This window comes from Oncorhynchus tshawytscha, linkage group LG03 (assembly GCF_018296145.1).
Source record: "Oncorhynchus tshawytscha isolate Ot180627B linkage group LG03, Otsh_v2.0, whole genome shotgun sequence".
Classification (NCBI taxonomy): Eukaryota; Metazoa; Chordata; class Actinopteri; order Salmoniformes; family Salmonidae; genus Oncorhynchus; species Oncorhynchus tshawytscha.
The window spans coordinates 24,436,298-24,580,476 of record NC_056431.1 but is presented as its reverse complement, the minus strand read 5'-3'; the positions used below and the strand labels follow the sequence as shown (position 1 = coordinate 24,580,476).

General features: G+C 42.0%; 1 protein-coding gene across 1 annotated transcript; it reads right to left on the bottom strand.

Annotated features, from left to right (window-relative positions):
* Nucleotides 1-80,125: 80,125 nt before the first annotated feature.
* LOC121841006 (extensin-2-like) lies at nucleotides 80,126-142,934 on the bottom strand. The gene is made up of 3 exons (XM_042306733.1): nucleotides 142,903-142,934; nucleotides 121,300-122,401; nucleotides 80,126-80,749 (listed from the first exon to the last, which is right to left on the bottom strand). Exons 1-3 carry the CDS (start codon nucleotides 142,932-142,934, stop codon nucleotides 80,126-80,128), a joined length of 1,758 nt encoding a protein of 585 aa, XP_042162667.1.
* Nucleotides 142,935-144,179: the final 1,245 nt, after the last annotated feature.

The following is a 144,179-nucleotide window of genomic DNA, read 5'->3' as shown; positions in this document are numbered from 1 at the left end:
TTTTACTGGTTCTACAACACTAAAGTGGCTCTTATAAAACCCCTTTTGTTTCTAAGCTGTAAAGAGTGGACCTCTGTCTTCTATCGCTACTTGAATGGGGTTTGACTTGCAGAGGTCATTGGCAATCTCTTGAACAACTGATTTGTCAACTTGGCAACTGTGATCCTATAATATTTGGGTCACAGTCTTTTGTTTAATAGGCAGAGATACAGAACTGATCAAATACTGAAACTCCTACAGGAGCTCATCAACAGCTGCACTAGATACAAGATATTTGTTTTTACTTAATGACCGTGGCAATTAATAGCTCAATTTCTTTCATTGTCAAATCACGTATCGAAATTCACTTCATTGCCTCCCGAGTGTCGCAGTGCTTGAGGCGTCACTACAGACTACAGACCTGGGTTCGATCCCAGGCTGTGTCACAATTGTGTGCCGCCATAGGGCGTCCGGATTAGGGGAAGGTTTGGCTGGTGGGGGCTTTACTTGGCTCATCGCACTCTGGTGACTGCTTGTGTCGGCCCGGGTGCCTGCAGGCTGACTTTGGTCGTCAGATGGAAGTTGTTTCCTGTGACACATTGGTGTCGCTGGCTTCCGGGTTAAGCGGGCGGGTGTTAAGAAGCGAGGTTTTGTGGGTCATGTTTCGGAGCCCGTTGGGGAGTTGCAGCGATGAGCCAAAACGTAATTGGATGGCAATTGGATATCAAGAAATTGAGGTGAAAAGGGGGTAAAATACACAATTATAATAATAATTCCCTTCATTACATGATATATCCTCCCCATCCAAAGTGTCAGCAGGAACACTGTTAAAATATTATTCATCAGAATGAGTAAGGCTCTTTGTTTTTACAATGCTAAGTTCAAAGTAATTCACTGCATGTCAATTTATATTTATGAGTTTTGAAATTCTCGTAAATGCTGGTTTTGTATGGGCAGTCTCATGATTTTTCAGGTGTTGGCCAATATGTTGAAAATATTCCCTTTCTGTAGAAAGATATGGCACATGAACATAGATAAGACTTTGGTTACTGAGTACCGCTGGGCAGGGTGATTTCTTGACAGATGGCTCCGTAAAGTATTCTTGAATGTGAAATTTGAGTAAGTACGTGGGTATTTATGACCACGTCCATAATGCCTATTATCAAGTGTATAATGTTTGAGAAGTTCTGATCTTCTTGCACATAACTTCCCACAATCTTTGCATTTGTCACAGATTCCCCCGGTACTGCTGCTCATTCCGTGCACCAGTTCCCGAGGTCCACTCATTTTCACATTTTACAGTGTAGAATGAAATACATTTTTACTTGTACAGAGCGTATGCATCATTTGTTGGCATCATGTGATCACTGGAGAATTGATATTGCGAAGGTCAAACAGACATTTCCATTTCACCATTCTTTCATTTGTCCTCAGCGGATCGAGCTGCTATTTATAGCATAAATCTATGCAAATGACTCAACAAGGTTTGTCAACTCCACAAATTAGAGCTTAATTAACAACTCAATAAAAAACATAATCCAGAGGGACTTTTTAGGGTGATGCCTGGCACTACTGTACCATACAATGCATTTTCTGAGATCCCAATTTGTCCTGCTCCTTCCTAGCTATAACACACTGCAAGTGTAACTTCCACATGCATCAATCACATAGCGATTGAATTGTTCTCCACCAATCAAAGCCTTCAACGCCTATCAACTTTGGCCGAAGTATAGGCCTATATATGCACCTGTAAATGTATTACAATTGATTTGATTGCCTCTGTTAAACAGCTAATTCCAGGAGTTACTGATAACAACCGTATGGGAGTTTAAAAAAAAAATCAGACACAGGTTAAATCTCCCAGATATTCCCAGATGGTAGAGGTGCAATTTTGTTAAGGTTCAAGGAAAATGAGAGGAACATGATGATGCTATTTGCTGTTAGGTTAATTTGCATATGATCAATATAACAGGGGTCTTTGAGACAGAGGCAGGAAACAACTTTAAGGAATGGGAGGGAGGGGGAGAAAAAAAGGTCCTGCACTTTCTTGAAATGTAAAGATTATACTGTAGATCACAGAGTGAGAGGCTATGAAGTGTGAGCGAGGGAGCGGAAATTGAACCTCGCCACCACAGCACCAGTCAATCAGATAAATAACGTTTATGTAATCGAGTTTTGCCTCACATACATTATTCATCCCTCAGTTAGCTTTTATGCCTCTTTTTCTGGGGTGACTTTGCTGCTCAGGACAAATTGTTGTGGATTTGGGTACATGGCTTGAATTTATTTCTCCTCTGTCGCCCATGCCTCAATTTGGGCCCCGAGGGTTATGGTCCTTTCACACCGGTTTAATAAAAGTAAAAGGGTAATCTATTTTAGCGTGGAAGATGGGAGCACCCTCTTATCCTTCCTTTGAACCCTAAAACTTGAGGTGGTCATCTCTAAGTCTTCTCTGTAATGTTCACTCACACTACATGAATACATTTAAAGTCATTCTGGAAACACAGAGACACTGTATTTACTGCCAATACCATATTTAGATAAGCTTAGAATGGCAGATCATGGTTATGGTTGTAAATCAACAACTTCATTATTTGTATACATATTGTGAGAATCAAAAAACCTACTATTAGGCTATTAATAACATATTTTATGACTTCAGTTCACCAGTCTGTAGAGTACGAATATGATGCACTGCAGCCTAAACACTGTAGATGTATTATGATAAATGGTGCTTTATCAAGCTATCATTGTGTTGACTGATGAACAAAGACCATGACAAAGTGAATATCATTGATCCATTGAACTGATGGAGCTGTGGTGGAAAGGGAGGCTTGGAAAACAGTGGCCGATGAAAAATTGTGTTTTCTCTCGGAACCGCTATACTATCACGGCAGCAGGAGTGTATAGGCAGCTCACTCACAAACCCCTGGACCACCTGCCGCCAAATCTGATTTAGTGCAGGGAAATATTTTCTCCCCGAGACTGTGCATTTGGTTTAGAAGGCCAGGCCACATGTTGTGAAACGAAGTAGGCCGCCAACCTAAACGGGTTGTCATTTGCCCTCTCGGCGCTCCTATTGATTTACTGCTTCTTGCTGCTGGATTCCTGGAGGGAACCGTGAGCTCTGAGAAATGCCAGGCTGCTTAGCAAAGGAAAGATTCCCAGGCCAGTCTTCCCAAGTGGCTCGACTGCCAGCCACAGGCACAATCAGGATAAATAAACAATAATGTTAATTGAGCAATACTCAGTCGAAAGTGGAATGTCAGAGTTGTTCGTTTTCCGGTGTTTGTGCATTAGTCCTGGCTCACCTATTTTGCTTTGACTATTGTCTTGACGTTGTATTAGTTAATGTGACGACTGTTTTTCATCGAATGATTAAAAGTTTGTAATTGCGTGATTAACTGAATCAAGCAATTATTATCTCATTAACCTGGGGCACCATGGGAAAACAAGTTTTTATTGAGTTTTTATTTCCCAAATTAACTCAAAGAATATCAATTTTACAACAGCCGCTAATTAACCAGTTACCTCTACAGTCTCGTTCTGAACGTCGTATAGTCCGTGAATCTGCACGGACCCGGGTCTCACCAATGACTTCGTACCACACCAATCTTAGTTGAATATTTATTTACTAAAAAGCTAAAATGATGATAAAAGATACACAGACAAAACACATTATAGGCTATTGATTAAAACTTAGTATAACGGGCCAACACACTATGGCGCGTGTTTCCCAAAATGGGGATTTCGAAGAGAGAGCGAAAAAAAGAAAGTACACAAGAGAAATATACATTTGGGTGAATTTGTCAGCTATGCTATTCTAACCCTTGTAACGGCCTACGGTGGAAGAAGATGAGGACCAAGGTGCAGCGTGGTAAGTGTCATGATTTTTATTATAATCAAAACTGAACACTGAACAAACAAACAAAACAGTCCTGTCTAGTGATGACACACAAAACAGAAAATAATCACCCACCAAAACACAATAGAAACCAGGCTCCCTAAATATGGTTCTCAATCAGGGACAACGATTGACAGCTGCCTCTGATTGAGAACCATACCAGGCCAAACACAGAAATGGCAAATCATAGAAAACTAACATAGACAACCCACCCAACTCACGCCCTGACCATACTAAAACAAAAGACAAAACAAAGGAACTAAGGTCAGAACGTGACAACCCTAGCCTTGCCCCAAACTGCTGCTCTTATGGGTCAGAATATAATGATGTAATTACGTGGGGAAGATCTCCGAGGATTCTCTGCGTGGACCGTTCAGGGGACCGTTCAGGCTGCTCGATGACACACTTCTCCGGCGCACCTTTCTGGTCATCCTCACGATGTCAGTGTCCTTTTGGCTTAGGAGTCTGTTCCCTCCCCCTTGCCCTGGAAGGGGTCTTCTGATGACAGACAGCTCTGTAACTCAGAGCTCACAGCATAGGAATGAAACCGTTTAGATACCACGATTCGCTGGGATTGGATGCTAGGAGGTCCGGCTTGAATTCACCCGCTTAGACACAGCTACTCATCCGTAGCTTGGGTAGAAAAATATTTCTTTGTCTTCAAACTTGTGTTGCGTTCTGGGTTCGTTGACTTTTTAGACCTTGGCTGCAGCTTGGGTCACGTAGTCTTATCTGTAAATTCTTTACTCACAGGTTTTATACCCTCGTGACAGAAGTGGGCGTAACCGCCTTTAGGGCAATTCTCTGGGCGTACCAAGTTAAGAGCAAGGTCTAGGTTTTTCTCAAATCCAATTTTAGACAACTTCAAATTTCATCTTTACCACAACATTCCCTTTGATTTGGACATTTCCCACACAACGTACAATGAATAAACATCAAACATATACTAGGAAAACTCTTCACATTACAATGTTTTCGTAATAACGTCATCTATTAACCTTTAATAACAAAACAAAAACGACATACATTTTCATATTCCATCTATCGTCATGACCACCATTGTGGCTGACGGAAACCATTGTTCCAAAGTCCCTTTATTTCATATTTAATGTTCTGAGGCTGGTTCTCCATAGTAACTGTGGCCTGAGATTTACCAGGGGCGTGAGGGGTCATAAAACCCCCACATCTTCAGACCCCTAGATTGCTCCTCCTCTGTTGGGGTTGAGAGATAAACTGTAGGGTTGTGGTCTCCTGTAACCTGACCTGATCAGGACAGTCATGACACTATGTAGCACATGGGGATGTGTGAAACTGGGATGTGTGTCTCCATTTACGCATAACTAGCTTTTCGCATGGGCTGACTGGTAAGACACTTCAGGAGGCAGAGGTCCCAGGTTCGATCCTCGGCACGAGACTTATCAGGAGGAAGTGGTACTCGCCAATCAAGCAGCGTGACGTCCTTTACAGTTGAGCTGTGACCCGGATCTACAGTTGCGCTTAGCTCAACGCTGTTGAGTAAGTTTCAGGGGTGAATGTAGAACACTGGTAAGACGCTTCAGGAGGAGGGTCATAATGTGCTGGCAAGGCATAGGTCCTCGAATCAAGCTTCATGAGCTGAGTCAGGAGGAAGTGTTACTCGCTAAGAAAGCAGCGTGACATCCTTTACAACTACATAATATCATCAGTTAAATGAAAGTGTGATGACAAACCATGTAGCATATCCATTGTACTGTATGAGAGGGATTCCCCAAACAGATCCCCCACCTTCTGTAGTGTAGAGAATGTATTTGGGATAAAAATACACATGCCAGCTTCATTCAGCTACATTGGTCACTTCAATCCTGAGTTGACAGTGAAGGGGAACAGCAATGGGCGTTATAGGTGCTTTTCAATAAAGGTGAACAGCAATGTGTGCTATAGATGCTTTACAATAAAGGTGAACAGCAATGTGTGCTATAGATGCTTTACAATAAAGGTGAACAGCAATGGGTGCTATAGGTGCTTTACAATAAAGATGAACAGCAATGGGTGCTATAGGTGCTTTACAATAAAGGTGAACAGCAATGTGTGCTATAGATGCTTTACAATAAAGGTGAACAGCAATGGGTGCTATAGATGCTTTACAATGAAGGTGAACAGCAATGGGCACATTGATCGCCTTACAGTTTTTACACTTACACTAAGTATTCCTAACATAAATACATGCTATGGTCAGGAATGCATGAGCAGCAGCAGATGTTAATTTAAACTTGAAGAAGGAGTTACTACAGACAGAGGAGCCAGTTAAGAGCAGGTTATAAATGGAGCTTTGTGTTGTCAAGCGGTTCAAACATCTGCTCTGCAGGCGCTACCTGAACACGTGCACACTTATTCAAACATCTGTCGCCTGTACTGATATTCCATCATACCTTAAATTATTGAAGACACACGCACACACTTTGTCTCCAAATGGGAAAATGTTACTTCATGTATGAGATTTGGAAGACTACCAAATGCCTTCATAAGATTGCTGGAGTGGGGATACGCAGTGGCATCAATATGCATTACTTTTGAAGTGTCTGGCGTCAAATTGCTTCAAACCTGGTTCTGCTTTCATATGTGGCGTGAACAAGCATTTACTCAAATAGAGATGGGGGCAGATGACTGGCAGTACAGGGATTGTCATATTCTATAAAAATGTCATCTCCAAAGATTAGTTTCCATTCCCCAAACATTAGAATCGTTGTCTCCTGGACAGACCTAGAGAGTAGAATGGGACACTGTCGCTTGTTAATTATTTTAAAGCCAAATCCTGCCTCACTAATGCAATCTGTGTGTGATTAGTGCTCCTGGTCGAGGTGCAGATTGGCTGCACATCGCATATGATCAACCTATTATATGCTGCCAGAGCTGGTTATGGAAATAGACTTATAACACTGCTACCTGATGTTTCTGCCCACTGAGATGTAGGGAGAAATTGCATTCATTTACCAGCCTCCAATTAGCACTGAGCCTGCATCATCATCAATTCACATGCTAATTGTCCCATGTTGCTCGCGGAGAGTTAACCACCATCTGTGCAGTTCCTCTATCTCGGCTGAAACTTTTTAAAGGAGATGAATCTGCTAAAGTTCCAAGTTCTGGATGGTCAGTGAGTCTTTTACAGATGTGTATGTACTTAGTTTGGTCCTGAACTTTATATACACACTCATTAGTTGATTCATTCTTCTTTAAGTGGCATACTGTATATGAAGGCATAGCAAATCACCATAGTCAGGTATTATTTGCTACTAGTTGCTAACTTCAGATTTCAACATTAGTATTGGTTATAGGATTGATCTAGTCGAAAGCCTACCTCAAGATTAAAATGTCTTGTTCGTCTTTCTCCCTTTTTATAGTTAGTTTGAACCTATGGTCATTTTGTCTCAGCGTGGTATCAAAACCTGATCTATTCTGTCAAGTGATAAATGGGTCAGATTCAGTTTATAGCCACTTCCTGATAAGATTGTACTCAGCCTGACTGTTTATTTTCAGCTGCATATATCGCAATTGTCTGTCCTCTATTACCCATATTTTATTTCTCAAATTAACTACAAATCTCTCTCTCTCTCTTCTCTCCATCTCTGCCTCTGTCGGTCTCTCCCTTTATTTTCTTTCTCTTTGTATCTCTAACTCTCTATTTCTTTCTCATCTCTGTAATTATTCTCAAGTCTATTTCCAATCGAAAGAAGTGCGATTATTACATTTGAATGCGTGTTGAAAATCACCATGTTCTTGTAAATTGTGCCTGTTTCAGTATGTGGATGCATGACAATTGCAAGTAAATATGGTAATGCTCAGAGGCATTTTTATTTGGAGAAATGCTGTGCTGCTCCTTTTTCTCCCAAGCAACAATATGCTGTTATTACATTTATGGAAGGTCATAATTGGAAATGATTTGCTCAGAGGACTGCTGAACAAAGTGTTCATTGAATCCATCCCAATTGTACAACAATTCAGTGATAATGCACACTGTTCACGCCAAGTATGCTTATCATTTAATGACGGTCAACATTTTAATATGAAAAGAGGTTTAATAACATAACCTCTCAATAGTCTAACAGATAAAAATCCTCTATCGGCTAGAGCTGTAAATGTTTACTTGCAATTTAAGTGGGATTTTCAGACTAGTATTTTATTACCTAAACTCCTGTCTCTGCACACTTCCGGTGTTGTCACCAAACATCTTTTTACTTTTATAGTATCTGCTTCTGGCAAAAATACAAACAGGTCTAGTTGACTAAATATGAGAATAATCTAAGGAGAAATAAGTCCTATGCACATTCCTAGTTTTAATTGAGGCAGCTGAGTAGGCTGGGCATGTACAATCCAACACAGCAACCATTTCCCCAGAAAGCCACGCAGTCATGCAGAGAACAGAAAAAAGTATGTGAGACATTACACTGTGGAAGTGAAAAAATTGTTATTATTACATTATTAGGAATACATTGATAAATATATATATATTTTTTGTAATAAAAACGACTCAAGATATTGCATCATGGATAGGTGGACCTACATTGCAGAGTAAGAGAATTTTAGGTAACAGAACGTGGGGTAAAGTATGAACTATTTTAATTGCATGTTCAGCTGTAGATAGGTAGTGTAAAGACACAACATAACGTTTCACAGATGTTCTTCAGCACTGTCACAAATATTACATCTATTGTACAATGTGCCAACACTGCAAGCCAAAGTATTCAGAGGCAGGACAGACAAGTGACAAAGTAAATCCCTTTCAATGTTTCAAAATCAAATTGCAGTTAAAAGTGACTGTAGGGGTGTAGAAATAGATTGGGTTACTGAGGAGAAAGACCATTAACCCTTTAACTGGTACACCAAGAAAAAATTATCAGGAAAATATTTTATATTTCGCCTCAGTATAATCCATAAATTTTTTGTTTGCATTACTTAAACTTTGATAGGTAATGCATATCAAACATCTCAACCAGCTGGTTGGGTTGCCCAATTAGAGTAAACATATTTTGTATTGGTATTAGACTTTTTTAAACATAAAAATATATACATGAATTTACATTATGTCTGCTTAATTTACTTATAATGTTTACACAAGGACTGATATGAAATATTAATAAAACTATTCAAATGCTCTTAAATTAAAGTGTTTTACAGTTTATATGCTTAGAATACCAGGTAAAATGACATGTACTTTATGATATGGTGAAACATATTGAATATAACAGGCAGACAGTAGATAATTATATGGATTTGAAAGGATTTTTGTATTTGCAGAGACATGATAAATTCCATTAATGGTCAACCATTAATGGAATTTATGGTTGACCATTAATGGAATTTATTATGTGGAATTTATTAATGGAATTTATTATGGTCAATCCAACCGTCTGATTGAGCACAATATTCAAGGGTTCCTAAAACTGTAAAACAACAACATAACCATTGTTCAATTATGTTTTAAAGGTTAAAAACATTTTATAAAAACTTGTAATTGCCCATTTTATACACAATTACTACCCCAAAAATTGTGGTAAATAAGGTTTGTTTTTTCTCACGTTCACAATCTGGTTTTTAACCATCTTTGAATGAATGTTTAAAAAAATATGGGAGCCTGATAATGAAAACCACATGATCATTTTACTAAATTACATTGGTTGAGATGATAACGCCATACAAAGTTCATATGTTTAATTGTATTTAAAATGTGTTGTAAAAATGTGCTCAACCACCCGGTTGAGCTGCCTGTTAAAGTGGTAAATGTGACTTTAGGCCCAGATAAAAAGGTATTCTGTTCTATTCTGTTTGAGTCAGAGTAAGGGAATTATTCAGACATATTCATACAACACCAATTCAATATTAGTAAGGTGTTACTAATATTTGGTATAGATCTACTATAGTGACAGTCACAAAGGGACATAAAAGTTACACTGTGTGTACAAAAGACTTCTATGAGTCTCTAAACTCTCAATTCATTCATTCAGACCTGGCCTGGAGTTGCCCATACTGAAACTCGATAGCACTGTAGGGGAAAAAGGAGAAAAAGAAAGCAGACAAACAAAATCCACTTCCAGTTTCTGTTGTCAGCTTCGGTTGTCATTTCCTTGGGCATTGTCACAGTCATAACAGGGAACTTCATAACGGTAGTTCACTTTCTTGTTACTTATTTTTCACCACTTTCCTCTCTGCAGTAGTTCACATATTATGCACCCCAATGACCCTGCACTTTAAGACACCTCTTTTGCCCACGTTTGATAAACATAATATGAAATATATATGGATATCTGATGAGAATTCTAAGTCTCAAAGGGAGAGAAGTAATATGCAACCACTAAATACACATTCTTAATATACAGTCATCTGTGACTCTCGATTGGGCAAAACACCTTAAAGAAAGAAATAATTCTCTTGCACAAAAATTCTGCATCCATGAATCATGAATAATGCATATATATATTATCATTCTATTTATAATAAATTGTTATGAATTGTTATTTGGGGGTGTGAGCAATGAAGAAGTACACACATTGCCATGCCCAGCTGGAACATCAGAGGAACGAGTCACCCTGCTGTAAAGGAATCATTTGGTGAGGGTTAGAAATGAGGAGAAGAGACATTATGCTCTTAACCTTTTCCATGCTCTTCAGTTTACTAACTGCACTCGTTTAAGATCATTTGCATCAGCTTTTACATTTTCCCCAAAAAACAACCGTGTGTTTGCGTGCATGTGTGTTTCTTCGTCAGTGTCGTGGTGTCTCTAACAATAGGACTTCAAAGGGTGTTTTCACATATAGTCCTCTTCACAGTTTTTCCCAATTGTTAACACACGTTTGCTGAAGCTATCTCGGGTACTTAAAACTCCAAATACAAAACCCCAAAAAGCCAATTTCCCCAAACCCTATAGACATCTTGCAAAAAATGAAACAAAGCAATTAAAATCATGTACTCCCTGCTCAAAATGAAACTATGCATACATATGAGACACACACACACACACATCAAATGAATCTAACTTAGTGACAACCGAGAACACACTAATGTGACATATTCAAAACAATGCTATCAGAACCTATTTTAGTGTAAAGACTAAGATTTTGTTGTTATACTGTGTAGTGTCTGTGTGTACTCAAACAAGAAAGGAACACAAATGCAAAAATGTTAGTTTTATATTTCAACATGACTCAATTCATGTCAAACAGCATACTGTAAGCACACATGAACTAAAAATGCAAACATACAGTAAATATATTTAGCATATTCAAGGGAAAAAAAAAAGCCTTTTTGTACTACTGTATTGTATGCTTTACGCAATAGATAAAGAAACTCTTAAAAACACTTAAAATACAGTAAAATCAAGAAACAATAATCCATTGCGAAAACAAAATCAGTCATGTCTTTTGTTTTGGTCCAGCTGCAGATTTTCACCAACATCATAGGCAATATTCTCCTTGTCCAGACAGCTGGGGAAATATCTTCTGGCATGACGCATCCACCCCTGACAGGACTCTGCTGGAATGTCACCACAGGTCTCTTCAATTGCCTGGAGAAGGGCCATACGTTCATGGGGTTTGCAATCATTCCCCTTCCACCGCCATGCTGAAAACAACTCCTCAATGGGGTTGAGAAATGGGGAATATGGTGGGAGATAGAGAATTGTAAACCTGGGATGGTCATGGAACCAGATGGAAACTCTAGTTGTCCCAAATTAGAACAAACATTTGCTGCTCAGGATCACCTGGCTCTCTCTGCTCGGGCTGAAAAAGATTGTCATGTAATTTGTTCAGGAAATTGAGGAGATGGGCACGGTTGTATGGTCCTTAGGGTGGGATGGCAGTGGAGGACCTCATTGTGGCTCATAACTGTGCATATGGTGACATTTCTCCTGCGCTGGCCAGGTACCTCAATGATGGCACGTTGACCAATGATGTTCCTTCCTTTCTTCCCCTTCTTCTCTAAATTGAATCCAGCCTCATCTATGAATATGAGTTCCTGGGGGATGGGACTTGCATCAAACTCCATGATTCTATGAAATTACAATAAATACTGTAAATGCTGTATAGTAAAGTTCACTGGCAATATCAATGAGTCTCTAAAGTTTCAAGAGTGTAATACTAGTAAATGACCTTCTTGCACATACCTGTATTCATACCGTTTATCCTTCACTCTTTGGAAATTCCATTCAAATGGGACACAGTAGATTCTTAAGGATGTGGGCTATGGTTTATAGCTACTCTGATAATAATGGCAGGGTTTTCAATAGTCTGTTGTTGGATTTCCCACAGTCTTATGGCATTATTTTAAACTACCAGTTGCACAATGGCAGCCTCCTGTTTGTCTGTAAATAGACGTGTTCTACCACCACGTGGTTGTTGTCTTTCAGTTCTACAAAAACAAAATAGCATACAGTACAGTAAACACTACAGTAATACAATACAAACATGTCACAGTAGAAAAGCTCCCAATTTCAAACATACAGTATTACATGAAACGTTTACAATATGTAATGGAATCAACATTCTTTACTGTGCTTTATGTTGTACTACTGTCAAGTAGTAAAAGTAGTAGATAGGTCCAATGTCTGCAGTACATACCTATTCTCATTTAGAAATGTCCGGATGATGAATGCTACGGTGAAGCGGCTCAGATTGGGCTTGTCACGGTTCATGAATCCACTGCCTCCCTCTCTCTCTCTCTTTCTCTCTCTCTCTCTCTCTCTCTCTCGTGTTTGTGTGGGCGTGGTTCCCAATCTCGGCCTGATTGTCTGTGCCAGCTGGAATCACTTATCTTCCCTTTATATGTTCTGTAACCAGTGTTTCTTGTTGTCAGATCGTTGTTACTTCTCTGAGGTTGTGTCGTGTGTCTGTGCTCATCTCTCACCGCCCTTGTGTGGATTATCTGCTGTGCTTCCTCCTACCCATCCGGACACACTCCCTGGATTTCTCAGCACGCTATCATAGGAAGATGCGCCCTAGTCCCTGGGTCGGATTCCGTCTGAGTACAGTCTGTCTGTCCTGTTGCTGCTGTAAACTGTATTAATTAAACCATCGTTGCTTGCATCTTGCATCCGCCTCTGTATTGTCACAGAACGATCTGACCAGACCATGGATGCAGCGAGTTCAACGAGTCTGACCGAATTCATTTCCCGCAGTATCACGAGAATGGATCAACAAGAGGAGAACATCTCCAGCACAGGTCGGGCAGTACAAACCCTTGTGACGCAGGTATCCCAGCTGACCCAACAATTACGACATCTGAGGGGTCTCGCTGCGCCACCTACACCGGCAGTTCAACCCGCCCCGCCAGAGCCGGATTCCCAGCTAGAGCCACGGCTACCGACACCAGAGGGTTATTCAGGTGATCCTGACTATTGCAGAGCTTTTCTTACGAGATGTTCCATGCAATTCACGTTGCAGCCACGGACCTTCAACCGTGAACAGTCTAAGGTGGCATTCGTACTCACACTGCTATCAGGCAAAGCGGCTCTTTGGGGAACGGTGGTGTGGGCGAACCAGGACCCATGCTGCACCTCTTTCCAGACACTCTCCGAGGAGATGAGAAGGGTCTTCGATCGGGCCGTGGCGGGTAGGGAGGCGGCCAGACTACTCGCTGACCTTCGCCAAGGAGACCGTTCAGTATCGGAATACTCCATCCAATTCCGCACTCTGGCCGCAGAGTGTCAGTGGAACGAGGAGGCGCAGTGGGACATGTTCCTGCATGGGCTGGAGGACCGGATCCAGAAGGAGATTTATGTTCTGGACCTTCCCAGGAATTTAAATGGACTAGTGGAACTAGCCTTGAGGGTCGACGCTCGTCTGAGTCGTATTGGCCGCCGAGCATGCCCTAACAGACCGTATAACGACACGGAGGGCTGGCATGCCAGCGGCGGGAACACGGCCAGTTCAGCCTCCGCTCACGAACCCATGCAGCTGGGGAGAGCTCGCCTCTCCCGGGAAGAGAGGGAGAGGCGGAGATCCCAAGGACTCTGTCTCTACTGTGGTAGAGCGGGCCACTTTATCCACTCCTGCCCAGTAAAAGATCAGGCCCGGTAGTAAGCATGAGGCTACTATCGGGTGGTGTCACCACAGAGAAGACCTCATCATCTACTCTCCTCCCGGTAAGACTAAGATGGGCCACCCACACGCACGACACCCAAGCCTTACTGGACTCAGGAGCAGAGGGTAATTTCATGGACTTCAAGCTCGCTCACAAACTCCAGATTCCTATCACCTCACTCTCGCACAAGATATCCGTCAACGCTCTCAATGGTCAAGAACTCCCCAACATTTCTCACACCACTGAACCTATCACACTCATCACTTCTGGCAATCACACTGAGACACTATCATTTCTACTCATGGACTCACCCCTTGCACCATTAGTTCTCGGCCACCCTTGGCTCACCCAACACAACCCCAGAGTTGACTGGGGTCATAACTCTATATCCATGTGGAGTAACAAGTGCCTTGAGTCCTGTTTGGTGTCTGCTTGTTCGTCTGTGTCTGATTCTGTGTTTCTAGAGGAGGCAGTGGATTTGTCTAACGTGCCCGTTGAATACCTCGACCTGAAGGAGGTGTTCAGTAAGTCCCGTGCTGCTTCTCTTCCTCCGCATCGTCCCTATGACTGTGCAATAGAATTATTGCCAGGTGAGTCTCCGCCTAAAGGCAAGTTATATTCACTCTCTGTTCCTGAGAGGGAGGCTATGGAGAGATACATCTCTGGTTCTCTGGCATCTGGATTCATTCGTCCTTCCTCTTCTCCAGCGGGGCGGGGTTCTTCTTTGTGGGGAAGAAGGACGGTTCTCTGCGTCCTTGCATTGATTACCGTGGGTTGAATAACATCACAGTGAAGAATACCTATCCCTTACCGTTGATGTCCTCAGCCTTTGAAAGGTTACAGGGAGCATCCGTGTTCACTAAGTTGGATTTACGGAATGCATATCATTTGGTTCGCATAAGGGGGGGGGACGAATGGAAGACCGCGTTTAACACCCCCAGAGGGCACTTCGAATATTTGGTCATGCCTTTTGGGCTATCCAACTCCCCAGCGGTTTTCCAGGCACTCGTCAATGACGTGCTGAGAGATATGATTGATCAGTTCATATATGTTTACCTGGATGACATACTGATTTTTTCTTCTTCTCTCCAGGAACACGTTCAGCACGTCAGACGAGTACTTCAGAGGTTGTTGGAGAATGGACTTTTTGTCAAGGCGGAGAAATGCATTTTTCATGCACAATCCGTTCCATTCCTAGGTTACATCGTCTCGACTGAAGGTATTCGCATGGATCCTGACAAGGTTAAGGCTGTGGTGGATTGGCCAAGCCCAGATTCCCGTAAGGCCCTACAGAGGTTTCTGGGATTCGCCAATTTCTACCGGCGTTTCGTTCGCAACTTTAGCCAGATAGTCGCTCCTCTTACCGCCTTAACCTCCCCCAGAGTGACGTTCAGGTGGTCCGATACAGCCGAGGCTGCATTCGCCAAACTCAAGAGCCGCTTTGTTTCGGCTCCCATCCTCATAGCTCCCGATCCCTCGCGTCAGTTCGTGGTGGAGGTGGACGCTTCAGAGGTGGGGGTAGGTGCGGTACTTTCCCAACGTTCCTCTTCTGACGACAAGATGCACCCTTGCGCGTTCCTTTCCCATCGGTTATCACCTGCGGAACGCAACTACGACATTGGCAACAGAGAGTTGTTGGCAGTGAAGTTAGCACTGGAGGAGTGGCGCCATTGGTTAGAGGGTTCGGGGTACCTTTTATAGTTTGGACCGATCACAAAAATTTAGAATATATCAGAACCGCCAAGCGACTCAACTCCAGGCAGGCGCGGTGGGCACTCTTTTTCGGACGTTTTGACTTCTCTCTCTCGTATCGCCCGGGTTCCAAGAATGTCAAACCCGATTCCCTTTCTCGCATTTTTGACCATTCCGAACGCCCATCCACTCCCGAGTGCATCCTACCCGGGACCCTAGTGGTCTCCACACTCACATGGGAGGTTGAATCGAGGGTCAAAACGGCCTTAGAAGGGGTAACGCCTCCGCCCGGTTGCCCGCCTAATCGGTTGTTTGTGCCGGAGGGGTGTCGGTCCGATGTTATTCGGTGGGGGCATTGCTCCAACGTAGCGTGTCATCCAGGAGTCAGCCGCACTAGCTTTTGGTTAAGCAACGCTTTTGGTGGCCACTGATGGCTCGTGACATTCACAGTTTTGTCTTGGCTTGCTCGGTTTGTGCCACTGGGAAGACTTCTAATCGACCCCCAGATGGGTTACTCCAACCGCTGTCGGTCCCTTCGAGACCCTGGTCCCACATCGCGCTAGATTTTGTTACCGCCCTCCCGCCCTCCCAGGGCAAGACGGTTGTTTTGACCGTGGTGGACCGGTTCTCGAAGGCGGCTCATTTTATTCCCTTGCCTAAATTACCATCTGCCAAGGAGACAGCGGTAACTGTCGTGGATCACGTCTTTCGCTTACATGGCCTGCCGATGGACGTAGTTTCTGACAGGGGGCCCCAATTTGTGTCCAAGTTTTGGCAAGAGTTTTGTAGGTTACTGGGAGCGAGTGTCAGCCTGTCTTCAGGGTTTCATCCCCAGAGCAACGGTCAAACGGAGAGGGCCAACCAAGATTTGGAGAGAGTGTTGCGATGTTTGGTTTCTAAGAATCCCTCTTCCTGGAGTCAACAACTCTCTATGGTTGAGTACGCTCACAATTCGTTGCCAGTGGCAGCCACGGGTCTCTCTCCGTTTGAGTGTAGTTTAGGTTACCAGCCACCTATCTTTCCCAGTACGGAGTCCGAGGTCACTGTTCCCTCCGCTCACGCTTTCATCCAGAGGTGCCGTCACGCATGGAGCAGAGCCCGTGAGACTCTTCTCCGGGTGGGGGCGCGCACCAAGGCTAAGGCCCGATCGCCACCGGTCGAAGCCTCCGGTATACGTCGTTGGCCAAAGAGTGTGGCTTTCTACTAAGAACATTCCACTCCGATCCGTTTCGAACAAGCTTGCCCCCAAATTTATCGGCCCGTTCAATGTCACCAGGATCATTAGTCCGGTGGCGGTCCGGCTCAAGCTTCCTCCGGCGTATAGGAGAGTTCATCCTACCTTTCATGTGTCTAAAATAAAACCTGTGTTTCAGGCACGTATTAACCCGCCGGTCCCGGTTCCCCGCCGCCACGACTTGTTGATGGGGAACCCACCTTTTCTGTCAATCGTATTTTGGACTCTAGAAGGAGGGGACGCGGATTCCAGTACCTGGTGGACTGGAGGGTTACGGCCCGGAGGAGAGAAGTTGGGTACCTGCTAGGGACATTCTGGATCACTCCCTTATCGATGATTTCAATCGACAGGTAAATTCGCCTGGGAACGCCAAGAGGCGTTGCCAAAGGTAGAGGTTTTGTGTTGAGTTTTGCCAAATGTTTTGCCAAATTTGTTATTGTCACGGGGGTCGTAAGAAGCGGACCAAGGTGCAGCGTTGTGAGCGTACATATTCCTCTTTATTAGAAATGTCGCCAACAAATACTATAAACAATACAAAATGACCAGGAAGCTTAACAGGGCTAAGTGCCACTAACACAAGTCAATTACCCACACTGAAAGGAGGGAAAAAGGGCTACCTAAGTATGATTCCCAATCAGAGACAACGATTGAGACAATGATTGAGAACCATACCCGGCCAAAACATAGAATGCCCACCCCACATCACACCTTGACCTAACCAAATAGACAAATAAAACGGATCTCTAAGGTCAGGGCGTGACAGTTATAGAATTACAATCTGAGCGTGAATCAAAACATGTGCCAGTAGTATTGCAGATTTTGTATATGGTTCTACTAAATGAGTGACAAGTTTGGGTCATTGTGCCTCATGGACCAGTTTAGTGTGTAAACAATTGGGAAAAACTGTAAAATAACCAATCTCAGTCCAATTGAAAGTGAACTCTGGGGTGAAAAAAATAACTCGGTTGCCTTTATATTCATACTGCTCTTGCCGTTAAATTAGCACTTGCCAGCTCCCTTCAACATTTTTGTGGTGCGAGTCCTCTTTGCGTTCACATCGCTATGCATTAACTATGGGTAAATACACAGTGCAGGACAAGCCATACGATTAGAACAGCCAGGGATGTACAGCCAGGGATGTACAGTCGTGGCCAAAAGTTTTGAGAATGACACAAATATTAATTTTCAAAAGGTTTGCTGCTTCAGTGTCTTTAGATATTTTTGTCAGATGTTACTATGGAATACTGAAGTATAATGACAAGCATTTCATTATTGACAATTACATGAAGTTGATGCAAAGAGTCAATATTTGCAGTGTTGACCCTTCTTTTTCAAGACCTCTGCAATCTGCCCTGGCATGCTGTCAATTAACTTCTGGGCCACATCCTGACTGATGACAGCCCATTCTTGCATAATCAATGTTTGGAATTTGTCAGAATTTGTGGGGTTTTCTTTGTCCACCCGCTTCTTGAGCATTGACCACAAGTTCTCAATGGGATTAAGTTCTGGGGAGTTTCCTGGCCATGGACCCAAAATATTGATGTTTTGTTCCCCAAGCCACTTAGTTATCACTTTTTCCTTATGGCAAGGTGATCCATCATGCTGGAAAAGGCATTGTTTGTCACCAAACTGTTCCTGGATGGTTGGGAGAAGTTGCTCTCGGAGGATGTGTTGGTACCATTCTTTATTCATGGCTGTGTTCTTAGGCAAAATGGTGAGTGAGCCCACTCCCTTGGCTGAGAAGCTACCCCACACATGAATGGTCTCAAGGTGCTTTACTGTTGGCAAAACCCAGGACTGATGGTAGCTCTCACCTTGTCTTCTCCGGACAAGCTTTTTCCGGATGCCCCAAACAATCGGAAAGGGGATTCATCAGAGAAAAACACTTTACCCCAGTCCTCAGCAGTCCAATCCCTGTACCTTTTCAGAATATTAGTCTGTCCCTGATGTTTTTCCTGGAGAGAAGTGGCTTCTTTGCTGCCCTTCTTGACACCAGGCCATCCTCCAAAAGTCTTTGCCTCACTGTGAGTGCAGATGCACTCACACCTGCCTGCTGCCATTCCTGAGCAAGCTCTGTACTGGTGGTGCCCCGATCCCGCAGCTGAATAAACTAGGAGATGGTCCTGGCGCTTGATGGACTTTCTTGGGCGCCCTGAAGCCTTCTTTACAACAATTGAACCACTCTCCTAGAAGTTATTGATGATCCGATAAATGGTTGATTTAGGTGCAATCTTACTGGCAGCAATATCCTTGCCTGTGAAGCCCTTTTTGTGCAAAGCAATGATGGCAGCACGTGTTTCCTCGCAGGTAACCATGGTTGACAGAGGAAGAACAATGATTCCAAGCACCACCCTCCTTTTGAAGCTTCCAGTCAGTTATTCAAACTCAATCAGCATGACAGAGTGATCTCCAGCCTTGTCCTCGTCAACACTCACACCTGTGATAACAAGAGAATCACTGACATGATGTCAGCTGGTCCTTTTGTGGCATGGCTGAAATGCAGTGGACATGTTTTTGGGGGATTCAGTTAATTTGAATTGCAAAGAGGGACTTTGCAATTACTTGCAATTCATCTGATCACTCCTCATAACATTCTGGAGTATATGCAAATTGCCATCATACAAACTGAGGCAGCAGACTTTGTGAAAATTTATATTTGTGTCATTCTAAAAACATTTTACCCTCAGAACCCCTTCAATTCATTGGGCATGGACTCTACAAGGTCTCGAAAGCATTCCACAGGGATGCCGAACCATGTTGACACCAATGCTTCTTACAGTTGTGTCAAGTTGGCTGGTTGTACATTGGGTGGTGGACCATTCTTGATACACATGGGAAACTGTTGAGCGTGAAAAAACCCAGCAGCATTGCAGTTCTTGACACAAAGGCACTTCAATTTTTTATCTTGCCCATTTACCCTCTGAATGGCACACATACACAATCAATGTCTCAATTGTCTCAAGGCTTAAAAATTATGATTTAACCTCTATCCTCCCCTTCATCTACACTGATCTGAAGTGGACTTAACAAGTGACATCGATAAGGGATCAAAGATTTCAACTGGATCCACTTATGTCATGGAAAGAGCAATGTTTTGTATACTCAGTGTACATTTTGGAACCTAATAGTAGTTTGCATTTAGTTCAAAAATAAGACAAAGTATAATCAAAATGTAATATTCACATGTAAAAATGACTGGTTACAGGATAAATGGCAGAATAAGAATTGTAGATTAAATAATGCTTTAATTGTAAATAATGTACTCCAAATTGCATCGCCAACCTGCATATTTACAGCAGTTTGTGGCTCTAATGTGGCAGTTATGGCAGGGGAAACAGTGTTGCAGTAGCCTATTCCTTGGTGTGGGAGTAATTATAAGTGAACCTGGCGAGCTTTGTGTTCACATTGCACTAAAACAGAGTTCAAGTGTCACGACTTCTACCGAAGGTAACTCCTCTCCCTGTTCAGGCCGCTTGGCGCTCGGTGTCACCGGTTTACTAGCTGCTACTGATCCCTTTTTCCTTTTCTGGTTGTTTTGTCTGTGTTCCTTTTCACACCTGGTTTCAATTGCTTTCATTTCTGTGTGTATATAGGGCACCTCTTACCTGCCTTAATTCGTGCAGGATTAAGTTTGTGGGTATTTGCGTTCGGTATTCTATGCTGTTTATTGTTTACACATTTACGTATGTGTATGTAGTGTCGGAACTGTGGTTGTTCCTCCGAGTTTCCGTTCCTTCAAGAGCATAGTTTGGATATTCATCTGGGCCAATTTTGTATTGGTGGACTATGTATATATCTATATTAAACACGCTTCTCAGAAATCCCTGCTCTCCTGCGCCTGACTCCTACACCTCTCATGAGATGCACCTTATCACATCAAGTGAACCAAACTCAGACCACCTCTCAAGATTCTCAGTTCAGTTTGTTACCAGGGCTCTTTTGAGAGATCAGAGTTCTTTTGGAGCATTCACATTGCACAACAATTGGCTGAAAGGGACCAAGTGTGAACACACATTGTGCCCCACAGTCTGATTTCACTCGCTGTCCAATCCCTGTTGGCTACAAAGTAAAATGATTCAGTACATCTAATAAGTTTTTCTCTTTCTTTTCATTTCTTTCATTTGATGCTGGCTTTGTGCTCCCTTCCCAGGTCAGTCAACCTAATTTCAAGTGGCTTCGTGTCAACCTGTGTCTTGGATTTCCACTGCCTCTCCCCCAAAAAGGCAGGACTTGAACAAAATGGTTCACTGAAAACAACAAAAGAGAGCAAATCAGTGTTGGGGTCATTACTCAAAGAAAATAATATTTTACCTACTACTCGTTACCAGTGGGGAACCTAAGGGCATAAGTATGGGTAAAAAATCCCTTTTGTAGGACCTTGTCTTTCAAAAGATAATTCGTAAAAATCCAAATAACTTCCCATATCCTCATTGCAAAGGGTTCAAACACTGTTTCCCATGCTTGTTCAATGAACTATAAACAATTAATGAACATGCACCTGTGGAACGGTCGTTAAGACACTAACAGCTTACAGACGGTAAGCAATTAAGGTCACAGTTATGAAAACTCAGAACAGTAAAGAGGCCTTTCTACTGACTCTGAAAAACACCAAAAGAAAGATGCCCACGGTCCCTGCTCATCTCTGTGAACGTGCCTTAGGCATGCTGCAAGGAGGCATGAGGACTGCAGATGTGGCCAGGACAATAAATTGCAATGTCCGTACTGTGTGACGCCCACGACAGCGTTACAGGGAGACAGGACGGACAGCTGATGGTCCTCGCAGTGGCAGACCATGTGTAACAGCATCTGCACAGGATCGGTACATCCGAACATCACACCTGCGGAACAGGTTTATAGGTACAGGATGGCAACAACTGCCCGAGTTACACCAGGAATGCACAATCCCTCCATCAGTGCTCAGACTGTCCGCAATAGGCCGAGAGAGGCTGGACTGAGGGCTTGTAGGCCTGTTGTAACGTCCTCACCAGACATCACCGGTAACAACGTTGCCTATGGGCACAAACCCACCGTCGCTGGAACAGACAGGACTGGCAAAAAGTGTCCTTCTCCGACGAGGTCGGATTTGAGTTTATCGTCGAAGGAATGAGCGTTACTACGAGGTGTGTACTCTGGAGCAGGATCGATTTGGAGGTGGAGGGTCCATCATGGTCTGGGGCGGTGTGTCACGGCATCATCGGACTGAGCTTGTTGTCATTGCAGGCAATCTCAGCGCTGTGCCTTACAGGGAAGACATTCTCCTCCCTCATGTGGTACCCTTCCTGCAGGCTCATCCTGACATGACCTTCCAGCATGACAATGCCACCAGCCATACTGCTCGTTCTATGCATGATTTTCTGCAAGACAGGAATGTCAGTGTTCTGCCATGGCCAGCGAAGAGCCCGGATCTCAATCCCATTGAGCAGGTCTGGAACCTATTGGATCAGAGGGTGAGGGCTAGGGCCATTCCCCCCAGAAATGTCCAGGAACTTGTAGCTGCCTTGGTGGAAGAGAGGGGTAACATCTCACAGCACAAACTGGCAAATCTGGTGCAGTCCATGAGGAGGAGATGCACTGCAGTACTTAATGCAGCTGGTGGCCACACCAGATACTGACCGTTTGATTTTGACCCCTCCTTTGTTCAGGGACACATTATTCAATTTTTGTTAGTCACATGTCTGTGGAACTTGTTCAGTTCATGTTTCAGTTGTTGAATCTTGTTATGTTCATACAAATGTTTTCTGCATGTTAAGTTTGCTGAAAATAAATGTAGTTGACAGTGAGAGGACATTTCGATTTTTGCTGAGTTAGTTTTTATAGATTAGAAGTTTTTTTATTGATTTAATCCTTTTTTGTCTTAACTGTAATGATCTTCCTATTGAATATCTTCAGTTTGTGTTAGAAAAAGAATGGTTCATATATCCAATCAGAATTTTTCTTTGGTAGTCTCTTGGTAGAAATAATCTAGCTGGGTTCAACGCTCATTGGGTAGGCCCTCAGGCTTTGAATAGAAGGCACCAGCCAACGTCATTGACACTGATTTCAATTAGAGCAGCATTTTGGAATGACAGTAGAATCAACCAATCACAAATTGTCTTGAAATAGGTGTTACAATTGTATGATGCCCCAAGGCCAATAGCGAGCCTTATCTTGTTTTCTCACGCTTGAGCCTAGCTAGTCGGCTAGCTTTTTGCAGTGAGTGTATGCAACGATGGCGATGGCAACTGCAGAGAGAGTAATCAAGGACGATGTGGTGGCTAAATTGTTAGCATCGCCCTTTTCAAGACTAACTTTTAATGAAAGGTTACATCTTGTACAGACCGGAGACCAACTCTTGCACTGCCTAATTTGGCGCAACGAGGAAAGAGTTTTGAAAGGCATTTTCAAGTAAACAATTTTGAGCGCTATCCGTGGATAACCATGTTGACCATGACAAAAAAGCTTTAATGTTGGAATTGCCTACTCTTCAGCACCAATAATAGCTCAACCAGGATTTCTAGTTTCAAAGATTTTGCCTGTTTGACAAAGTCAGCACTTCGACACAAAACTCAACTTCACACCTGCGAGCTACAGTGAGTTTAGAAACATTTGGGGAAATGAGTAGACCTTCTTCTTAACGAGCAGTGGCACAATGAGACACTTGCTCACAATGATAAAGTCAGGCACAACAGGGAGATTCTAAAGTGCCTTATTCATACGGTTGTGTTTTTATGCAATCAAGAATTAGCATTCAGAGGATATGATGAGGATAAAGAATCAGCTAATAAGGGAAACTACTTGGAAATACTGGATTTCTTGGCTGAGTATGACAGCAAGTTAAACTGGCATTTGGCTACAGCTACCGTGTTCACAGGTAAAATCCAAAATGACCTGATACATGCGGTCGCGAATGTACTGACAGATGTTATGAAGGAAGAATTGAAGAAAATCCCCTTTGTAACCATCATGGCTGACGAGACGACAGACATCAGTAATGTAGCCCAAATATCTTATGTGTTGTGTTACAGTACCGATGGGGGTTTGAAGGAAAAGGTTTTTCAAATTTGAGGAAGTAAGTGAGAATAAATGGGCAGAAGTGGTTGCTGCCCGAATAATCAGCTTTTTTAGGGGAGTGTGAATGCATGGCCAAAGTTGTGGCACAGTGTTAACATGAGTCATGGCCTCTGGTATAAACAGAGTACAAGCCAAAGTGAAAGAAACTATCCTGCAAGCTCTGTTCATTCATTGCTATGCACACACTCCTAATCTGGTGATGTCACAAGGTGCTGGTAAACTAAAAGAACGCATATTTTTTTCTCTCATCTTGGTGGCCTAGCAGTGTTTTTCTCAAGATCTGTCAAACGAACAAAACTACTGGATGAAATATGCCAGTGACGACTACCCAGAGTGGCGCCAACACGATGGAACTTATCCTCACCGTTAGTTTGGACTGTGTATGAAAAAAAGGTGGAACTCATTGAACTATTTGAATACATAGTGGACCATCCCGATGACTTTGATGAAGACGCCGTTCACAGCGCAGATGGATACACGATGCACCTGACAAGCTTTGAGTTCTGCTCCCTGCTATCCGCGTTCTACTCCATATTTCCATACTCTGACGTGCTGTTTGGAATATTGCAGAACAGGGAGTTTGACATGCAGTTCTGATTGTCCAGGGTAGACGACTTCTGCAACACCACTAAAACTAAAAAGGAACATTTGATTCCATCTCCGAGGACACTGTGAGTGAGACCGGGCAGTACCAATAGCTACACAGTGTGATCATCGACAACATTGTCACTCAGCTAAGAAACAGGTTCAATGACCATGAAAAGTTCATTTTCCTTGCCATCCTTGACCCACAAAAGTTCCCAATATATAAGGAAACGGCAAACTTTCCAAATGCTGCGTTCTCATGTCTCGAGGAAAGCTATGAACCTAATTTTGATTTGCCGCTGCTTAAAACAGAACTCACCGTTATGTACTCAATCGCTGAGTTCGAGGGTAAGAGCTTGGCTGGTCTCCCCCACTTTCTCCAGCAGAAGAGACTAAATGATAGTTTGCAGCAATTATATCTGCTTACCTGTCTAGTTTTGACCACTACAGTGTCCACTGCATTAGCAGAAAGAACATTTTCTGCACTAAAAAGGATCGAGACATATTCCAGGAACACCACTGGACAGGCCCGACTTTCAGCCCTGGCTTTGATCTCAATCGAAAAAATAAGTTATGTTGGATTGAAAATCAAAAGACAAGCTGTAAGAACCTGCCATTGCCCATTTCACAAAGAAGGACAGGAGAATGGACTTGGTTTTTAAATGATAATCATAATGGTGAGTGGCCTTTTTGTTTTCATCTACAGATTATTTTTTGTTGCTCTCTCGTTCATATAATTTTGAATACAATGTGTAAAATATTATTTCAGCTTCAGATCACTGGTTGTGTGGTAAAAACAAAGGTAATGACGTTGCAATTGGAAGTACTGGGTACATGACATTTTGTGTTGTGGTGCATTTGTTTATGTTGCATGCTGGAGATGGAACATCGAATACAGCGCAACTTTTTTCTCTTTGACAGAATATACTGTCCGCGGTCTTGAAACAATGTGAGTAGTTGTGTGGTTGAATTTATTAAGCCACTATTTGAGTGACTGTTTGTTTTGGCAAATGTTTATTTGAAATGCGCAACCGTATTTTCTTGTATCGATATTTGCAACCATTGTGTACGTGTGCTGCTTCTGTGAGCCACAGCCGAGGCGTGGCTTAGGACTCTGTCATCAAATAACTGCTTCTCCTACATAGGTCTGCAAAAGAAAGGTCTCAAGTCATGCTCTGTATACACAGGCATTCGAGTTCTTTATCTATATGTATGACAGATGTCTTTTCCGCAACTGAGCCAACAGAGGGCCTAGCTCCAATAGCCACGGTTCGTCACTGCTCGTTACTTATTTCAACAGTAACACATTACTTTTCTTCTTACTCCTTGGCAAAAGTTTACACTTAAGCAATATAAGGCCCGAGGGGGGTGTGGTTAAGGGCTGTTCTTAAACACGACGCAAGGCGCAGTGCCTGAATACTTCCCTTAGCCATGGTATATTGGCGATATACCACAAACCCCGAGGTGCCTTATTGCTATTACAAACTGGTCACCAACGTAATTAGAGCAGTGAAAATACATGTTTTGTCATACCCGTGGAATACAGTCTGCTATACCACGGCTTTCAGCCAATCAGCATTCAGGGCTCCAACCACACAGTTTATAGTACTTGTTATATTACTTTTGCTTAACACCCCCAAAACGTTGTGCATCCACAATCAATGTAAACAATGTCAATGTCTACTACATACCCAGCTACAAGCTTGTTCAGCTCTCCTTGGCTTACAGCCTGTCCTCCTGAATGATTAAAATCAAGCCTTGGTTATTTGGATGAGGTAGGCCTAAAGTAATCTTCAGCAGCAGTGGTCAGGCCTTGGGGGTCTTTTGCTACAAGTTTTGTTTTGGTGTGTTGCTTTTGCAGGTGCTTCAAGAGATTGGAAGTTGTGATTCTACTAGTGGAGAGATGTTTCTCACCTGGGCAGTTCACATTTTACAGTTCTATTATTGTAATCTTGTCCTCCTACCAAATCAACGTAATGGGAGTACTTCCACATTGAGAAACTCCTTCCCTCTTTGGTTCTCTATTGTTGAATTTGTAGGTTGCTTACCACAAACATTTGTGAATAATCATCAAATGCCGTTTCGCCACACGTTTTCCAGCGGCTCTGAATTCCAATGACTTTTCCACATGTGGTTAGTCTATTTCAGTCTTCCCATCAAAGTGCGCTATTGTACTAAGAATGCTTCAAACATGCCTTCCAGGCCCTTTGTCACACATACTTACTTTCCATTATAAAATGGCAGTAGCGTGAACTATCACCACTGGCGAAAGGAAGTGCTTGTCATACACAATAAAGTCCGCCACCTTCCTTCCAAACTTCTGAAGGATAATGTTCGCGTTAGAGCTTGATTCATCGAATGTCCCCCATTCATTGCCCTCCGTGAAACAAAGTGAATATCATAGCATTAGACAGGACCCCTTTTATAGGGAACAAACGCCCAGCATATATCACCAAACAAAGGCCCTCCATGAAAGACCTTGATTAGACTGTTGACTGTTCTCTATTGAAAGAGCAGAATTAGTCCAATATGAATAGCACTATTAACCTTGGGATCATTGAACATTTTTATGAGGTTATTGTTACGTGAACAGACTTTTCCATTTGATGTCACATGGACATTGGTCCAAAGATGGCTAGTGGAAAACAGGCTATGGTACGTGTTCAGGAGGAGAGGCAGCTAGCAATGTAAACTGTGAATGTGTTTTAAGACACTAAAATCTAAAGGTGTTCTCTCACACATACAGTAGCCTATACACTTTAGCAGTGTCGCCACAGTACACTATTTGCAAAATATACTATATGTCAATTTCTTCACCACCACCTTGCAAAAGTATTCATACCCCTTGGCGTTTTTCCTATTTTGTTGCATTACAACCTGGAATTTAAATGGATTTTTATTTGGATTCCATGTAATGGACATACACAAAATAGTCCAAATTGTTGAAGTGAAATGTAAAAAATAACTTGTTTGAAGAAATTCAAAAGATTTTTAAACGGAAGAGTGGTGCGTGCATATGTATTCACCCCCTTCGCTATGAAGCCCCTAAATAAGATCTGGTGCAACCAATTATCTTCAGAAGGCACATAATTAGTTCAATAAAGTCCACCTGTGTGCAATCTAAGTGTCACATGATCTCAGTATATATACACACCTGTCCTGAAAGGCCCCAGAGTTGCAACACCACCAAGCAAGGGGCACCACCAAGCAAGCGACACCATGAAGACCAAGGCGCTCTCCAACCAGGTCAGGGACAACGTTGTGGAGAAGTACAGATCAGGGTTGAGTTCCAAAAGAATATGGGAAACTTTGAACATCCCATGGAGCACCATTAAAAATGGAAGAATATGGCACCACAGCGAATCTGCCAAGAGAGGGCTGCCCACCAAAACTCACGGACCAGGCAAGGAAGGCATTAATCAGAGAGGCAACAAAGATAACCCTGAAGGAGCTGCAAAGCTCCACAGCAGAGATTGGAGTATCTGTCCATAGGACCACTTTAAGCTCCACAGAGCTGGGCTTTATAGAAGAGTGGCCAGAAAAAAGCCATTGCTTAAAGAAAGAAATAAGCAAACACTTTTGGTGTTCACCAAAAGGCATGGGGGAGACTCCCCAAACATATGGAAGAAGGTACTCTGGTCAGATGAGACTAAAATTCATCTTTTTTGGCCATCAAGGAAAACACTGTCTGCCGCAAATGCAACACCTCTCATCACCCCGAGATAACCCCCCCCCATGTTTTTCATCGGCAGGGAGTGAGAAACTGGTCAGAATTGAAGGAATGATGGATGGCGCTAAATACAGGGAAAATCTTGAGGGAAACCTGTTTCAGTCTTCCTGAGATTTGAGACCGGGCGGAGGTTCACCTTCCAGAAGGACAATGACCCTAAGCATACTGCGTAAGCAACACTCAAGTGGTTTAAGGGGAAACATTTACATGTCCTGGAATGGCCTATTCAAAGCCCAGTTCTCAATCGAATTGAGAATCTGTGGTATGACTTAAAGATTACTGTACAGGAGCGGAACCCATCCAACTTGAAGGAGCTGGAGCAGTTTTGTCTTGAAGAATGGGAAAAAATCCCAGTGGCTAGATGTGCCAAGCTTATAGAGACATAGCACAAGAGACTTTCAGCTGTAATTGCTGCAAAAGGTGACTCTACAAAGTATTTACTTTGGGGGGGTGAAAAGTTATGCACGCTCAAGTTTGAATTTTTATCATCTTATTTCTTGTTGGTTTCACAATAAAAACATATTTTGCATCTTCAAAGTGGTAGGCATATTGTGTATTTTAATTCCAGGTCAACAAAATATATATATATTTAAAATATTTATAATATTTTCGCAAGCCACTGTATCTTATATCTGCCTTCAGGAACAGGAACCCAGTGTATTATGTGTAGTAGACGATGGAGATCTAATATGGATGTTATTTTACTTTGAGAAGAGTCGATGAGCAGTTGGTGGAGTATTATTTGAGGAGACGGGAGTAATTCACTTTTTGGCTAATGATCCAAAACTCCTTACTGATGTGTGGACGTCAAGTGGCACAGCCAACCAAGAAAATACATGAGCAGAACAAAAGCATTGTTTACAGAATGTGTAGATATTACATTGCTGGTAACACTTTGCATCAAAGTATCATTCACAAAGGGTTTATAAAGGGTTAACATGTCACAAATGACACTGACTCGTGCTAAATTAGACTGCCATTCTACTTTGTATTTCTATTATCAGCAAGTTTATTGTAGTATTTATTTTGCTCTCATCCCATATTCATTGAGTGCCTTTCACTCATGTGTGCTGTGTTGGTTACAACTATTGCCTTCACTTAACTTCTGGCGTTCTCACATGTGAAATTGAATTGCATCAACTATTTGCTTGCTTGCACGATGTGCTGTGATTCTTCAGATTGGCATGGACTACATTGACGAAGAGACAGATGTTGCCAATTCTCTTTCAACTCCTCCCTCCTCTAACTAATTACTAAATGCCCTCAGAAAACTCTCCACGGATAGATGTCTGACTCCTCGCTGCTCCTCGACCACTGTCCCTCTCAGGGTTCGACCACTGTCCCTCTCCCTCTCTGCCTGTGCCTGTGGGGATAAATACTAATTTTGCAAAGCTCTCTATAAAGGAAAGCACTTATTGTGAATGTGTGAATATGACTCACATTGTAGATAATTACATACTCTTATATATGTTTTTTGCCCCCTGTGACTGCAGACACGGGGGACACGCTCAACGCAGCTGTGAAAGGCTATCGACACCACAACACAGCCCAGCAGGCCCGATCGCTGAGCGAGGGACAGCCAGGATCCATCCAGCCATCAACTCTGAGGCCGGCTACCATACAACGCTTGCTGTAGCACTAATAAACGTGTGAGTGTGAATCCAAGTTGTAGATCAGTACATGCTCTAATTGTATGTTTGTTGTCCCCTGTGACTACAGACACGGGGACACATCCGGATCACCCAAGCTTGGAGTGGAGGGGAAGAGAGCCCATTAGCCAGCCATCGACTACTGGACCAGCCATCGACTAGCTCGGGAGGAAGAGCCGAACCCTTTCGGGTAGAGCCGAATGAATGAACCCTGCTTGGGTGGAACTCAACGAACGAACCAACATTGGCCACTGCTCTTCTTCTTTTTTTTGCCCCTGTGCTCATTGTGCTAGTCTTACTTACACGGAACCCAATCCGGCTGCGTGCGTGCGCCATCATGCGCTATCGTGCATAAATTTTGCCCCCCCACACCAAACGCGATCACGACAAGCAGGTTAAAATATCCAAACAAACTCTTAACCAATGACATTAATTTGGGGACAGGTCGAAAAGCATTAAACATGTATGGCAATTTAGCTCGTATTAGCTTGCACCTGCTAGCTAATGTTAATTTGTCCTATTTAGCTAGCTTGCTGTTGCTAGCTAATTTGTCCTGGGATATAAACATTGAGTTGTTATTTTACCTGCAATGCACAAGGACCTCTACTCCGACAATTAATCCACACATAAAACGGCCAACCGAATCGTTTCTAGTCATCTCTCCTCCTTCCAGGCTTTTTCTTCGTTTAACTTATATGGTGATCGCATCTAAACTTTCATTGTATTACCACGACTACCGGCAAAACAGTTAGTCTTTCAATCACCCACGTGGGTATAACCAATGAGGAGATGGCACGTGGGTAGCTGCTTCTATAAACCAATGAGGAGATGGGAGAGGTAGGACTTGCAGCGCGATCTGCGTCAGAAATAGGAATGAGTTCTATGTTAACCCTTGGCGTCGCAGACGCTCGTTGGGGCGCAATAATTGAATAACAAGGATTTCTAAATGTATTTTGCGGCGCTCGCGCAGGCGACGTGACGGTCTGGTCAGCATGTCACAGTCCTAACTCCTAGCCTCCCTATATGTTTCTAACTGGGCTCTTAGTAGTTTTAAAACAAATCATTCAAACAAATACTTTTTACGCTATTGTCACCTTTTGTATACTTTGAATTTAGTAAAGAACCTTTGATTGTACATTGGCCTGTATCTCTGTTGTTTGACGTGGGATCTTAAAACCAGTGGTGTAAAGTACTTAAAATACGTTCAAGTACTATTTAAGTAGGTTTTTTTTGTATCTGTACTTTAATTTACTTTTTTTTTTTTTGACGACTTTTACTTTTACTTCACTACATTAATAAATAATGTACTTTTTACTTCATACATTTTCCCTGACACCCAAAAGTACTTGTTACCTTTGAATGCTTAGCTACTGGAAAATGGTCCAATTCACACACTTATCAAGAGAACATCCCTGGTCATCCCTACTACTGTACCTCTGATCTGGCAGATTCACTAAACATAAGTCCTTTGTTTGTAAATGATGTCTGAGTGTTGGAGTATGCGCCTGGATATCCGTAAATTTAAAAAAACAAGAAAATGGTGCCATATGGTTTGCTTAATATGACGATTTTTTAAATTATTTATACTTTTACTTCTACTTTTGATACTTAAGTACATTTAAAACCAAATACTTTTCGACTTGTACTCAAGTAGAATTTTACTGGGTAACTTTCACTTTTACTTAAGTAATTTTCCATGGACGTATCTTTACTTTTACTCAAGTATGACGATTGGATACTTCTTCCAACACTGCTTAGGAACTCTGCTTTTGACAAATACACTGTTTATAGTCTGTTACTGAGGAACCATTTCTGGTGAATTTAAACTGGGTTGTGTTAGTTAAGGTACGCAACAGACAATGTTTAAAAATGTTTTGCAACAGAAACTGGAAATAAGTGTTTGTTGTTGGAGAAGTTCAGGTTACTACTGCTAGTCTCAGTCTGTTTTCTTCTGCTTGGTGCCTAATGAACACAACCCTGGACACATGCAAGCGCTGTCATGTTGCCTTATATTATTATCTGGTTCATATTAGGTTAGTTCCAGTGGTGATAGTAATGGATTGGAGCTGGGAAATGGTGAAATGGGGAAAACAACAGGCCACTAATCTAAACTCAGCAAAAAAATAAACTATGTTTATTTCAGCAAACTTAACATGTGGAAATATTTGTATGAACATAAGATTCAACAACTGAGACATAAACTGAACAAGTTCCACAGACATGTGACAAACAGAAATGGAACAGTGTATCCCTGGACAAAGGGGGGGTCAAGATCAAAAGTAACAGTCAGTATCTGGTGTGGCCACCAGCTGCATTAAGTACGGCAGTGCATCTCCTCCTCATGGACTGCACCAGATTTGCCAGTTCGTGCTGTGAGATGTTACCCCACACTTCCACCAAAGCACCTGCATGTTCCCGGACATTTCTGTGGGGAAATGCCCTAGCCTTCACTCTCCGATCCAACAGGTCCCAGACGTGCTCAATGGGATTGAGATCCGGGCTCTTCACTGGCCATGGCAGAACACTGACATTCCTGTCATGCTGGAAAGGCATACTTTAACAAAACCCATGAATATTCAAGACAAAACTTAATCTTTAGCATGTTTTACAAAATCTACAGAAATCCTACATGCATTTCCATTATCCAAATATTGCGCTAGTGAGAAATCTGCACTTGATTTTGCCTCCCGGTGGTATATTTATTATTATTACCCAAGCCTGTGTAGCACAGTAATGCAAGAATGCAAGTCTCTTATTTGCCATCTCTCCTTTATAGCTTTGTGTAATGATATTCTGTCAGTGTGAAAAATTAGCAGTCCATTATACCACTGAGATTCAGTACGAATAGCAAACATTGTATTAATACCTAGGGTAATTAAAGGTGCATAATATCCAGAGGGGGAGAAAACCATCAATTCTACATATCATGACTTGCAGAGAGGCTACTTACTACAGCTTTAACACTATTGGGGGAAAGATTATCTTTAATGGTGCATTGAATGGAATGACCACGGGCATCATTTTTCATAAGACTAACGGACTGTTATACCTCAAGTACTGATACTCAATTGCGTGTGTGTGTGTGTGTGTTGTGCAGAGACTAGGCAGAGAATGAGATGATTACAAAATAACGCTGGTAATCAGCAGAGAAGACACAGACAGAGTGAAAGATAGCAAGAGACACAGACATGGACAGAGAGGATAAGCGTAAGACCCAAGGCTCAACACAACAGTCCCATATCTGCCTTGGCGGTGACTGATGAACCCTGGGCAGGTGTCTGAAACTCCATTAAAGATTAACCATCATTAAGAGTTTCAGACGGTCTTAAGAACATTTCCCCACTTCTTTTTTTTTTAAACTTAATTTATTTAAACCATTGATTTACCTATTGATCAAAGCACTCCATGTTAGATAAAGCCTCTCTAGATTCCCTCTAACACTGATTCCCTATTTTCGCCACATGAAGACGACAGATCTTCAATTCAACAATTCATGTCTTGAAACACCTTTTTCTCTTTTTTCTAAATTAAAGCTTAATCATACTGTAATTTACATAATTTGAACGTGAACATAATCTGCTGATATAATGCCTGGATAGTTTTGAGTAAGGCCTCTTGACCACATTGGCTGATTAATACATGTTACACTGTATGTTCAGCCCGACTTCATATCTAACCATTATGTCTCTCTATATTACAAATGACAAAATCTTGCTGGACTGAAATAAATAAACAAGGATTTCGTCAGCATTGAGTATTCATCAATAGCCCACCCACTGAATATTAATTTAAGTGCATTGATGGAGGGAATCACACGGATGAAGCAGACAGGTTCAGGTTCTGTTAAGAAGAGAGGTCAGATAAACTTTGGACATCACCCTCAGATGTTGATAAGCCAGCATCTATGTTTCCATGAACTTGCCCAATTATGTTTTGTCTACATTTAGACAGTTCGCACAGGAAACGGATGCGACAACTGACTGATAGGGTGCGTTTCCATTGAACTATCTTGTGTCGATAAAAATAGCTGGATGTAATATCACACCAAAAATAAGACTACAGTGTCGAATAAAAATGTAGTGGTTGAAGTGTTTCCATTTAGGCAAATTCTGCAAATAATTGGTGACAGCATGTATGACATCACGTGCCCCACATAACTTAGAAAGTATTCGGCAATCATAATTAATTAAAAAAACACAGTTTCCATCATCATTTGTCGCAATAAAGAAACTCTGACAACAAAAATAATCCACCCCTGTCGAATGGGATAAATATATTGTCGCACTTTAGAAAATGTCATCTTATATCTGCCGTTTCCATTACACATTACACCATTTTTTTGTTGAATGAACCTAGGTCAATGGAAACCTGCCTAATGTCTACACTGATAGCTTGTTATACCATCAATGCTGCTAATTTTTTTATATAACAGTTTCACTGATGTATGAAAGATTTCCTGAGGCTTTTATTGTGTTTGTAAGTATATGCTAAATTAATGGAATAAATAAATTGTGCCAAAAAATATTATATTTTTAAGTGTTTATTAATTAATTAACAGTCCAGGTGGTAAGTCACTGCAGGAGTCCTCTAAGGACATTTCAAATGCTAGTTGGTAAAAATACATTCACCGAAAAATAAGACTTACACATTGACTTACAAGAGAGAGAACCCAAGAGGAATAACCAAACAAGACAATCAATATGCAACAGAATTATTTACCAGGTGCAATCAATAAAGCATTAATAATTCAGATTAATAACCAGAAACCTAAGAGAATACAAAGTTGGTGAGATTATACTACCATGACTTGAGAGCAAGGTCTTCACTTGTTTAAGAAATCGTTTTTTGGAAAGAAAATGGCCATATCCGTTAATTACAAACATTTGAAAGGTAGGTAATGAACGCATAATATCAACTGCCTATTGCCAGTGTTTCTGATAAGAGAAGCAAGAACATGAACGTGAGTTTAAAAAAATATATATATTAATGTATATGCTTTCTTCACACTACTGTATACCAGTGTTCAATAATAAATTCCACAACTCAGTTAGCTAATTATACTCTACTCCTGAAGATGTATTATACTATTTTGTTTACCTGTTACTTTTAGATTGTCACAGTGCATCACCACGTCAGCCAGAGTACCTGTAGGGAAGAGCATGCACTGTTTCTATAGATTTTCTCCCCAAGTAGCAATGGCGTACAATTATAGCACCTAAACAAAATCAAGGGGAATGGGCGATTTGTGTTTAACAACAGTGTACCTCATTTGAAAATGTAGGTCAGTCTTAAGTTTCCAACTAACAAAAGGGGAAATCAATAGACAATTTTGGGGATAGACTAGAGTGGCTCAAGTGGCTCTAGTCTATATCCTGGACCAGGCTATCTATTTGGGAGCCCTGAGGAGGCCTGGTAAAAGGATTAGCCTTCTACAATGGAGCTCCCTACTCCATAATTGTCTTTGAAGAGTGATGAAGATGACAAGCAGGAGCGTCATGGTGTCATCCAACCCTGTCATCAGATATCCTTCAGAAAATCGATATGTGCTAAATCTGTAACACCACAACTTGGCTGTCCATAACTTATGTACATCATGTTAAAGATTTAAATTATGTTTTGCAATGTGATATAGGAAACCCTGGTGTCCAAGGCAAAATCCCATAACTTGCATGCATATATATTCACCCCCTTTGCTATGCAGCCCCTAAGTGAGATCTGGTGCAACCAATTACCTTCAGAAGTCACATAATTAGTTCAATAAAGTCCAGTTGTGTGCAATTTAAGTGTCACATGATCTGTCACATGATCTCAGTATATATACACCTGTTCTGAAATGCCCCCAATGAGTCTGCAACACCACCAAGCAAGGGGCACCACCAAGCAAGCGGCACCACCAAGCAAGCGGCACCATGAAGAACAAGGAGCTCTCCAACCAGGTCAGGGACAAAGTTTTGGAGAAGTACAGATCAGGGTTAGGTTATAAAAGAATATGGTAAACTTTGAACATCCCACTGAGCACCATTAAATCCATTATTAAAAAATGGAAAGAATATGGCACCACAACAAACCTGCCAAGAGAGGGCTGCCCACCAAAACTCACGGACCAGGCAAAGAGGGCATTAAGCAGAAGCAACAAAGGGACCAAAGATAACCCTGAAGGAGCTGCAAAGCTCCACAGCAGAGATTGGAGTATCTGTCCATAGGACCACTTTAAGCCGTACATGTCGGTGGCAGCATCATGTTGTGGGTATGTTTTTCATCGGCAGGGACTGGGAAACTGGTCAGAATTGAAGGAATGATGGATGGCGCTAAATACAGGGAAATTCTTGAGGAAACCTCTTTCAGTCTTCCAGAGATTTGAGACTGGTTCACCTTCCAGCAGGACAATGACCCTAAGTATACTGCTAAAGCAATACTTGAGTGGTTTAAGGGGAAACATTTAATGTCTTGGAATGGCCTAGTCAAAGCCCAGACCTCAATCCAATTGAGAATCTGTGGTATGACTTAAAGATTGCTGTACACTAGCAGAAACCATCCAAATTGAAGGAGCTGGAGCAGTTTTGTCTTGAAGAATGGGAAAAAATCCCAGTGGTTAGATGTGTCAAGCTTATAGAGACACCCCAAGAGACTTTCAGCTGTAATTGCTGCAAATGGTGGCTCTACAAAGTATTGACTTTGGGGGGTGAATAGTTATGCACGCTCAAATTTTCATTTTTTTCCCTTATTGCTTGTTTGTTTCACAATAAAAACTATTTTGCATCTTCAAAGTGGTAGGCATGTTGTGTAAATCAAATTATACAATCCCCCCCAAAATATATTTTAATTCCAGGTTGGAAGTCAACAAAACAGAAAAAATGCAAAGGGGGGTGAATAGTTTCGTAAACCTCTGTAATCTTACCCAGATTTAGATTGACATACTGTAAACTATCCTTGGGATAGGGAATTAAGTTACATTTTGGAGTTGTTGTTACATCTCTGTGGTATGTAGCCATTGCAACTAAAGTTGTAGTATGTCATATTGTGTGCACCTTAAAAGGCCACGTCAATGAGTAAGTGCAGTTCTAAAGCATTAATGGTGGACCCATCATCCATCTGCATTATGCAAACAAACATAGATGGGGCAGAGTGTAGTATAACTATAGTTAGGAGATGATATCTGGGCATCTGTAGCTCTGCGAGGCTACAATGTTGGAGCTTACCGAGATGACAGGTGTTGTTGCTGACAGCTTATGGCTTACACAAGTACCCGCAAAGAGATTGGGATGATAAAATAAATTACCTTGGTGACAGTTTTAGTTTAACACTTCCTCATGACTTTTTTCCCTTTTTTCTGTAGTTCAACAAAGAGCCGCTATTTGTGTTTACTTTGGGATCAGTCAATATTGTATTTTAGCCCTACTTTTATTAAGGTGCCATTACATTTCAACCAAACCTCCAATCATTTCAGTGTCGCTTGGGATCACTGTTGGACTTTTCAGAGCATAATGCAAAACATACAAAAAGACCACCAGCTCAACAACCAATTACATGAAAATGACACATTTGTATGTTTGCCATAGTTCTGCTAGTTCAATACAGTGTGAAAATGACCCTGCTCATAGTCTCCTCATAGCTTTTCTTTCATTGAATAATTAAATAACCGTCAATAACCTGATTCACTCTGAAATGTATGGGCCCCAAGGTCAGATGACATTTCACCACCCGATAATCTGAGTGCACCTCTGGTTAGGGGTAAAACGCAGTTTGTGGCTGCTGGGCTCTGCTCTCCCGCAGGGTTGTGGTGTTCCTGTATAATGCCTCCCCCTCCCTCCCCCTTACACACTGAGCCAATGGACCAAGAGTTTAAAGGAGAGGCCTTATCAGTGGCCACCAGGTCTGGATTCTCAGCTGTAGTCTGCTTCCATGGGGAAAGGGGAAGGGCAGAGAATGTCTAACTAAGGGAGAAAGAGGAGAGTGAAAAGAGAGGGAAGCAATGGAAGAGAAACCTGGACATGATTCGAGGTTGAGACTGATACAAAAGGCAAAGAAATTGAAACAAACAGGAAATTAATAGAGAAAGAAAACATCAGAGAGATGGAAAAAGAAAGAGAACATCTGAGATAGAGGGAAACAGAAAGAGAACATCTAAAAGAGAGGGAAACATGAAAGAGAAAGCGAATATCTGAGAGAGAGGGAAACAGAACATCTGAGAGAGGGAAACAGAAAGAGAACATCTGAGAAAGGAAAACAGAAAGAGAACATCTGTGAGGGAAACATAAGGAGAACATCTGAGAGGGAAACAAAGAGAACATCTGAGAGAGGGAAACACAAAGAGAACATCTGAGAGGGAAACATAAAGAGCACATCTGAGAGAGGGAAACATGAAGAGAAAGTGTGAGTGAGCAATTAGAGAATTATGGGCGGAGTTAAAGCTAAGTGAAATTCTTTCTCCTATTCCAGCTGTGAGACCTTCCATTTTGATTGACAAAGTCAACACACCCACTGTCTACCTGTCCAGAGAAAGAATCCTTACTCTAAGTCGGTATAGTTATACTGAACAAAAATATAAATGCAACATGCAACAATTTCATTGATTTTGCTGAGTTACAGTTCATATGAGAAATTCAATCAATTGAAATTAATAAATTAGGCCCTAATCCATGGATTTCACAAGACTGGGAAGACATATATGTTGGTCACAGATACCTTAATAAAGTAATGGGCCTCACAATGGGATCTCGTCACACTATGTTTGTGCATTCAAATTGCCATCGATGAAATGAAATTGTATTCGTTGTCCGTAGCTTATTCCTGCCCATACAATAACCCCAACACCACCATGGGGCACTCTGTTCACAACGTTGGCATCAGCAAACTGCTCGCCCACACGATGCCACACGTGTCGTCTGCAGTTGTGAGGCTGGGCGTACTGCCAAATTCTCCAAAACAACGTTGGAGGCAGTTTATGGTTGAGAAATAAACATTAAATTCTCTGGTGGACATTCCTGCAGGCAGCATGCTAATTGCACACTCCCTCAAAACTTGAGACATCTGTGGCATTGTGTTGTGTGACAAAACTGCACATATTAGAGTAGCCTTTTATTGTCCCCAGCACAAGGTGCACCTGTGCAATGATCATACTGTTTATTCAGATTCTTGATATGCACCACCTTTCAAGAACATGTCTGGGATCTTTTATTTCAGCTCATGAAACATGGGACCAACACTTTAAATGTTGAATTTATATTTTTGTCCAGAGTACAATGCCTTCTCGCCCCTGCACTGTCAGTGTCTCCTGCATACAGTACCATTAATCTTCAATTGTACTAGTTCATGCACAAAGAATACAATAGGATATCTGTGTTTATATCGTCCTATTTAGCTACTGAATGCAGATAGGAAACTTCTAACTTGATTTGTACTGCAATCAAAACCATGGTAGCTATGTTTTTGTCCATAATTGTTCTCACAGAGAGAATGGGATGACTCCATAGGACCCCGAAGTGCATAACATAGTACATACTGTATCTACAAAGGCAGGAAATAGAAGGGCCTATGCCCCACCACTCTGAGGTGAAACTGGCAGCATGAGTAGGGTTAGGGAAGGACTAGAGCCCTCCGGCCTCGTAACTGAATCAGAGTCGATGTGGGTCAGCGTTACCGCGTTCTAATTCAGACATCTCTCCAGGGCCAGATTACCGACCACAACTCTCCCAGAAAGTCTTTCTTTCAAATTAGTGCTAGAAAATACAAGCGGTTCCATCATTTTCAGAGGTCATGGACGTCCATGAGTACACTACAGGCCTGAGAACAGACGGGTTCTATTTTTAGTGTGTTTTTGAGAGCTGCGTGAAGGGCAGCAGTCAGAAAATCAAATTCAGTTGGACCTTTCCTACATGGCAAAATCACATTTGTGTTTGCATCCGGTGGTTTTTCTGGAATATTCACGAAAGACAAACAATATTATTGTATAGACTGCACTTTGTAACTCATTTATAACTGTGAATCCATTTCTAATTGTTGTTTTTTTCTATTAAAATCAACTTTGAGATTGCAGTGGTTTTCATTATAATATTATATTGTTAGCCACATGTTGCATTTTAAACTGCATAGCACACGTATTTTGTTCTTTTGATATGGCATATCCTTTCAAGAAGAAGGCGTTCAGCAGTATAAGAACAGAACTATGTGATCATAGTTTTCTAAGTACAGAGGGAAAGTAATTATTTTCCTTACTTTGACTGAAAGAAATTAGCTCTAAAAAGAAGAACTGATAAGACTCACAAAAAAATACAAAAATAATGTGAAAAGAGAATGGGCAAACAGCACTAACAGTTTGGAGATTTTATCTTGTAAGTATTCAACATGAGTTTGAAACTATTTTCAAATTATATCTGGGCTGTCTAAAAAGTACTGGATAATATTTGACCATTGACAAATCAGTGAGTCACGATTTATGGAAAACTCGAGAATAACTATTTTGTGTAAAGCTAGAGGCTACTTAGAGTTAGCGATATGGCATGTTGTAACCCGCAAGCAGGGTTCATCAGTAACAGAATAGGACTATGGGTAACACATATGAAGTTGCTCATCACAATATACTGTGCCTGATGCAGATGGACAGCATGTACAGCATAGAATTACATGTAGATATATGAATTGGATGATATGAAATGGATCTCTATGATGTGCAGAACGTGCATACGTGTGTGCGTGCATGTATGCATGTTGGTGTGTGTATGTGCACCGTGCACATATATGTGTGGGTATTTGGTTGGTTGTTTGTCGATGTCAAAGAGCTGAAGGAAAGTCAGAGCCCCCACATTAACGTTATGAGTTTATTAATATCTCCACATCTCGCAAACAGCAAGAAACTAAGGTGACTTTCAGGGACACTTGGCACCCGCCCATAATTACAGGCTTTTATGATGGTGCAAAAGCAGCCTTTAAAGGAGGCCTTTACGGCAGGGGACCCAATGAGGGATGTGTTCTCGACAGTAGACGGGGAAGTGTTTGTTCAAACCCCCATTTAGCTGCATTGTTAAGGACAAATTGCGGTCATTATTTTAAAAGTTGTGACAGCATCCATTCAATTAGACCAAAGCTGTTATGTCTTATGACAGTAACCAGAGCAAAAACGCCCATCAGAGAATCTGGGTCTTTTTTGCCCTCTAAATTCTGATTGAAGTCATATTTAAGAGTGGTAATTTTGGTGAAGGTGGCAATTGTGTAGTAAATTGCTGGTGAAGGCATTTATCAGGGTGGGTGGCATTTCTGTAATGACGTATTGAGCTGTTTAAGCAGTGGATAGATGCAGGTGGCCTTGAGAATGCAAAACCTGTTCATGGCACTCCAAAGGGAACACCTAACGTATCAATAATACATGTGGTGTAACCTTCAGAGGCAAGTAACACTGTCGCATGGCTAATTCTAGGTTATGCAACTACTATTGGTCTTTAGCTGTAAAACAGAGTATTTCAACACTATTTTCCCTCCAAAACACATAAAACCAGCCAGGCACGGGTCACAGATGCACATAAATCTGTCCAGTTGGGGAAGCGGTGGCATCTCGCAGCCACCTCCTATTGAAATGACAAAGTAGGAACCATGACACATCAAAATGCTGCTGCAGGTGAGCCAAATCATTAGATTAGGCAGATTTATGGGTTCATGAAACTTGTTATTACCCACATCGCGCTCCATTGATGTTTAGCCTGATGTCTTTATGAGGGAGCGGCTGTTCCCCTTGCCCTGACAGACAGTAGGCTATGTAACGATTAGAGCCTAGATCGAATGTGAAATGTGACTCACTACTCAAGTCAGACAGGGTGTTCCTTTGAGCCAAACACTCATCATAGCAAAGTCCCCTGTCTTTATATTTCAAGGTGGGTAAATAATTTGGGAATGCTTCAGTTGAACCTTCTGTCATAAAATAATGATAATGCTGTCATAATGATGACATAAGACATAGAGTCTAGACAGTCATGACAGATGATGTCGGCTAATTGGCAAGGGCATACCACTAACCAGCTAACTTGCCAGGTAATAGTTTGTGACATTATTGATGCCAAGTCAGTTGCCATAAGCTAACATGGCTTCATGACCTTGGTATTGTCATTTGAGTTCATTGAGTTTATTTTTACAGGGACAGTGCACATTAATCAACGTTTCAGTAAAAGTGCCGGTTTTAGCCAACCGGCTAATTTTCAACCGCAGTCACTGGGCAGGTTATTGAAAACAATTACAATATAGACAGTAGCAACATAGGACAAGCAAGACTTAGCATACAGACAGAGCAACATAGGACAAGCAAGACGTAGCATACAGACAGAGCAACATAGAACAAAAAGCAGTAAGACAAAATTCATAAAAGCAACAAAGTGTTTCCACACCTCACAAGTTACAGACAATAGACATGGAAAGCTGCAACACACAGCTAGGGACCATGTTCACAAATTTCTATGACAGCACTATCTAGACCTACGGAGGCTCTGAGTACAGGTCTGAGTGATTGACGTAGGAGCTCATCTTCCTCCAACTCTTTAAAACTGATGGCCCTCTTATAACAGTATTAATCACCCCCCCATGTTTCGGTCTCCATTGTGCAGCTAGCGAGAGCTAATCTATTACCCCAGCTCATTCCTTTGGGTTTTTTCTATGCTCGGAGAGGCTCAACGGATGGATCGCCAAGGCTTAAATTAACACAGCAAACAATGAAAAACAGCTACAAATAACGACACCCATCATGTGCTTATCAGCCTGAGCAGGGATTACAAGGGAAATGAATCATTAACACTATTGCCACTTGGATGAGGCTAAAGCGTGATTGGCAGGTTGAACGCTGGGAGCTGGGAGGGGAGGAGAGAGAGAACGGGCGCGGCGGTGGTCTGATACCCAGCGAGGCGGGTATCATTATCGGATCAGAGCTCTGGGAAACACAATCAAAACTACCGTCTTTGTGTGAGAGGAAGAGAAAGGGAAAGGCGGAAGGGATGAGACAATCAGAGGGAGAGAAAGAAAGAGAGAGAAACGGAAAACCGAAACTGCTAGTCTGCTTGGCCTTGCTGATTTGAACACATACTGACACATGCTCTAAGACATCAATGGAGTCAGCTCCAACAGTATACCAACAGCTGGTTAGGAACGTGATCATCCACTCTTTTCTATTTACAGTTTATCCTCGGACCCTTTTCATATAAAGAAAAAGTATTTCAGACACAAATGGCATAGCAGTGCATTGCGACCCCTGACTCCAGACTCCCAATATCACACCAGGTAGATTTTAATGGCTTTATGGAAAATGGCCGAATGTTGGTGAAGGGGATTCTGGGTCAGAGAGGGATTTGTTAAGTTATTACAGTGTCTGGAGCGAGGCCTTTATCGGCACCTGCCAAGTCTTTGGCGGACCCAGTGGGATTGCACTGACCCTTGTGGAAGTAATGGATATTAGAAAATCTGCCCGCTGCGATCGAGGGGGATTGGGTGACAGAGCAGGGGAAAGGCATTTGAGGAGAGGAGAGACAGATTGAGCCTCAAGGACACAACGCCATAGCAGCTCCATAACAGAGAAAGAGATCTCTCCTTTAAAAATGTGAGGATCGTTGGAGAAAATGCCGTTCTTGTGCATTGTAAACCAGCCACTTTGTCACCCCACAGGACAAGAACTGCAGCAGATGACCTGGGCAAGGATATTCAAACAAACACAGCTGTAACACACATATGATGGTTCGGGTCTCATTACATCCCATTGGAAGCCGAACGCAGTGGAATATTCAGTATGTTATAATGTAATGAAAGCTAGGCTTAGTGCTGATGCACTCTAAGTATTACAGAATGTTAATGTATGCATTTTCCGTGAACACTAAGCAGTTCTTATTGTGAAAGATACTACAATAACGAGCCCAGATTACCAAATTACCAGAGAAAGTACTGTATTAGAAAGTACTCATGGACAGACAATGGAGGTGTAGATTGATTTATACAAGATGTTTTATGAATGAAAACGCATTCTATCTCTGTACCTGTCCTGTCTCAATGAAGACGGAGCACTGGTGGTGACAACGCACCACTCAGATATAGTATATGGACAGTTGAGCTGAGGATGGCTTTTTGTGGAGCGCTTTATTATCTTAGTCTGCCCTCTGCAAGTTTGCCAATGCAAACAATGCAACTAATTTGCTTACAGATGCACTTTGGTCATGTATGACAGTGTATTGACGGCATTGGAGAATGCAGAACTCATTCAAAAGCAATATGTTCCGAATCACTGTCTCTTTTGATTTGAGACCGCATTCAGAAATACGTCGACAAAGCTAAAGGAATCAAATGCAGCATGATGTTCTTCCTGAGCATGTCATATTTCCTATCGCGTTGGCTTCTTGATTGTTAAGCCTTTCATAATGCCTTGATTCTCAGTCTAATCTTATAGCCAGACATAAAAATGACACTCCCAGACAGAATGTCTGAAAAAAGGAGGTTGATAAAGTGAATTCAAACTGTGATTCAGAAAATGAAAATAAAAAGTGATTTGTGGTCTGGATGATTTAAGGTGGATCTGTCACAATGCATGGTAGGTAAATCTGTATTTACATAAGACTAACACTGTAATGAGATCAAGCCAGGCTAAATACAGTGCTCAAAATGGCATATGCCATAGTGTCACAATTATAAGAGAGCTAATGTGGGCTGGTGGGATATAGACTGATGTTTGAGCCAGTTTCAACATAGCCAGCATTATCAATTAATTTATGGTAATAACACTGGACGACTACTGATTCAACACAGCCAGCTCTTTCATGGTGAGCTTGCCCCTATCACTCCCATTGTGTTACGCTTAGCAGTGGCTATTTAACTCTTGCCGCACGATCCCGCTAGCGGGATGAAAATCGACAACATCTGGAGTGCGCCAAATTCAAATTACAAAATTGTAATATTAAACTTTCATGAACATACAAGTGTCCTACATCATTTAAAAGCTTAACTTCTTGTTAATCCTACCACATTGTCAGATTTTAAAAAGGCTTCACGGAGAAAACATACCATGCGATTAGCTGAGGACAGCGCCCCACACAAATACTTTTCCAAACCAGCACAGGCGTCACAAAAGTAACAAATAGCTATAAAATAAATCACTTAAAGTTGAATGTATTCCTCTGTTTGCAATCTCAAGGGTCCCCACTACAGAACAAATGGTCGTTTTGTTCAATAAAGTCCTTTTTTATATCCCAAAAACCTCTGTTTAGTTGGCGCACTCGATTCAGTAATGCACTAGTTCAACATGCATACAAACAAATTCAAAAAGTTACCAGTAAAGTTCGTCCAGACAAGTCAAACGATGTTTCTAATTAATCCTAAGGTACTCTAATATCTAAATAACCTATACAATTTAAGACGGATAATAGTATGTTCAATAGGGAAGATAAATAATGAAGAGTGCGCACCTCATTCACGCGAGCAACAAGACTACATTTCTAATGACAGACACCTTGGAAAAACTACAACTACTCAATAATTTTTCAGAAAACAAGCCTGAAACCCTTTAAAGACTGTTGACATCTAGTGGAAGCCATAGGAACTGCAATCTGGGAGGAATTCCTTTGAATAACCCATAGACAAGCATTGAAATGGTGTGACCTCAAAAAAATAATTCCAGATGGATTTTCTTCGGGTTTTCGCATGCCATATCAATTCCGCTATACTCACAGACATTTTTTTAACAGTTTTAGAGTGTTTTCTATCCAATGCTTCCAATTCTATGCATATCCTAGCTTGTGGGCCAGAGTAACAGGTAGTTTACTTTGGGCAAGTTGTTCATCCGAACTTCCGAACACTGCCCCTAGCCATAAGAGGTTTTAACGTGGATGACAGTATATTCTGGCCCCATATAGACAGTAAACAGTGAAATGGGTAAACAGTGAAAGTTTACTTTCAGGCCGGAAAAATAGATAAAAGTCTAATAGAGCTCACCCTTCACTCTTCTAACTGTTCATAAGCCTATGTTGGAATGGCCTGTTCAGGTCCACAATTTATTATATTTGTTTGATGATATAGTGTACAAGCTTGATGAGGAGAGAGAGAAAGGGGATAAATATCCATTTGCTTTAGAGGGCTGAAAATGGATGGAACAAAAACACTCTTCTTCATCTTGCAAGAGAAGAGAATAATTAGCCAGCAGTAAATAGATGAGTTGGATAAGAGTTCCTAAATATAATTCTTATCTCTCGTTCAATTTGAAACAGCCGGGGAAGAAAAAGGCAACATTGTCACTCATGTGTTTAATTAAGAGCAGCAAGAGCGAGAGATTGAGAAAGGGTGTGTGTGTGTGTGTGTGTGTGTGTGAGTGTGCGTGCGTGCGTGAGTGCATGCGTGTGTGTATATGTGGGCGCTCAAGTGTGTTTTTTTTTTCAAAATATGGTTACACAAAAGATCAATCATGAGTCCAGTCTCCAGTCCTTATTATTATTTTTTTGTCTGTCACCTCCAAATGCCCTCTCATACACTGAATTACCGTGATAATACACACATCTTCCTGTTTCATAATGTGGCCTTCAATCTCTTCCTCCCTCTCTGTGTCATACCCAGCCAGAGCTCCAGGCAGCCCCAGACACAGCTCTGTGTCTATTAATCACCGGCTCAGCTAGTCTCACAACACCAGATCAGATAAGACGGCCTGTCGTCACACAGGTGGAAGTAATGACCGGGATGCGGCGGCGTCCAATACAGGCTTGTCCGATGCCAGAGATCTGGACTGACAAAGACCCGCGTGGCCCTGAAAACAGAGAGCCACTGTCAGGCCTTTGACTGATTACAGCTTGAGTGAAAATGGTGCGAGGGAAGAGGAGGAAGATGTGCAGAGACAGTCCAACTCAGATGCATCAGGTCTGTGTCAGGCACAAAGTACCTGCACTAACAGTTCAAAGTACAACACATGACTACATTACTTGATTTATGGCCCATGTCTACTGTTCATATTTGTCACTAGAAGTCCCATACCTTATAAAAGGGTGGCGGGTAGCCTAACGATTAGAGTGTTGCCCCAGTAACTGAAACATTGCTTGTTCGAATCCCAAATTCCCCAAAATCTGTCGATGTGCAGTTGAGCAGGGCACTTAACCCTAATTCTTCCAGTAAGTCGCTCTGGATAAGAGCATCTGCTTAATGACTGTGGATTTGAGATTTTGTTACGGTGTGCATATTCGGACTTAAATGTGATGTTTTGAAAGTATTGTCTGATGTCATGAAGGATGCATTCTTTGGACTGCTTTTGTTGGCTCTCTCTCTTTCTTTGTGTCAGATATTATTTCCTACCCACTCCCTTTTCCATGAATCTGTGCCAACCCCATTGTTTTAATTTCATGCTAGACATGTTCTTGTGTATGGGTTAAATCGAAAGTATATTTAAAAAGGAAATGCATTTTGGATGGCGGGAAAGCAATTCTCATGTTAAGTACACAGCTTTAATCAATCAAACATTGCCTTCATTCTGTATGTTTCCACTGGAGAATATTTAAATCGGTAGAGACGGTGAGCATAAAGGAATGGGACTCCTTGATGTTTTGGAACGTTTCATCTGTGGACTGGAGACAAAATGTCACATTTGCACGCTTGCTGCAACCACCCACTCCATATATCAAGCCACCGGGTGATCAAAAGTTGTTTTAATAGGGATACTCCACCAGGAGGAGTTTAATTACAAACCTAAAATACTTACAAATGATGGTGGTGATAAGAAGGATAAGTCGCAAGGGGATTGCTCAGCCTGAGCGTGGATTTATTCAGAGTTCATGGAGTCGCTGCCTTATTTGTGTTGGGCATTTTAGAAACCAAGCTATAGCTTGGAGACACAAATCAATGAGGTGTAATAGGTCTGAAAATGAAACAATGCCAGTGTCCCCAATGTCAACAAATCTGCTTGTCTGTGTCTAGCACGCTACAGTAGCCATTTCCATGTGACACCAACCCACCTGTAGATCAGTGAAATTGTGCCAGACTAAACACCCTAGAGATCCATCCTTCGCCGTTGAATCACCACTAATATTTTCACTGCAGGTAGGCCTACAGGGTCAGAGGTATTGGGCTTTAGAGGCCATGCTTAAGTGAAGAGGTAGATACGGGACTTGACTTCAACCATACTCTAAATAAGATACATTTAATTGAAAAGCAGGTGTGCATCTAAACTGGATTCAATACATTAATTACATACATTGCTTGCATTTAGAATTTATGCTGGCCACCTTCTTGCCATCTGTCTATTTTTGTAACTGTAGGGATGTGATTTTGTGTGTGTTTTTTAAATTATGTACATGTGCGTGTGTGTGTGTGCACAACATGGAGCAAGACGAAGCTCACAAGCCTTAATCACTGCCCCAACACCACACTGTCAAGTCTATCTCCAACAGACATAAACAGGCGCAATTCAATACATAGAAATAAAGTACCTATTTGTAACACACGCACCTCTCCCACCCCTGTACGGTATAGATTTTTTTGTGGTCATAGTCTTTGAGGTTGTAGCATTGTTAAAGGCATGCGTTACGCTCTCCTGGCAAGGCATGATAAGCCATGTGAACATGCACCCTGTTATTCTCTTATCACACTAACATGCTCACAACGCCCCCATGCCAGCGCCAGGCGCAACACCCCAAGCGTAGCATTATTAGCATGCTAAGAACAGGGGTCTTTTATTCAAGGACGTGACAAACATGCTAACGACAGGCTGACGGCAGGCAAGCCGGCCAACGTAAGCCACTGCCATCACTCGAAATTTGTTTTCACTCTTGCACAGAATAAGGTGTCCATATTATGTCATTCTCAGAGTCACAAGAATTTGGTGTTAGAGTCAGAAGGACTCCAACTCCTGAGGTTGAGGCTGTCCTACTATGGAAACCATAAAGGTTGACGTGCTAGCTTCTAATATGAATGTTGCAGTAGATCTGCAGTTTAGCGTAGGGAATTGGAGGTTAAGTGAGTGACAGGTTGACACCCCTCACCCATGGTAGGAGCAGGTGCTGATCCACTGGCCCGTCTCGTCTAACGTCCCTGATGGAAGAGTGGTGCAGGGAGTTCGACCTGAACTGATGGCCTCTGATATCTAGATACACTATACTCTTGGAAACACATCACTAGCCGTATATTTATTTATTTATTTGCCAATTAGACATATCCCTCCTCAGGAGGAGTCTGCTCTGGCTCGTATCAAGTGAAAAACTAGATGTCATGTCCATTTCCTAATGGAAAACATTTGAGGTGGTAGTGAGAGTTGAAATGCCCTTCCTGATATACACACTAGATCTATCCAGTTATACTGTATATTTACAGTGTTTCTCTCATATACTAGTCTAAACAGAATTGCTGCCTTAACATTGCTTAGTCTCACATATAATTAACTTCTATGAATGGATGAGTTCTGCTCAGTACAGTATTGCCTGGAGCTATAAAATACTATATTTAGCTAGCAATGTGTCCTACAAGTTTTATTTTATTTTATTTTTTATTTCACCATTATTTAACAAGTTCTCATTTGCAACTGCGACCTGGCCAAGATAAAGCATAGCAGTTCGACACATAAACAACAGAGGTACACATGGAATAAACAAAACATCCAGTCAATAATACAATAGAAAAAAAGAAAACAAAAAGTCTATATACAGTGAGTGCAAATGAGGTAAGATAAGAGATGTAAGGCAATAAATATACCATGGTGGCGAAGTAATTACAATATAGAAATTAAACACTGCAATGGTAGATGTGCAGAAGATGAATGTGCAAGTAGAGATACTGGGGTGCAAAAGAGCAAGATAAATAAATAAATACAGTATGGGGATGAGGTAATTGGATGGGCTGTTTACAGATGGGCTATGTACAGGTGCAGTGATCTGTGAGCTGCTCTTACAGCTGGTGCTTAAAGCTTATGAGGGAGTTATGAGTCTCCAGCTTCAGTGATTTATTTCAGTTTGTTCCAGTCATTGGCAGCAGAGAACTGGAAGGAAAGGCGGCCAAACGAGGAGTTGGCTTTGGGGGTGACCAGTGAGATATACCTGCTGGAGCGCGTGCTGCAAGTGGTGCTGCTATGGTGACCAGTGAGCTGAGATAAGGCAGGGCTTTACCTAGCAGAGTCTTGTTGATGACCTGGAGCCAGTGGGTTTGGCGACGAGTATGAAGCGAGGGCCAGCCAACAAGAGTGTACAGGTTGCAGTGGTGGGTGCTATATGGGGCTTTGGTGACAAAACTGATGGCACTGTGATAGACTGCATCCAATTTGTTGAGTAGAGTGTTGGAGGCTATTTTGTAAATGACATCGCTGAAGTTGAGGATTGGTAGGATGGTCAGTTTTACAAGGGTATGCTTGGCAGCATGAGTGAAGGATGCTTTGTTGCGAAATAGGAAGCCAATTCTAGATTTAATTTTGGATTGGAGATGCTTAATGTGAGTCTGGAAGGAGAGTTTACAGTCTAGCCAGACACCTAGGTATTTGTAGTTATCCACATATTCTAAGTCGGAGCCGTCCAGAGTAGTGATGCTGGAAGGGCTGGGCAGGTGCGGGCAGTGATTGGTTGAAAAGCATGCATTTAGTTTTACTTGCATTTAAGAGCAAGTAGGAAGCCACGGAAGGAGAGTTGTAATTGCATTGAAGCTCGTCTGGAGGTTAGTTAACACAGTGTCCAAAGAAGGGCCAGAAGTATACAGAATGGTGTCATCTGCGTAGAGGTGGATCAGAGAATTGAATTTTTTTATTTTTTTATTTTACCTTTATTTTACTAGGCAAGTCAGTTAAGAACAAATTCTTATTTTCAATGACGGCCTAGGAACAGTGGGTTAACTGCCTGTTCAGGGGCAGAACGACAGATTTGTACCTTGTCAGCTCGGGGATTCAAACTTGCAACCTTTCGGTTACTAGTCCAACGCTCTAACCACTAGGCTACCCTGCCACCCCAGGGTAGAGAATCACCAGCAGCAAGAGTGACATCATTGATGTACACAGAGTCAGCCCGAGAATTGAACCCTGTGACACCCCCATAGAGTCTGCCAGAGGTCCGGACAACAGGCCCTCTGATTTGACACATTGAACTCTATCATAGAAGTACTTGGTGAACCAGTTGAGGCAATCATTTGAGTCTGCCAATAAGAATGTGGTGATTGACAGAGTCGAAAGCCTTGGCCAGGTCGATGAGTACAGCTGCACAGTAATGTCTCTTATCAATGGCGGTTATGATATAATTTAGGACCTTGAGCGTGGCTGAGGTGCACCCATGACCAGCTCTGAAACCAGATTGCATATCGGAGGAGTTACGGTGGGATTCGAAATGGTCAGTGATCTGTTTGTTAACTTGTTTTACTGTCAAATATGTCTAATTTCTTCACCAGATGTATGCATGGTGTGACCACAATATATAATGTATGACCAGAGTATACTGTATATATAAACATTTACAATTACAGACAGATGAAGGTTTGAAATTACATTGAGTCTGTGGAAGAACTGAGTCCACATTTTCCCCTAGATATTAGATTTTTGAACTGCTATCATACAATAGCAGTTAGTGTGACCGTAGTGAGCTTTGATTACCTACACTTGTCCTTGCCCAGTTTCTCTGCTGACTTGACAATGAACAGCTACTTGAACATTATAATGACAGGTTAGGCTGCTAGAGGCACTGTACATGGGAGCCATGTTGTGATTTTGATTCTGTTGTTGCCACAAGGGTTGTTTTGTTCTGTAACCGGTTTCCAGTTGGCCTTTTAGATGAGTTATTTTCTAACCCTAATTAATATGTGGGGCCATAATAACCAAGCATTGACCTTGATGAACACCATATGCAAACGGAGTGCTGGAAATACTTAACATTACAATGTTTAACTTTAAGTTGAAAAAGTTATTGATCAAAAGTGGTGCTGAAATGTTTGGGAAACAGAAAGTATTTGAGTATTGGAATGTATTTTCAGGTGGAACTCTGCATTGATAAAAATACATTTTCCCTAAATTGAGTGTCATCTAGTCTTGAGTCTATACTAGAAGAAAACAGCACGTGGCACAAGTTCCCTTCAGCAAAGAATGACCTCACCTGGTGATCACTTCTCACAGCATGGCAGCTTTTATGCACAGGTTAAATGTTCCAATCAGTCGAGACTAAGGACGCCCTTGATGTTTTTGCATATTAACAAGAGATTACCCTGCAGTCTTGTGCTGCTCATTAAGAAAAGGTCAACTGGCCTGGAAAGTCCAATGTGCTATTCATTTTAGCATCACTTCAAATGTAACATCAAGAACAATAATTCACTAATGCTGCATAAACTTGGGGAAAGATACTTGAAGTTAAAAGATACTGTAATTAAATTCCTCAAAATCACACCAACAGTCTTAAACGCGCAAGATGAATGTATGAGTGAAAGGTTGAGGATGATATCACCAATGTAAGGGGTACAAAAGCTGTGAGGGATATTCTTCAGTTGTAAGAGGATTTATAGAGGGGATTTGGGTACCAGATGATGGAGAATGAATAATGGAAAGGAAGTATTACAATGTATTTCTTTCATGATTGGATAGATCAGGAGAATGGGCAATTCCATTACATACATGACTCATGGTTCAACTATTAGATTTTTCAAGTAAAATCTGTATGAGGACTGTATTTACGTTGTACATATTAGGACATACAAGCATGTGGTCAAAAGGGATATCAGAGAGCTGATAATGTCAAACAAAAAGTCAGCAAGCACATATTTTAACAACAGAAAACAAAAATTCTATAAATTAATTGGGCATACACCCTCAAATACTCAACATTCGGTATACCGTAGAGCCAAATGATCTTTGTCAGGTCTGGGTAAAACAAAGATTTAAAAATAATAATAAAAAATAATTAAGCAACCATATCTCATGTTAAGTGTTTGGGGACAATATTATTTTTTATTCTGCAAGTCTTCAGATGCCCTCTGTCATGATCAGAAAACACACAAACATGCACAAACAAGTAACTTTAAGGTTATTTAAGGGACAACAATCAATAATGTTCCCGGAACTCCTACTTAATCTCCATAATGAGTTTCATTGCCCCAATTAATCACGTCTTAAAGTTCATGAGGTCTACTGAATTATTATTATTTTTTTAACCAGGCAAGTCAGTTAAGAACAAGTTCTTATTTACAATGACGACCTAGGAACAGTGGGTTAACTGAATTGTTCAGTGGCAGAACGCCAGAATTTTATCTTGTCAGCTCGGGGATTTGATCTAGCAATCTTTCGGTTACAGGCCCAAAGCACTAACCACTAGGTAAATATGAATCACTTGTGGTTAATGAAATATGATGAAAATGTAGGGCCTTCAGCCTATAGTAAAACACAATAATATAAATACTTGAGAAACATGATGGTATATTGGCAAACTCCGCTCTTTGAAATTGACATGCCAAATTTCTCCTCAGAGACCAACTTTTTCAATATAAACAACTACACAGAAGATGAAAGGTACATGTACATATTTGATCATGCTGGAAGTTTGTACTGTATAGATTCATTGAGTAGAAAAGCATATTTAGATTTGATTAGTAAACCCATGAAAATACTTTTATCTATGCACTGTTTTGGTACCGCCGAGCTAATAACTTATCTCTAACAGACACATTTCTTTAAGACAGAAACCATGTGGTTCAGGATATTGTTTTGAATGTGTATAAAAAAAATCTATGTTCCAGGTGAAGAATAATGCAAATCAATTAGGATTAGCGAGCAAACGGCCACTCGTCTGATGTCTTAAGATCTAGTACCTTGCTAAGGTATCTGCACCGCTAGAAGGGCCAGAACGGTAAAACTGATACCACATCAACTCACCTCCGTCAAGCTCTTTCCCCCAGGGGCATCACAAATGGAGACTCAATGGTTCTGAATCTTTTGAGATCTGTAGAGGAGAAACGAGTATGGGATGGAGGTGGAGGAGGAGAAAAAAGGAGGAGGACGCAAGTCCTATTATGATGAACGATTCTGCTACATTTAGAAAACTATCGATTCCATCCCGCGCCCTAATAGAAGGCGATGATTGCATGGAGGTGAATCCATTACCGGGGAAGGAGGGAGGGAGGCTGCGTGGGGTATGGAGGAAGGCTGTGTGCCCTTTCCCATTTGTCACTGCTAGCGTTGCGCACCTGTAGCAGGAGAGGAGCGAGGTGGCATAAGGCTCCGCTCCTGTCCTATGCCCCGGAGGTGGAGAACGAAGAGAATTGTCTATTAATCTCAACTGCAGCCCAAAGGGCAAAGACACTCAGCCATGCTGTGTCCTCCCTGCCTCCTGCCAGAGGAATCTCCAGCTCAGAGCAACAAAAAAAAACGACCCAAGACAACAAAGCAGCCGTATCAAGAGGCCCAGAGGGAAAGCTCCTCTATGTGTCCCTCCTTTGAGGGAGTGTTCTCTGGCCAGGGGCAGAGAAACGGTGACCCCATAGCAATCGATAACACCTCAGGGAGAGTTTTGTGAGTTACTGAGCAAATAAGCACATCTCCCAAAATGACATACAGTAGTGTAGTGCTCTGCCATATCTACAGTCGTATGCCTGATGCTATGTTGTAGGCCTATCAAGCCTATCTCACTTAGCATAGTGCTATATTTTTGTTTTATTCTCTATGGCAATGGGGAACTGAGTAGCCTATATAACACGAGCATAGAGTGTGAAATCACAAGACAGAAGCTTAGACGATGTGGATCAGTTTATGGCTAGATGCTCGAACCAGGCTACTGAGCATTGTCATGCCCATTATATTGTGTATTCTCACCACAGTGTGTCGTGCTCAAACTGGAAGCTCTGCAGGCAAAGGCATGTGTTTAGCTTCAGACTGAATTCTGCATTGAGGACCAACTGGGTGTGCTTAGAGTTTAAATGTTGGACTCATTGGGTTATGATCATTGGATCAATATACTATTATTGTTCAATCGCGCATAAACACTGCAGTTGGGCGTGAAAACAATCTATCAGAGGTTGAGAGCATGACATGGAGATAACAAGTGAGGGTCAGCGAAAACAAGGTTAATTAGATAGAAACCGAGCTCTCAACACTCTTAAGCCTTTTTATGTTTGGCCGCATTCTCTGGCAAAGTATGAAGATACTTTTTTCTACATGATGTTTAAGGCATTTTCCATTTTACTCCCATTGTCATAGGCAGAGCAGAGACACTTTTGCACTTTTTATAACGGTCTTGTAACAGAAGATTGCATAGCCCTAGGCAAATTCTGGAGGACTTTCTTTGATGTCTTAGAAGACATGTAGATCAACGGAAGAATGGGACTGTATCAACAGCCACTTCAAACCCTTGAAGACTCCTCTTATTTTGAGTCCAAACGATTGCACTCCCGAACTTGAAATCTTCCAAGTTCTGTTATGCCTCCAGCTTGAGGGAGAATAAGGAATGGAAGAATGCTAAACTAAGATTGACTTCCTTTCTCCTATGTTGTACTCAAAAGGCAACTATGTACTGTATATCAAACAGCTCATCTCTTTTTGGAACACAGTTTCAGTATTACTGAAGCATGATTATCTCAATGTTTACATTTCCATCACGCCACGACTTAGTACCCAAATGAACTTTAAGATGATAAATAATACAACTGTAACTGTTATTTGCAAATGAATGTGGAACTTTTCGTTTTATGTTTGACTATCGGCCTACGCGTTGAAAGAGCATAAGGGAAGACAAGTTTACGCCATTGCTCTAAATTCCGTTATCATCTGAATAATCTGGATCATTTATTCTCATTACTGTTGTTCCCTTTTCCAGAGTCTAATTCAACATTATCTGGCTTTGTAAGGTCTGCTCCCTCTTTTTCTTAACATGCAGCCGTTTGCTCAAGGGTGGAGTATTTTTAGCATGTGGGAAATGTATGCCCGCATATTTACTGCCATCATATCATCACAGCTGTCACGAAGCATCTTTTACTGACTAAACCTTGCGCGCGTATCTGTGTACTCATAATTGATTCTCTGTTATATCACCGCCGCAATGCAGCTTAGATAACTGAGCTGCCACGGATGGCATACAACCCTCGGTGAGGTCTGATAGACTGTCCCATCTTATTGTATCACAGCTTTGAAACAGTGAGAGAGCAAGAGAGAAATAGGCACTCTGCAGTTCCTCGTAGGTGCACCGGTGCCAAACATTGTACAAAGCCCAGTGTAGTTCAAATGCAATTTTCAATTGTCATAGGTGTAGATTAATGCATGATTGTAGGAAATATTATGTGACTGTACAAGCCAAACAACAGCATACTATAAAATGTAGAAGATCTCTTTGGTTTGCTTTTGATATAATTAACTTAACTTGAACTTAATTTATTTTGCTTTCACTTTGTCCACTTTAAGTGTTTGTGCTGGAAGAAAACAGTGTACACTGTACTGTGTACATTTTAGCACACCTTCAGTCTCAAGCCAGAGATTGTCTGCAACACCACCAGAGACCTTAGACAGATCAGGTCCATTGACAACCCCAGACAATAGCTGTGCTAAATGCATTACGCTCTCTTTGTTGACTCAAGTATGAGCTGGCATACTCAAAATAACAAGAGGTTAATATGATCTAATGTAGTCTTTCACAAACTCAGTCCTGGGTACTGCAAGGGGTGCACATTTTGGTTTTTGCCCTAGCACTACAAAGCTGATTCAGATAACAAAAGCTTATTGATGAGTTGATTATTTTAATCAACGGTGTAGTGCTAGGGCAAAAACCAAAACGTTATTTACAACTTTTTTCTTTTCACAAACTCAACTTCTTTATCAGTTTAAAATTGTAGCAGGCATTATTTCCTTTGTTTTGTCTGACAAAACAATTATATTTTAATTAAGAGATTCAGTTACTCTTTCTCTTAAGTTGGCTTTGAACGGTAAAACATATTAACCAAAAAGGGGCTGGTGAATTCAGAGCCGGATTAATAAATGAATCTGAAAGTATGGAGAAAGGGTCTTTGATGTTTCTTGTGAAAAAATGTTCAACTGAAGGCTGGCTGTTTACAGCAGAAGACTGGTGAAGTACTGCTGAGCTGAAATGGAGAGAATGCTCTCGAAGTTTCCCAAACTCCCTCTACACCGCCATCAATCCCCCCCAACAAATAACCCCATGGTTCTTGTACACCCTCCTCCACCTCCTTACTCTACACCAGCTTTGAACATCAGCAGCACCGGCGATTTCCCTGGCACAACCAATTCCCCTAGTCATGCGGACCCAAAAGCAGCCCATGTCTGTCTCAGTGGACAATGACAATGACTCTCTGACCGCACTGGACATCATTAACTGAGCATATTTCACATGAATTATGTCTTCAACTACCAAAGAGGTCCTCAGTCATTGAACAAAGGAAATTGTCATCCTCCTGCCTATGTGTGAACCCAGCAAACAGGGAACGTTTCTGTAACGTTCTCTCAAGGTTCTCCATTGGTTATTTAAAAAACTGTGTTTTTTGCACTTTCACCACCAGTGACTAAAAGACCTCTGCTGAAGTAGGTTTTCTTTTTCCTCCCATGTTAGATTGTCCCCAGCGTGACTCACAGTGAGTCACAATGTGACCTGTCAGGAGGGATTAGAGGAGAAGATGAGCATGGCACTGTCAGCCACGTTTTCCCCAGGGGGTAAGGGAGGTCGGTGGGATTGCGGGAGGGTGCATGACAGGGTGTACTGCTAGTCAACACCATGGGGAAGGTTGTTCTCGGTGCACACATATGGGTACACGCACTCACATGCACCCTTGTGAACAATTAGCACATGGCATGGCGCAAAGCTTGGCAGCTGTTTCAGACAATTGCTTTCAACACGGAAAGGTGTTGGTCGGGATTTAGAGGATTGTCAGACCATTCCCAGTTTGTTGCATGTGCCATTCAGGGATATTTCTGTTGTTATTTTGACACGATTGACACCATCCAAACACAAATATCAATATCAGAATCACAGTAAAAGCATGAAAAGCAGGATGAAACCAGTGGATTGTGGATCCAGTGGGTTCAAAGATGAGTCTCTCTTCACACCTACCTGATTGACCATATCAAACATCACAGGCATGATAATGACATGGGCTGTACTGTACATGTATGGGGGTCTTTTAAAAAAGGTATCACTGATTAGAAAAGGCAGACTTAGAAAGGTGTGGAGGTATCTGAGATAATTAAAGAGGGAGTTCTGTTCAAACAAAATGTGCTAGACTAGAAAACATTGGGTTTGGATTCTTCCGTCCACCCTACGTCAACACTCATGCAATCGTAGACAAGTGTTTTCCTTGGCACTGCTTACAAGGCTAGGTAACGAATTGGCTTAGAGTTGTTTCACCTCCCAGCAGCCACCTGGATAGCCACTGTGTGTCAAATTGGCTGAGGTTGAGCCTGCACCACCCGGGTGTGTTTCACCCCATTTCAGACACTAATGACAGAATCGAGAGGGTTACAGTCCAGGGGCGTTCCGAGGGCACAGACTATACCGCACGCAGGGAAAAAGAAGTGCAGTATTCCGGTGGTCAGACAGCCTATCAAAAAACTCTAGAGGTTGTCAGTGATGACCCAAAGTTAGTATAGACTTGATTAGGATCACTAACACCCTTTCCTCTCATACCCTTCTGAGTTCAGGGTTCACGCTGACTCTTTGTATGGTGTTCCTGTTGGGACATAAAAAGATGGGTTTATGTTTTGAAAGACCTCACTGTATATCTGTGTCTGTGTGACTCACTGACTGTAATGTCTCCAAGGCCTTAGAATACACGTCTTCTTTCTCTCCTCTTGTAGTGGAGGTGAATAGTGGATTGGATACAAAGGCATATTTGCAACGAGATCCCAGCCCCCCAAAGGCTCCAAAGGAAGTTAATTGTTGAGCAGGAACATTTTGAATGGGAAAAGCTTCCCTCCAATGCACCAGGGGTGCTATTAGTGCTTGCTCCAATTGACGGGGCTAATGAGGAAATTAAGATTTAATTAATTCACCCAAAGGACAAGATGGGGAAGAGACAGCAAAGGGAGAAAGAGGGCCCTATCTTTGATTTAAAGGTTAATTTTGAGTGGGGGGGACTATGGGGGACACAGAGAGTTCCTGACAATATTTCGATGTGCCTGGATCCAAGCCAGCTGTTCCACTGGGTGGGGGGTCCCTCCACATGAAAAAAGAAGAGAGAGACAGAGCGACAGCCAAATTCTAGTTGAACCTGCGGAGTCACGCAGTGGCAATTATGAGCATTGGCCTCATCAATAACGTCAACGGCTAGACTCTGCCTTATGCCAACAGTGATCTGAGCTCCTTTTGGAACTCTCATTCAGGGGTGCAGGCGTTAGCCGCTCAGCTCAGCACATGACTTTGACAAGGTCAGCCTTGAGGAGCAGCAGGCAGGCTGGCATAATACCTTATTCTAGCAACCTGGCGACCTTGCTACGCTCAGCACCAGTGTCCACGTAGATAACGTTACAAATTATTTACAGTACGGAAGTCTTTCCATCACATAAACTGTACTCTCATCACCTGTTTGTTTGAGACTTAGCTGTCAGGTACACAGTGTCCATATTGGGACAGCTTCAGTGTCATTGACACCAACTTCTTGTGACCAGGTGTGAAAGTAGATTTAATTTCTTCCCGGGTACGAGACCTCCTATATTCGGCACCCCAAAAAAGTATGGGCCTAATCCTAGAATGACATATAGAATCCCTATTAATTCAACAGGATATCTGTGGGCTTAGTCGTAAAGATTTCTCATTTAACTTTTTAAAAGTTTCACTTTTTATTGTGGCATAAACACATATCCACTCATGATGTTTTCATCTGATTGTCAAACACGGACTTCAAAGGGCTCCTTTACTAGGCTACCTGCAAACGTTCATCCACTAGCAGCATATTTCCATCCTCCAAACAGTGGATTCAGCCACTCACATCTACCTTGGCTAAATGTCACCTGGTTGAGTCAGAGACGTGATCTTCCTGTCCGGCTTCGGCCTCAGGCTTGTGCGGTGGAGGATCTCTTCATGGGCTATATTCAGCCTTGTCTCAGGGTAGAAAGTTGGTGGTATGTTGATATCCCTCTAGTTTTGTGGCGGCTGTGCATTGGCAAAGTGGGTGGGGTTATATCCTGCCTGGTTGGCCCTGTCCAGGGGTATCGTCGGACGGGGCCAAAGTGTCCCCCGACACACCCCTGTCTCCAGTCTCTATGCTGCAATAGTCTATGTTCCATGGGACTAGGGTCAGTCTGTTATAGCTGGTGTAATATTCATGTCTTATCTGGTGTCCTGTGTGAATTTAAGTTTCTCCCTCTAATTCTCTCTCTCTCCCTCTCCTCCCCTCCCGGATGACCTGAGCCCTAGGATCATGCCTCAGGAATACCTGGCCTGATGACTCCTGGCTGTCCCAGTCCACCTAGTTGAACTGCTGCTCCAGATTAAACTGTTCTGCCTGTGGCTAGGGAACACTGACCTGTTCACTGGACGTGCTACCTTGTCTCAGACCTGCTGTTTTCTACTCTCTGTCTCTCTCTCTACCGCACCTGCTGTCTCGACCTCTGAATTCTCAGTTACGAAAAGCCATCTGACATCTACTCCTGGGTTACTGACCTGTTGCACCCTCGACAAGCACTGTTAATATTATTTGACCCTGCTGGTCATCTATGAACATTTGAACATCTTGAAGAACAATCTGTCCTTAAATGACCATGTACTCTTATAATCTCCACCCGATACAGCCAGAAGAGGACTGGCCACCCGTCAAGGCTTGATTCATCTCTAGGTTTCTTCCTAGGTTCCTGCCTTTGTAGGGAGTTTTTCCTAGCCCCAATGCTTCTTTTATTTATTTAACCAGGCAAGTCAGTTAAGAACAAATTTTTATTTATAATGAAGGCCTACCTCGGCCAAACCCGGACGACACTCGGCCAATTGTGCGCCACCCTGTGGAACTCCCAATCACGGCCGGTTGTGATAGAGGCTGGAATCAAACCAGGGTGTGTAGTGATGCCTCTAGCACTGTGATTCAGTGCCTTAGAACACTGAACCTTAGAACACTGAACACTGCACCACTCGGGAACCCTTCTAGAGCTACATTGTTTGCTGTTTGGGGTTTTAGCCTGGGTTTCTGTATAGCACTTTGTGACATCTGCTGTTGAATTTGAAGTCCATTTGGCAATGTTCCATGCCCATGACATCGATAACGATAAATAATGGTGTAATAGCCTACAGTTTTCTTGACATTTTGTTGTAATTGTTGTGATAGGCTCATGTTTGACTGGTACATCATACCCACGCTATTTATTTTGCTGGGATGATCTACCGGACCATACTGCCTTAGCTTCACCCCTGTTTGTGACTTTGAGGTTGCCCTAATATGGACACAGAGAACTTGGGCCAAATGATTATCATTACAGGTACTTTGCGTAGATCTAAAAGGGACAAAGACTGGTGAAAACAACATGGGGAAAGGTTCATCCCTAAGCGGGCAAGGTGGATCTTCTAAGAGTGCATGGACTATTATCATAATGCTTATACCTAATCCAATCCTTTCACATCAAGATGAAGTACCAGGGGCTAGGGGTGGATTTGGATTGGAGCATCTGTGATTAGGGTATAAGTAAGTCTTTAGGGTATTGAGGTATAAGTAAGTCCTAGCCATTTACATCCTGTGAGTTTTCCTTGTTTTTCCCCTGTTTATGTATCGTCAAGCCATCATCTTACTTTTATGTAGAGTATTATTTTTATTTATCTTTACGGAATTCATCTGATCTTCTGCAGCATTACAACTGAATCCTCTCTCTTAGCTGTGTGTGTGTGTTCCAGTAACCAGAGTGTGAATTATACCGTGACATTCAGGGGTCTATAGTCTCTATTTTTTTCATGGGACCTCCTATTTATGGGCCTAATAGTAAAGACGTTAATTTGACGGTAAATTTATTTTTATTACCTTTCCATTTGGCATGAACACAACCAGTCATGTTTTCATCTTATTGTCAAACAAATCACTTCAAAAAGTAGGCTACCTGCGCAGTCCCTGCATCCAAACAGTGCACTGTGCACTTGCGCCATTTGATGAATGGGAAGAGACATCAAAAAGTTTAAGGACATTCGGCAATTGTCAATAGGTCCACACTCTTGTAGCTGAGTTAATTTATGCTTCTTGCTGACAAAAGGACCTTTTTTGTCGAAATAAAAGTTGGGACACCTTAAAAGGGCCTGTCCTAGGTATGGGATTGTCCTAGGATAACAAGTGCAACTTTGATGGGGGTGGGGGCTACAAAAAAAAGCAGAACTCATCATTTACAGGCTGCAGTTGCTCGCAGGTCTGCGTACCTACATCCATACCCACACATGCAGTCAGAGCCAGCCCTATCCTTTTGGGGGCCCTGAGTGATATTTAATTGGGGTATCCATCCTCTTTTAGCTAATTTCATGCAATTCTATACATGTTGCCATGTGGCGTAGAGAAAATGTTGCAGTTTTAGCAACATTTGCTGCAATTCCACACATTTTGCCATGGGGCGGAGAGAAGATTCTCATTTTATACAAATATAATTTAATTCTACTCATTTTGCCATGGGGCGTAGTGAAAAATTTGCCATTTTGAATTTGATATCTGTAACGTCAACGCAGGGAGTCAGGAAGCAGGTGCAGTTAGTGAGTTTAATATTAACGAACATAGAACGATACAAACCAAGAGAAACAGCTGACAAGGAAACATAACCAATACTTCCTGATAACTGATAACAAAAGAGTACAATGTAAAGGGTAAGTAATCATGGAGTAATGAAGTCCAGGTGTGACTGATGATGAGACACAGGTGTGCGTAAGGATAGGTTGCCAGGACCGGTGGTTAGTAAAGCACCGGAGAGGGGAAGCAGGAGTAGACGTGACAATATCTGAGTGAGAGTGACAAACAAAATTAACGGGGAATCTCATGTTGGTCATTTGACCATAATTACCTCAAGTTTAGAGAGCTGGCAATACTAAATTACCAATGTTATCTGACATGGGCTAACAGATTGACTGTCAGTGACTGACATAACAAGAAAAATACTGCTGATGCACAAACAAAGTTTTTCGGGGGACTCATGACTCATTCAGGAGGTCTGAGACCACCCTGGGCGTCCCCCTAATTCGCACTCTGACGGTATCCTAACACATTGCATGATCTATTTTGTAGTATTGGAGTGAATTCTTATGTCAAAGATGCTTGTTTTACTCAGTCTGAGGTGTAAGCTTAGTAAGTCATTCCATCCCACCAGAGCCCAGAGTTCAGACCGCTACTGTGTTACTCACTGTGACACGGACACCGATTGAAATGGATGTGTCAGAAGAAGTTGTTTAATTACATTGTACAGGGCCCATTTATTTGATTTAAGTTAATTAAATATGTGCTTTGACTAATGAAAGTCTTATCCCTTGACATTTCACAAGCAAAATGGTGCTGCTCATAATAGAACTTCATGATCTGTGAATGATTTGACGAAAAACATGATTACAGTAGACAAGTCCATTGGGGTGGATGAAATGGAGTAAATGTTTTCAATACTTGTTTATAAAGAAACATTTGGAAGTGGGAGCCTTGTAATTTCCACTCCTGCCTGGTCCCATTTTAAGTAACAAGGCTCTATTGCAGAGTAAGGTTTATGGATAGCATTAGTATTGCTTATGTTTCCCTCAATCGATCTGGATCTTGCAATTTATCTCTGCGGTCATAATCATAATTTTCGGTCAAATGTCCCATTGACATCAATGCATGATTTGAATTGAGGCTACAACTACCTTGTTTGCAAGATTGTCGACTATTCAGTTACTTTAAAAACATTAGCATTGCAAAATATTATTGTAAAGAAATTAATGATAATTCAACAGCATTTAGTGTCCTACCTACCATGCCCTACATGCTAGTGAAGAGGTGAAGATGACTTGCAGCTATAGTGGAGTGAGTAGATTTGAAATAATTCCCAATAAAGGCCTGTGAGTGGCAATTTAACAGTACCTTTTTATGAATTCTGCAGCTAAGTGCAAATGTCATTGATGGGTTCACTTTTGTGTCCACATCTCATCCAACAGTACGCTACATACAGTAGCCAAGCAACCCAAAAAGCATATATTAAAGCATATAAAGCATATATTTCCTTGTTAACAGAGCACTTCTGAGCTCATCCCGCCAACCGCAGGGAGAAGAAAATAAATTATAACCATAATTCATGTTTCTACACCTTGTTAAATAACAGTGATATATATTTATTCACCTTGTTCAATAATTCACATATCAAACTCCCCAATCTGTGCTGTGTGGATTGTTTTAATTGGGCTCCAAGAGAGAAGCCCCCATTAAAGAGGGATTGGAGCGCAAGCCGAGAGCGATGCGGCATGATTTATTAGACACCTTCATTTAGATGGCGACACATTACGTCTCTATTCCCACCGCCGCGTAGGAACATACATGTAAGTATTAACCCCGGGTAGAGTGGGCCACATCATCATATTATTGAGATGGAATGGATGTCCACGTGTTTTGTATTGAATTGAGCCACTTTAGATCATACATAGTTAATGGGATGGTATCAGAGGTATTATCCTATCGCCTGGCGTAATGATGAGGAATAACATGAACATGAGGAACTAACTGCTAAACACTCTGACACACTGCTGTGACAGCTGAAAAAATAATGTAGGCCCAGGTAGGACTTAAATTATCGTCTGACATTGATAATAGTGCTAGAAAGTGTCAAGGCGATCTCACACGAATTTTGGCCGGGATTCAATCTGACCACCACTTTTTGGCTGTGCACTTTTTAAAGGCAATGTTCCCGTTTTTGAAGGAAACCACATTCACAGTAAATGCTGCAGATATCATCTCAATTGGAAATGAGCTTTAAATGTGGAGCACTATTGTGTGTATTTACCCTTAATGTTACCCATTTGGGATGCTTATTATTGAGCTGGGTGACATTGATCTGGGACACTCTGACAGAAGTGTGTAGATATATGTGGTTACAATAGCATGTGCTGTAGCAGACAACCCATTTGTTTTTGTTCTAGGTAAGGTTCTGTCCACTAGAAGAGTATAATGTGCTGCATTTGTACTTACCCGGGCTATACACTGCTCAGATAAGGGGTTGGACACTAGACAGTTGCTTCTGAAATAAGCAAGGCTCCTGGTAAGAAGCAAGGCTCCTGGTCTGACCCAAGAGAGTTAACATGGGGAGGGGGGGTTGAAATCAGAGTTCCTCCCTTCATGGGTTGGAGCCCTTGACGGGATGGAGTCACAGACCGAGCAAAGGTGAGCGGCTTTCTCCAGCATGCATCTGATAGGACACACCCCAGTGCTGGTACCTCTACTCAGCGAAAGCATTAAAAAAGGGGCCATGGAATTCAACCTGCGTTACCTCATATTAGTAGAGGCTCAGAATAGATTGCTTTGATTTGAGTATGGGGATGGGGGACATGTCCCCCCCCCCGCCCCCACATTCTGAAATTGCATTTTTGTCCCCCCCAGTTTTATCACTGGAATGTGATATAAAACGAGGCAACGGTGTGCTTTAGGACCATGCGAATGACTCCGAGCGGTTGGGTAGACTGGAAAAAAAATATATATATTTGTTCCCCCCTTCTAAAACCAAAGTTGCGCCCCTGCTTACAGTACGTACAGTAGTAATTGAGTTATGGGGATGCCTACGCAGGGAATGGACGGTTTCCACATATGTGATAGAGGGTTTCAAATGTTTTCTATCACTACCCAGTCTAGAGGTAAACATTAGCCTGTGTTAGCACTTAGAATTGGTGTGCATAATGTGCAGTGCAAAGTGAAAAAACCCACATGTAATTATTATTATTTTTTTTTACAGCATGTCTATGGTATTAACAATGCATACCTCACACACCACAATTGGGTATACTAATAAACAGTGCTTCAATGTTTCATTGTGATGAGCTATTAGTGGGACAGATGCTGGGAGAGAATTCCCCATCCATCCTTTAGCTGTGTGTGCTCCTGTCCCCAGCTATTGTAAATATTCACACTTTAATTCTGTCCTCATGGACATTTGCATTAAAGCTGCAATATGTAACCTTTTGGGCGACCCAACCAAATTCACATAGAAACCTGAGTTATAGATCAGTCATTCTCATCGAAAGCAAATCTACGAAGCGGTAGATCTGTTCTATGTGCTCTATTTCTATGCTTCCCGTTCTTAAGTTTTGTTTTTGCATCTTTTACCTTTGTTTTTGCACACCAGCTTCAAACAGCTGATAACGCTATATTTTTGGTTATGTACAAGATCATTCACAGCGGTTTAGATGGACAATGATTCTCTACACTATACTTGCTTGTTTTGCCACATAATCAGAAATTAGGAGAAATATTAGAATTTTTGCCACCAGCTCCGTCATTTCTGCATAGTGCAGCTTTCTGTATTGTTCCATTCATATTTAAATTAGTGTGTGTTTCTTTTGTGTGTGTGTTTTGGAAATGCATTTTATTTAACCTTGGAGTGAGCTTACTATTATAGCTTCTTCACATTTGCAAGGCAGTTAGGATAGAGGTTGTTCCTATATCCTAACTGCCTTGCAAATGACATAACACTGTATACCGTATTTAATGAATTAACCATTTCTATCATAGCCAATTTCTTGGTTATGTAAACATTTGCATGCATACTCGTTGTTCTAACGATTCAGCTTTACTTAACCTGTTTACCCTGTAATACACGCTGTAGGTGTTATATTTGTCATAATTTACACCGTTGTATGCCAGTAATATCAAAACAACTCAAGAAATCTCTCACAGTATAACATACACACACCAGCTCACCAAGGTGATCTTGCTGTATTCAACTGTGCTGGGAAACGACTTAGTTATGACTGTTGGCTGGGGGATGCAATGTTACTTTGTCCCATTGGCATCAGCAGCGTTATTTCTGAGACAAAAGAAACCTCAATGCCAGGTTGTCCTGAGAAAAACTGTACCATGCCGACTGTGTCCAACACTCCTCCCTAGGGAGTGATTGACAGGGCTTTACTCAGAGACTCTCTAGCTCTTCCTCTCAGCTTTCAAGATTCTGAGTGTTTCCAATTGGGATACCAAGGCCATTTGCATACTGGGCCAGCATTCATTTTTGCTTTGGTTGTGTCTGCACCAAAGCTTTAGCTGGGCAATCCTGACTTAAGTTTGTGTTTCGGATGGGAAATCTACACCCCTTTGTCGGTGATTGGTCAACAGTAGGGATTCTTCAATTAAGTGTTTATTGGTATTCAACAAGAGACGACTCGTTTTCATGCACATTTTTTCACTTGAGAAATACTGCACCAAACACCTTAGTTAGATGTAAACTTGTGCAAGTAAAATCTCTTTGCCAAAAACATCCAAATTAATGACAGATTAATTCAGACTATATTGAGGAAGTTTATACTCTCTATGGCGTCTTAAGACGGGAAAACAGTACTATTGTCACTTTTTTCTCACTTTCAAGCAAAGGTCTTTTAAGGGAGTATGCAAGGCACAGACGTTCACGTTGCCTAGCCGAGTTCTGCTAGGAGCAAACCAAACTTAGCATGCAGAAGCCTTTAGAGATACAGTATGTGGCAGCAAACATGCCTGTGATTTTGAACCTTATTGAGATTTTTTAGTTGCTGCAGATATTTGGATGGGTTTCAAATTACTGCAACAGTTGGACATCCACCAGACAGACAGAAACCCTTTGCCACAAGACATTCATCCAGGACAAACATGCACAAAATCTTAAACATTAACAGTAAAATGGTTGTAACTGCATCGTGAACTATTCAGGAAATACCTCAATTAAATCCCAAACACATGATGACAGCATTACCTACAGTAGTCAGGTAATATACCCCTGATAAGTGTTCCAGAAAACAGTGTAAGATGTTGCGCTCGAACACATCACATCATTACTATAGCCACTTAAATGGTCACCCTTTTACATCTTGGAATTTGTTAGTATGACAGATTCATTTCTCAAAGAAATGTATGAGTTAGCAGATTACGATCAGTACCAAAGGTCATACCAAGACAACTGGCTTTGCAGCAAGGTGCCGATAGTCTCCAAACTAGAGGGGGAGCCACTCAGTGAGAGGAAGTGATGCCATAATCTGCATGGTAAACACATCATGCAGCCCGCATTGATTGTCATGTGCCTCTCATCAATCATTAGAGGGTTGTTTGAGTTTGCAAATAATGGTGCCATCTGCACTCAGTAGAGGGGCACTAATTAAAGGGTGAAAGGTAAAAACATGGGCAGACTTGATTGTAGAGAGCATTGAGATGGGAATGTATTGCCGTGTAGAACATAGCTGGACTATCACTATTAATGTGTATTACGCTGGCACAGGTATTCTGAACTTTGAGGACATTTACTTTGACTTCAACTCTTAGTTTTTCCAGATCACGTGACCTTACCTCACTGTGGCATCTTTCCTCAATGTGGTATATTTTGTTCCCCTATTTATTTTCACTTTGAAACAAATACAGTACAGCTTCACTGGGGTAATATCAAGATATCCCATTCCCTGCTTTCAGCTTAACTGATCTGTAATGACATTTCAGTGAGAAGACATTCCCATTTTGCTTCTGGGTCCATTGAGCCACAGTAGACTAGAGTGCACATGGTCATACACAAATTAGTTCTACAGTCCCTCCAGTTCATTCATTAGAAAGCTAGCATCAAGGTAATGCATTTAAAAACCTCTCAAATTAGATTCTAACTGGTAGCTAACCTCATCCATCTATTAAAAGCTTGACTTCCATCCTGACTTTGCTGTGGTGACATTGAAATGTCATATTTTTGTCAATGACTTCTTGTCAATATTATACTTCAGACTATCAACACAACCCAGGGACTGCGGTTGAAAATTTGCCGGCTGGCTAATTAATGCCGGCACTTTACTGAAACGTTGATTCATGTGCACTGTCCCTGTAAAAATAAAAATGAACTCAAACTCAACCAGATGTGGTTTTCTAGTCTTGGGGGAAAACCCCCACAACAAATATAAAAGCCCAGCACCCCTGGGCTATCTTTTGGGCAAACAATGTGAAGAAAATGGGCCTGCTTAAAGACACTGTGAGTGCACTTATCTGTCAAATATTAAAAATAGGTTAGTTGGCCATTGGGAGGTAAGTGGTGCCATAAGCAGGATTGATTGTCGAGGGGAGATTCACCAAGACTGTCTACATGACCTTGAGGGTCTCATCCACTTAATGATGTCATGTGGTATGCTTTACCCCGCTTGAAGAATGGACACCATTTTGCATTGGTCTCTGACACTCCACTTAAACTGCTACTCCAAGCAGTTAACAGCTAGCGTCAGTGGTCGCCGCCAGACAGCTAGAAGATGGACAACGATGGGTGATGAAGAATAAAAATGCTTGGCTGTCACACACGCTAAAAAAATGACAAGGGCTATGAAAATGGCTTTATTTTCCTGTTAAAGACAACTTTCAGTGGCAATACTTCACACCATATCAAGTCCTGCAGAACACTGTTAAAAAGTATCTTGTGAAGTGGTTGATAGGTGAATGCTTGTTTCACTTGTACTTCTTCACATAAAGAAGCAACGGATGTGTGCCTTTGTTGTGTATTTATAGCGTGGCATGGTATTGTTCTCCTGCTCGTCAAAGAAAATATTGGGAAAATGACATTTCCATGACACAATATATAATGGATAAGGAAAGGTTTAATTTATACAGTTTAATTTAGTCATTGAAAGACACATCAACCTTTGAGCACAATTAAACCACTCTGTTGTGAGACACAAAGCAATACATTACACACATACACAATACGAGTTACATTACCTTATAATTGCAATATCACTGTCATATTGTTAATTTACTTTTATCAAGAATGTAAAAACCATATTGCAAATCTGATGTCCTTTCGAGGTGTTTTGCTAATGAAATCTAAAGCTGGCCGAGAGCACAAAAAGTTGCCTTTGACAAAATTCTACTTCAGTGAAGTTTCAGGAATCTTTGAGCGGCAAAATGCAGAAAGCCTTTGGTTTGTGTCTCCCGACTCCGGAGTGTAATTTGCATAGAAGTGGAGCACTCCTATACAGTAAGCCTGCTCAAGGGAAAGGTGTGGACAGCCGCCAGTTCTGTGGGTTTTGGAGATGCCGCATGCAATTAGGTTCCTCCACCGTAAAAAGACCGCCGCACTGGCGCTGCCAGCCCCCTTCCCCCGGACCCTGAGCCCCTTCTCTGAGCCAGCTCATCAGCGGACAGAGTTGAAATGTGCCATCTGACCATGGAGATGGCGCTTCCTAACTCTGCCAGCAAGCTTCTGAGCGGATTTGGAGGTGTGTCTGCGGATGGGAAAATGTTCCCCCATTCGAAGAGTCGATTAAAGCCAGCAGCTGCGTTTCAGGCTCTGCCAGGCATTTCTCTCTCTACGACTGACACACAGACACACACACATGCACCACACACCACACACACTTCCCTCCTTGACATCAAGGAGCAGAGGGATCTGTCCAGAACACCAACATGAGAGCCTTGACTTGAAATCAACTTTCCTTAATCAGTCCGAGGTGGACACCCATGGCATGTCCCATCAATTGGTGCAGACTTTCTCGGCAGTTTGTAAGTGTTTCATGCTTTAGCAAACTTAATGGCACACCTGGATTGCTTGAATAGATTATCGACAGGAAGACTAAAGGAGAGACAGGAAGGAGACAAGCATATTCTCCATGTGAATAAACAGAAAGTGAATCATTTAAGTTTCATTTCTTTTCATGGTGTTTACTCTCTATTTCAGATTCAGTATGAGATTTCCCTTACAATGACACATAACGACACTGTTTGTCTGTCCAAATAGTGTCCTTTAGAGTCTGCTAGGGTTTCCCTCCTTTTAGCCACAATTTGTAATGTAAAGTTAGGCTTGTTTGTGTGGAGGAATTGAGCACTGCTCAGGCCCTTATTCCTCAGTGACCACCAAATAAATGTTCATCTGGGGATGTGAAATCGATACGTGCCTTCTGTCTTCCGCCTCTTTTAAGGTTCTTGCAGACTATGCTCTGTGATTTAAAAAGTATGTTAATGTAATTTATTGGACCTCTTTCCTTAATCAAACACATTGCCCATAATTACATACCTTGATGGCCCGCTGGACTTCTAATTGCTAATGCTTTTCCTGGAATTTGTCCTCTAATCCTTGTATGTGATTACTCTTAGAAAGAAAGAAAAGTGCTTTGCTGCGACTTTTAGCTGGCTTCTCACTGCAAAGGGCAATGGGGTTCAAAGCATGTCTTGGATGTTCTACTAGTATCTTGTTTGTCACTGTGCTGTTTAAGGGGGAGCAATCGGGTGTGGATGCACAGGTATTAACTATGAAACTATTATTACGAAGATTACTATTATACCACACAACACAGTCCCATTGTGACCCTTGGATAATTAACGATAATCAACTGATTACTGATTAGTACATACGTGGAGATACAGTAATAAATATGTAAAGGGTCATACTGAACTGTGCATAACCTTTGAGTGGTACAATGATTTCAAAAGTAAATGGTGTTTTGTCTGAAATCAAGGCAGGGGTGTGAGGCTTAGAATGTTGCCATAAATGCAAGAAGGAAAGAAATATAGAAAAATAAATTAGGGTGAGATATTTAAAAACCTTTTGTACGTTTCTATGCCCATCTGATGACAATCAGATTGAGCCGAGATGAGCTTATTTTATCTCAGCTGGGTTGAAAACACATTTAAGTCAAAAAGAAAATGAATGGCATTGCAAATGAACTGGCACATGAAAGTGTTGATCATATAAATAAAATACATGAACAATTTCCTAAATTGCCACTTTATGTGAACAGTGGGGAACTAACACATTAGCAACTTGAAATGATAGTCCAATGAGGGAATAACTGCTTATTTCTCAATGCCTTCCACGCTTCCCAAGAACCCAAGATTAGGACACAGATGATTCTTTGTTTTCCATGTTGTTTCTCAGTTATGTTCAGTAATATATTGGTATCCCAATTGTTTTCTTTATGTTATGTGGTCCATATTCCACCAAGAGAAAAGTCTCCAACTTACAAGTTTTTATTATGTAAGACATTTACCCCCACTAGTACAGTGGTTCTTCCTGTTAAGGTTGTGTCAAACTGCAGCACACCTTGCGGGCTGCTGCAGAATTCTATGGCACGTTATTTAAGTGTCAGCCAGTGTTACCATTAATGCTAGTTAGAGCTAGTTTGACCACCAGAGGGCATCTTTGAGAAGTATTTTACTTTTTGTAATATTGGCTGCACTAGAAAATGTACAACTTCTTTTGTAAGAATATAGTATATGGGATTGATTTTAAGAAAAAATTGATTGAAACTATGGTGTTTCTATTCCAAGAAAAATGAAACCCTCAGGGTTTCCGTTTTAAAAAATATGGCGCTGTACAACGTGACCGTTTCCACACCCTAACCAATACCTAAATGGAGATTCATCAAGACCAGTCCCCATGCTTGTCTCAGAGCAGCGCGAAATAGTGCTGAAATATTATAACAATTGGATGACTTTGGGTGTTCCAGTAAGTATTCTTAAAAGAACTCCAGCACAGAGAAGAGAAAGGAGCCTTGAATAATTAAACATGTCTGTAAAATACTGTTAGACTTGGGGATTATGGTCACAGACAGTGCTATTCGCCTGTGTTACGCTGAACGTTAAAGTCCAGGAAAATTAACTGGTACAGTAGGCTGCAATACTGTAAAGTAGGCCTAACAATGCTAAAAATAATGCTTAAATAAATTGACTGCTGGTCTTTACTGTATGCTGCACATTTTTACATTGTATTTCATTTCCAGTGAGACCATTCAAGCCATCGACTCACTGATGGTTGAAGATGTAGAACGATTGACAAATGCAGTCTGGAATCTGCTGGCTCACAGCACAACATCAGCATCGCTCTAAGGACAGTCGGAAGACAGTTGAAGAAGCTTGAGTGGACTTATGGGAAGGCTCTGTAAGACATATTATATATCAGGGATCGTCAACTAGGTTTGGCCTTGAGCAAAATAATTACAGTGACAGTAGTTGGGGGCCAACCATAATAAGTTTATAATATGAGCACAATTAATTGGCCAAAACTAAAAAATGTACATGTTTAACACATATGATTAGTACACAATAGATTCAGTGACAATAAGAGAATAATTTTGATCTGATTATGCTCGTACAATCCCTATGTGTCTATTTCTCTGTGAGTTGATTGGTGGGGAAAACAGGTCTACGTAGACTACGCTACTTTTTTTACCTCCACATTTGTTCCAAAAATCAGCTTGATAGTAAGATATGTCACTGTTAAAAAGTATCAAGAAGAAAGAATGTACAGAGAGATGTGAGTTGATCTCTCCATCTTTTCCCAGTGCCAAGCCAGTGTGTCTTGTCTTATTTGCAATGCAAATATTGCTGTTTGCAAATAATTACATCTCAGACATAATAATGAATCTAACTTAGAACTTTCAGTTGCCTTCCCGCCCCATATAGAAGCCCGATGCAGAAACATTGAATTGTTAACTGCAAGCTAACAAGTCTGCAGTTACAAGGAAGAGAAAAATAGTCTTGGACATGATGGAGAAATTTGAGGCCTTTACTAGGAAGCTTGAGTTGTTCGATTTGGACTTGTCATCTGGAAGGCTACTGCACATCAACACAATGAAAAGACGACAAGCAGAGGGACCAGGCCGCAGAATTCTGACAGAGCTGAGGGACAACTTATCCACCAGATTTGAAGACTATAGTATGCCCAAGGATATCATTGCGTTTGTACGGAATCTACTCAGTGTGCCTAGGTGGAGAATTCTCCTCCCTTGCTAAGAAAACGATACCCTCGCTGGATGAGGCCGCAAACTGAGCTGATTGAATTCCAGACATCGAGCCAAATCAGGGATCAGTGATCGCTCAGGAGTGCCGAGTCCCTTTGTGCGTTGTGGGTGGCATGCTCAGAGGAATACAGCACCATGAAGAAACTTGCATTTTATGTGCTAACAATGTTTGGATCGACTTACAACTGCGAGTCCTCATTTTCCTCTATGACTCACAACAGGAACAGGCTTTCACATAAGTCAATCGAGGACTGCCTCTTTCAAACCTGACATCCACAGGATTGTGTCCGAGGGGAAATGCAATTTTGAATAATTAACTTAGTGGCCTATATGACTGTATTTAGTAAATACTAATATTATTGTGAGAGCTTATCTAAGGATATTTACATCTCAAGCTGACAGTATTTTCTGTTTCTTCTGTCAATACAAGAGCAGGCTATCCTGACACAGACAGACTTTTTTTCTATAATTGATTGTTTTATGTAGGATAATACATGTTTGACCAGATGCAATTGTAAGTAGGCCTAATAAAAATATCCTACTTATATTAGGATGTTAAGTCTGTTAATCCTCATGGCCTACCTCAGCGAGGTAGGTTATTTTATATAGGTCTAGACTCCAATTAAGCCCTCTTGTTGTTTGTAAAGTCAAATTAAAATTAAGATTATTGTTGAAATTAACTTGCTTGACTGGTGAAGGTTTTCTCCATCTGTTGGTGTGCACCACTTGCATAACAAGTTATATTTTTTATTTCGGTACGGTGACTTTCTTCTTGGGACATTGCAATTGGGAGTATTTTTTATTTTATAATTTTTTTCATGAAAACCATTTTCAGAATTAATTTGGGGGGGACCAAATAATATTGACACTAGTTGTTTTTTTAAATTAAATGTAACTTTTATTAAACAAGAAAAGTCAGATAAGAACAAATTATTTTTTACAATGGCGGCCTATCCCGGCCAAACCTGGATGACGCTGGGCCAACTGTGCACCCCCCTATGGGAATCCCAATCACGGTCCGATGTGATACAGCTTGGATTTGATCCACTCCACAAATTTCTTGTTAACAAAATATATACTGCTCAAACAAATAAAGGGAACACTAAAATAACACATCCTAGATCTGAATGAATGAAATATTCTTATTAAATCAATTTTTCTTTACATAGTTGAATGTGCTGACAACAAAATCACACAAAAATGATCAATGGAAATCAAATTTATCAACCCATGGAGGTCTAGATGTGGAAAACCACACTACAGGCTGATCCAACTTTGATGTAATGTCCTTAAAACAAGTCAAAATGAGGCTCAGTAGTGTGTGTTGCCTCCACGTGCCTGTATGACCCCCCTACAACGCCTGGGCATGCTCCTGATGAGGTAGCGGATGGTCTCCTGAGGGATCTCCTCCCAGACCTGGACTAAAGCATGGAGCGAGACATGATATCCCAGATGTGCTCAATTGGATTCAGGTCTGGGGAACGGGCGGGCCAGTCCATAGCATCAATGCCTTCCTCTTGCAGGAACTGCTGACACACTCCAGCCACATGAGGTCTAGCATTGTCTTGCATTAGGAGGAACCCAGGGCCAACCGCACCAGCATGTGGTCTCACAAGGGGTCTGAGGATCTCATCTCGGTACCTAATGGCAGTCAGGCTACCTCTGCGGAGCACATGGAGGGCTGTGCGGCCCCCCAAAGAAATGCCACCCCACACCATGACTGACTCACCACCAACCGGTCATGCTGGAGGATGTTGCAGGCAGCAGAACGTTCTCCACAGCGTCTCCAGACTGTCACATGTGCTCAGTGTGAACCTGCTTTCATCTGTGAAGAGCACAGGGCGCCAGTGGCGAATTTGCCAATCTTGGTGTTCTCTGGCAAATGAAAAACGTCCTGCACAGTGTTGGGCTGTAAGCACAACCCCCACCTGTGGACGTCGGGCCCTCATACCACCCTCATGGAGTCTGTTTCTGACCGTTTGAGCTGACACATGCACATTTGTGGCCTGCTGGAGGTCATTTTGCAGGGCTCTGGCAGTGCTCCTCCTGTTCCTCCTTGCACAAAGGCAGAGTTAGCGGTCCTGCTGCTGGATTGTTGCCCTCCTACGGCCTCCTCCTCATCTCCTGATGTACTGGCCTGTCTTCTGGTAGCGCCTCCATGCTCTGGACACTACGCTGACAGACACAGCAAACCTTCTTGCCACAGCTCGCATTGATGTGCCATCCTGGATGAGCTGCACTACCTGAGCCACTTGTGTGGGTTGTAGACTCCATCTCATGCTACCACTAGAGTGAAAGCACCACCAGCATTCAAAAGTGACCAAAACATCAGCCAGGAAGCATAGGAACTGAGAAGTGGTCTGTGGTTATCACCGGCAGAACCACTCCTTTATTGGGGGTGTCTTGCTAATTGCCTATAATTTCCACCCGTTGTCTATTCCATTTGCACAACAGCCTGTGAAATGTATTGTCAATCAGTGTTGCTCCCTAAGTGGACAGTTTGATTTCACAGAAGTGTGATTGACTTGGAGTTACATTGTGTTGTTTAAGTGTTCCCTTTAATTTTTTGAGCAGTGTAGTTTTGGCAAGTCGGTTAGGAAATCTACTTTGTGCATGACACAAGTAATTTTTCCAACAATTGTTAACAGACAGATTATTTCACTTAGAATTTCACTGTATAACAATCCAGTGGGTCAGAAGATTACATACACTAAATTGACTCTGCCTTTAAACAGCTTGGAAAAATCCAGAAAATTATGTAATGGCTTTAGAAGCTTCTGATAGGCTAATTGACATAATTTTAGTCAATTGGAGGTGTACCTGTGGATGTATTTATATACCTACCTTCAAACTCAGTGCCTTTTTGCTTGAAATCAAAAGAAATCAGCCAAGACCTCAGAAGAAAATTGTCAACCTCCACAAGTCTGGTTCATCCTTGGGAGCAATTTCCAAATGCCTGAAGGTACCACGTTCATCTGTACAAACAATAGTACGCAAGTATAAACCCCATGCGACCACGCAGCCATCATACCGCTCAGGAAGGAGACACGTTCTGCTGTCTCCTAGAGATGAATGTACTTTGGTGTGAAAACTGCAAATCAATCCCAGAACAACAGCAAAGGACCTTGTGAAGATGGAGGAAACAGGTACACAAGTATCTATATCCACAGTAAAACGAGTCCTATATCGACATAACCTGAAAGGCACCTCAGCAAGGAAGAAGCCACTGCTCCAAAACCTCCATAAAAAAGCCAGACTACGGTTTGCAACTGCACATGGGGACAAAGATTGTACTTTTTGGAGAAATGTCCTCTGGTCTGAAGAAACAAAAATATAACTGTTTGGCCATAATGACCATCATTATTTTTGGAAGAAAAAGGGAGAAGCTTGCAAGCCGAAGAACAACATAATAACCGTGAAGCACAGGGTGGCAACGTCATGTTTGTCACGCCCTGGTCAAAGTATTTTGTGTTTATCTTTATGTATTTGGTCAGGCCAGGGTGTGGCATGGGGTTTTTGTAATTGTGGTGTGTTTGTCTTGGGGTTTTGGTGGTGGTATTGGGATTGTAGCTTAGTGGGTTATCTAGCAAAGTCTATGGCTGTCTGGAATGGTTCTCAATCAGAGGCAGATGCTTATCGTTGTCTCTGATTGGGAACCATATTTAGGCAGCCATATTCTTTGAGTTTGTCGTGGGTGATTGTCCTTAGTGTCCTATGTGTACTCTCTGTTAGTTTGCACCAGATAGGCTGTTTCGGTTTCGTTTATTGTTTTTTTGTAAGTTCGTGTTTCTTTGTTGTATTAAACATGGATCGCAATCGACACGCTGCAGTTTGGTCCGACTCTCCTTCATCACCACTAGAAAACCGTAACAATGTTGTGGTGGTGCTTTGCTTCAGGAAGGACTGGTGCACTTCAAATAATAGATGGCATCATGAGAAGGGAAATGTATGTGGCTATATTGAAGCAACATCTCAAGACATCATTCAGGAAGTTAAAGTTGGTCACAAATGGGTCTTCCAAATGGACAATGACCCCAAGCATACTTCCAAAGTTGTGGCAAAATGGCTTAAGGTTAACAAGGTCAAGGTATTGGAGTGGCCATCACAAAGCCCTGACCTCAACCCCATAGAAAATCTGTGGGCAGAACTGAAAAAGCATGTGCGAGCAAGGAGGCCTACAAACCTGACTCAGTTACACCAGCTCTGTCAGGAGGAATGGGCCATAATTCACCCAACTCATTGTGGGAAGCTTGTGGAAGGCAACCCAAAATGTTTGACCCAAGTTGAACAATTTAAAGGTAATGCTAAATAAATCATTCTCTACTATTATTCTGACATGTCACATTCTTAAAATAAAGTGATGATCCTAACTGACCTAAGACAGGGAATTTTTACTCGGATTAAATGTCAGGAATTGTGAAAAACTGAGTTTAAATGTATTTGGCTAAGATGTATGTAAACTTCCGACTCCAACTGTATGCAGTATATATATATTTTCAGAACATTAACCATGTGTGTTTGGGTAGGTATGGAAATGTGGATACAAATTTTTTTTTGCATTTTGGGGAGGGGTGTTTGTCACACCTACAGTAACTGAGCTATTAGACTATTCTTTTGTAATGGTTGAAGAGTCTTTTTTCCTGCTAATAGCTTATCCTGGAAACGTTGTTTGCTACTCTTGTGAAAAACAAAAATGTCTCCAGCTGTACATCACTACTGTAAATAGAAACACAGAATATCTAAGTGTTTTTATATAATTATAATGCAGGGTTAATAATCATAATCATATTACTTTTTTATGGTCAAGTTAAAGTAATAGGCAATGAAGACATGTCTGAGACTGGAATTCTAAATACAAGTGTACATAATTACTTTGTAAAATGAATTGATTTACATAAACATTAAGTGGCAATGCATTGACAAGGCATTATTCTAAGCATTCTACAAATATTTTAAGATAACGCACAATGCAGAGGACTAAACGTCAATAGGGAATGAACAATCAATGGAAATTGTTGTTTTTCGGTTCAACATCTGTTTAGAATCTGTGTAGGAATTTCAGTTCTGGACTCATAGCTACATGTGTCAGGTTCTCATTGGTCCAAATCTTCTACACATTCAGCCTGATACGGGATACTTGTTATTTGGCCATTGGCCCAATTTTACTGCAAGAAATTCTAATTGGTCAACCACAGGCTAGAGTTTGGGGTTATAAATTACATCCTGTCATTTTGTTCTGGGAAGAAAATCACTGAGGACAGGGGAGAATGAACATCTACTTCCCAACATGATTCGTTCTCTTTGAATACACCTATTTTTCTCCAGGGTCTATGTTATTGAAGATTAACTTCAACTGCTAACGGCATGGTCAGAGAGAGAAAGAAACAACAAAAAAACATGACTTGTTGTGCCAAGGCCCATAGCTCATGGGAGAAAGAGTGTAGCTATCTCAGCAGCAAAGGTCAAGAACACAAGAGAAAGAACAATGAATCTAAGACCCTTTTATAAGCATAGATGAGATGTTTGGATTCAAAAACAGAGTTGTTGCCCAATAGTATTACTGTGATATTAACCTCCTATCAGATAGAGTTGGCAAGATCAACACAAAGAATGCTGAATTTCTAAGACAACAGAGAGGAAATTATTGCATACAGTTGATAAGAAGAGTCCTCTACAAAACCAATGGGAACTGATTATCATGTTTTAAGGTATGACACAGGTGCAGACAGTGTTCAAGAAACAAAAGTTTATTCTTTCAAACAGGGGCAGGCAAATGACAGGTCAAGGCAGGCAGGGATCAATAATCGAGAGAGGTCCCGGAACAGCAGGCAGGCTCAGGTTAGGCAGAGGTCGGTAATCCAGGATAGCAGGCAGGGTCAGGGCAGCCAGGAATGGTCAAAACCAGGAAACTAGAAAACAGGGACTATAGCAAAGACAGGCTCAAGGGAAACCACTGGTAGGTGTGATGAACAAAATTAACTGGCACAGACAGAGAGAATACACAGGCATAAGTTCCCAGGGGATAATGGGGAAAATGGGCGACACCTGGAGGGGGGTGGAGACAAGCACAAGGACAGGTGAAACAGATCAGGGCATGACACTGATATTGCTTTGGAGTAAAGCTCTGCAGCATTGCTGAAGATATGATCAGGCATTAGTCACAGTAAGAAGCTTCTACTTGAAAGGGACATACATTTATTTATGTGGGTTAACTTGAATCGTTCCTCGGGTAGCTTATCTAAAACTGAAATCATAATGATAATAGGTTGTATTTCTAATAATTCTATTTCTGATAATAACAAAAAAGAAATGAATGGATTTTTTTTGCGGATAATGTTCAGCAGATAGATACCTTATCTGGTTTAGCTCGGCTGCAGTAGGGTGCTCTATTCTTCATGCCACTTCTGCATAGCTGTCTTGCTGGACTGTTGGTCTTTTCTGATTGGGGTGTTGTCCTGTTAGCATGAGGAGTAGTGGGGTGGTGGGATATTGTCCACTCTAGAAGGGGGGTGATGGTTCAGGGTGGTGTTTGCCACTCTGGATGGGGCCCGATGGTGCAGGGTGGAGCTGTCCTCTCTGGATGGGGCCCGATGGTGTAGGGTGGAGCTGTCCTCTCTGGATGGGGCCTGATGGTGTAGGGTGGAGCTGTCCTCTCTGGATGGGGCCTGATGGTGTAGGGTGGAGCTGTCCTCTCTGGAAGGGACCCGATGGTGTAGGGTGGATCAGTCCTCTCTGGAAGGGACCCGATGGTGTAGAGTGGATCTGTCCTCTCTGGAAGGGACCTGATGGTGTAGGTTGAAGCTGGCCTCTCTGGATGGGGCCCGATGGTACAGGGTGGTGTTGGCCTCTCTGGATGGAGTCCGATGGGGTAGGATAGAGCTGGGATCCGATGGGGTAGGATAGAGCTGGCCTCTCTGGATGGGGTCCGATGGGGTAGGATAGAGCTGGCCTCTCTGGATGGGGTCCGATGGGGTAGGATAGAGCTGGCCTCTCTGGATGGGGTCTGGTGGTGCAGGGTGGTGTTGGCTTCTCTGGATAGGGCCTGGTGGTGTAGGATAGAGCTGGCCTCTCTGGATGTGGCTGGTTGGTGTAGAGTGGTACTGGGTGGGTGCTGGTGGTGATCTTTCAGAATGGATGGCAGAGTTCATCTTATTTCGATTTTAGCTTTGTCCCAGAGCAGTTTCTTTCCTAGCAAAGACATTTACTTGAACGTTTGTTCAAGTGTACTAGGTCGTACATCTGCTCGGGGTGAATTTCATGGTGCTTCACTTGCATGCAACTTTTTAAATAATGCACATTTTATGATGAAAATACACTGAGAATTCAAACACTGACTAAGCTCTTTCAATGACATAGCTTTTACCTGGATTCACCTGGTCAGCCTATGATCCCTTACTGATGTTAATTGTTAAATCCATTTCAATCAGTGTAGATGATGAGACAGGTTATTAAAGAAGGATTTTTAAGCCTTGAGACAATTGAAATATGGATTGTGTATGTGAGCCATTTAGAGGATGAATGGGCAAAACAACATCTTTAAGTGCTTTTGAACAGATAATGGTAGTAGGTGCGAGGCGCACCGGTTTGTGTCATGAATTGCAACGTTGCTGGGTTATTCACGCTCAGCCGTTTCAAATCAAAACAAATTGTATGTCACATGCACTGAATACAACAGGTGTAGGTGTACAACACCTTACTGTGAAATGCTAACCAACAATGCAGTTCAAAAAAGAGTTAATATTTACTAAATAAACGAAAGTAAAAAATAATATAAAGTAACACAATAAAATAACAATAACGAGGCTATATACAGGGGGTACCGGTACTGAGTCAATGTGCGGGGGTACAAGTTAGTCGAGGTAATTTGTACATGTAGGTATGGCTAAAGTGGCTCTCATGCATGCTTTGGTGTTGCTTGCCTCGAAGCAAGCATAAAAGTAATTTAGCTTATCTGGTAGGCTCGCGTCACTGGGCAGCTCATGGCTGGATTTCCCTTTGTAGTCAGTAATAGTTTTCAAGCCCTGACACATCCGACGAGCGTCAGAGCCGGTGTAGTAGGATTCAATCGTAATCCTGTATTTACACTTTGCTTGTTTGATGGTTCATCTGAGGGCGTAGCGGGATGTCTTATAAGTGTTCGGATTAGTGTCACGCTCTAGCCTTTATCTCAATGCAGATGTTGCCTGTAATCCATGGCTTCTGGTTGGGATATGTACTTGTGGTGCACTTTTTTGATGAAGCCGATGTCTGAGGTAGTATACTCCTTAATGCCATTGGATAAATCCCAGAACATATTCAAGTCTGTGCTAGCAAAACAGTCCTGTAGCGTAGCATCCACGTCATCTGACCACCTCTGTATTGAGCGAATCACTGGTACTTCCTGCTTTTGCTTGTAAGCAGGAATCAGGAGGATAACATTATGGTCAGATTTGTCAAATGGAGGCTGAGGGAAAGCTTTGTATGTGTCTCTGTGTGTGGAGTAAAGGTGGTCTAGAGTTTTTTTTTTCTTCTGGTTGCACATGTGACATGCTGGTACTGTAGAAATGAGGTCAAACAGATTTAAGTTTGCCTGCCCCCGGGTGTAACGATCTTGTTGGAAGGAGGGTCGGACCAAGATGCAGCGTTAATCATTTTTATTTATGATAACCAGCACAAAACAAGAAAGAGTAACAAACGAAAACGTACAGCTTTGTAGGGCTAAAAAGCAACAATACAAAATCAAGATCCCACAAACAACAGGTGGGAAAATGCTGCCTAAATATGATCTCCAATCAGAGACAATGATAAACAGCTGCCTCTGATTGGGAACCATACCAGGCCAACATAGAAAATAAAAAACTAGACCACCCACCCTAGTCACACCCTACCCACCCTAGTCACACCGGGTCACCTGGAGCGCTGCTTCTGGATGAGCATTTTCGTGTTTGCTTATGGCCTCATTCAGCTCGTTGACCGCGGTCTTAGTGCTGGAATCGGTTTCCCGTGTGTATCAAGAATGGTACACCATCCGAAGGACATTGAGTTAACTTGACACAACTGTGGGAAGCATTGGAGTCAACATGTGCCAGCATCCCTATGGAAAGCTTCAACACCTTGTAGAGTCCATGCCCCGACAAATTGATGCTGTTCTGAAGGCAAAATCCTCCAGAAATCCTCCAAATCATGTTTTCCCTGTTGGTTTTATCCTATTTTTCTCTCTTCCCATTGTCCTTATGTCCTAGTACCTCAATCCTTTCTCAATACTACTTCTTGGTTCTTACCAGATGATCAAGATGAATTAGTAGATTAGCTAGCTTTCAGAGCCATGTTGATCAATCAATCTCTCTCAAAATCAAGCAACTTTCTCAATAGAAAAACATCTACTGATATCACCAGATATGGAGAACACAGCAGTGCATTGAAACAACGAAACTGTTCACTAAAAACTAAGTAACTTACGAAAAAGAATCACATTTTTGGAGGAGCTCTCCCTATCTGCTGCTGCTCAGTTAGATGATGTCACAATGTACACAAGTAATAGCTTATGCCTACTGCAAATTAAAATGATCCGTTTCAGGCGCCAACCTCATGTTGTCGGGTGAGACACATGAAGCTCAGACTATTTTCGTAAATAACTTCTTGAAGCTGCGGTAAAGTGGACGGATATTTCCAGCAGCTGCTGGAACCTTTTAATCTTGTTTATAAGGTACCTTGTTTATAAGTATCTTTATTGCTAGCCAACTGTTCATTTACTTCATGTTTTATTTGCTAACCTTGTTTTGTGGCACAGAAAGAAAGGAAAATGTTGTGAGTCTGGTAAAATAATATGTTGCATTGTGTAAGCTATAGCAATGTTTTATTAGTTAGCTAGGGGTTAAAGTAGATGTATCTAGCTGTCTTATTTGTATTTGTTCAATGCCTCATGAATTTAATGAACTATATTGGATATATGGCTTTACAGCTTCCTGGTTCGAATCAACCCAAGATGATGAACCCTGAAGATGGGACAAAGTGCATGACAAGGTGGCCCTAAGGAAGCCAGCTGTTATTGACCCCTACATTTCCTCACTCTTCCAAGAGCTCACTGAGTTTGAATGAAGACCTCTAGTGGGATAAATACACACACACACACACACACACACTTGATATGTATTTTTACCCACAGAGCAACAGCCCTGGTGTGCTCTGTCTCTCATTCTATTATTTATTTGTCTATGCTTGTCCTAGGGGTGAGAAGAGCTGACAAATCAGAACTGATGAGGATTGTTACGGATGCTCTCCTGCATAGATTTACAGCAAGAAAATGCTTTACAGTAAGAAAAATAGTACTGTAAAATATATTACAGCATCTCTGCTGTGAAGCCAAATTACAGTATTAAGCTGTCATCTCTGGTGCCAGAACAATGCTGTAAATTTACAGGGAAAAGTTTTAGAGTGAATGTAGTGTCCACCAAAAGATGGTTACATAAATTTTTAGATGTGCATAAGTCCTAATGTGATTTAGCATAATCAGAGAATATAAAGACTCCAAAAATAATGGAATGGAGACTCCAGCTGCAGTGGAGACTTTCGACCCAGTGTTCATTGGTCAGTGGCCAGATCTCGGGCGCCTCCAACCCTGCAGACATGACACAGATCGATGGTGATCTCCCATCAGTGTCTCTGGCTGCCAGATTGCCAGTGGGTCTCCAGTCTCCTGACATTCATCAGTGTCTCCCAGTCAGATGCTCCCACAGCAGTGGTCTAACCCCGGCATGAAGCACAGTCTGCCCAGCCCCAGCAGCCTAGCCCCAGCCTACCCCCTCCATTGGCTGATAGGACAGGTCTCTAATGATGGCACCGAGCAGGGGATCGCCTGGAAGGAGAGACAGAAAATGTGGCCAAATGTGACCAATTTGGCACTGGTTCTACCACACAGCTGTGTGTCTTGTTGTTCCATTGCTTGGTGTGATGAATTAAATTCACAGACAACTGTTAGAGGGTTAAACGTGGGCAGCATAGTGTAAATAGGCAAAGTGGGTGTTTAAAAAAAAGTGTTGTTCAATGTAGTGTGTCAGAACCTTTGGACAGAGTCTTACAATAATCTGAGGGACCTGTATGTTTTTGTATTCATTGTGCAGACCAATTAATGTATTGTGCCTTCATACCCCCAACAGGCATTGAAAGAATTTAGGCAAGATTCGTCTCCAATTTTGTTTAATCCATTTGATGCATATTTAGGCCTCACTTTTTTTTGTCTACAGCCACCTCTGGATAACACAGGGAAACATGGCCGGCAAATGCAACATGACTAATACCAAACTCGTTCCTCATGTTCTTACAAACTCTAACACCTGTGCTAATGTCCTTATAGTGTCATGAAATTTCATGTGCATCCTCTTCCGCCTCTATCCATTCACATACTGTAGGAAATGAAAAGGAGAAGGAAAACCAAGCAATCGTGCCCCACTATCTGATTCCCACTGATTCCCCAGGGTGTGATAAAGTGCACTTTTAAGCTATCTGTAGAAGCTTGTTCCTTAACCGCCTAGCAATTCACAACGGTGGCGGTGACAAGCCAGTTTTTTTTCTCAACAGGCGTAGTGAACGTCTTTCTAATGGACCCAACGCGGGCACCGATAGTCTCCCAAACAAGCCCCACGGCACCACCAAATGGGCCCTGTGCACTACTGGAGAGGGAAATAAATGTCACAAAAATGTAATTCCACCTCTCACGTAAAGGGCTCTTCTGGCTCCCACTCTCATTTGACGATACCTACTAGTGCTATTTGTAGAGGCGTAGCACCTCAGGAGTTCTCTCGATAAAAACGCTAGCTCCAAACATGTTGGCGTTGGATCGTGTCAACATTCAGGGTATGCAGTTAATTTGGGAATATAACCACACACACTAGTGGTGAAGCTCCAAAGGCCTTACCTACTACACTTAATAGACAATGGGACGACAACCAAAGTAGCAATTGCTGCACAAGGCTTCTTCCCCCTGCCATTCTACGCAATCAAGTGGAAGCTTACCCAGGTTCTAATAACACCAGCACCAACTAATCTACAATTATCAAACGCAGGGAGTTGGGAGACGGCACACTCCAAACTGTGGAAACCATTATTTATACCTTAGCATCAAGCAACTTAAACAGGACTAGGGAGAAAATTAGATATGTATGTGGTTCAAATTGATTTCATTCTTTCCATGAATATCAAGGTTTTATTCTTGTAACATTTTTCCTCCACTCCCCATGCTCGAGCGTATTCACAGGGATTGCTGTTCCTCCCAGATAAACCTTTTTTTTGTTTATTGCAATTATTGCCTGAGAATTGTTTCCAATGTGACTGGACTGTCAATGAGGAGGGGATGGGGAGGGAGGCAGGAGGGAGACGTGACAAGAGAGAATTCCTACCAGCAGCCAGAATGCGTGCTGCTGCTCCGGGGTATAGTCTAGCGGAGATATGTTTGCTGCAAATGGACTGCATATGGCCTGTAAAATATTTCAATATTACTTTTGTACTACCCTAGAGAGGAACAGGGCAGGCTGTTTAATATCATGGGCGAAACATGTAGCTTCTAAGTGCCATTCACCTTACAGGAAGAGACAACAATATAATTCCCAAATCATACGTGTTAGGAAATTAAATATCCTTGGCATATTCAATTAAAAATGTTTTTAATACAGGAGATGCGCTATCTATATTCTCTAATCATGTTGTGGACATATGAAAAGGACAGTGACCTCTGAAGTATTGTTAAACCCTAATCCTAATCCAATTATATGTCAAATTTCCATTCCTATGGCCACTTATATTCTGCCAATGATCTTGTGAAATCAACACCAGTACATGAACAGAGAAGAAACCAAAGGGTTTGAAATGTGTGAAATTAGCTTATTAGAGGGGGAAGACAAAGACTGCATTTTGTACTTCTTAATAAATATATGTTCGGAAATATATCATATGTGAAATATATACATATTCATAGAAACTTTGACATACTCATACTGCCATTTCAAATCAAATGTTTTTGGTCACATACATATGGTTAGCAGATGTTAATGCGAGTGTAGCGAAATGCTTATGCTTCTAGTTCTGACAGTGCAGTAATATCTAACAAGAAATCTAACAAATTCACAATGACTACCTTGTACACACAAATGTAAAGGGAAGAGTAATAATATGTACATATAAATATATGGATGAGCGATGGTTGTACGGCATAGGCAAGATGCAGTGGATGGTATAGAATACAGTGTATACATATGAGATGAGTAATGTAGGATATGTAAACATTATTAAAGTGGCGTTATTAAAAGTGACTAGTGATACCTTCATTAAATCCATTTAAGTGGCCAGAGATTTGAGTCTGTATGTTGGCAGCAGCCTCTATGTTAGTCATGGCTGTTTAACAGTCTGATGGCCTTGGAGAAAGAAGCTGTTTTTCAGTCTCTCAGTCCCCGCTTTGATGCACCTGTACTGACCTCGCCTTCTGGATGATAGCGGGTTGAACAGGCAGTGGCTCGGGTGGTTGTTGTCCTTGATGATCTTTTTGGCCTTCCTGTGACATCGGGTACTGTAGGTATCCTGGAGGGGAGGTAGTTTTCTGTGCAAACCGCACTACCCTCTGGAGAGCCTTGCGGTTGACGTCGGTGCATTTGCCGTACCAGGCGGTGTGCATCTGTAAAAGTTTGTGAGGGTTTTAGGTGACAAGCCAAATTTCTTCAGCCTCCTGAGGTTGAAGAGGCACTTTCTTCACCACACTGTCTGTGTGGATGGACCATTTCAGTGTGTCCATGATGTGTACGCCGAGGAACTTAAAACTTTCCACCTTCTCCATTACTGTCCTGTCGATGTGGATGGGGTGTGCTCCCTCTGCTGTTGGCCAGAGAGGGAGCCAACACAAATGTTGGCCACAGAGAAGGAGAGCCCCCAGTAGTGTGCCGTGTCAGTGGCACTCCATTGTCCTCAAAGCGAGCAAAGAAGTTGTTTAATTTGTCTGGGAGCAACACGTTGATGTCCGCAACGGTGCTGGTTTTCCTTTTGTAATCCGGGATTGACTGTAGACCTTGCCACATATGTCTCGTGTTTGAGTTGTTGAATTGCGACTCTACTTTGTGTCTATATTGATGCTTTGCTTGTTTGAATGCCTTTCGGAGGGAATAACTACACTATTTGTATTGGGCCATGTTTGTGATTTATGTGTGAGTGTATGCTATAGTACTACACTGTGATGCGAAAGCACAAAGGTTATCCCTCCACCATAAACTAGCTGTGTATTTAGAAATGCCCTGTCATGTGTTCAGCTAATTTGCAAAATGGTTTAATTAACAACCAGACTCCTTGTATGTTAAGCAGAGATGATGAGACATATCTTGGGGGACTTCTTATTTTTCAGTTAACTGTATACACAATTCCCACAGAACCATTCATAACCAAAGTCACAATTGTTTCTTTTTTTAACCTCTGGCATTTATTGAGTGTTGCTAGGTTCCACATGCTCACAAAATGTCTTGGCTCTACATACTCACTGATGATTTATATGGTAGATTGCCTATATGTGGATCTCAGACACAAAACACAAAAGCTCCACTTTCTAAAACCCATCTTAATTCAAACATTTGTGTGCATGAAAACTTTACGTAAATTTAGGTCTATTGTAGGACTGGGCCCATCGATGGGAAAAGTACACGGGAAACAATACATAATCTTGACAAGAGAGGAAAATTGGCTATTGTAATTACCAATGGTGTTCTACAGTGTTACTTAGCCATCCTCTGAAACTGGCCATGTTGCCCCCCCCCCCCAAAAGTCTATAATTACCTCCCCTTTCTAAGAGCAAATTAGATTAACCTTGTTTCTGAGATACTATTAAACCAAGGCAATAAATTGTTGTTTTGCTTTGCCATTAGTCATTTTCTGCATACTATATATAACCACTTGTGCTGTGCCAGGGGTTGTGAGTGAGAGTAGTGAGCGCAGGCATGGGCGACCTCATCAAGGTCATAAGAGAGAGGATCCCTCTAGAGATTGAGCTCAAAGGGGGTTCTGGGTAGAATTTGCATATATTACCTTGAATACGGTTTACCTACATCAGGAGCACGCTGCACGCTACCCCACAGAGTACCCCATGCAGCCGTACAGTGGTGCAAGCTGGTCGAAACTGGGTGAGGTCCTAAAGCCTTTTACTCAAGGGTAAAGGAGGAGAAATAGGTTCAACTGCCTACACTTACCACAACCAAACTATTACAGCCTCACTGTCCATGAAGCATGATTTCAGATTTTTCAGTAACTTGAATGTGTTTATACAGATTAATGTTTCTTGTCCATATTAGGACAGAGTGACAACTGCCATGAATGTGTCCTAATATGGACGTCATATTAATGGGACAGTGACATATGAAGATTTTTGTCTGTTTTAACCAGAGGCACTCAGGTTACCTGGATCTTCAAACATCTGATCTCTGATTTTCTGCATTGCCACTCTTTGTTGGCCAGTTGTAGTGTTGGGTTATTGTTAAAGGTTTATTTTTTTGTTGAAAGGAAACAAAAGATACAATGTTGTTGGTTGATGAAGTTCCTTACTCTATAGGTTTATTAGATGTGTATTTAGGAGTACTCATTCAACACCTATAATTATTTGACCTGTACGGTGTCGACAATAGGACTCCACTTATATTTGTCCACAGAGTATTTTTGGTCACTGAATGTTCTACTATTTGAATGGTACTTTAAAACCCCCTAGTCGATGTCCGCGCCCCCGCAGAAATCAAATTAGCACAATAAAACAATCTTCATAAAATCTGTCAATTTATGCTAGAGATATAATCATTTTTACATTGGATGTCTTTTCAGTCCATCTGTATCTGCCAATGTCGCACTTCCACATCTGCAGTGAAAGGTAATTGAACAGTGTTTGTCAAACCTTGAGACATCCTTGAGACATCGCATCCTTGAGACATCGCTTGTAGTGTCTGGTTTGGCCTAAAAACTATCATGACCCCTCTATGGAAAGACGAGACTCTCACGAACACGATGGTGTTCTCGTTTTACTCTAAGACCCCCACAAGTGTATTGTGACTCGTCTGAGGTCGGTACAGCCGATCTGACAACTTCTTCCTGTAGTGCAGGAACAGTTTGGGCTACACACTGATATGACCACTCTGTGGAAAGGTGAGACAACCACAGGCCTCACAAGACTCATCTGAAGGTCCCCTGGTACCAGTCTAAAAAATGAATGGAAGTATATAAGGAGTTTTTTTTTTTATTAAAAAGGGGGCGGACCCTAAAGTTTAATAAACCAAAGGAGACTTTAATTTGATTTCCTTGAGTTTCTTTTATCACATATTCAGATGCAATTATTCTGTATCCTGGATCCCTACCGCCTCCCTACCATAAAATCACCATATAACCCTCCAAATTAGCTAAATCCCACTGACCGGACGGACAGAATAAAGATAGTGTGATTTTCCCTCATTAGAGGTCTCCATGGTGTCCTCATTTGTTCCTGTTCTTTGTTCAGCCAACTACTGTTGTAAGGTAAAGCATGTATCATATCTTTCTAGTCATTGTAAATATGAATTTGTTCTTATTTGAGCATCAGCTGTTCCTGGTGACTATGTGATCACGCTCTCCGCAGCCAATGTGAGTAAGACCTTTGAACAGGTCAACATTCACAAGGCCGCTGGGCCAGATGGATTACCAGGACGTGTACTCCGAGCATGCGCTGACCAACTGGCAAGTGGCTTCACTGACATTTTCAACCTCTCCCTGTCTGAGTCTGTAATACCAACATGTTTCAAGCATACCACCATAGTCCCTGTGCCCAAGAACACTAAGGTAACCTGCCTAAATGACTACAGACCCTTGGCATTCACTTCTGCAGTCATGAAATGCTTTGAAGGCTGGTCATGGCTCACATCAACACCATTATCCCAGACACCATAGACCCACTCCAATTTGCATACTGCACCAACAGATCCACAGATAATGCAATCTCTATTGCATTCCACACTGTCCTTTCCCACCTGGACGAAAGGAAGACGTATGAGAGAATGCTGTTCATTGACTATAGCTCAGCGTTCAACACCATAGTGCCCTCAAAGCGCATCACTAAGCTAAGGACCCTGGGACTAAAATTCTCCCTCTGCAACTGTATCCTAGACTTCCTGAAGGGCCGCCCCCAGGTGGTAAGGGTAGGTAACAACACATCCACCACGCTGATCCTCAACACGGGGGCCCCTCAAGGGTGCGTGCTCAGTCCCCTCCTGTACTCCCTGTTCACTCATGACTGCACGGCCAGGCACAACTCCAACGCCATCATTAAGTTTGCTGATGACACAACAGTGGTAGGCCTGATCACCGACAACGATGAGACAGCCTATAGGAAGGAGGTCAGAGACCTGGCCATGTGGTGCCGGGACAACAACCTCTCCCTCAATGTAATCAAGACAAAGGAGATGATTGTGGACTACTAGAAAAAGAGAACCGAGCACTTCTCAATTCTCATCGACAGGGCTGTAGTGGAGCAGGTTGAGAGCCAAGTTCCTTGGCGTCCACATAAAAAACTAACTAACATGGTCCAAGCACACCAAGACAGTCATGAACAGGGCACAAGAAAATCTATTCCTCCTCTGGAGACTGAAAAGATTTGGCATGGGTCCTCAGATCCTCAAAAGATTTTACAGCTGCACCATTGAGTGCATCCTGAAGGGTTGCATCACTGCCTGGTATGGCACGCACAACAGAGAGTTGTTTCCTGCCATCCAGGACCTCTATACCAGGTGGTGTCAGAGGAAGGCCCTAAAAATCATCAAAGACTCCAGCCACCCTAGTCATAGACTGTTCGCTCTGCTACTGCACGGCAAGCGGTACCGGAGCGCCAAGTCTAGGTCCATAATTATCTCAGTTACCTTGACACCGGAGCCCCAGCACATTGACTCTGTACTGGTACCCCCTGTATATAGCCCCGCTATTGTTATTTACTGCTGCTCTTTAATTATTTGTTTTTCTTGTCTCTTACTTGAAAAAAAAAATGGTGTGGGGGGGATTTTCTTAAAACCTCATCGTTGGTTAAGGGCTTGTCAGTAAGCATTTCACTGTAAAGTCTACACCTGTTGTATTCTGCGCATGTGACAAATACAATTTGAGTTGATTTGATTTGACTATCTGTTATCCATGTGCAAACACACTATTCAGGGTTTGACACATTTTCTGGAACCCATGAAGCCATTCTTGACAGTCAACAATAATTAGATACAAAACAGTTCATTAAATCAGCATGTTTTCCAGACATTTGTCAACCTGTCAGGGCACAGCGAGTATTGTCGCAACATTTACAATCGGTCTGAAAGAAAAAGAGACAATAAACTGAGACATAGTGTACCGGCAGGAGCTTACCCTGCAATTAAATAGAAGTAAAGCATGCCCCTTTGTCCTATCCTTTCTATAATAGTTAGAATGCTTTGTATACTCACCAACACAATTTCTCTTTCAATTTCTCTGCCACTCAGTTCCATCTACGGTTTCAATAAAGGGATTGCATATATTTGAATTTGTTATGTCCTTGTTGTTTATTCTGACAATATAAGATTGTGATATGATCTTTGATACCAAATACCATCTAAGAGGGCCCATCTGAATGATCCAGGGTCAGATCTTGTGTGCGGTGGAATATATTGGATGTGCTACACAGCAGCAGGTGAGGATAGGATGTCATGGGATCCTTGCATGTCTGCCTCTAAAAGTTAAATTAATTGTTAGTCTAATTCAGCTTGACAGACAACTCTATGGAGGTTGAGACTCACCATTACAAATACCCATTTGTCACAGGTGTAAATGAAGTTCACACCGAAGTTTGTGTGATGAGAACGTATCAGAAAATTGAAAAATGCAAGCAATTAGGTACACATTCTATCTGACCTTATGTGGTGGGGAAATCAATGATTCTTCATCTTGGAATGATTGTATGCATCTATTGAAAAAGCCCAGGGCCCTGTGGATTCTCATCTGATTGAGTAAGATACAGTGCCTTCAGAAAGTATTCATACCCCTTGACTTGTTCCACAGTTACAGCCTGAATTCACCCATCTACACACAGTACCCCATACTAACAAAATGAAAACATGTTTTAGACATAGTTGCAAATGTTTTGAAAATGAAATAACTAATTTACATAAGTATTCACACATCAGTTTTGGCAGTGATTACAGCTGTGAGTCTTTCTGGGTAAGTCTCTAAGAGCTTTGCACAACTGGATTGCACAATATTCAATTTCGAATTATTCAAGCTGTCAAGTTGGTTGTTGATCTTAGCTAGTCAAAATGTTCAAGTCTTGCCATAGATTTTCAAATAGCTTTCAGTCAAAACTGTAACTAGAGCACTCAAGAAAATGCAGTGTCCTCTTGGTAAGCAACTCCAGTCTATATTTGCCCTTGTGTTTTGGGTTATTGTCCTGCTGAAAGGTGAATTTGTCTCCCAGCGACTGTTGGAAAGTAGACTGAATGAGGATTTTTCTTGTGCTTCCGTTTCTTTTTCAAAAAAATTCCATAGTCCTTGCAGATGACAAGCATACCCATAACATAATGCAGCCACCACCATGTTTTAAAATATGAAGAGTGGGAAAGGGGGATACCTAGTCAGTTGTACAACTGAATGCATTCAACTGAACTGTGTCTTCCGCATTTGACCCAACCCCTCTGAATCAAATAGGTGTGGAGGGCTGCCTTAATTGACATCCACACCACCCAGGGAACAGTGGGTTAACTGCCTTGCTCAGGGGAAGAACGAGAGATTTTTCCCTTGTCAGCTCAAGGATTCAATCCAGCAACCTTTCGGTTAGTCTTCCAATGCTTCTAACCGCCAGGCTACCTGCCTCCCCATGGTGCTCAGTGATATGCTGTGTTGGATTTACCCCAAATGCTTCGCATTCAGGACGTAAAGATAATTTCTTTGCAGTTTTACTTTAGTGCCTTATTGCAAACAGGATGCATATTTTTGAATATTTTTATTCTGTACAAGCTTCCTTCTTCTCACTTTTTCATGTAGGTTAGGATTGTGGAGTAGCTGCAATGTGGTTGATCCATTGTCAGTTTTCTCCTATCACAACTATTAAACTATTTAAAAGTCACCTTTGGCCTCATGATGAAATCCCTGAGTGGTTTCCTTCCTCTCCGGCAACTGAGTTAGGAAGGACCCTTGTAACTTTGTAGTGACTGGGTGTATTGATACAAAATCCAAAATGTAATTAATAACTTCACCATGCTCAAAGGATATTCAATGTCTGTTTTTTTTAAAACCGATATACCAATAGGTGTCCTTCTTTGCGAAACAGGAAAACCTCCCTTGTCTTTGTAGTTGAATTTGTGTTTGAAATTCCCTGCTCGACTGAGGGACCTTACAGATAATGAGGTAATCATTCAAAAATCATGTTAAACACTATTAATGCACGCAAAGTGAGTCCATGGAACTTACTATGTGATTTGTTTAGCACATTTGTACTCCTGAAGGCACTGTACATGCATGGATAATATGCACAGCAACAATCACAACTACTGAATATAATCCAAACTTGCCACTCACTTTTCCCTCCTTTTCACCAATTTGAATAAACATAATATGAACACATTAATGCTGTGACATTTAATCAACAGGGGACACCCGGTGTTGTGAATTGGATTAGCACAGCTGCATTGACAGTGACTGCATTGTGACCGAATCCATTTCCCTAAAAACCTGGTAAACAGAAGCTAATTCTATGGAGATTGGAATTGAATTGTTTGTATGTATAATTTCAGGAAAAATTACACCTGAAGAGGAAATGCCGAGGAAATAATAAAGGTCTTCTTTGTTTACTGCTGTAGTGAACTCAAGAGTGGATGATGCTCAGGAGTTGGAGCACAACACTATTTAAGTGGCAAAGATGAGGGCTTGAATGGGTTTCAAAAGTGCCCAATGTTACTTAGAGTTGTCAAAAGTGTTGTTGCATAGTCGCAATGGCACTTTGAGGCCCACAACTTGGAGTCAACTTTGTGACAACGTTGTGTGGTGGCTGTGTGTTTACTGGATAATAAATCAAGTCAAAAAAGGTTAAATGACAGATATCTCTTCATAACTACACCTAAAAACATTTGTGAACATCATCATTGTACCAACCAACAATAACACAAACAGATAAAAACAACATTTTAGTACAACTGAATCTATATAGCTAAAGTCCTTTCCTCAATCCCCCAAAAACCCAGGCATGCTTAGCACGGCTTTGTAGCTGTAAAGCCTGGAAGCTGTTGGTGAGGCTACAGCCCTCCCCACTGCTGCTTTTCCAGGTTAAGCCAGAGGCAAACCTTCGGCTTTCCCCCAGAGGGATTTGCACATGGAAAATGACTTGGGTTGGTTTCCCACCGATGCTGCATTAAACAATCCATCACAGTCTTCTTTTTTTTTTAACATAGCATAACATTCACGAAGATTGTAAAAATATATTTTAGCAAACAGGGTTTTATAGGAAGTTGGAAATCACTCAGTTTGTACAAGTGTTTTGTACGTGTCAATATTTAATGCTTGTTTGTATAGGAGCGGCTTGAGTTGTAGGGCCAACATGTCCGGGCTAATTAGTGGCGCCCCTGTGATAACATACAGTATATTGTTGTATAACAAACACAAACAAATGCACGCGCATAGGTACAAACACACTATGGTACACGGAACCAAATTTTAACTCACAGAACCCCAAATCATATTTATTTTCAATGTCAACTGCAGTTTCTTTCGCCAGCGTTAACACACACAAAGCCCCACGAAGAAGTGAAATAAAGGTGATGTGATTCTGGTTCTGTCAACATGTGGAGAGTACGGCCTGTGTTTTAATTCTTAATCTAGCTCTAATGAAAGTAGTGTTAGCAGCAGAATGCTGACGGGCTTGTGTGCAGTGAGGGAGCGTGTTGTATTTTGCCAGGGGACGAGCAGGGATCGCAGCTGCTGAGCTGCTGAGATTGCATCAGGCGAGAGTGGACCAAATCCTATCAGACAAGTCAGTGAAGGGAGAGGAGTCGGCCGTCACAGCCGCGAAGGAAGGGAAAATGAAAGTTAATGAACAGAATTCAGGGCACAACAGTACGGAGGCAATCTGAAACAGACGTGTGAAAGAAAAGAAAGTCAGAGAGAGAGAGAGAGAGAGAGAGAGAATCACAAGCTTGTTCACGAAGCTTAAATATGGTCCTCTGTGTGGGTGGCAAGGTCTGTGCACCTTGTTGGGTAAATTATACTGATTATTTTAAAACGTGCATATACAGTATGTCTAACGAGAGGAACACATTGAGGGTTAACAGATACAATTCCAGATATGTGTATTGCATTTATATGGCATAGTAAGGTCAGGGTTAATATGGTCCACAAAGAAGTAGCTATGTCATTTGTACCTCAGGATATTCATTCAATTGTAGGCCTACAGTTGACTGTATGACACATCAACCTTTCAAGACATATTTTAGCTTATTTTTGTTTTCTTGCTAATCTGCTTTTTATATGGCATGTATTTGTATCCCAACATGCATTGCAAAGAGCTATTGATTGTCCCCTAGCTAAACCAAATGAGTCACCCTCCTATTTGACATTTCAATTTTCTGCATTCCATTTTGGGTTTGTATCTTGGTTTTTAATTATGTGAAATCAACATGGCCGTTCCCTCTCTGTCAATGAGACGGGAGGCGCACCACCCATTTCCCCACTCTGAACACCCTGCTCAGCTGTGTCTGTTGCATGTGGAAAAGTGAATAAATTGGCACCAAAATGTGAATTATTTTCTCCCCCTCCAAATCTTTGGATCTTTGGATGCAGTCCGGTGGCAGGGTGATTGTAAGGCATAAGGTAGCACTATAGCTCCTCTGATGGACACAAAATGGAAACATATGCTGCTATTTTTTCACAACCTAAGTTTGTCTGAAAAGATATTAGCTACCAAATAATTGCTTTCACCATTCCTGTTTCCTCAAACACTCTCAAAGCATATCAAAAGGTCCCTCCCTCAGACTTCCTCCAATGAGCAATGAGAGAAGCTGAAGAAACAAGGTTGGAGGAAGGAAGCATTAAACAGTTTTAGGACACAGCCATAATATATGACTGTGGATGTATCTGCTATTGTGTTTAATAACTGCAGCATTCTAGAATGCAATATTATCATGAATAATGAGTACCAGAATCATGCAATTCAGCCTAAAGCATACATATGCTAATAAACGTAACTATGCAAACAGTACCGTATACGTTGTTCCCAACTTTCCAAACAGAGTTTGGAATTTGAGATAGTATCTGCTGCTCACACACCATCCATGTAGCTTCAGTCAGTGTTCCAGACCCTCATTCCCAGAGTTCTACTGCCATCTGTGGAAGACCGAGAGGAGAGAGAGCCTCTAGAGCGCATTCCCTCCCTGACTCCGAGGTTAATATCCAGCTCTGAGTGCCACAAAAACTCCCATTGAAGACATGTACAGTCAATATAATCACCTTGAGGGAAGGCCTAGTTCGGCAATCTCACAATGTCTCAGCATGTATGTCATGATATCAATATTTTCCCACCTTGAACGCAAGCAGGACCGCCTTAGGGGCTCGCAGTTGCATGTTTTATTCAACAATTAATAACTCCCATTCCATGTACTGTTGGAATAAAAAAAAATCGAAATAAATGTGTTTTTATGAACTTGCGGCGCATGTAAATCTCCCGGGCCTTTATAATCACTGCGGCTATCGATCTGTATCTGTTTCTGGATAGCAGGTGGTCTCGCCCTCATCAATAATTCCCAGATATTCTCCTTCAATAAAACATGATCTTCATCAATACCCACGGCCATGCTGATAAGCACAAATAGCTAAACCTTTTGGAGAAAATCTTTTGTGAAGTGAACATTTTGGTATTGCTGATACACCTTCAACTATGGTGTTTTGAACAGTGCTGTTGGTTAGCAAGCTCATCCTCATGGTTGATAATGCCTTGACAGCATGCCCCCGTGCACTCCCATACTTTGTATTGTTGCGACATTGTCCTTCATGACCCCTCACCCCATATAACTGCTGTATCATTGAGTGGCAGTGCACCTAATGACTAGTGCTTTTCCTCAGCACTCGTTTTACTGCACATGGGCTCCGATGGAAAATCTCAGAGCTAGCAAAGAGAGCAAAATCAATAATCTATTCTATTTAATGGGCTGGAATGTCCCAGTAACTAGATAGGAGTGGATGAGGTGAACCGTTCATTGTTGAACTCCTATAGCAGAAGGCTGCACAAACAGAGTCCTTCTCCCTTTCTCAGTCTGTCTGTCTGTCTGTCTCAAGGCCTATTTTATTTATGAACATCTACTCACAGTTGGTTGTGCTGAGATTTCTCATATTCTCTTAGTCAAATCTGTACACCAGCATCAATATGAACAACCCTCATCATCCCTCTAAATATTTCAAACCATTGAAATATTAGCTTCCCGTTGTACCATGGATGTGTTTTCATAATATTTGAAAAGGAATGACACATCCTGTTTACCTCCGTTGTACCGCTTGGTTTAAATAGCAAAACATAGACTCTTCATTTCGTGCGGAGTCTCATATTGCCAAAACTCATGCATGAGAAATGATTTCGACGAGCACCTACTTTGATGCCTGTTTTCCCCACCCGGCTCTCTCATCTAACCTGGGCCTCTACACGTATATGCTTCTAAATTAATCTCTGTGATTAAGCGATATAGAGAGGCGGTGGTTTCATTCCTTGTACTACAAACAGACGATTCAGTTGTAGTGTGTTCTCTGTCTCTCCAAGTTGGCAGGTGACATTGGCAGTGCAATAATTTCATACTTGGCTGATGGAAATTGGAAATCACCTACTGAAACAGCGGTATCATCTGCTGCTGCCTTTTCTGAACGCAGTCGTCTATTGAGCTGCGTGATGCGAGTTTCAAACACCATGCCGCCACCACCAAACCTGCCAGGTTAAAAGCTGCATGTGGCTGCCTGACCTTTCATGAACATTTCATTTTTTTCCCCTAGCACTTGAATTACACGTCATAAACGACCAATACAATAGGATGTTGCGTCATTGTGACACACGCATCATTAGTATAAATTGGCAGCTACTGTAATGTCCGCTTTGCATTCAACCTTACATGGAGATGCATGCAATGTTTGTGGGTAAGCATCGGGGTTGACTTTGGGATGGAGCAGACACCTACGTCATTGTTGTTGACATCACACTACACAAACATTATCGGTGTGCACTTATATAAATACAGTGTACATTACTCGTGCTGTACACTCAAATGCATACATATCATTACACACACACACACAAACTCACAAACGTATCCTTCTCTGGGTTTTACAGGTTCTGAGTTCCTGTCTTCCTGTATAAAAATAAAGGCTGGGGAGAATGTACAGAGTAAAGTGTGGAGCGAGAAGCTGAGCTGAGTAGCTGACTGACAGCTTCTATTTACTTGGACTTCTCCTGCATGCCGTCCTGAGGTCTCTGGGCCCTAGCCTGTGGATTATGTTCAGGGCAGCGAAGATAGAGAGCCTCCGAGGGCACCTTGGCCGGGTGCCACACCGCTGCTCCAACCATCCACACTGCCCACGCTTCACTTACAGTTCATCCAGGCTCCTCGGCTCTCTCCTAATGAATATTGTTAAAGGGGTATGGGAGAAGGAGCAAATGTTTGCGCCTAAGGAGAAAGTTATTGATATCTGGGATTTATAATGATGACATTTGTTCACCTTTTTCTATCACTCTCTCGGCTACACGGCAGACTGCTACTATATGGATTGACCTCTTTATTTTGCCTTTTGGCACGCAGAGCGAAAGCTGTCTGTGTGAGAAGTTTTATATGGGCCGTTTTGATTAGCCAAGACATGGAATAGAGTAATATGGAGAGTAGGGTGCTGGAAAGATCCCAGAGAGTCGAGTCTTAAGGTCCAACCATTGAGCGTGAGTTGATTTAACCTTGCTGTGCAAATGACTAAATTAGTTATATTCTTAACTTAGCAGAAAGAAAAATAACTTTACATTTCATCACAGTGTCATTACTATTTTATTTATTTGCTGACAAACTAATCTGTATTGACTTAAGAGCGTGGGTACTGTAGGTGAACATTCCGAAATGCACTCAAATACAAATATACAGTTGGAAGCATGAACATAAGCGTTCTCATGCCCCCTTTTAGAGGGGAATGTTAGCAACATGCTAATCTAAAAGCATAGCCATCAGCATGCCAAATGGCAGACCCCAGAGCAGCGGCTGGCTCCCATGAATAAAAATAATGGGCAGAGAGGGGAGAGGGCATCAAGGGTAGGATAGTCCAGCACAATGTAGAGAACACCAGCACATTTCATCACTGCAAGAGACAAGGTAGGAACTGAATATGAATGGCAGGGAATGAAAGCTAACAGTAAGTGTACAATGATATGGACTGGACGGTAATAGTAGGCCTGCAGACTGATTGCAGAGTGTAATCTCCCTCCATTTAATTTCAAAAGAGATCACATTTTCGAGAATATAATACCAGTTTTGAGGTTTCTTAAGGAACAAAATAGAAGAGAAAAGAGATCATTTATATTTTATTGCACAATGATTTGTTGAAATGAGCATAAAGGGTTAGGGTTACTAAGAAATTAGCAAATACGTTTCAGTCTCCTTGGGATGGATTGAGTGTACCGACTGTTTTGAATTATTTGACAAATCTGCCATAAAGTAAAGTTTTCTGAAATACAATTACTCAGTAAACACGTTGGTGCATACCAGCTGGAATATAGACTCTGAGGGCTGGAAACAATTTTACAAGATGTTTTGCTGACACTGAGGGCTGCGTTACCAGAAACAGATTAATCCTAATGCTTGACTAAAAAGAAAGGTCAATGGAATATCTCAATTGAAAAAGATTTTTAGTCCAGGACTAAGCTTAACATGTGTCTGGTAAACGAGCCCCCATGGTGTTACCAAAAAGTTATTTCAAATTGTTATCAGTACCGCATACGTAGCAAACATGTCCACAAAATATTGGCCCGTGTAGGCTGCCCACATTGGGCCGATGCACCTTTGCTCATCGGCTCCACATTGGCCCCAAAGTAGGAGACCCAAATACAGCGCTCACTTTGCCTGAAATAAACCCACCATTTTGGATCAGCTGCCCATTACATTGCATCAGAAAGACAAGAAAGTTGTTGCTATTGTATATGTACAATACCGTTCAAAAGTTTGGGGTCACTTTTCTTGTTTTTGAAAGAAAAGCACATTTTTGGTCCATTAAAATAACATCAGATTGGTCAGAAATACAGTGTAGACATTATTAATAATGTAAATGACTATTGTAGCTCGGAATGGCAGATTTTTAATGAAAAATCTACTGTACATAGGTGTACAGAGGCCCATTGTCAGCATCCATCACTCCTGTGTTCCAAAGGCGCATTGTGTTGCTTATCCAAGTATATCATTTTAAAAGGCTAATTGATCATTACAAAACCCTTTTGCAATTATGTTAGAGCAGTTAAACTGTTGTTCTGATTAAAGAAGCAATATAACTGGCCTTGAGTAGCATCAGCATTTGTGGGCCAGAATCCCGGAGTCGTCTCTTCACTGCTGATGTTGAGACTGGTGTTTTGCGGGTACTATTTAGTGAAGCTGCCAGTTGAGGCATCTGTTTCTCAAACTAGACACTAATGTACTTGTCCTCTTGCTCAGTTGTGTACCGGGGCCTCCCACTCCTCTTTCTATTCTGGTTAGGGCCAGTTTGCTCTGTTCTGTGAAAGGATTAATACACAAGGCTGTACCAGATCTTCAGTTTCTTGGCAATTTCTTGCATGGAATAGTCATAATTTCTCAGAACAAGAATAGACTGATGAGTTTTGCCTTAATGACATCTTTTTTTTATGTATTATTTAAAATCTTATCTGTTAATACATACAGCCGGGAAGAACTTTTGGATATCAGAGCAACTTCAACCAATATTATGACCAGGAATATGACTTTCCTGAAGTGGATAATTTGTTCGCACCACCACCCAGGACATTGGATCTGATTCTGATTCTTTATGCGTCACGCGGACAGAAAAAAAGTCTCTCTGGGAATAAGAAAGGCGGGGATGTATGCTTCATGATTAATGACTCATGGTGTAATCGTAACAACATACAGGAACTCAAAGTAATTTTGTTCTCCTGACCTAGAATTCCTTACAATCAAATTCCCGACCATATTATCTCCCAAGAGAATTATTGTCTGTTATTATCACAGCAGTGTATATCCCTCCTCAAGCCGATACCACGAAGGCCCTCAAGGAACTTCACTGGACTCTATGCAACCTGGAAACCATATATCCAGAGGCTGCATTAATTGTAGCTGGGGATTTTAACAAAGCAAATTTGAGAACAAGGCTACCTAAATTCTATCAGCATATTGAATGTAGCACTTGTGCGGGCAATACACTTGATCACTGCTACTCTAACTTCCGCAATCCATACAAGGCCCTCCCCCGACCTCCATCGGCAAATCCGACCACGACTCCATTTAGCTCCTACCGTCCTATACGCAGAAACTCAAACAGGATGTACCCGTGACTAGAACTATACAATGCTGGTCTGACCAATTCGGAATCCACAATTCAAGATAGTTTTGATAACATTGATTTATACGCTGACTCTGTGAGTGAGTTTATAAGAAAGTGCATTGGAGATGTTGTACTCACTGACTATTAATACCTACCCTAACCAGAAACCGTGGATAGATGGAGGCATTCGTGCAAAACTGAATGCATTGAAAAATGACTGGGAATATGGCCAAATATAAACAGTGAAACGTCTGTATAGGGTCAGAGTGTAGTTGCAATTCAATGGCTCAGACACAAGACGTATGTGGCAGGGTCTACAGGCAATCACGGACTACAAAATGAAAACCACGTCACGGACACCAACTTCTTGCTTCCAGACCAAATAAACACCTTCTTTGCCTGCTTTGAGGATAATACAGTGCCACCGACGTGGCCCGCTACCAAGGACCCCTCTTCTTCTCCGTGGCTGACATGAGTAAGACTTTTAAACGTGTTAACCCTCGCAAGGCAGCCGGCCCAGACGGCATCAATAGCCACGTCCTAAGAGCATGCGCATACCAGCTGGCTGGTGTGTTTACTGACATATTCAATCTCTTATCCCAGTCTGCTGTCCTCACATGCTTCAAGATGGCCACCATTGTTCCTGTACCCAAGAAGACAAAGATAACTGAACTAAATGATTATTGCCCCATTTGCATACCGCCCCAATAGGTCCACAGACGATACTATCGCAATCACACTGCACACTGCCCTATCCCATCTGGACAAGAGGAACACCAATGTAAGAATGCTGTTCATTGACTGCAGCTCAGCATTCAACACCATAGTACCCTCCAAGCTCATCATTAAGCTTGAGGCCCTGGGTCTCAACCTCGCCCTGTGCAATTGGATCCCGGATCTTCTGACGGGCCGCTCCCAGGTGGTGAAGGTAGGATAAAACATTTACACTTTGCTGATCCCCACATGGGTGCATGCTCAGCCCTCTCCTGGACTCCCTGTTCACCCATGACTGCGTGGCCATGAAAGTCTCCAACTCAATCATCCTGTCGGGCTGTATCACCGGTTGGTATGACAACTGCAACGCCACAACCGCAAGGCTCTCCAGAGGGTGGTGCAGTCTGCACAATGCATCACCGGGGACAAACTACCTGTCCTCCAGGACACCTACAGCACCCGATGTCACAGGAAGGCCAAAAAGATCATTAAGGACAATAACCACCCGAGCCATTGCCTGTTCACCCCGTTACCATCCAGAAGGCGAGGTCAGTACAGGTGTATCAAAGCTGGGACAGAGAGACTGGAAAAACAGCTTCTATCCTAAGGCCATCAGACTGTTAAACAGCCATCACAGTCAGTCTGCTGTCTACATGTAGACTCAAAATCATTGGTCACTTGAATAAATGGATCACTAGTTACTTTAATAATGCCACTTTAATAATTTTTACATATCTTGCATTACTCATCTCATAAATATACTGTATTCTGTACCATCTATTGCATCTTGCCGATGCCGCTCGGTCATCGCTCATCCATATATTTATATGTACATATTCTTATTCCATCCCTTTACTTAGATTTGTGTGTATTCGGTAGTTGTTGTCGAATTGTGAGACTACTTATTAGATATTACTGCTTTGTCGGAACTAGAAGTACAAGCATTTCGCTACACTCACATTAACATCTGCTAACAATGTGTACAGTATGTGACCAATAAAATTTTATTTTATTTGACAGTTGGCGTTGAGATGTGAAGTCTGTGAAGCATTTATTTGGGCTTCGGGTGGTGCAGTTAATTATCGATTTCTGAGGCTGGTAACGATTTCTGAGGCTTTTAACTTTAATTAACTTATCCTCTGCAGCAAAGGTAACTCTGGGTCTTCCTTTCCTTGTGGCGGTCCTCATGAGAGACAGTTTTATCATAGTGCTTGATGGTTTTTGCATCTGCAGAAGAAACTTTCAAAGCTCTTGAAATTTTCCGGATTGACTGACCTTCATGTCTGAAAGTAATGATGGACTGTCGTTTCTCTTTGCTTGTTTTAGCTGCTCTTTCCATAATATGGACTTGGTATTTTATTAAATTGGGCTATCTTCTGTATAGCAACCCTACCTTGTCACAACCCAACTGATTGGCTCAAACGCATTAAAATGGAAATATATTCCACAAATGAAGTTTAAAAAAAGGAACACCTTGAAATGCATTCCAGGTGACTATCTCATGAAGCTGGTTGAGAGAATGCCAAGAGTGTGCAAAGCTGTCATACTTTGAAGAATCTCAAATGTAAAATATATTTTGTTGAACACTTTTTTGGTAACTACATGATTCCATATGTGCTATTTCATAGTTTTGATGTCTTCACTATCATGTAGAACATAGTGCAAATAAAGAAAAACCCTGGTTGGTGTGTTCAAACTTTTAACTGGTACTGTATATATATACTGATTTATCGTATGTCACATGCGCTCATTATTTGTTTTTTTACAGACTTCATCATCTGTAGTGTACAAGATAAATGTTTTGATACATTACACAACAGAACACTTAAACTGGAATGACACTCTCAGTAACGGATGCACACAAAAATAACTTTTGAACTTTCCAAACCCTCATTGGTTTGAATGGTGTCAGCAATGTTTTTATATTGTATTCTTTTTTAACTTATCAACATGAATTGGGGTATTTGAAAACCACGATCAAACTATTCAAATTAGCCCCTTCACTACATTATGAAGTAGCTTGGCTTGTTGTGGGCTAGCTTGTGCTGGGCTTGGTGTGGGCTAGCCTGCATTATGCTTGGTGTAGGCTAGCCTGTGGGACTGGTGTGAGCTAGCCAGTGCTGGGCTAGACAGTGTTGAGCTGATGTGGGATTGCTGTGGGCTAGCCTGTGCTGGGCAAGCCTGTGCTGGGCTAGCCCATGTTTGGCTGGTGTGAGCTTGTTGTGGACTTTGTGTGGGCTAGCCCTTGCCCACCAAATAACCCACATGAGGCCCATGGGGTCATGTTTGCTCAGTATCCTCTGACTCAGAGACGAATTAAAAGGAAGAACAAATTATCAATGTAATGCTTTTTCTTTGAGATGTTTATCCTGAACACACATCAAAACTTAATGAAACTATCCTTGGAAAGCAGGCATCCTGTTAGTTAGACAGATTAATGACTGATTGAAAGTTTGGAAAATTATGTAAATATCATCCTCAAAGAGGATAGCATCAAAGTGTGTCGCTCTTTCAGTCACAAGAAAGAGATTTATGGAAATGGGCCTTTGTTGCTAGGTTTAAAGACTTTCTTCACTGGAGAACTGAAGGAAAGGATCTGTAAAAGAATATCCCTCCCACCCTCCTCTCCTCGTTCCCCTCTCATCCAAAGCCTTCTGTTCAACAACATACAAATCTAAAATTAAGGATAATGGAGGGCATCCTTGTGCGTATATGTTTAGTGTATGTAAAATATGCATTTTATTATAATACTTCATAACTATGCGTTACAAAGCTGTTGTTGTTTTATAAAATGCAGGGCAAGGGTTTGACAACTCATGGGTATGGTGTCCATTAGGACAGATTCACACAGAGTGATGGTCATCAAGACCTCTATGCCTAATTAATGTTCATAATGTCACTATATGCAGACTGAATGATGAATTGAAAATGACTAATCTTAGTGACTATCACGGTTCAGGCTCAAGACTCAGACACAGGAGGCGGATATTACGAGTCTCAGAGTCTATTACAATACAAGGGGCAGGCAATCGGTAGGTCAAGGCCGGCAAAGAGTCATCCAAATCAGTAATCCAAATCAGAGTCAGGCAGGCACAGGACAGTAGGCAGGGTCAGGACAGGCAGAAAGGTCAGAACTGGGAAGACTAGGAAAAGGGCAACACGGGAAACATGCTGGTAGGACTTGACAAGACAAACTGGCAACAGACAAACAGAAAACACTGGTATAAATACACAGGGGATAATGGGGACAAATGGGAGACACCTGGTGGGAGGTGGTGACAAGCACAAGACAGGTGAAACAGATCAGGACATGACAAGTTACATTGTTATGCTCTCTATATGATATGTAGGAGCTATAAATCAATGAACTCAATCGTAGTTGAGTGTCAAGTAATTCAACACTCAGTCAGAATATGAGCCACCATTAAATATACATTATGGAAAATCTGTCCAACATCAGGTGTAATTTGATGTTTTTTGGTGTACTATTATTGAAATTCAATAACAAAGGCTGAGTTGAACTTAAAACGTTATATAAGAGTGAACTACTGCATGTAGGGAACTACTGCATGCAGTTGTTACTAAGTTGTTGTTGCTAAGTTGCGATGTTAACCAAAGTGCTTGCAACCATCCGAATAGTTTCTCAGTGGCCTAGTTTTGAATGTCAGTGCATACAATAACATAACGGATAATATTAATACACTTAACCTTCATTACACGAAGTCCATGCCAAGATTATACTTTTTTTTCCTCAGAGACTGAAACTAAGAAATAGGCTATTCCATAGTAACAGAATTACGCTTTGACAAACCCTACAGCTCTATGCACAATGACTACTTTGAACTATTTCCACATTCATTTCACAAAATAATTTGGGCACTCCACTTTAATTTGAAAGCCTTCACCTATAATCCAAAACAATGTCTTCAATGTTTCAAGGAGCATTTAGATGGATTAGCCCTAACAATTGACAATTAGGGCATTGCAGTTGATTACCGCATAATTACTCATATGTATGGTACTGTTTTGTATTGTTTCTATGAAATGTATTTTGTATCCGAGTAGTGAGAGGTCGACCTACGGCTACAACCAGCCAAGCACCACAGTGAACTCTTACCCTGCGTCTGAAGGCTGGCTGCTTCTATACACTGTGACTGGTGCTAAGAGCTCCCCAGTTGCCACAGGGGCCAGGGCACATCCCTCTGTCACTCACTCTCTCGGCCTGCAGATCCCTGCAGCACCACATTCAACCACTGCCTGTCACACCAGCCGACTCCACACAACCTTAATGAGCAATCCAACCAATTATGACCCCCCCACCCCCCGACAGCAACCTCCCCCCCTTTCCCTTTATCTTTTCCATAGCTCTCTCACATGCTTACATATGCATAGACAGCTCAGGGACACAATGGTGCTCAAATGCAAAACACTAGTAGAGCTCTGGGGAGGGAAGAGAGAAGAGGGAAGGATTTGCTATGACTGAGCATTTTTATTCACTCTGGCATTTCCACCCTCCTAAGGATGACATTCTCCCCCACCTCTTCTCCAGTCACTGCTACCCTATTGGGAAAAGCTGCACCATGACCAAGTGCAATTATCCCCCCACATAATGGCCCTGTGTTACCTCCAACCCTTATTAAGACACTGGGGGTAAAGCAAAACACTCTGAGAGTCACTGGTAAGAGTGGAAAATAGGAAAGTGGTATAAGGATAGAGAAGAGAATGAATTTAGAGCCTTAGATAGCTGGTGACAATAGACTAATCATGAAGGTCACGCTTCAGGCCGACTATGCCACAACCAGGCAGCTCATTTGGTATTTTAGGGTCTGCCAGGCGATGAGATCCGCAGGCAACATTAGGGAACGTGCCACTATTGTCTCGGGCTATGCGTCACACTAATTACTGAATCCAAGACCACCACGTGTCAGAAAAGGCAGAGGTCTTGGCAGTCCACTTAGGAAGGATTGTTCCAGGATCTATATCATTCATGTCTATAAAGAGCCTCACGGTGGCCCATGAGAACTATTTGAAGATCATCCTGATAAATAAAAATGATTTTGTATTTGGTGTCCTGCGTTATCCCTGCCGATCGTCCTACGGCACTTTATCATGGTAGCGAGATTATCCAATGGTTTTTTAAAAATCTTATGCCATGTGCTTGAGAATTTCCTCCGGGATGTCACTATAATCAGAGTGAACATCAGAGTTCAATTATTTCCTGAGGAATTGACAACGTGAGAAGCATACTGTATCTGTGTTGACAATGTAGCCAACCTGCCAATGTCCTCTGGGGTCATTTTCCTTTTTTTCTGACAATACTGCAAATTATTTCTGTCACTTTTACTAAAGTGACATTTACAAATGAGGGTAAAATCAGGAAGGCAGCTGAACTCAAATTGGAAAAGGCGTTGAACTGAGGATAATTCCACAGGTCCATATTATCAAGTTAAATTATGTGAAATGTCAAATTGTAGCATAGTGAAACTTCCCCCTAACGCCATGCATTGACGCTGTCTTGTTCATTAGCCCTGTATTGCTTAAATTAGACATTTAGAAATGTTCATCTCGGGCATAGAATTAAGTGGATGTAATAATTGATCAAATGTTACCAACATATCATAACAGTAATCATTTTGTGTCAGTGGTTTCCAAACAGAGGACATAATATTCATTGCAAATTATAGTCATCATAATTATACTCAATTCAATTATGTGGTATTCTGATAATCACATTTGATTGTCCACAGCAAGATTAAGAATTAACTCAAAAATAATTTAACTGTAAATCTAGATAATGGGTTTTAACCAAATCTGTCAAGAAGTTGTTATATTTAGCAGTATATCATACTACAATAGCAAAATTCCCTTTAATAGTGTTATTAAAGTAAGCTTGAAAATCTCAGATCAATGCTCCCTGATCTGTATTCCCTCAATTATTCCTGTGCATCCAGTCTGCCAGCTAAAAGCATCTAGGTGCTGTGTGGATGTTACGGCTTTCTTCCGTCGAAGGAGAATCGGACCAAAATGCAGCGTGGTTAGTTCGATACATGTTTAATAAAGACAAAACACGATCAATACAAAAAAAAGAAACGGAACGTGAAAACCTAATACAGCCTGTCTGGTGACAACTAACACAGAGACAGGAACAATCACCCACAAAACCCACAGTGAAACCAAGGCTACCTAAATATGGTTCCCAATCAGAGACAACGAGAATCACCTGACTCTGATTGAGAACCGCCTCAGGCAGCCATAGACTATGCTAGACACCCCTACTCAGCCACAATCCCAATACCTACTAAAACCCCAATACAACAACACAACACAAAATAAACCCATGTCACACCTTGGCCAAACCAAATAAATAGAAAACACAAAATACTAAGACCAGGGTGTGACAGTGGAGAGGAGAGCTAAATGACTCTGCTTCGCCTGCGTAGACATTAGCTGGTATATTTTACATCAAATCAAATTGTCTGGGTAGCCATTTGACTAGATGTTCAGGAGTCTTCTGGCTTTGGGGTAGAAGCTGGAATACTTCCAAGATGGCGTAGCAGTCAGGTGTCTTTGTCTTCGTCTTGTCGTGTCCTGTGTATATATCTTTTTTCTTTGCATATATTTTGTATATACAGTGCCTTGCGAAAGTATTCGGCCCCCTTGAACTTTGCGACTTTTTGCCACATTTCAGGCATAAAGATATAAAACTGTATTTTTTTGTGAAGAATCAACAACAAGTGGGACACAATCATGAAGTGGAACGACATTTATTGGATATTTCAAACTTTTTTAACAAATCAAAAACTGAAAAATTGGGCGTGCAAAATTATTCAGCCCCTTTACTTTCAGTGCAGCAAACTCTCTCCAGAAGTTCAGTGAGGATCTCTGAATGATCCAATGTTGACCTAAATGACTAATGATGATAAATACAATCCACCTGTGTGTAATCAAGTCTCCCTATAAATGCACCTGCACTGTGATAGTCTCAGAGGTCCGTTAAAAGCGCAGAGAGCATCATGAAGAACAAGGAACACACCAGGCAGGTCTGAGATACTGTTGTGAAGAAGTTTAAAGCCGGATTTGGATACAAAAAGATTTCCCAAGCTTTAAACATCCCAAGGAGCACTGTGCAAGCGATAATATTGAAATGGAAGGCGTATCAGACCACTGCAAATCTACCAAGACCTGGCCGTCCCTCTAAACTTTCAGCTCATACAAGGAGAAGACTGATCAGAGATGCAGCCAAGAGGCCCATGATCACTCTGGATGAACTGCAGAGATCTACAGCTGAGGTGGGAGACTCTGTCCATAGGACAACAATCAGTCATATATTGCACAAATCTGGACTTTATGGAAGAGTGGCAAGAAGAAAGCCATTTCTTAAAGATATCCATAAAAAGTGTTGTTTAAAGTTTGCCACAAGCCACCTGGGAGACACACCAAACATGTGGAAGAAGGTGCTCTGGTCAGATGAAACCAAAATTGAACTTTTTGGCAACAATGCAAAATGTTATGTTTGGCGTAAAAGCAACACAGCTCATCACCCTGAACACCCCATCCCCACTGTCAAACATGGTGGTGGCAGCATCATGGTTTGGACCTGCTTTTCTTCAGCAGGGACAGGGAAGATGGTTCAAATTGATGGGAAGATGGATGGAGCCAAATACAGGACCATTCTGGAAGAAAACCTGATGGACTCTCCAAAAGACCGGAGACTGGGACGGAGATTTGTCTTCCAACAAGACAATGATCCAAAACATAAAGCAAAATCTACAATGGAATGGTTCAAAAATAAACATATCCAGGTGTTAGAATGGCCAAGTCAAAGTCCAGACTTGAATCCAATCGAGAATCTGTGGAAAGAACTGAAAACTGCTGTTCACAAATGCTCTCCATCCAACCTCACTGAGCTCGAGCTGTTTTGCAAGGAGGAATGGGAAAAAATGTCAGTCTCTCAATGTGCAAAACTGATAGAGACATACCCCAAGCGACTTACAGCTGTAATCGCAGCAAAAGGTGGCGCTACAAAGTATTAACTTAAGGGGGCTGAATAATTTTGCAGGCCCAATTTTTCAGTTTTTGATTTGTTAAAAAAGTTTGAAATATCCAATAAATGTCGTTCCACTTCATGATTGTGTCCCACTTGTTGTTGATTCTTCACAAAAAATAGTTTTATATCTATATGTTTGAAGCCTGAAATGTGGCAAAAGGTCGCAAAGTTCAAGGGGGCCGAATACTTTCGCAAGGCACTGTATTTTTAACCTAAACTCCAACAACACGCCTCACCCAATGTGGTATGGATCTGCTATTTTCTTAAATTTAGAACTGGAACCCCCAACAGAAGCTAGCCAGCTCAATAGCTACTAGCTAATAGTCAGCTAGCCACTGCTAGCGGTCATCAGCTAAAATTTAGCCCGGACAACTCCACCCAATCCGCATAGTCCGACAGTCTGCGCGATTCAACCCAGAGCTTACTGAACTCTTTTTTCCCCCACATCTCCAGATTCCTACCGCAATCTCTGAACTTTTTCACCTGGATCATCACAGCTAGCTAGCTGCTATCCAAGTGGCTACTCCTGGCTAACGTCTCTGTCCTGAAGCAAGCACCAAGTAGCCTGGAGCTAGCCTATGCTAGACCCATCTCCTGGCTAGCTGAAGAGGTCCATCAGCCACTTCTTGGGCTACAATACCTATTTTGTCAATTGGCCTGCCGATACGGAGCCCCGCCGATTTTTCACGAATGGTCTACCGACGTAATCCGCCTGAGGGGATTCTCAACAGGCTCCTCCGTCATGACGTTCCCTGAATGCCCATCTGCTAGCCGCAGCCCGTAGCTGTCTAGAACATATCGGACTGTTAGCTGAAGAGGTCCATCAGCCAATTTTCTTAGAGTACAATACCTATTTTGCCAATTGGCCCGGACCCTTTTACTACACGGAGCCCTGCCGATTCATCACGACTGGTCTGCCGACGTCACCGCCTGAGGGGGCTACAACTGACTCTTCCGTCACGACGTCCCCCTAAGGCCCTTCTGCTAGCCTGCTAGCTCCGGCCCGCTAGCTGTCTGAATCACCGTGTCTCCAGCCCGCCTAGCTACTCACTAGACCCGAATGATCACTCAGCTATGCTAATGTCAATATACCTTGTCCATTGCTGTTAGTGATTGTCTTATTTCACTGTTATTTCACAGAGAGCCCTGCTCAATATGCATTTGGTGCCCTGCGTTATCTTACAGAATACATACAGTGCCTTCAGAAAGTATTCACACCATTTGACTTTTTCCACATTTTGTTATGTTACAAGGTGGGATTACAATGGATTTAAATGTCAGTTTTTTCAGAGATCTACATAAAATAGTGAAAGAAAAATAACATTTGAAAAAAAGATATACTAAAAATATAACAAATAAGTGGAGACTCATCAGAAGAGGAAATGGAGGACCATCCTCCTGTGATTTTCCTAAAAATGTCAATTATAAAACATTTAAAAAAGACAGCTAGCTTCTGTACTCCTCTGGGTACATTTACTTCAATACAAAACCTAGGAGGCTCATAGTTCTCACCCCCTTCCAAAGACTTACACAGTAATTATGACAACTTCCAGAGGATGTCCACCAACCTATCAGTTTAAAGGCGTTCTTCCGTTGAAGGAGAGGAGGACCAAAATGCAGCGTGGTTAGTGTTCAACATCTTTAATACAGACGATCAACAAGAACACTACAAAATACAAAACAAATAATGTGAAAACCTAAACAGTCCAAACTGGTGCAATGACACAAAGACAGAAGACAATCACCCACAAAATACCCAAAAGAATATGGCTGCCTAAATATGGTTCCCAATCAGAGACAACGACAGACAGCTGCCTCTAATTGAGAACCAATCTAGGCAACCATAGACATACAAAACTACCTAGAAAGGAAACAGCCCCATAAACATACAAAACGCCTAGACCAGATAAAACACATAAATCCCCCATGTCACACCCTGACCTAACCAACATAATAAAGAAAAAAAAGATAACTAAGGCCAGGGCTTGACAATCAGAGCTCTTGCAGCACAAACTAACATGTTGTCCACCCAATCAAAGGATCAGAGAATGAATCTAGTACTGAAAGCATAAGCATAAGCTAGCTAGCACTGCAGTGCATAAAATGTGGTGAGTAAATGACTCAAAGAGAAAGAGAACATTAAAACACTTTTGAACGAATGCATTTCTTCCAAAATGAAGAAGCAAGAGAGAGATTTCATAATTGTTTCACTTTCTTAGCTAGCCTGTTAGGGCAAGGTGAGACGTCTGCGTCTCACATAGCCTACAGGAAATGGAAATGCGCAACGCCAAATGCTAATAGTACTCGCTAAAACTCAAACTTTCATTAAAACACACATGCAGGGTACTCAATTGTAGCTACACTCGTTGTGAATCTAGCCAACATGTCAGATTTTTAAAATGCTTTTCGGCGAAAGCATGAGAAGCTATTATCTGATAGCATGCACCCCCCGCAATACCGGAAAAGACGTAAACAAAGGAATTAGCGTAGCCGGCGCTACACAAAACGCAGGAATAAAATATAAAACATTCATTACCTTTGACAAGCTTCTTTGTTGGCACTCCTATATGTCCCATAAACATCACAATTGGGTATTTTTTTTCAATTAAATCCGTCCATGTATACCCAAAATGTCCATTTATGAAGCGAGTCTGATCCAGGAAAAAGCAGCTTTACAAAACGCTACGTCATTTTTTTAAATTAAAAAAGTTGCCAATAAACTTTGGCAAAACACTTCAAACTACTTTTGTAAGCCAACTTTAGGTATTAGTACACGTTAATAATCGATCAAATTGATCACGGGGCGATCTGTATTCAATAGCAGCAGTTCTTGAAATGAAGCTCCGTTTTCTCTCTCTCAAAAGTTCAAGATGTGCACTTGATGACAGGAAGTGCCGATTTCTCATCTGACCAAGGATTAACGTTGAAGCAAATGACAGTACTGGCGACATCGTGTGGAAGCTGTAGGCATTGCAACCTCATCGCCATCTATTTTCCCTTGCCATTGACAATACAGGCAACTGGCGGAAGGATTTTTTTTTTTTGGTGAACAGTTTTCCTTGGGCTTTTGCTTGCTCCTCACGCTCTGTTATAGTCACAGACATGATTTAACTAGTTCTATAACCTTCAGAGTGTTTTCTATCCACACACACTAATCATATGCATGTGCTATATTCCTGGCATGAGTAGCAGGACGTTGAAATTTTGCGCGATTTTTAACAAAATGTTGAAAAAGAAGTCCAGAGCTTTAAGAGGCTAGCAAATTCAGCTAGCTAGATTAGCCTACTCAAACAGAGGGATGCTATGTTAGCTAACTGGCTATGAATATCCAACACAACGCTAACTCTTCCAAGTCAAGGTAATCTTTTGGTTTTACTAATTTATTGCCACCGGGGCCCGCCGGTGTAAATTCTAAACTGTACACTAACGTTACTGCATGATTGTAGCGGGTATACTAACCTTCGTTTTATTAGCTATGTTGACTATGACGTTTCCTTAGCTAATATGGTGACAATGTTGTAGGCAAAGGGAAAAGGTAAGAAGAGGAGAGCACATAGATGAGAGAAGGAATACAACGTGGCTGCTATGAAAGTGAACTGTGTTTACGAGTGATAAGGGGTGTATTCATTCCGATGATTCTGTTGAAAAACTTTTCTTAAACGGAAACAAACGGAACATAACGGGGATAAACATACCTGAATTTGTCCAATAGAAACTCTTGTTTGCAACTGTTGGACTAATGATTACAACCTAGATCACCTAAATCCAGGCAAGAGTGTGCAAGGCAGTATTGAATGTGTCACTGTCTGTCCATGTGTCACTGTGTTAACTGTGTGCACCTACCTTGTAAACTTTCATTCATAGGCTAGGTTGTAGCAACCTCGTGATGGGTAGAGGGAAAATTTGAGTATCATGTAGCTTAAACATGTCACTGTTACATTGAACTGGATGAATGGAATATGAATGATCGTCATCCAATATGCTGTAATATAAATAAATCCATGCTCTTTAAAAAAAATGTGTCCTCCCTCATTTTAAAAGGCACAGAACGCCACTGACACTAATTTACTTTGATTAGATAAGTATTCAACCCCCTGAGTCAATACATGTTAGAATCATATTTGGCAACTGTGAGTCTTTCTGGGTCTCAAAGAGCTGGATTGTGCAACATTTTCCCATTATTCTTCAAACTCTATCAAATTGGTTGTTGATCATTGCTAGACAACCATTTTCAGGTCTTGCCATATATTTCCAAGCAGATTTAAGTTAAAACTGTAACCTCGCCACTCAGGAAACATTCACTGTCTTCTTGATAAGCAACTTCAGTTTAAATTTGGCCTTGTGTTTTAGGTTACTGTCCTGCTGAAGTGTTAATTAATCTCTGGTGGAAAGCAGATTGAAACAGGTTTTCCTGTAGGATTTTGCATGTGCTTAACACCATTCCGTTTCTTTTTCATTCTGAAAAACTCCCCAGTTCCTAATGATTGCAAGCATACCCATAACATGATGCAGACAACACTATGCTTGAAAATATGGAGAGTGGTACTCAGTAATGTGTTGCGTTGGATTTGCCCCAAACATAACACTTTGTATTCAGGACAAAAGGTTAATTGATTTGCCACATTTTATGCAGAATTACTTTAGTGCCTTGTTACAAACAGCATGCATATTTTTAGTTATTTTTACTTATCCGTTATTTTGTACAAGCATCCTTATTTTGTAAGTTGTACAAGCTTCCTTATTTTCACTCTGTCCATTAGGTTAGTATTAAACTGGACAGTTTTATCTCAATTTCTGCATTCAAAGACTCAATCATGGACACTTACTGACAGTTGTGGGACACAATGGTACATCTAAGGGACCTTACAGATAATAGTATGTGTGGGACACAATGGTACATCTAAGCACTGGTGGTAGCGCTATAGGTTCAGAGGTGTGTAATCAATATTTTTGCTATTTTAACTAGTACAATTATCGGTGCACTTGCTGGCATTGGCACGAAAGGGCTGGGTTTTGATGAACAAACAAGTTGTGGTTGTGTCGAGGCTTGGCCCCTTACTGGCCAATCAGAACGTGCTTCATGGCGAAATATGTGGTTGCTTCAAGTTGTATATTTAAGGTCTTCTATGTATTGCCTTGGAATCAAGGCACTATCATTTCTCCCTGTGGGCATATAATATTAAAACAACCCAGCCAATGGAGAGTTTTATGCACATCCAAAACGGGGTCTTCCTACAATGCATAGATAAAAAAGAGAATGTCAACTCACTGTTTCGCTTCTCTCAAACTTTATATTTTAATAAAGCTTTGGTCATTAAGATTTATTTCTAAGCGGTCTCAGGAGCCAAACTCTTTTAGTGAACATCTTGACTACTTTGCGTTTACATTGGGCAGGACAAAAAATAAGACTTCATTGAGATGAGGGGAGGCCATGCTGGAATTTTAACCAAAACACTACACAAAATATAAACAATTTCAACGATATTACTGAGTTACAGTTCATATAAGGAAATCAGTCACTTGAAATACATGAATCAGGCCCTAATCTATGGATTTCACGTGACTGGGCAGGGGCGCAGCCATGGGTGGGACTGGGAGGGCATAGGCCCACCACCTGAGGAGCCAGGCCAATCAGAATGAGTTTTCCCCCATAACAGGGCTTTATTACAGACAGAAATGCGCCTCAGTTTCATCAGCTGTTTGGGTGGTTAGTCTCAGACGATCCCTTAAGTGATGGAGCTAGTGTGGGTACACATGGTTTGCGGTTGTGAGGCCGGTTGGACGTACTGCCAAATTCTCTAAAACGATGTTGGAGGCAGCTTATGGTATAGAAATTAATATTAAATTCTCTGGCAACAGCTCTGGTGGACATTCCTGCAGTCAGTTGCAAGCTCCCTCAAAACTTAAGATATCTGTGGCATTGTGTTGTGTGACAAAACTGCACATTTTAGTGTGGTCTTTTATTGTATCCAGCACAAGGTGGACCTGTGTAATGATCATTCTTGATATGCCTCACCTGGATCAAACTTGGTCTAAAAAAAGTTGTCAGTTGAAGCAGATGCTAAACTACAGGACTGTTTTGCTATCACAGACTGGAACATGTTCCGCGATTCTTCCGATGTCATTGAGGAGTACACCACATCAGTCACTGGCTTTATCAATAAGTGCATCGAGGACTTCATCCCCACAGTGACCGTACGTACATACCCCAAACACAAGCCATGGATTACAGGCAACATTCGCACTGAGAGCTGCCGCAAGGGGAAGCACAGCCGCGAGTTGCACAGTGACATGAGCCTACCAGACGAGCTGAATCACTTCTATGCTCGCTTCGAGGCAAGCAACACTGAGGCATGCATGAGAGCATCAGCTGTTCCGGATGGCTGTGTGATCACACTCTCCGTAGCCGACGTGAGTAAGACCTTTAAACAGGTCAGCATACACAAGGCTGCGGGGCCAGAAGGATTACCAGGACGTGTGCTCCGGGCATGTGCTGACCAACTGGCAGGAGTCTTCACTGACATTTTCAACATGTCCCTGATTGAGTCTGTAATACCAACATGTTTCAAGCAGACCACCATAGTCCCTGTGCCCCTGAACACTAAGGCAACCTGCCTAAATGACTACAGACCCGTAGCACTCACATCCGTAGCCATGAAGTGCTTTGAAAGGTTGGTAATGGTTCACATCAACACCATTATCCCAGAAACCCTAGACCACCCTCAATTTGCATACCACACCAAACAGATCCACAGATGACGCAATATCTATTGCACTCCACACTGCCCTTTCCCACCTGCACAAAAGGAACACTTATGTGAGAATGCTGTTCATGGACTACAGCTCAGTGTTCAACACCATAGTACCCTGTCACGAGAATTTTTATCCCAATGTTCTAACTGAACTATTTTATAGCTTTGACCAATTCCCCAGAGGTTGTAAGGCCCTGGTTGATAGAAGAATTTGACAAAGTCTCAGAATTCTGCAAAAGGTTAGTTCTTTATTCAGAGAGTAATTTTATAATTCCCACACACACACACACAGGTTCTCATTATCATCTGCAAGCCTAGCCATTTCTAGCCAAAACAGCCCCAAAGCATGATGTTTCCACCCACATGCTTCACAGTAGGTATGGTGTTCTTTGGATGCAACTCAGCATTCTTTGTCCTCCAAACACGACGAGTTGAGTTTTTACCAAAAAGTTATATTTTGGTTTCATCTGACCATATGACATTCTCCCAATCTTCTTCTGGATCATCCAAATGCTCTCTAGCAAACTTCAGACGGGCCTGGACAGGGACTGGCTTAAGCAGGGGGACACGTCTGGCACTGCAGGATTTGAGTCCCTGGCGGCGTAGTGTGTTACTGATGGTAGGCTTTGTTACTTTGGTCCCAGCTCTCTGCAGGTCAGTCACTAGGTCCCCCCGTGTGGTTCTAGGATTTTTGCTCACCGTTCTTGTGATCATTTTGACCCTACGGGGTGAGATCTTGCGTGGAGCCCCAGATCGAGGGAGATTATCAGTGGTCTTGTATGTCTTCCATTTCCTAATATTTGCTCCCACAGTTGATTTCTTCAAACCAAGCTGCTTACCTATTGCAGATTCAGTCTTCCCAGCCTGGTGCAAGTCTACAATTTTGTTTCTGGTGTCCTTTGACAGCTCTTTGGTCTTGGCCATAGTGGAGTTTGGAGTGTGAATGTTGAGGTTGTGGACAGGTGTCTTTTATACTGATAACAAGTTCAAACAGGTGCCATTAATACAGGTAACGAGTGGAGGACAGAGGAGCCTCTTAAATAAGAAGTTACAGGTCTGTGAGAGCCAGAAATCTTGCTTGTTTGTAAGTGACCAAATACTTATTTTCCACCATAATTTGCAAATAAATTACATAAAAATCCTACAATGTGATTTTCTGGATTTTCTTTCTCATTTTGTCTGTCATAGTTGAAGTGTACCTATGATGAAAATGACAGGCCTCTCATCTTAAGTGGGAGAACTTGCACAATTGGTGGCTGACTAAATACTTTTTTGCCCCACTGTATGCATAGTCACTTTAACCATATCTACATGTACATACTACCTCAATCAGCCTGACTAACAGGTGTCTGTATGTAGCATCGCTACTGTATATGCCTGTCTTTTTACTGTTGTTTTATTTCTTTACTTACCTATTGTTCACCTAATACCTTTTTTGCACTATTGGTTAGAGTCTGTAAGTAAGCATTTCACTGTAAGGTCTACACCTGTTGTATTCGGCACATGTGACTAATAAACTTGGATTTGTTTTGATTAATTATATTATTTTAGCATCTCGTCCTCCTTGCGTTATTTTTATGATTTTGGGTGTAAATACGACATATACAGGCACCAAAAGCACATTAGGCTACTCTTGTTCCATGCGCATATGGGCAGAGTGTGTTACGGCTGGATAGGCTGTGTTTCCGCAGTCAAAATTCCTGCCATAACTAACTGCATTACTACTAAAACCAGCTTTTGATTGGTCTTAAATATCCCTACCAGCCCTGCCTGAAATTAGCACTTTGGGTCATGTCTTTAAGGACACGCCTAAAATATTTCCAACCCCTCCCATCTGAGCGTAAGCATGCTGAAGTGAGATAGGTAAATTGCAGAACCTGGCGTTAGGGCTGGAAAATGCCAGTGTGCCAGTTTTTATATGACAAAATTGCATACTATTGTGTGTTTGACACTAGTGCCGCCTTAACGCCAGCCGAAAATAGAGCCCAAGGGGTGTGAACACTTTGAGGGATTTCTTTTGAATCAGTTGTTTTGTACACTCCACTGTCAAGTCATTACCAATGTCTTTCCTAGAGTAGGTCAAATTCTCCATTATTACACTTCCCCAGTTATGAAGATGACAGTTCATTCTTTAAGTTCTCCTTCCACCTGAGTCACTCTATTGCTGTCATTTATGGTGTAGTTCCAGAAGCTTGCGGATGCCAGTTAATTAAGCTACATTTGTGAAACAGACAGAGAATGAATACTGAGCAATTGTTTCATATGGACAGTCCATTACATTGTCCACTAATGAGATCAAACTGATGAAACTCATCAAGAAGAATATAAAAGCCTATCAGTCATTGATTCATTAATATAATCAGACTGAACGTGTAGTAAATCATCAGAATAAAATACATTTTAGGTCCCTTCTCTTCAGCACGCTAATAGCTTGAAGGTTCTTAACTTAAAGGACCTTCCACTCTATTTTTGATGTTTCACATACCGTAGTAATAATGTACAGTTATTGAAGCAGAGGGCTATAATCCATAGTAGTATGGAGGTGCACCACATTTCATTAAAGGCTTTGACCTGACAACCATTCTGTTTCCAACACTACAAAAATGAGGTGCAAATCCCGTCTTTCTCGTTGTAACCCTGTGCCACACCCATTACATTTGAATTTGGAACCTGTTCACAGTCCAGGGATTTTCGACATGGAGCCTCAGTTTGTTCTAATCCATCTAATTGTCATTCAAGAGGCGCCGTCGATATGTATAATTATCTCTCCACATACAAAAATATATGTTTTAAATTCAACGAAGTATCCAACAGGCTATCCAGCCTATGAATTCCATTCATATTTAAGATTTAGATGTATCCATAATGTAATGGATTATTTCTACCATGTGTAAACATCGACCGTACTGTGGCTACTGATTAATTTGATTTATATCCATACTGCGATGTATTCATCTTTTTGTGATCACGAGGTTTACATTACGTGGGGGAAACTCATGTCTTTCACCTAGATGTGTGAACACCCACAACACTATGGCTACTCGTCTGGTAAGAGATTAGGTGATGGATTCCACTCATGTCATGCTCTGGGTTTTCCTGATTTGTATGGATTTGGATAAATTCACATTATGAATTCATCTTTTCATGCTCATGAGGTTTGTCACACAGAGGTGTGAAAACCCACAGCACTGTGGCTACTGTCTAGTGACAAGAGAAGAGGTGATGGAGGCTCATGTTCATTGTGATCATCCTTGATGGATATAGATTGAGACACGACCATGTTAATTTGTTCATGGCCACTCACGTGGTTTACATTATGTGGGGAAAACTTACGTGTGAACACTCACAGCACCAAAGTACTGTGGCTACTTTTGCTCTGTGATAAGAAAAGAGGTGATTGAGGCTCAAGTTCATTTAAGTTTGACCCCAAAGCAGATGAGCAGATGCTTCGTTAGGTTCTCCACGCATTTCCAGGATTATGACAACAGATGGACGGAAGGACGGGGTAAGATGGAGGTAAGGGGCAAGGGAAGATGGACATAAGGGGCAAGGGAAGATGGAAGATGGACATAAGGGGCGGGGGAAGATGGAAGATGGACATAAGGGGCAAGGGAAGATGGAAGATGGACATAAGGGGCGGGGGAAGATGGACGTAAGGGGCGGGGGAAGATGGACATAAGGGGCAAGGGAAGATGGAAGATGGACATAAGGGGCGGGGGAAGATGGAAGATGGACATAAGGGGCAAGGGAAGATGGAAGATGGACATAAGAGGCGGGGGAAGATGGAAGATGGACATAAGGGGCAAGGGAAGATGGAAGATGGACATAAGGGGCAAGGGAAGATGGAAGATGGACATAAGGGGCGGGGGAAGATGGACGTAAGGGGCGGGGGAAGATGGACATAAGGGACGGGGAAGATGGACGTAAGGGTCGGGGGAAGATGGACGTAAGGGGCGGGGAAGATGGACGTAAGGGGCAAGGGAAGATGGACATGAGGGGCGCGGGAAGATGGACATAAGGGGCGGGGGAATATGGACATAAGGGCAAGGGAAGATGGACATAAGGGGCAAGGGGAAGATGGAAGATGGACATAAGGGGCGGGGGAAGATGGACGTAAGGGGCGGGGGAAGATGGACATAAGGGGCGGGGGAAGATGGAAGATGGACATAAGGGGCGGGGGGAAGATGGAAGATGGACATAAGGGGCAAGGGAAGATGGAAGATGGACATAAGGGGCAAGGGAAGATGGAAGATGGACATAAGGGGCGGGGGAAGATGGAAGATGGACATAAGGGGCAAGGGAAGATGGAAGATGGACATAAGGGGCAAGGGAAGATGGAAGATGGACATAAGGGGCGGGGGAAGATGGACGTGGGGCAAGATGGACATAAGGATGGACATAAGGGGCGGGGGAAGATGGAAGATGGACATAAGGGGCAAGGGAAGATGGAAGATGGACATAAGGGGCGGGGGAAGATGGAAGATGGACATAAGGGGCAAGGGAAGATGGAAGATGGACATAAGGGGCAAGGGAAGATGGAAGATGGACATAAGGGGCGGGGGAAGATGGACGTAAGGGGCGGGGGAAGATGGACATAAGGGACGGGGAAGATGGACGTAAGGGTCGGGGGAAGATGGACGTAAGGGGCGGGGGAAGATGGACGTAAGGGGCAAGGGAAGATGGACATAAGGGGCGGGGGAAGATGGACATAAGGGGCGGGGGAAGATGGACCTAAGGGGCGGGGGAATATGGACATAAGGGGCAAGGGAAGATGGACATAAGGGGCAAGGGAAGTGAGAGAAATATCTCTGGAACATCACAACAAATCCTATTTTTTCTTGCTGCCTCCTGCTTTTTCTAAATTATAAAATGTATTTCTAAATATTCTAATTTCAAACAATTGTCATTGAATTGGAGTATCAACAACATCTTGTTCAGCACAGGAGGTCATAATGAAAACTTATCAGAAAGCTTGGGGGTAAATTCAATGTACCGTATGAAAATTGGTAGTGGCTTAAAAGTTCATCATCCTGTGTTTCCAAGGAAAAATGTAGCCTACTTTGTATAGCATGTTCAGTTACCTTCATTCTCTTTCTCTGTCTCTGTCTCTGTTTCTCCCTCCCCCTCTATCTCAATCTCTATCTCTCTTCCCCTAGTTTTCAAAAGGATACAATTTCAACTCTTCCTGAAGTTGACAACTTGCTTATTTTCTGTCTATCAGACAGTGTGACATGTTGAATTAACCGTGCCAGTGATATAGTCTAGCCATGGTTAAGGTGTGTGTGACATTGATGATGATGCATGTTCCCCTCTGAACCAAGGACACAATGGATTCAGGACACAGACAAGCTCCAGTTGTTTCAATTCCCACTGTTGGGAAGGTATCTTATCTGGCAGGATGACAGGTGGACCAGGTCCATGAAATATACTACACAAATGTTCCTAGCATAGGAATCAGTTTATTGTGGTATATTCATTTAAATATCCAATAAATTCAGCATTTCAAAATACATTAAAACAGAGTTGTACCTACTACACCGGGCTAGGTCTTAATCTGAATCTATTATTTTTGTTTGCAAACATTTCAGTGTCTACTTCTAAACAGAATTTGTTCTTAACTGACTTGCCTAGTTAAATTAAGGTAAAAAAATATATATTTTTTAAATGAAAGAAAATTAAAATCTTGGTGCTGTCAATCATAACAGCTACTGTGCATCTACTTTCTACTCAGTCTGTTAGAAAACAGCGACAGCAGCAAGTTAAGCCATTTCTCTGTCGGCCAATTCATTGTCCTTGAGAGGGGTGGCGCGATGCCCTCCAAATGTCCTTAAGTTCCTACTCCTTAGCGCCTCTCCGCCGTCAGTTTGCATTAAGCCCGGTAACGCACACAAAGCCGTGTGTGACCGATGGACCCTGTAGCTTTTATCAAAACTCAAAGCTTTCACCTCACTTACTTTATTAATTCCACCGTAGTCTCACTGCAATTGCTCTCTGAACCTGAAGTCCAAGGAGATACCACTCCCATGGGGGAGAAGAGAGCGGGGGCTCTAGTGAAACCAAAGAGAAAAACCATCAAAATCGATCATACTTTTTACATCTGGAGGGAAAGAAGCCTTAGAGAGAATGTTTTTATTTTTGAGGAACCTGTGATGAATGGGATGTGTGGTCAACATTTTCAGAAGGGAATGCTATTGATGATAGAGTGTTATGACACAGGGGGACACAGACAAATGCAGAGGAATGTTGAAGAGGGAGATTTTGTGCTGGATTTGTATTTTCTTGAAGATGCTATGTCAGCTTACTTCTGCTTACCGAGCCAGAAGGAGAGGGTCAGCAAGTAGGTTAAACAGACCGCCATTTCCTCTGTTGCGTAGCGACTGCTTTTCAAAGTAATTTCTAATGTTTTCAGGATCAGGATAAATTGCAAGTCACTGAAAGAGAGTTAACCATTTCATCCATAATTTCTTCAGTATTCATAACTGCACTTTAAATGTGAAAACCAAAAAATGAAGGAATTTGCCGACCATTCCCAAGCTTAGCAGGAGAGGAAAGGAGACCAATCTGTCCTCAGATTTACTGTCTAGTGTGCAAAATATGTAAATGACTTAATCTGTGTAATTCCTATTTTACCTGGCCCACCTACAGATCTGTACCATACATGATTAGTAAGATAACACTGTTACACCAGGATGCCACAGAATGATGGAAAAACATCTGTACATAGAAGGAGCATTCCTTAAGTAGTCCATTGGTTGGGAGGAGATACCCATTGATTCGGGAAGCCCCTCTTCATTTGGAATGAAAAATGGGTGAATAGGCGGTGGGATGAGAAACGAGGGCCTATTTAGTCTAAGCATTGACTCCTGATTATTATTTAAGCTGCCTGCAGGACTAAACTGATGGCCCTGGAAAACATGACAACAGGCCAACGTGGATATGGGAAATGGGGAGAAATGGTCTCCAGACAGGTCTCGCTTCTAGAGGGAGGGAGTACAAATTAAATTATTTATTTGTGCATGTATCCAGCCTGCGGGCTGGGTGCACAATCTAAATGGTAATAGAGACTTTTTTGTAGGCTTCCAGCTTTTTTGTGGGCTTCCAGCTGCAGGATTATTGGCTCCAAGCAAGGAGGCTCCTCCACTCCTCTACTGTCACATCTTCATTACTACACAGACGGAACTGTTAACTTAATGATTATGTTTAATCCCCCGGAAGACCCGGGCTCCACCAGGTAAGTAGCCTGATTAAGTTTAGCAGGAAATTATGTTATCTGTGAACATCTATGAACATCTATTTTTTTCCACCATGAACCAAATCGTTTCAGGTAATATAAACATTATAGAAATGTGATGTCTTAAACGTCTGGAGAAAACTTGCCCTCTGCAAACACATGTTATATGATCCATTTACTACAGGTTAACATTCAACCTGACGAGCAGGATTTGAGCGTTAGGCCATTAGGACATGTCTCTCATGGATGAATGAAAAACAGTCAACCATTTTGAGTGTTGTCTTGCCCCCGACTTCACCCAGCTTAACTCAATGCACTGAGGCATTATTTTGGTTTGAAAACCCAATCCCACCACCACAACTATCACATTGCCCACGATGCTGGCTCGCAATCCTCGCCCTGCGGAAGTAAATTGCTTTCATTTTGTCTCGCCTCCCCTTTGTTATAATGTGACAGAGCTACTGATTAGACCAGAGGGAGATCAATAAAGTGTCAGGCTTGGCTCAAAACTCAGGGAAGGGAAACAGTGAGACCTCAGCGCCCTGTCACTGTGACTGCAATTCACATCAGGGCCTCAAACCTTGAAGCTTTACCCCCGTTTCCCACCTCCTTCATCATCTGATATGTGGTAGGGTTTGAAATGACCATTGATGACCAGTCAGTTCAGTTATCCGTGGCTAATGATATGTGACACGAGTCACGACACACGGAACAGTTCTCATTTGCTGGGAGGCAGATGAGATGGAGCAGGTGTCCCTTCACACTTGTCCTTAACACAGTTATTATTAACACATTTTATTGTTTGGAATGAACCATCAAGAAAATAACAGGTTTTAATAGCTGTTATCGCCGCTTCATTACCGTTTAGAACTGGTGATCGGGATGTGTAGTGAAATGGAACAACAGTGTATATTTAAGGACACCCTCAGCGCCATGCTTCAACCCCGAGACATGAGGCTGTTCCCCGACTGGTGGCCTGTGTGGTTTTATTTGGTCCCCCAAGTTTTCTGAGCAAAATATATATATATATATATATATATATATATATATATATATATATATAATTTATACCTAATTTATTTGTATTTATTGTTGGACATAAGACTGTAAAAACACCAGGAAATTAGCTCCAAGTGATTTTAATTTAAGAAATCTGTTCCCAAGTATTCCCATGCATAATAGAGAGACACGTGATCATATACAAATGATTGTTTTAATCAAACGTTATATCTGTTTAGGCTTCTTGCAGTCAATTTGAAGTCTACAAAATATGTGTAATTATATCCAGGCTGTATCACATCCAGCCATGATTGGGAGTCCCATAGGCCGGCGCACAATTGGCCCAGCGTCGTCTGGGTTTGGCTGGGTAGGCCGTCATTGTAAATAATAATTTGTTCTTAACTGACTTGCTGTAACGGCAGATCTCCTCTTCGTCTGAAGAGGAGTAAGGATCGGACCAAGATGCAGCGTGGTAAGTGTTCATGATGATTACTTTAATAAATAAACTGAACACTATGACATACAAAACAATAAATGTGACCATGAATGAAATATACCAAACCGAAACAGTACCGTGTGGCGACAAACACTCACACGGAAACAAACACCCACAAACCCAGGCTACCTAAGTATGATTCTCAATCAGAGACAACTAACGACACCTGCCTCTGATTGAGAACCACACTAGGCTGAACACAAAAACCAACATAGAAAGACAAACATAAACATAGACCATACTGACCATACTAAAACAAAGAATAAAATAACAGAACTATGGTCAGAACGTGACACTTGCCTAGTTAAATAAAGGTTAAATAAAAAATAAAGAACTGGGTGGTTTGAGCCCTGAATGCTAATTGGCTGACAGCTGTGGTATATCAGACCGAATACCACGTTTATGATAAAATGACATAGGTAACCAGTTTACCAACATTGCGTCGTGCATAAGAACAGCCCTTAGCGATGGTATATTGACCACACCCCCTCGGGCCTTATTGCTTTATTATGTTCCGGTCCTCTGGCCATCCACTCAATAAAAAAATGGCCTGCGGCTGAATCTAGTTGATGATCCCTGCCATAGATATATTCATAGTTGTTGGGATGCATTCAAATTCATTGGGATCCCACCTCGTTCATGGAGTAATAAACAGCAATGGCTTGCTTTACTCCACCATCCTAGGAACCCTTCCATATGGCCCTCCATTAATCTTCTTGATTATAAAAATGAGTCCCCAATAATTATTTCTTAAAATGGTGAGTTCAGAGTAGTTATGGTTGTTCATTTATACCCATGTCTGTTTCGTTAATAAAATTCCAAAGGTATGTGGCATATCTTACTATTTGAATAGGATAAAGTAGGCTACATATTGTGATAATAATGCACCTAATAAAAACAAGAATTACTGGTTTTCGACAACAAGTATGGACAGGGCATTGTGGGAATTGTGTTCAAGGTTTTCCCTCCCTTTCCTCAGTAACACTAAAGAAATGATTTCAGACATCAATCCTAGACATAGAAAGATTTCACAGGCTATCTGTGCGAGGCCAAAGTTACAGCTTGCCCTAGAATATCTGTGTTAGCATTCTTACAGGGAGTTTGTCTGTGGCAGAGGGCTGATTGACAAATGTCTAATTCAACCCCTCGTAAGGAGCAGATGCTGTACGACAGCGAACAAATTAGACAAAGTTACGGAAAGAGGAGGAGTAGTAGAGGAGTACTTAAGAAGTGGCGCTATCTTTGCCCTGAAGTGGGAGAGACATATTCTCCTCCTCAACCCATCGTAGCAACATGTGAAGATGGATTTTTACCCCATACTTGCATGGGCAGCCAATGGGATCTTAATGATAATGACATGGGACACTAACGAATGTCACACTTTTAGACATGTCCCCCCCAGGCCAGCATGGACAATCACATCTCAGGTCTGTCTATCTCTTAGTGAGAGAAGAAGAGTTCCTTTCAGACCCGGCAGGGTAAACTTAAGTGTGCTACCAAGTGATCACCACTTAGTTCATTAAGCTTCAAGTATGCCCAAGCTTTTTCATATGGCTGCTACCATCACCATCAACGTGCCACTGCATGTATGACAGTTGAGGATTTGCCAGAGGTGGAAGCATGGCTCCTCAACATTTCCTGTAGAGCAGGTGTTGTTTTATTCTCATCTTTGACTATCACAGAGATATCACTTTATCCAACTGTATATTTGGGAGAAGAGTTGACGTAGAAACAGTCACACAACATCGCATCAGCTTAAATAAGTGAGGCCAGATTCAGTATGCATGTAGGATGAGTAAGACATAGATTCCCATGTTATTTGTAGAGCATAGTCTTAATACAGGGTTTGTGCATGCATACGTTTCACCTGTAGCATAGCTTCCAGACAAACAAACATTAGTAACTACACTGAACAAAAATATGAACGCAACATGCAACAACAGTTACTGAGTCATATAATCTATGGATTTCACATGACTGTGAATACAGATATGCATCTGTTGGTAACAGATACCTTAAAAAAAGGTAGGAGCGTGGATCAGACTGTTGACCGAAAATAACTTCTGGACATCAGAAAAGCGATTACTCACCGCGGACTGGAAGGACTGGAAGAACATTTTTCCTTTAACGTGTCTGACGAGAAGGATATCCTGCTTTCACTGGAACAGGCCCAGATCCACGCCTTTTGCGTGAAGAAAAGAAGCCGGAAAAGGGGACGCAGATCGGGGATCCTTCTTAGAATCCGGAGGCGAGCGAGCAAACTGCCAATGCCTTCCATTCTCCTTGCTAACGTGCAATTGTTGGAAAATAAAATTGATGACCTACTATTAAGATTATCTTACAAATGGAACATTAAAAATTGTAACATCTTATGTTTCACCGAGACGTGGCTGAATGAAGATCCGGACAATATAGAGCTAGCGGGATTTTCCATGCACTGGCAGAACAGAGACTCTTCCTCTGGTAAGATGAGGGGTGGGGGTGTGTGTCCTTTTGTCAATATCAGCTTGTGCGCAATGTCTAATATTAAAGAAGTCTCGAGGTATTGCTCGCCTGAGGTAGAGTACCTTATAAGCTGTCGACCACAGTATATACCAAGACAGTTCTGTATTATTAGTAGCCGTCTATTTACCACCACAAAGCGAAGCTGGCACTAAGACCGCTCTCAACCAACTCTATAAGGCCATAGCAAAGAAGAAAATTCTCACCCAAAACGACGCTCCTTGTGGCCGGGGACTTTAATGCAGGCAAACTTAAATCAGTTTTAGCACATTTTTTACCAGCATTTTACCAGAGGGGAAGAACCATAGACCATCTTTAATACACACACAGAGATGCATACAAAACTCTCCCCCGCCCTCCATTTGGCAGATCTGACCATAATTCTATCCTCCTGATTCCTGCTTACAAGCCAAAAACTGAAGCAGGAAGTACCAGTGACCAGTATCGCTCAATATGGAAGTGGCCAGATGACGAGGATGTTACACTACAGGACTGTTTTGCTAGCACAGACTGGAATATGTTCCAGGATTCATCCAATAAGTGTATCGATGACGTCGTCCCCACAGTGACTGTACGTACATATTCCAACCGGAAGCCATGGATTACAGGCAACATACGCATTGAGCTAAAGGCTAGAGCTGCCGCTTTTTAAGGAGCGGGAGACTAACCCGGACGCTTACAAGAAATCCCGCCATGCCCTCAGACGAACCATCAAACAAGCAAAATGTCACTACAGGATTAAGATTGAATCCTACTACACTGGCTCTGACGCTTATCGGATGTGGCAGGGCTTGCAAACTATTATGGACTACAAAGGGAAACCCAGACGCGAGCTGCCCAGTGACGCAAACCTACCAGACGAGCTAAATGCCTTTTATGTTCGCTTCGAGGCAAGCAACACTGAAGCATGCATGAGAGCACCAGCTGTTCTGGATGACTGTGTGTTGACGCTCTGGTAGCTGATGTGAACAAAACCTTTTCATCAGGTCAACATTCACAAAGCCGCTGGGCCAGACGGATTACCAGGACATGTACTCGAAGCGTTGCACGGACCAACTGTCAAGTGTCTTCACTGACATTTTCAACCTCTCCCTGACCTAGTCTGTATTACCTATATGTTTTAAGCAGACCACGATAGTCCCTGTGCCGAATGAATCGAAGGTAACCTGCCTGAATGATTACCACCCCGTGGCACTCACGTCGGTAGCCATGAAGTGCTTTGAAAGGCTGGTCATGGCTCACATAAACAGCATCCTCCCGGACATCCTAGACCCACTACAATTCGCATACCGCACCAACATATCCACAGATGACCCAATCTCAATCAACACTCGACACTGCCCTTTCTCACCTGGACAAAAGGAACACCTACAGTATGTGAGAATGCTGTTCATTGACTACGGCTCAGTATTCAACATCATAGTGCCCACAAAGCTCCTCACTAAGCTAAGGACTCTGGTACTAAACACCTCCCTCTGCAACTGAATCCTGGACTTCCTGACGGGCCGCCCCAAGAAGAGTAGGCAACAACAAGTCTGCCAGGCTGATCCTTAACACTGGGGCCCCACAGGGGTGTGTACTTAGTCCCCTCCTGTATTCCCTGTTCACCCACGACCGTGTGGCCAAACATGACTCCAACACCATCATTAAGGTTGCTGACGACACAACAGTGGTAGGCCTGATCACCAACAATGATGACACGGCCTATAGAGAGGAGGTCAGAGAACTGTCAGTGTGTTGCCAGGACAACAACCTCTCCCTCAATGTGAGCAAGACAAAGGAGCTGATTGTGGACCACAGGAAAAGGCGGGCCGAACAGGCCCGCATTAACATCGACAGGGCTGTAGTGGAGCGGGTCGAGAGTTTCAAGTTCCTTGGTGTCCACATCACCAACGAACAATCATGAACCAAACATACCAAGACAGTCGTGAAGAGGGCACAACAAAACCTTTTCCCACACAGGAGACTGAAAAGATTTGGCATGGGTCCCCAGATCCTCAAAAGGTTCTACAGCTGCATGATCGAGAGTATCCTGGCCGGTTGCATCACCGCCTGGTATGGCAAATGCTCGGCATCTGACCGTAAGGCACTACAGAGGGTAGTGTGAATGGCCCAATACATCACTGGGGAGAAGCTTCCTGTCATCCAGGATCTATATAATAAGTGGAAAGCCCATAAAGTTGTCAGAGACTCCAGTCACCCAAGTTATAGACTGTTTTCTCTGCTACCGCACGGAAAGTGGTGCCAGAGCGCCAAGTCTAGGACCAAAAGGCTTCTCCACAGCTTCTACTCCCAAGCCGTTAGACTGCTGTACAATTCACAAAAATCGCCACCGGACAATTTACATTGACCCCCCCTCTTGTACACTGCTGCTACTCGCTGTTTGTTTGTTACCTATGCGTAGTCACTGCAGCATCCACCGAGAGGCTCTTGCTACCAAGGGAAGGAATGCCTGACAGCTTGAAGGACATTTTGGACACAACAGTAAAAATGGTTAACTTTGTTAATTAACCTGTTGCGACTCTAGGGGCAGTATTTTCATTTTTGGAGAAAAAAAACGTTCCCGTTTTAAACGGGATATTTTGTCAGGACAAGATGCTAGAATATGCATATAATTGACAGCTTTGGATAGAAAACACTCTAACCTTTCCAAAACTGTAAAGATATTGTCTGTGAGTATAACAGAACTGAAAAATCCAATGCGGAAGTGCTCCATATTTTGAAAGCGCTGCGTTCCAATGAGTTCCTATTGAGCTGTGAATGTGCTATCAACCAGCTTACGCTTTCTACGTATTCCCCAAGGTGTCTACAGCACTGTGACGTAGTTTTACGCATTTATGTTGAAGAATAGCCGTAGGTGGCTACATTGCGTAAGTTGTCACCTGATGGCTCCCAGAGTGATTCTTGCGTAAAATACAGAGGTAGCCATCACTCCAATCGGTCCTACTGAAAAACGAATTGTCCCGATGGATATATTATCGAATAGATATTTGAAAAACACCTTGAGGATTGATTATAAACAATGTTTGCCATGTTTCTGTCGATATTATGGAGCTAATTTTGAATATTTTTTGCCGTTTTCGATCCCCTACAGAGACACACACCCTCACCAAGCATGTCACGGAGAAAAAGGCTTTCGGAAAAGCCATGTGCGTGTGCGGGTGTGCATGTGCCGGGCCAGCAGGAGTGTGTGTTTCAAAAACAAAAGGGGTGGGGGTGTGTGTCTCTGTGGGGGATCGTTTGAAACCAAGGTTTGCACTATCATGCAAACTGTATGTATCCCCCCATCAAAAAGTGTGGCGGCGTCTCTTAAAATGGGCACTTTCGATTCATTAACATACGTCTTTCAAATCCAAATTTATCTCACCAATCACTAAAAAGCCAAACACCCCAGAGGATGTGGAGGCTAAAAAGCCAAACACCCCAGAGGATGTGGAGGCTAAAAAGCCAAACACCCCAGAGGATGTGGGGGCTAAAAAGTCAAACACCCCAGAAAGAATACAATATGGCGAGACAGCCCCCTAGGGTTTAAAACATTGTTATTTCAAGCGTTTTTGTAAGTTTATCGATCACCAGACAAAACATTATGAATACCTAGCATCAAAGTAGCTTGGTCAGGAAAATCGGAAAAGCAATAAGCGCATATACTAAAGGTCCCGCCACCCTGGTCTATAAATTTACATCAGACACCCCCCAAGCTGCTACCCCTGAGGATGTAGGAAATCAAAAGGCAAGCCCTGTCGACAAAATGTCTCGACATCCCCTCCTGTTGCTTTAATTCACTGCCTTTGTTCTCTAAAACATTCTGGGGGTACTCCAGGGCCATTTTATGACATACAGGATATCGCCCGAAAAAAATGCCACCACAGCTCTGTAAACTAATTCCGTACTTTCTCTCCTTTTGAGCCATGACCGTGAATGAGTTCCAACCGATCCACTCTGTTAGAACCGCTTTAGCGCAGCTACAAACCCACAAACGCCCAGGCCAACAGCCCCGAATATTTATCGGACTGAACATTTAAAAGAGAATCTGTGAATCCATCCTAATGGAGCTTTCTGAAGGTGAGTTCGTGAAAAAAAAAATATTAGATTTGAATGCGGGGAATTGTTTGAATATTATGGATATTATTGTAATATTAAAAATTAGTTATGTGTTTTAAACGGGGGGTTCAATGTACATATTCTTATAAGTTAAAAATGTATATAGGATAAATACCTGTTAATATTATCTAACGTTTGTAGGTTCTCTATCATTTACGCAGCTGCTCAGAGGTTTAAACGATCTGGAACAGACAGCGTTAGACGGGGATTCTCAGACACAAAATGCATGTAGCAAATCCTCATCACACTATTTTCAACGTAAGTCCAAATAATCACGTACCCAAGAATATTTATACGTTAAAAAACAAAAAGTGTGCACCCTATATTAAAAGCTATTTTTGTGTTTACAGCCGACATACAGCCAAGAAGGAAAACGGGCTCCTTATGGACCCTGAACGACTTCGTTGGAGCAGATGACACATCCGATGACACAGATGCAATTCTCCCATTCTGCACGAACGTTTTTTCAAACACACCGAGAACAGAGGATTTAAAAGTCCAGCCTTCTTGAGTCCGCCAATTCTTTGGTGGCAACATCCGGATCTGAAATAGAACAAGCTAGGTTTTTCACAGTCTTTTCCAGGGCTCTAAAATCCCGAAAGGTTTTGCTACACAAAGAGATGGGGCTTACTTGAGCGACAATACCGAGAGGATCTATCCTTCTGGCATAGAACAATTCCACGTATGTTAAACAGCAACCCGATTTAAAAAACGCTAATACAGGCGCTAAATCATATATGTAACATGGATCCTTCCAGAATAACCCAAGAACGCACATCATTAATTATCCAAATGGCAGAGACAACAGACCTAGTTCGGAGAGTTGAAAGCCTCTTATCACAGATACCGCCAGAACTCCTAGAAATTATTAATCGTATGAACGATGCGGGGGTAACAGCCATAATACAGATAGATGAAAGCATATTATCACAGATTCCAGCCAAACTCCTAGAAATTATTAATCGTATGAATGAGTCCGGGACGCCCGATGAAAACCTGTTATCACAGATTCCCGAAGCCCTCATAACCCTAATTAATCTGATGAACGAGAGCCCGACATCTTCGGCATCCCACACCCCCCAAAACCAGACGTTAAAGCCCATGTCCGAAGAGTCTGAAACGCAATATGATGTTTTTGGGGAATTGGAAAATTGTCTAATAAATCAGGAGGGAGACAGTATTGATCGAAGTGTTCGGGTTGTGTACCGAAATAAATTCAACAATACAGAGATTAGACAGTTTTTCAATTTCACATGGGTGAATCATAATCTTGACTATGCTGTGTTTTAAGTCATGATATTGGATACTCTGAACGAACTGTTAGACAGGTCAAGAGATTATGGCGAACCACGTTATGTCTTACAGTTGGAAATTTGTGGAGATAGCCTGCATGACACGGTATCTCGTATTTTACCCAATGGCGAAGCAGATCTTGAACAATTTATCGCCCTGCTAGGATGACTTGTTCAGTCAAATGTATCCCTCATAGCCGATAGGACCCTCGAGCTTGTAGTGCAAATAATACGTCAACCCCAGGGTGGTGGGGGTCAGAGAAGGAAACTAGATAGCCTAATGCAATCAGAAATCATAAGCAATAAAAGGGCCTACCTCATAAACGTTCACAATCCAGGTAATAAGCTATGCTTTGCAATAGGGCTATCCCATTTACTCAACCCTGGATGTATTGATCTAGCGGCGTTACAAAAGGCTAGAGAGCTCCAAACGGCCGTGGGTCTCGGTATACAGGATGCTGTGGCTTTCTCTGACATAGTCAAATTTGAAAACTTTCTGAATATCAAGATTGTGGTTTTGTACCACAGTAGAGCTAATGCAGCTCTCTTGAAGTTCCAAAACAAACCCCAACCTCATCCTCAGATTCTGTACTTGTATGTGCAAAACGAACATTACTATGCCATTACTAAGATCACAGCGTTTTTAGGCGCACCATATGTCTGTACATCGTGCCATACCGGCTACACCCGAAAGGGGGAGGCACTCGTGCCGTTATAACTCTTCAGTATGTCTGGATGAAAATTGTCCTATGTAACCCTTAAACTTGACACCCTGTTAGGATTGCCACCGGACATGTCGTTCGGGCTACTGTTTCGAAAAACACAAAATTGAAACATGGCACCCCAAGGCCTGTAAATCTGTAAGCAGTTGTGACATTAACAAGAATTGCCCAAAATGCCATTGCAGTTACAACCTTAATATAGATAGCCCTAAACCGCATGTGTTGTAGAATCATACATTGTCCAATCTATAAACGGCCTTTGAAAAGCAGAGACGCTGAAGTGGTTCAAGTAGTGCCACATGAGTGTTATATTCAGCCCTTGACTGAAATACGTGTTCTATGATTTTGAGACAAATCAGCAATCGGGGCTTCATTTGCCTATTTTTGTATCTACCATGACTTCCAATGGTGAAAAGTGGTCGGCAGAGGGACTCAATTGTGCACTGCTCTTTCTCAAACACTTTCGAAAACCCCAGTACCGAAACCTCACATTTATAGCGCACAATGCTAGAGAATATGACTCTTATCTTCTTCTGAAGCCCTTGATACAGCAAGGCGTGGCACCCAGTGTCATAGCTCAAGGTAGTAAAATCTTGTGTTTTGTAGACCCAGCCTTCAACCAGAGATACATTGACAGTTTAAGCTTCTTACTCATGAGATTGGCTCAAATGCCAGAGGCCTTGGGTTTTGAAAACTCTGTGAAAGGCTGGTTCCCCCACTTCTTCACATCTGAGGAGAATCTACATTATATTGGATCTTATCCCAGCCCCGAAATGTACTGGTGTGATCAAATGTCTCCCAAAGAGCATGAGAGATTCATGACGTGGTACGAGACAGTAAGACATGGCATCATACTGCGACAATGATGTGGTTATACTTCATGAAGGATGCCTCAGATTCAGAGAAGAGGTAATCAAAGCTGCAGGCATTGACCCCTGGAGTTGTACAACTATTACATCGGCATGCATGAAAACCTATCGTACACACTTTCTACCTACAGCATCTATAGCAATCCCCTCGCCTGACAACTACCGACACCAATTCAAGTCATACTCTAGTGGGTCCATTCAATGGTTGGAGTACTTGGCCCAGGATAAAGACATTTTTATTCAACATGCTTTGAATTGGGGGGAGAAGAAGTTTGGCTCTTACCATGTAGATGGATACACACAGATTGACGGGGTTGAGACCATGTATGAGTACAGCGGTTGTTTCTTCCACGGTTGTAAATCTTGCTTTGTGCCCCAGGCCATGTGTGTCCTAACCCAAAATACTTTTGGGGAAATGTACCAAGAGTTTCAAGACAAATTGGATTCTTTACAGGCTACTTACGGGTTAAAAGTGGAGGTTTTGTGGGAGCACGAATGGGCCGCCCTCAAAAAGTCTGCTCCACATGTTCAAGCCTTTCTTTCCAGCTATGACACACCAGAACCCCTGGAACCACGACAGGCCTTGTATGGAGGCCGTACCAATGCTTTGACATGTCGGTATGTAGCGCAACCCGAAGAGACAATAGGATATGTAGATTTTACATCCCATTATCCTCATGTAATGAGTTCCTCATGCTATCCTATGGGGCATCTGGAAATTATTCATTGCGACTTTGACTTACCTCAAAACTATTTTGGTCTGATCAAAGCAACTGTCTACCCTCCTAGGGGTTTGTTTATACAAGTGTTGCCTTACAAGGGACCTCAAGGAAAACGTTACTTTCCCCTTTGTCGCACATGCAGTGAAAACAACAACCAGCAAAACCCATGTGATCACTCAGATCAAGAAAGAGCCCTGACAGGGGTATGGGTCACAGTTGAATTCTCTAAGGCTCTAGAGATGGGGTATCATGTGGCCAAAATCTTTGAAGTGTGGAACTTTTCCAGGAAATCAGACACTTTTTAAAGAGTACATCAAGACCTTCTTGAGATGCAAGCAAATGGCTTCAGGCTATCCTGCATCAGTTACAGATCAAGAGAGCAAAGACAGGTACATTCAAGACTATTCACGACAGAGAAGGCATACTTCTTGAGCCTGACAGAATACAAAAACAAAAGAAATGTGTCGAAATTGTACTTGAACTCGCTTTGGGGCAAATTATCGCAGAGATGTAATATGCTAACAATGTCGATCATTAAAGACACCGAAGAATTTTGGGAATTTGTTTTTTTGTACCAATACGAAATTTCACATTTTTCATTCTTGAGTCAAGACATTGCCCTGGTGCAATGGAGAAGTGGGTTCTACCCCCAGGTAATGTAAATGTGTTTCTTGCAGCATTTACCAAGGCCTATGGCTGACTTGAACAGTACACCCTCATGGAGCTGCTTCAGAGGTGGGTTCTTTACCACGACACAGACTCTGTGGTCTATGTAAGCAAACAGGGTGATTGGAACCCCCCACTCAGCAACTATCTGGGTGGTTTAACGAGTGAACTTGCAGAGGGTGACCATATCACAGAATGGTCCTCCTGTGGTCCCAAAAGCTAGGCTTTTAGGACTAAAGACAATCACGTGGTGTTGAAAGCCAAAGGCGTGACTCAAAACTATGAAAATACCCCGCGTGTAAACTTGGAATCAATCACACGCTTGGTCGAGGGGTTCATAAATGACAGGAATAGTGACTTGGAGATTTTGAGTTCCTACAAAAAAATTGTTAGGGATAAAAAGGGCTTCCATTTAAGGAATGCCCTACTTACTAAAAGATTCAGGTTAGTCTATGACAAGAGACTGCTTTTGCCTGACGGGACCACATTGCCCTTTGGCTACTGTCTTATGCTACAAGCCACAGTGTGTCTTAAAGCTTAAGATATAATGACTGCTGTAGAAGGTTTTGACCCCCAGTTGCAACTACCATTTTCGGCCTTAATCGCAGGGTCATCTAATAGTGGTAAAACTTGTTTTGTAAAAAGTCTTTTAGAGAATTCTGATGTGTTATCTCAAAAGACTGATAATATTGTGTGGTGTTATTTGTGTTATCAACCTCTGTATGATGAATTGTTGAAGAAAATAAAAATTAAGTTTGTTGAAGGAATACCTGAATCCCTGTCTGATGAACTTCTCCCTCCTCATAAAAACAATCTGCTGGTTTTGGACGGTATGTTATTTGCAGGTAGCGAACATCTCGAAATTGCCCGAGCTTTTACCCAATATACTCATCATAGAAACCTGTCTGTGCTTTACTTGGTGCATAATGTCTTTCACCAAGGTAAAAAATAGACACACCATCAGTTTGAACGCCAATTACATGGTTTTGTTCAAAAATCCTAGAAACAAACTACAAATTAACACTCTAGCTCAACAGATGTACACGGGAAGGAAATCCTACTTCATGGAGAGCTATGAGCACGCTACCAAAGCACCATTTTCTTATTTAATCGTGGATTTAAAAGCAAATACTCCAGAACACCTGAGGCTACGAACCGGTCTGTTCCCGTGGGAGTGGCCGGCTGCGTACATTCCTAAAAAGTAACAGCTATGTCTCTGTGTTTAAAAAGAAACCTGCCCCTCTTGAGAAGCCTAGTTGGGGCTACAGCTAATGAACAGAAGGCCATCTTGGGTCACTGTTCTTCAGATCTCATATTATCCCTATGTGAGAGTGCTTTGAATCTTCTCAAAGGACGCATTCCACTCACCCTGACCCAATTGAAAAAATTAAATAGACAAAAGACCGCGATCAAACTCTTTGCCAATAAAAGGGCCAGTCTTCAAAAGAAAAGACATAGCATACAACAGTCTGGGTGTTTTCTTTTACCTTTACTAAGTATAGCCGTGCCCTTCATCACCAGCCTTATTGCTGCCAGACGTGGTGGTTGAACACAGAGGGTGATGGCCAATAAAATGTATCTGGTGCCACAACATGAGTTGGATAGTCTTAAAAAACAACGGCAGGGTCCTGAAAATATCAGACAAACAGCGGAAAATGATTTGGATACGGCCATGGAGGATATTCTGAACTGAAAAGGATTGAACCCCTATGATAAGTTACAAAAATACACAAACCTATTGCAAAGGTATTTGGCCTTGGTGAAACAAGGGGAGAGAGAGAGAGACCAGCCATTTAACGCTTTCCCTACCGGATCCTTTAAAAGATGATGAGCCTAGCGAGAGCCAAGCCCCTGTAATGCCTGTACCTGCGAGCTTACCGGCTGAAGATCAAATGCCTGTTGAAGATAAAGTTATGCAGGACATGTTAACCCATGTTCAGTCAATAAAAGACTCAAAGGGGACCGATATGCTTGACTTGCTTAAAAGTACCACATCTGCCCACAAGGTTGCTGATGACAGAAGACCTCCAGGGTGGCTTCAGTTTCTTAAGGATGGGGCCACAGTGTCTCCTGACCCCTCCTGTCTCAGCCTCCAGTATTTATGCTGCAGTAGTTTATGTGTCGGGGGGCTGGGGTCAGTTTTTTATATCTGGAGTACTTCTCCTGTCCTATTCGGTGTCCTGTGTGAATCTAAGTGTGCGTTCTCTAATTCTCTCCTCCTCTCTTTCTTTCTCTCTCTCGGAGGACCTGAGCCCTAGGACCATGCCCCAGGACTACCTGACATGATGACTCCTTGCTGTCCCCAGTCCACCTGGCCATGCTGCTGCTCCAGTTTCAACTTCCACCTGACTGTGCTGCTGCTCCAGTTTCAACTGTTCTGCCTTATTATTATTCGACCATGCTGGTCATTTATGAACATTTGAACATCTTGGCCATGTTCTGTTATAATCTCCACCCGGCACAGCCAGAAGAGGACTGGCCACCCCACATAGCCTGGTTCCTCTCTAGGTTTCTTCCTAGGTTTTGGCCTTTCTAGGGAGTTTTTCCTAGCCACCGTGCTTCTACACCTGCATTGCTTGCTGTTTGGGGTTTTAGGCTGGGTTTCTGTACAGCACTTTGAGATATCAGCTGATGTACGAAGGGCTATATAAATAAATTTGATTTGATTTGATTTGATTTAAGGCCCTGGTAATCCTCCACATTCCCCTCTCGGGTGTACCCAACTATAAGCTTTGTCAACAGATTCAAGCTTTAAAACAAAAACCTTCAACAAGATACAGCACCCCTAAAGATGCCCCAACAACCCCGCCGCCCTATGAAATGAATGATGATAACTCATTTACCCCCCTGAATGTCTCCGGACCTTTTCCTAATCCCGATCTCTCTGTGGTTAGACTCGGTGGTTAGACTTTTGAATGACTTTTGAATAACTATGATTAAATTCAATAAATTTGATTAGAAAAATTAAGCAATTTAACATTTGTGGCATTCTTGAAACATTTGACGTGAGCATATGCCTTGATTACACGGTCTTAAAGGACACATAATTGAACACTTTTGATAATTTCTAACAAAACAAGCTACAACATTATCATTAATTCTTAAATCATCATTATAAAGAGACATAACATCTTCAAAATAAACTCCCCGGGCTCTTTGGCATAGGTAGAATACACAGTGGTGACCGCATGTAGTGGAAAGGTTATCTTGCACTTGTTTGATGCTGTAGTATATCTTTGAGACGTTTTTGGTCAAAAATTCTTTAATTGATTTGGGGAAGTGTGAAAAACCGGGGGGAAAGCCATAGGAATCAAAGAAAGTTGAGATTTTTCTTCCTCCCTCCTCTTCTAATGTCACAGCTAGCCAATGTAGGTATTGACAATAAACATGGCAGGCCGCTCCAACCATTTCTCAATAGGTAATTTATCACAAGCCAACACTCCACAAAATTGTTTTCCAATCAGTCGGCTCCTGAGCCCTTCCAACTCTTGGGTATTCATGTCTTTGCTCAACGATCCTTAATAATAATCCACTAAGACCTATCTTTGGGTATTCACTTCCAAGATTGAATCAGAGCATGCATAAACAATCATGCTAATGGTACAGGCTAAAGGTGTACGGAAACGCATTTCCAGCCTGAGGTTACCTTCGGACACCACCGAAAGATTTCCTGAGGTGTCATCATCAGGTGATAAATTGAAAGCATACAATGTGTAACCCTGCAAAATCATTTCTGTCAATAGGTAAAGAGAGATCTTTTAGATGCCTCCCGGTAGCCAGGAATAGATTGTACAATTTTCGCACATATATTTTGTTATTAAATTGAGGTTGGAAAGCCTTTGCAGGGACCTGACGTCCGTCCTGACAGAGAGCTACATACGCTGCATTGAAGTGTTGAAAATTAAATGGGTTTTTATTTAAGCTGCCCGTATTAGAGGCGTGATCAACCAAACCTATAACCATGTAACGTGGTAAAGGGCCTAGAAATCTTGCCTGCAGATTCTACTGCCCACAGGTATGCTAAATGTTTTCATGGTAATTCTTTGGCGAGGGTAAAGGGCATTTCCTTTCATCAAAGCCTGTGAGTGACCCAGACGAACTGCCGGAGATACAGACACTTTTTAAATAAAAAGTGGTGCCCCCAACACATTAATACTAAAGTCCCCGTCCTGGGCAGACATCAGGTAAAGCTCATCCTTGGCCCTTGTTAATTTTAGCCTTAAATCAACCGAATTTAAGAGTAAATGTTCTTGAAAGAAAATGGCAGAGTGTATAGGCCCTAGCAGATGAAACTCTCGAGATTCGGCACAGTAGAGAGCGCGTGCCTCCAGTCCTTTGTTTGCACCGGTGGAAGGGTCTGTCGATTCCATAGAGACTCCTGCAGTATCCTTGCTAAACAGCCCGGAGCTGAATTGTGTCTTGAGAGTGTCTTCGGAGTAGTTGAGTAAACACTCCATGATGGCGCTATAAGGGTATGTGGCACTGCTTTGACTGATTAGGCATTCACCCAAAGTCACATCCACTGGGGAGAAGATGGTGCCCACTGGGTAATTAATGAGACTCACTTTGGCATCGTTTGCAATATTAGTACCATCTCTTTTGGTCACTTTTAGACGCAAATGCACCAAGGTGTTGTTGAGGTTCAGATAGTTGTCACCGTGGCCTGGTATGAAAAATTCTATAGGACCGTTGTCGGTAATGGCAGAGAGTGGGGCTATCTCCACATAACCCAACATTCAATAGAGAGGTCCAGTTAAGGGGGCCGTGAAAAGATCGAGCTCTGTCTTTATAGCTTAAGAGGACATGCGGTGTAAAAGAGCCATGTTGCTTGTTCTTTTAGAAAATACTTCCGAGTATTCTTTTTGTCGTTTTTGGTCCAGACCTCCTCACTTTACCCGGTCTTTGACTTACTGAGTTTCTTTTAACTGTTAACCTCCGCTTTTTAGGGGCAAGCCTGTGCCTTATTCCCAGAGGTCTCTTTTTTGGTCAGATCCGTTTTAAGCTCAACCAGAATGTTTTCAATATATTTATTGCTTACATGTACGTAGTGTGGCTTGTCGTAGGTGACAGTGACTATATCCACGTCCTTTCCGTCTATAGGAACTGTTCTCAGGAGTGGCACACAGCTGTCTCCGACCCTTTGATAGGATATGATGTCGGTATACACAAATATGTTGTAAAATCCTGCATGTATATCCTCAGGGAATGGGAATAATTTATCTTTCACATACGTCCATTTATTGGGACCCAGCCCCAACATGTAGGCTAAATTACCGCTGGTCTCTATACCCCCGTCAGCATCCCCTGAGATTTGTATACGTTTATGTATAGGGTTGTAGATCGGGAGTATTTCCATATTGTTCAGGGTTAGGAGTTCATTCAACTCTGAGACGATCCTGTTGACGGTTCTATAGAACCCTTTTTTAAGCTTAATAAGTTTTGCAGGTTCCGATATCCTTTTGCAATAAAAATCACGGTCCTTATCTTTGATATTATACCAACTATGGGGGTATAGGTATAGTTATACCAACTATACCTACTTCCCAGGCCTCTGATAACTCTATAGGCTTTGGAAAATTGGTTGTATAATTCTAACTCTGATTATTACGATATATATGTGCAGACGCATTACCTGAGAGTCAGGTAGAAGCCGCTGTGTTCCATGATGCACTCCTCTGTACATGCAAATGATGGTGTATTTATCATGCATGAGGGTTTAAGTTAACCCCCTGATGCCTCCACCACATCATGCTCTAATACCCAACTGTTGAACTTTTGGGGCCAGTTTTTCCAGTGGGCCCATTTTTCTTACCCTTTTTTCTCTTTTGATCTAGAATCTCCTCCATGTGAAAGACTTTGTCTTTACCCAACTGTACCTTCTGTAATTCCTTCTCATAAAAAGATCCCTCTGTAAGCTCCCCGTCATAATCTTTTAATTTGTAGACCGTGGGTAAAAGCGGCAGACATTCGGTAACGGTGAACAACTCATCGCTGTAACCTTGCTCATATTTTTTGTCGAAAACACCCCTCAACTTGGATATACGCACCAAGTCCCCCACTATGAATTTAACATTTATATTTTTCTTGCGGCGAAGGGGGAACAAACCATACAGATTTTAAAGACTTGAAAAGAGTTTTCAGAAGAAACCTCGGAGGGTTTCATACGTATACTCTTATGGTAGCTGTTGTACCCCTTTACTAAATCTTGAACTATATCGATATATCTATGCGTGTTGTGAGCTGTAAAATATCGCCACATCTGCTCCTTCAGAGTTCTGTTAAAGCGTTCAACAACTGAAGCTTTCAAATCCGAACTTGAAGCAAAATGTGCTATATTGTGCTTCTTCATGAGTTTCTGAAAAGTATTATTAAAAAAGTACACTGCTCAAAAAAATAAAGGGAATACTAAAATAACCCATCCTAGATCTGAATGAATGAAATATTCTTATTAAATACTTTTTTCTTTACATAGTTGAATGTGCTGACAACAAAATCACACAAAAATGATCAATGGAAATCAAATTTATCAACCCATGGAGGTCTAGATTTGGAATCACACTCAAAATTAAAGTGGAAAACCACACTACAGGCTGATTCAACTTTGATGTAATGTCCTTAAAACAAGTCCAAATGAGGCTCAGTAGTGTGTGTGACCTCCACGTGCCTGTATGACCTCCCTAAAACGCCCGGGCATGCTCCTGATGAGCACCAGGTGGCGGATGGTCTCCTGAGGGATTTCCTCCCAGACCTGGACTAAAGCATTTGCCAACTCCCGGACAGTCTGTGGTGCAATGTGGCGTTGGTGGATGTAGCGAGACAAGATGTCCCAGATGTGCTCAATTGGATTCAGGTCTGGGGAACGGGCGGGCCAGTCCATAGCATCAATGCCTTTCTCTTGCAGGAACTGCT

What these genes read in the sequence shown, in the direction of transcription:
- LOC121841006 (XM_042306733.1), bottom strand. Translation starts at nt 142,934, where the DNA reads ATGGAACACAGCGGCTTCTACCTGACTCTCAG. An exon ending in GGCTTCTACCTGACTCTCAG is followed by an intron (nt 122,402 to 142,902) that starts GTAATGCGTCTG and finishes CCCGCCCCTTAG; the next exon opens with GTCCATCTTCCCCCGCCCCT. An exon ending in CATCTTCCCCCGCCCCTTAT is followed by an intron (nt 80,750 to 121,299) that starts GTCCATCTTCCA and finishes CCATTCTGAAAG; the next exon opens with ATCACCACCAGCACCCACCC.